We start from the raw sequence: 144,179 nt of genomic DNA, 5'->3' as shown, positions 1-144,179 counted from the left end.
TCTCAATGCTATTTTTTTATAAATCCTAAAACATCTGGAAAATAAAATAAGGAAAGAGGGATAGTAGAGTATACGAAATTTTTTTTAATTATTGGGAAACATTTTATATATTCAAAATAGTATAAATAATAATATGAAGAAAAATAATATACCAATCCTACATCCAGCTTGAGAAATAAAACTTTGTAGTAATTAAAACCCCTCCTCTCTAATTATATCCTCTTCTTTGCCACCTTCCACCCTAAATCAATCACTATGCTATATTTTGCATATATTATTCAATTGTTGGATTATTATAGATCATCTTACTCTACTGTTTAATTATGTTAACAATGAACACTTTAAACTGATCATTACAATTATAAACACATACATGTTTTTTTCTAGGTAAAATATTTCTCTAACAAATTGACTAGACCATTTATGTATTTGAATTTGGACTATTATGTAAATAAATATAATATTAAATAAAGGATAAGTTTCCATCTGTAAATTCTATATACGTTTGCTGACTGTTGTAATATAAAGCTTCCATGTGGGTAATTTTCAGCAGAGTGATGGTGAGTGATTGAGAGATGCCAACAGATACAAGCAAATGGCATAAGTATTTTTTTTAATTGAGATATAATTGACATAAAATACCCTATTAGTTTCAGGTATACATCATAGTGATTCGATATTTTTATATATTATGAAGTGATCCCCATAAGTCTACTTATCATCTGTCGCCATATAAAGTTATTACAATATTATTGACTATATTCCCGATGTGGTACATTACATCCCCATAACTTACTTATTTTGCAACTGGAAGTCTGTACCTCTTAATCACATTCCCCATTTTGCTGGCTTTCTCTCACCACCACCCCCCACCACCACCAATCAATGGTTCACTTCCTGTAGCTGAGTCTGCTTCTGTTTTATTTTGTTCATTTTGTAGTAGATGAGCACTTAATTTCTTTAAAACTGACTATAAAGAAAGAGTCATATTGGGGGTGCCTGGATGGCTCAGTTGGTTAAGTATCTGGCTTTTGATTTTGGCTAAGGTCCTGATCTCAGGGTCATGGGATCAAGCCCCGCATTGGGCTCCACACACAGCGGGGAGTCTGCTTGAGATCCTTTCTCTCCCTCTCCCTTTGCCCCTCCCCTCACTCATGCTCTCTCTCTCAAATAAATAATTAAATCTTAAAAAAAAGGAAGAAAGAGTCATATTCTCTCTCTCTTAGAAGGACAAGCATCCTTTGCTTTTAAGCCCTGGCTGAACACCCATGACATACCTAAACCTGGTGAAGATCTATTCAGACATTCCATCTGCTCTTTTTTTCTAATACTCTCCTGATCCCTTTTGACTAATTTTGAAACTCCCTTTGCGTATTGATCCCGGAACAAGGAACTAGTAATAGCTCCAGTATATTCCTCAATGCTTTGAACAGAATGAGTGAATGTAGGGTCAATTTCTCAGGGTCAGTTACTAAGAGCACATCCCTCTATTGTGCCCATACTTGATACGTATTTCTGTTAGGTGAAACATGTGTTTGAACAATTACATGTCCTGATAGCTCAGGGTCTGTAAGAGAGAAAAGAAGACTATGTCTTACACAGTGAAAAATAAAACAGATATTGAGCCTTTTGATTGCTTTTATCATGAATTGACAACATTAAATGGTATATTGCAAAGTTTAAGCAAAATAAAGAAATTGCATATATTTTGCTCTTCTACTTTTAAAGGTTTATTTTGTTTTGAGTAAGTGCAGGGTATTTTGCTTACTGATTAGACATGTAAAGTGTTTTTTTCTTTCCTATAGTATATTGTTAAAATAACACTTTCCATATTGTACTAATTTATTGTTTTCCTCCATATGACTATGTGAAAGAGGAAATGGCTTTGAAGTTTAATGCATAAGGCAATACTTGACATATAGGAGTTGACAAAATAACAAAAAAGGAAGATGTGGGAGGAGAAAAGCTGGAGGAAGAGAGAGGGAAAGGGAGGAAGGAAGGAAATAAGAGAGGAAGAATTTGCTTAAGATAGTTGAACTTTGCAATTGATAAACATTTTCGTAGGTGTGCTGCCATGTCTTTGGATTTCCTCCACATAGTAATTGTCAAAGCAGTCCAAAGTAATGTTAGAACATATGACAGAGGCTGATGATTGGGTTTTAATATCCATTCTGTTCTTTTTTCTTTAGTAATAGAAATTGTAATTTTAGAAGGTCTTATGCTAAAGACTCTACTTCCTAGTCTGTCTTGCAGCTAGGTGTGGTCATATAATTAAGTTCTTATAAATGGGGGGAGAAGAGGAAGTGATATGAGCAACTTCCTGATCATAGTTTTAAGAATTTATTTATTTATTTGAAAGAGAGAGAGATAGAAAGTGCCTGAGTCAGGGGAGGAGCAGAGGGAGAGGGAGAGAAAATCCTAAGCCAATTTCCCGCTAAACACAATGCCCAACTGGAGGCTCAGTGTCTTAATGTGGAGATGATGACCTGAGCTGAAATCAAGAGTTGGATGCTCAACTGACTGAGCCAACTAAGTGCCCTCTGGTCACAGTTTTAAAATGAAACTGTGCCCTCCACGGTTCCTCTCCCTCCTGCTAATGTTGCTAGAAGAGCCATTTAAACTACAATGTGGGAGTTGCATATTAAGAATGGCAGAACAAGGGCAGCCCCGGTGGCGCAGTGGTTTAGCGCCGCCTGCAGCCCAGGGCGTGATCCTGGAGACCTGGAATCGAGTCCCGCGTCGGGCTCTCTGCATGGAGCCTGCTCCCTCTGCCTGTGTCTCTGCCTCTCTCTCTCTCTCTGCATCTCTATGAATAAACAAATAAAATCTTTAAAAAATAAAAAAAATATATTAAAAAAAAAAGAATGGCAGAACAAGAAAGAACCTAGATCTCCAAAACTGCAGCTACAAAACCTGCCACACACTGCTTAAGTTTGGACTATTAGTGACAGGGAAATTCATTTGTATCATATATAGTAGTTATTTGATTTTTTTAAAAAGATTTTATTTATTTATTCATGATAGTCACAGAGAGAGAGAGGCAGAGACACAGGCAGAGGGAGAAGCAGGCTCCATGCACCGGGAGCCCGACGTGGGATTCGATCCTGGGTCTCCAGGATCGCGCCCTGGGCCAAAGGCAGGCGCTAAACCGCTGCGCCACCCAGGATCCCTTATTTGATCTTTATCAGTCAACTACTTCTGCATCCTTACTAATACAGAGTTTAATATATATTTAAAGTACACATACACATATGCACAATTCATTTTTATTCTAGTTTTAAGACATCAACATTGCAACAGAGATACAGTCATAAGCAAGCTGTGGTGTAACTACTGCCATTATAGGTAAACGTTTCAGAAAGTACAATAGAACAGAGAAATCATTTTTTGGTTCATTTTAATATCACAAAACTATAGAAATATAGAAGGGTTGTTAATTAAATCAGAGCCCCTGAGATAAGCATTCTAAAACTTTTGTGGAGCACACTTAAAATTGGAGTTCTCTGATTAAAAGCATTTGTAATTAATCCTAAATAAAAATTAATAAGATGCTGTGGTTTTGTTTTTATCAACCTCTCCTATATGAAATTGAATTGGTGCTATGGGATTCTTTCATTCACTGACTTGGCCACACAGACCATTAAGATGCATCATATTGTTGGCAATTTTACCCTGTCAGTAGCAGCTGTATGATTTCATCGAGGGCACTGCCACATTAATAGTCCCACATGTGTGAAAATTTGCATGAAATAAGCGGTCATCAGCAATTACAATTTGCCAGGAAAAGATTCTTTAAACCTTTCTCAAAGCCAATGACAGATGTATGTTTTCTGATTTTAGGATCTAATTTACTGTAGCACTGGGTAGTAATATAAGGAAAACATATGGCATATCTTACAAATCAGTTCCCTCAGGCATACTAAAGGCAAGGCTTATCAAGAGAATAAATACAACAAATATATCGGATGTTCTTATTCAACAAGTGTGAAAATGATAAACCTCTGTTGCTCCCAAGGCTGAAGGAAGGACAATATATATTTACACACACACACACACACACACACACATATACACATGCACATATACAAAGAGATAGAGAACCTAAATGTTTGAGTTCTTTATTCAATAAATAGAAAGACCCAGAGGGCAGCCTATAAAACTTAAATCATAAAGTCTACCTGCCTGGTAACATCACCAACAAAATATTCCATATTTATCATAGCCAACATGTCCGAATCGTATTCATTTTCAGATAAACATGAGCTCAGGAAAAGAAATGACTTTGAAAGGCTAAGACCTATTTCTGTTATTTTTCTTCAGCAGGATTGAGAATGCCTTTGGGGACTGTTGGTAGTGTTTGTTTGCTTTCATGGTTAAGAAAGTCCAAGTAATCCTTTCTGATTATATGTCAGGAGTGAAAGTAGCATAATCAGATAGTACAGTTAAGAAGATTTCTTTCTTCTACCGAGGGAGAGGGTTAAATTAAAAAAAAAAAAGGTGAAAGAAAAGATTCACAAGTTTTAGAGCAGAACATAGTGAGTTAAGACAGCACAGCATGGTGTTGGTGCTGATTCCGAGTAAGTTTTGCAAGTGGCAAAATCTTAATTTTTCAATAATTCTATTATATTATGTCCAAAGTGAGGGTAATACAAAGAGTATGAATGTTCCCCACCACAATATTAAGAAGATAAGACAATAATAATAATTTTCAGGTTTGTTTTTAATGTAAATGTTTTCTAAAAGATGAGAAAAAAAGGGAAAAAATTTTCTGCTATCTACTGTAATTTATTGGCATAGATTCTACTGGGAAGTAATATGCATACCAAGTTTCAATTAGGAGATATTTTAAACAAACCGTGTGCAATAACCAACATGTTTGGCCCCAGTATTTCATTAACACACGTAAAGCATATTTTGACACAACCCGTATTTACCTTGGAGGTGGGCAAAAGAGGTTAAAAGTCTCCAAGTAACAAAAACAGCTTCTTTCTTTTATCTGTTTATGTTAAACCAGTAAATGAGCACATCATAGTGCTAAAAAAGGACAGAACCCAGACTCCAGCAAGTTCTCAGACTGGTCTAGATGGACAAGGCACTGAATTTCATCCTATTTTACAGCTCCGATAGAGGTTGTGACAATTCACAGATATTTAGTGTGCTAGTCAAACTAATGACCCTCCAAAGATTTCCACATCTTATCCTTGGAATCTGTGAATATATTACCTTCCATGGCAACAGGTACTTTGTGGCTGCAGCTAAGACTTTGAGATGGGGACATTTTCCTGGATTACCTAAGTGGGACTGATATAATCAAAGGTCCCTACAAGAATGAGGTGAGAGGATCAAAATCAGAGGAGATATGATGATGACAGTGGAAGAAAAGACCATGAGTTAAGGTGTGCAGGTGGCTTCTAGAAGCTTGAAAAGGCAAGATTGTCCCCTAGAACCTCCAGAGGGAACACAGCTCAATAGACATCTTGATTTTAGTCTATAGGATCCATTTAAGACTCCTGGCACCCAGAACTGTAAAACATATTTGTATTTTTTCTTCTACTCTGTTTGTGGTAGTTTGTTACAGCAGCAATAGGAAACTAATATAGTCTATAAAAGAAAAGAAGGGAAATTTTACTGCTTTTTTTCTTGAGAAGGAAATGTGTTTTTACTCTCCTAGGGACCAAGAGTCATATAAAAATTTCACGTTTTGTAGAAAATGCCTGATTCTTTCCTACCGTCTTCATGTAGGCTATAACTCCCACATGGTTGACTTTCAGGAGTCCTAGAGTGTGCCTAATGTATGCCCAGCCTTCTCCAAGCCAGCCTCCACTGCTTCATTCAAAGATGCAAACCTGGTCCTACCACTCCTCTCTTTAAAATCCTTGGACATCTTCTCCAGAGTGCTCAGGATGGAATGCACATACTTGAGATTCCTCCTGAAAACCCTCTGTACCTTCCTCAACTCCTTTCATGTCCAACTCTCAACCTCTCTCACTCTCACTGTGTGTGTGTGTGTGTGTGTGTGTGTGTGTGTGTAAATTCTGGTATAGAACAGAGAATTAATTACTTGTAGAGTTATTTCTCTTTGGATTTATATTGTTTTGTAGCTTCTAATTCTGCAAAATTAAAGTAAGTGTCATTTTCTTAAGGAAGATTTGGTGCCTTGTTATGATTATTTTACAATGTAAACCCCCATTTTTATCTTCCCACTGAACCCTTTACATCATTATTATAAGACTTATCAATTGCAGCTGCAACAAGGCATCATGCATTTCTTACAATTAATTCTCTGATAGACATGATTGAATCTCAATTCTCAATTTCATATTGGACCATCTCCCACAGTGTTAATATTCTATATGGTCAATAAATGTTGAACAAATGAATGAATGTTGTAACAATGGAGAGGGTGCTTCTCCTTGAGACTAGTAATTATTCTTGAGAGTTTCAGTTGTTTCTATGTTTTTCAGTACAGTGATGGTTAGAACCATTTTTAATCTCTTGTTTAAGCCTTCTGGTAAAAAGTACTCTTTCCAAGACAATTTATGGGGGAGAATTTAGATTGTGGCTGCCCTCTGGATATTTTGTGTTTATAAATTGACCATTGTACCTTAACAATGGATTCTTCACTTGTCATCATTAAGTATCTTTCATTCATTTATTGATAAGAAAGCAACATAAAATTCTTAGGAAGAGCCCTTCAACAAATGTAAATGACCAAATGTATCACTGTAAAGATAAATGACTAGAAAATATGAAGCAAATACATGGTCAGAATAGACTATGCTAATCTAGGAAATAATTTTGGAAGAGATTTCTTGTCATGGAGTCACTTAAAAAGACATTGGAACTCTTTTTATGCAAAAAGGGGGGAAAGGGCTTGAAGAGTTGTGTAAACACACATTCTTGAGTTGCAAAGGTCCTAGAAATGTATTGGCCTTTATAAAGACTATAGAATTTAGGAGAAAGCAAAATGTGTGAAGTTGCAATGGAGAAAGGATTTCTCTAGACTGGAGGATCTGAGAGGAGAATCTGAGATAAATGGACCAAATTCTTGCTTATTAATATACATTAAAAACTTAACTGTACTTTCTGACATTATTTTATCCTGGATAAGAATAAAATTATTATTTCATTTATTTATTTTTTTAAAAAAGATTTTATTTATGTATTCATGAAAGACACAGAGAGAGAAGCAGGCTCCTTGCAGGGAGCCCGATGTGGGACTCTATCCCAGAACGCCCTGAACTGAAGGCAGATGCTCAACCACTGAGCCACCCAGGTGTCTCTAAAATTATTATTTCATTTAGCAATGAAAGATCAATTTGTCTTTCTTAAAAGATAAAAATAGCTCAGTGATACTAAGAAGTACATCCATAGGGTATTGCTCTTACATTCTTTATTTTAAAAACAAAGATCCTCTTTCTTGTTCACATAAATAGACTATGGAAAGTGGTATAATCAAAATCTTAGTTTTACTCCTTATGGATAATTGGAACTTCTCTACTTGAAGGCAAGTAGATAATGTTACCTCTTTCCAAATGTGTGTTCATTCCACTTCAAATTCACTGCAGTAGAAAAATAGACTGGGAAAGTTCCCTTAAGGTCTATATTGGGATTATTTCTATCAACTTGCAAACATGGTGAAACATCTCCCATCTGAATAAAAAGTCACCCTCAATCACCAACCACCTCCAGCTCCCTACCAAGCATGTCTGCTCTATAAAAGGCAAAAGTTCTCAAAAAAAAAGTTTATTCTAATTAACTCTACTTTCTTTTTTTTTCATTCTCCCATCGAGTCACTTCATTTCAATGACTCCACTCAAGGTTGATTGACAAAGTTACCACCAACGTCTATCTGGCTCAAGCCAATGTTCATTTATTAATCTTCATTGACTAACATGACCATACCTTCCTATTAGCAATACTTCCCTTAGCTTCCAGAACATCTAGCACTCCTGTTTTTTTCTCCAACTGCAATGGCAGATCTTTTTGAGTCTCATTGCTCTTTTTCCTCTTCCCAACCTCAAAGACCTTGGAATATCTCAAATTCTTGGAATAGTATGTCAGGGATCTGTCTTTGGCCTTTTTCTTTTCCTTATGTGCACTCACATTTTATATGGTCTTATCTGGTCCTGTGGCTTTAAATCCTATCTAATCTTATTCTGACTTACTCCAGAGTTCCATACTTATAACCTCTGTTTACAGTTCTACTAGGATTATAATAATCATAAATCCTTATGATGTACTAGAAATCAGTTTTAGTGTTTTTTAGATATTGATTAACTAATTTAATCCACACAGCAACCTTAGAACCTATCATTATATTTAGTAGAAGATCTTAGTAAGAAACAAAAATGTTAGACCACTTGTCCAGCTGATAAGTAGTGGAGCAATTAAACTCTAGAGTTCCAGTCTTAAACATTACTCATAGAAGCCTCAAGTTTAACTTGTTCAAAACTGAACCACTGAACTTTTTTTTTGTCTCTCATGACCGTTCCTCTCCAGTCTTCTCCATTTCTTTAAAAAATTCCTGATTGATCATCCTTGACTCACTTCTTTCTCTCACAATCACCATTCCACTTGTCTGTCAAGACCAGTCCACTCGATTTTTAAAAAATTCCCAGTTTGACTTTAAACCACCTCCACTGCTACCACTCTACTTTCAGCCACCAGCATCTCTTTCTTGGGTAATGTTTTGCTCTCACTCCTAACTTATCTCTATATTCCTCTCATTCTCCCTTTCATTTTCAGTCCACTGTCAGAATCCTCTTTAGAAATATCATGAAATGACATGGATCAGATTGTATCACTTCTCAAAAAACCCCAATAACTTGCAAGTCAATGTCATAGCTTACAACACACTACTTAACTTAGAAGTTGTTTATTCTGCTAACTCCCTTTTGTTCCATCCTTCTTGACTTTCCTCAAACATTTTTTTTTTATGGTTAACATTTGCTGTCTTTTCAGTTGATCCTCACTGGAAAACTACTCCTTTATATTAATATGATTACTCTAGGGGTGGGACAAATTGTCATTTGTCATAGACTTAAATTCTCTAGAAAAATACTTTTGGTAAAAAGTTTATTCATTTATTGTCTCATTTATTTATTAAACAAGAGAATAAAATACCTAATGTACATATATATATATTCTAATATATATAAAATCTAATTATATGTCAGGAATTGTAAGAGTTATGATAGCCTATGATAATAAACAGATCAGCTCTCAAGGATTATACCTTCTAGAAGTAACACAGTTCCTCAGTCATAGGCAATGACTTTTTTCCTGAATAAATAATAGAGACATTGATTTTGTATTTTTTTTTGGCCAACTTAGGGAAAAATATTACGATAGGATCCAATAAAATGCCAGGGAATCTAAGTGGCACCCATAGAAATGTAAAGAATGCCAATGCATGCCTGTGGACTCTTGTACAAAATTGTACTTACAGCTAACAATCAAGACCAGAAGTAGAAAAATACAAGTACAAGAGAATATGACAGGAGAAACATTTCCAAAACTTCAGTAAGCAGAAGTTAGTAATATCTGTATTATAGTATTTTTAAATTCAGTGACTTCATTCCATCTCCCAATATACACACAGAAAAGTTTGAGACTGTGGTTTTCATGTTTGAGGAGCACTTTTGTCTTTGTGACTTTTTGCAGAAAAAGAAGATAAGGAATAACTGCATCACAGAATCTTTTGATCACAACAAAAGATATAATTTGTATGGTAACTTACAGTCTTCCACATTTAGCCTATGCATTTATTAAGCAGGGCCATTCTTATGGGAGTAGAGAGTAAGTCCAAGACTTAAATTCCCCAGAATTATTTCAAAGCTCTTGAGTTTAGCACTCTTCCATCATCTCAGTCATTCATATTTATGTCTATATCTGTTAACTATCATCTATATCTGTATCTATATGTATTAATTTGGGTGAAGAAAATAGCATATGAGAGACATGGTAAAATATGAGATCAGATAATAGTAAAAAATGGTTGGAAATAGGGAGCAAAAAGGGAAGACTTTTTCTTTGCAAACAGATATTAGGCATCTAAAACATTGGTCTCCTGGGCACACTGAGATACTCTCAGAGCTCCCCAGGGGATGCAACACACAGTTAAAGAAATATTGATATGATTAGCATGTTGTCTTTATGGTTCATAGCAACAACAGAGACAGCTGTCACAGTAAGCATTTACTTACTGCTGCTATGCACTACACATAGTGTTAGGCTCCACAAAGAGACAAATAAATATGAAATGTGGTCAGTGATATCCCAATGTAGCCACAGTTTGCACAATTTGTTAGGATACTTGTAGCAATGGAGATCCATCATTTGTAGTGTTGTGGTAAGTGTGTATAGATTAGGTGATGCTATAAAAAAGTATATAAAGCTTTTTCTCCTATAAAGAGAGTTGGACTCAGCAAAGAAAAAGAAGTTGCTTTCCTCATTGGGAAAACATATCTAATTAGTGACAACAACAATAAATTTTGGTTCCTACTACGTGTTAGGTACTATAACATTGCCTATTCAATCAGTACAGCTCCTGACTGAGATGCATGTGTAAACCTCTTCTGTGACCACAGGATCTGCTTAGCATAACCTACCAAGAAGTTTGCTGTGCAATAAAATCTAACAGACTCACAAAGTAGAGCCCAGAAGACATTCATTAACCTTCCATATTCAGATGATCGGGTCAAGAATGCCACTGAGATATCGGAGAGAGAAAAGAAGGTGAGGTACAAGAACACAATGTTGACATATACCCATACCTAAAGAAGTGAAAAGAAGGAAAAGTGGCAAAATAAGAAAAGGAGTCAGTGACATGGCATCCTTCAAATACATTCTGATTTTATTCAGCATGTTCTTTGCAAAGATCCAAAAATTTCTTCTTCTTCTGGTAACCCCACCACAACATTTATCTAAGGAACTCTTCCCATATTATAATTTCCTTTGCCTCAGGTTCCCAGTGTGGTTAGCACAGCCATTTGAGGACCACATTCCTCTAGACAGTGATTATGGAATGATCAATTAGCAAACAGACTCAATTACCAGGAAAAGGATTACTTTTTGAACCCTTGGCTAATTACTACTTTATGATATAATTATAATTTTATGACAGCCAAGGAAATTTCTTATGAATTCCTTTTTCTTAAACAAATATTCTCTTTATCCCACATCAAAAAATTAAAAAACCTGAACCTATGCCATTGTTTTAGTTACTTATTATTTTCAAAGAAATACTTTGGAAACTAAAAAAGAGCCCATATGCAACTGGGAGAAGTTACATACTAAAACAAGTACAACCCTGTATAATATATTGATATAATTATCAATAACATCCAGGTGACCCAAGGTCAGTAAATCTTTTCCCCAGATGCTTCTTTAAAAAAAAAAAAAAAAAAAAGGTTGATTTGAGAGAGAGAATGAGTGCTAGCAGGGGGAGAAAGAGAGGAAAAGGACACAAGCAGACTGCACTGAGACCATAGCTCAATGTGGGACTCTACCCCAGAACCCTGAGATCATGACCTGAGCCAAAATCAAGAGTCAGATGCTTAACTGACTGAGCCATCCAGGTGTCCCTCCCCAGAGGCTTCTTAAGTACAAAATTAGGTTTTATTTTATTTTTGTGTCTTGTATTTTATTTTTTTAAAAATATTTTATCATGAGAGACACACAGAGAGAGGCACACAGGCAGAAAGATAAGCAGGCTCTCTCCAGGTAGCCCGATGCAGGACTCGATCCCAGGACCCCAATTCACAACCTGAGCCAAAGGCAGGTGCTCAACCACTGAGCCCCCCAGGTGCCCCTATGTCCCATATTTTAGTAATGATGGATAGTTTTCTAGTTTTAAGGTTACAATGATTTGTTAAACAATTTATTTTGGGGATCAGATCACTATTTCACAAATTTTTGACTTGAAAGTGAGTATTCTCTCATAAAAGTACTCACCAGGCACTCTCCCTGGGTGCATGCACTTTTGTGAGACTGGTTTGGTTGCAATAAACAAGCAGAGACCTATGCCCCCAACAAACCTTGCAGTAGAAGTATTAGCCTACCATCGCTGGACTCCAGTTAATGCTTGAAGGAAATAAACATTCGTATTTCCAAAACTCAGTGTCAACTTTTCCCTTTCGAACCCAGAGGGTAACTTTCACGGTCTAATCTATTGGCATTGCTATTTATGCTTCTTAAAAGAAACCAAGTCACATAGTTGTTGTCCATAGTAGGAATATCCTTTTGACCATGAAGAGACAACCCAGTGTGATTTATAGTCAGGAGACTTCTCTTTAAAAAGAATGACAATTTTCCAGACTTTTCCCCTAACATATACACATTAACTGGCAAGGATTTGTACCCTTAGGAATTCAAGTTTCCACTCCACAGCCCCCATGTTAAAGATAATTTAAAATAAAGTGTATTAAAGGAATGTAGGTCCTTAAACCATCTAACAGAACAGTTTTCACAAGCTGAATCCTTTCGACTGTAGCTACAAACTGGATGAAGTTGGTGTTCAAGGCAACTGAGAATATTCAAAACGGGATCAAGAATAAGTGAGGCAAAATAATACTCTTTTTGCTTTCCAGCTGGCAAGAATCGAAGGGAATAAAGCCATAATATTCTAATGATAGAGAAAGAAAAGAAAGAAGCCAAATCATTCAGGAAGAATTGCCATATGGCTAGAGCTGAAAACAAATGTGGGTGTGACTTACATGTTGGACAGTTACGCAGGAGCGGTGCCATCAATAATTGCGGTCACTACGACTGAGTCTGTAGATTCCATTCCAGATTCTTCCTCTTTTCAATTTATCCTTTCGAGAAGTATTTATTATTTTCTTGGAACAGAGTTAATGAGAGTCAAAAGAAGTTATTTATATATAAACAATTAAAGTTGGCATCACACACTTTTAGGTTGTAACTGGCAGCCAAGTGTACTACATTTTTAACAGCTGTATTTTACCATTTTTAATCAATCTTGCTCTCAAAAAAACAAAGTATTCTAGAAGTACAAAAACTGATCCACTTTGACAAAGTACGCAAACTTAAGCAAATTCCATTACCGATAGCTCTATAATTAATTAAATTAAATCAACTTTGAAAATAAATCTTTTTTTAAATCAGCCACCTGGGATTTGAAATCCAAGCCTTGGGAATTCACACACAAAAAAGATACTTCGATTATAGTTTATCTGACGAAGTATCTTTTTTGTATATAGCTATATATGTATATATCTAAAACTATTTCCCCCCCAAAGTAAAAGAATATTCATACAAGGAAATAAGTTTCTAATTTAATAGAATTCAAAGGTTATTGTTTTTCTCTTTAAAATATTTTTTCAACCTTTTAAAACCTTTTTTTTAAATCTCTACACCCAACATGGGGCTCAAACAACCTGAGATCAAGAGTCGCATGCCCTACTGACTGAGCTAGCCAGACATATTTCTTTTTAAAATAATTATTTAACTTTGTAAAATATTATTAATAAATTCTGTAAGATATATATTTATGTAATATATAATACACAATGTTTATATATGTGTATATGCATATATATATATATATAAAGTGAGACATGATTTTTGTTGCTTATAAGAGTGATCAAAAATTTTAAAAATCATGAAGGAAATGGTAGTTTTGGTTTCCTGGGAAAGCTCTCAAACAAAATAAACACTTTCTTCTTCTATGGTTCATTTGTGAAGGCTGAGTAAGGTTGGATAGACAATCTCCTGAGGTTCCTGCCATCTCCACTGGTCAGAATACTTTTGACACATTTTCCCTAAAACAAATGTTGCCCAAGAAGGAATAATACACATTTTATAATGTAATGAGCCAAAATTAAATGATTGTATTATAATAATGATGATAATGACAACAGTCGTAGTAGTGGCTAACATTTATTGAAGACTTATATGCCAGGTACTTTTCTAAATGTATTTCGTGAAAAAAAAAAAAAACATTTAGATCTCACACAGATGCTATGACATGGGTACTACTATTGTGATGATCTTGCATATGAGGAAATTAAAACAGAGAAATTCAGTAACTTTGCCCAGGTCACAGGGCTGGTAAGCCTCACAATCTGGAATCTGATGCCCATGCTCTTAAGCACTGGCGACACTGCCTTTTCCGTACTGTAATAAATTTGCTAATTAAACAGGACTATGAGAGATACTCTTCACAGTCTGAACATAGCTTGATTTTATAGGAAGATAAACATGGTTAGCATTTATCATTACATATTCAGTCTTAAGATAACTTTTAGCTCAATTCAATATAATTATGACTCCGCTTTAGAAGATAAAGATAAAAGGGCCAAATTTGCAGCTCTGAGTATCAATTTCTAATTTTCTTAAAAGGAGCAAGTAGACCAAAAAAAAAAAAAAAAAAAAGAACAAAACAAAACCAAAAATGGGGCAAGTAGACAAGAATGTTGCATTCCCCTGAAGTATACAAGCTTGAGTGTCTTAAAACCTTTCTGTATCTTGGGGAAACAATGTAAACCAAGAAAAACAAAGCCAAGACTAGTGGGTAAAGGATGTTTTCCTTAAGCAGGCTCCACACGGAAGGACATTTTTCACCCCCCCAAAACCTGACTCTTTGGAAAACCCTCCAAAAAGCCATTGAACTTCTGCCAATAAATATCCCTTAACACTCTGGAATAAACACGAGCATCTGGCACTACTCCGTGTGAGCTGTTACCTTTACTCTGCCTGTTCATAGACTTTCTGGAAAAGAAGGTGATGCTTCCATCTGGTCACAGCAGCAAAGGAAGCAAAAGGCACTGAAGCGCTTCCACTGAGACTCTGGGAGTAGATCCTGCAAGACTTTGAAATCTGAGGGGAAAAAAAGAGCCTTGGATCCTTCCCACAATGAACAGTCCCCGGTCTAGCGCCTCTCCATGGAGTGCTGCAGTGTTCACAGAGGGTCACCAACAATCTCCGCACGTTTAGAGAGGCTCATGTTATACAAGCTCACGAATTGTTAACCATTCGTGATTTTCTTTGTTAGCAGTAACATAAAAGACTTTTGAAGTGTTCTGAAGACTGCAAGGTGAACAGTTTTATTGGCTTTATTTAGATGGCCAGAGCTTTAGCATTTTTCTTTGAAAATGCCTTACTATAACTTAAAAATAAATAAATGACAGATCAATTGATGATAGATAGATAGATGATAGATAGATAGATAGATAGATAGATAGATAGATAGATGAATACATAAAATAGAGAAGAAGGAAAAGGAAGGCTGGTAGAGAATAAAGTAATTTTAACCTCAAAATTGAACTCTACTTTGGCGATGGGAATGATGTTTAAGAAGTATATTTAAGTTTTGAGATCACTAGTTGTTATTTCTGGGAATGGCATATTGAAAGAGTTTACTTCATCTGGGGGAATATAACTCCCATCTGGAGTTATGTGTTTGCTGACACAAAAACCTAAGCATGGTTCCTAGAGTAATAACCATATGTTAGGGGCTGCTTTTTTTCCTCTCCCATTTTTATCCACTTTCTTTAGACCAAGCATTCTTAACTTTTGGCCTTTGGGCTTCCTGCAATTCTATGCAAAATCTGCGCAGGCCAGTATGCGCACTGTGTGTGTATGTGTGTGTGTGTGTGTGTGTGTGTGTGTTCATTTTTCTGCAGGAAGAGTCCAAGGCTTTAGAAGACACCAAAGGTTTTAAAAAATACTACTTTAGGGACACCTGGGTGGTTCAGTGGATGAGAATCTGCCTTTGGCTCAGGGTGTGATCCCAGGGTCCTGGGATCGAGGTCAGCATCAGCCTCCCCTGCCAGGAGCCTGCTTCTCCCTCTGTCTATGTCTCTGCCTCTCTTTCTGTGTCTCTCATGAATAAATAAATAAATAAAATCTTTAAAAAAAATACTACTTTAGAATCTTTCCAATCACTTGGCTCCTTGACCTGAGATAGAAACTTTCTTTCCTTGCACAACACCTGAAAAAAATCTGTGTGGGCTCTGATAAAGGCTTAGTGAAGAGAAAAATGTCAAAAGTAAAGAGGACAGCAGTGTTACAGTTACAGCCTTAACAAAATCAAGTGTATTTGCTTAAGCTAATTTCAAAGAACTATTTGTGTGTATGTGTGTGTATGAAGGTACTAGATATCAGCCAAATTTTCATGATAATCAGTTCCATTTTATAAAGGTAACAGGCCTAAGGGAAAATAAACTGAGATGCCCTGGTAAGACCTTTGTATCATATTCTCATCATGTCAATAATATTATCTTCAGAAAAGCAGGGAAGCAGCCTGGGAAAATATAAGTAGGGAGCTATTCTCTTTCTACTTGATTTCCGGGAGCCGTTCTGTTAGTGCTGTAAATCTCTCAATGTCAACAAATTAAGAAAATAATATACTTAAAGGAGTCAGGGGATGGGTTTTATTCTAGTACAAGCACTGTTACTAACTGGGCATAAGATTTGGGACATATCACTTGGGCTTTCTCTACTTATCTCACACGGAAAAGGGTGGCTGATTTTTTTAATGTTTTTCTAGGTATGTCATTTTATGATTTAATAAAAACAGTCATGGTATCTTAATCATTATATTTTATAATTTTCAAAACCCCCTATATTCATGGGTGCATTTGATTCTTATAACCACTTTTGTTAAATGGGCAGGATGTTGTACATATTTTTATTTTAAAGGTGTAGGTGTGACGTGTAAAGGGATTTTGTCGAGAGCACCAGGTTAAGGAGTGAAAAGTAAAACTGGAACCTGAGGCTTGAACTTTCTTGCTTCAGGACCCATTCCTTTACATTGTTCTGACTCTTCTTTGACTTTCTAACCCTTTGACCTAAACTTTATCAAAATAAATAGTAGTTATGCACATACTGCTTGCTAGCATTTATGTACATGTCTATAAGTATATCTGCTCAATATGCTTCCTAATTATTAAATATTTCTTAGGATTCATTTTTTTATTCGCGAAGTATATTCTTTAGAATTCATTAAGTGAAGGTCCAGTGTTTGTAAATTCTGTCTTTGTTTTATCTGAAATGTGTTTATTTCACCTTTGCTCCTTTTTGAAATCTCAATCGTGTATCTCAATAAATTTTTAAAACAGTTTTTACAGCCCAGATCACAACATACAATCTTCTACAATCTTTTCTATCCCAGAACACTTGCTCATGCGTTCTTTGAGTCCTCCAAGGATAAACTCTAGTCTGTCTTCTAACACTGTAATTTTAATTATTTTTGAAATTTTATATATAGTAGGTACACTTTCGTCCTTGATTTCTTTCACTAAACATTATGTCTGTGGAATTAATCTATGCATTTCAGTGTAATAGTAATTTATCCCCATTTGTTGCCATGTCTTAATTTATTATCTAAATATATCACAATTTTTACCTTCTGTTATTGAGATAATTCAGGTAGTTTCCAGTTTGGGATAATTACAACTAAATCTTCTATGAACATGTAATTTTTTTTTGTTAAAATATACACTTATTTTCCTTGGATATATGTGCAGGAGTGGAATTGCTGTGTTACAGTTTACATGTAAAGAATATGTTGGGTAAAACCGTTTTCTAAATTATTTCTACCAATTTACAATTCCACAGTAAATGTAAGATTTCTGATTGATCTACAGCTTCACCGAAACTTTGTGAATTCTGCCCTTATTGTCCTTTAGCTTATCTTAAGTGCCTATCCAATCTTTGTATGTTTAAAAATTGGAACTTTGACATTTTTATTGATTTATAATAATTCTTTATATATTATGGATATAACTACTTTGCCATATGTAAGTACTGCAAATAGTTCTACCTAATGTATGACCTATTACCTTTGTAAAAATATCTTTGGATAATCCTGATATTTACCTATCAGTTCCCTTTCTCTCTTTAGTAATTTCTAAGAGTTTATTTGAATTATCAATTGAGAATTCTTATTAGAATTTTATATTTTTTATTCTAGAAGTTACTCTCTTTCTCTTTTTTAAATGTATCTTGTATCTTAGTTTGCTCATGTTGCCATAACAAAATATCATAGACTAGGTGACTTAAACAAAGGAATGTATTTCTTTACAATTCTGCAGGCTGGAAAGTCCAAGAAAAAGTTCCAACAGAGTTAAGTTTCTGGTAAGAACTCTCCTGGCTAGCAGTGTCCTCCCATGGCTTCTCTGCTATGCATTTGATGGAGAGAGATCTCTTATCTTCTTCTCCTCATAAGGCACCAATTCCATAGGATTAGTACCCCACCCTTATAACCCCCATTAACCTTGATTACCTCCTAAGAACCCTATCTCCAGATACCATCACCATGGGGGTTAAGACTTCAACATATTAGAATTTGGAGAAACACAATTCAGTCTACAGTAGCTTGTTAATTTAAAGTTTCTTGTTGTGTGCTCATTTGTGTCAGTTTCGGTTTTATTTTCTTAAACATTCCATATATGTTTATTTTTCTTTCTATATCTGATCATTGCAGTATCTCAAACCCTTAGGAATCTTAATCAGTGTCTCTATATATTTTTTTCTACTGACTTTCAATCATGGAAGCTATTTTATTGTGTGTTTGATCATCTTTGGTTATAAGTTTATATTTGAATATTTCTGTGGAAACATGGGAGCCTAATTTGAGAATATTTTCCTCTAGAGAGGATCCATTTTGTTTTCACCACCCAGCAGCCTCCCTTATCACATCAGCTCACCTTCATTTTCCTTGTTTTTTTTTTTTTTTTTTAAAGATTTTATTTATTTATTCATGAGAGACAGACAGAGAGAGGCAAAGACAGGCAGAGGGAGAAGCAGGCTCCATGCAGGGAGCCCGATGTGGGACTCAATCCCAGGATCCCAGGATCACGCTCTGAGCCAAAGGCAGGCACTAAACCACTGAGCCACCCAGGCATCCCTACTTTCCTTGTTTAATAGAAGAATGTAAAGGGCAGTAACACAACCTGCTGCTGATATTGGTATGTGTCTCCATGAAACTATGCATTTGAAGTGTGCTTACAATTCTCTACCACCTGCTCACTTGTTGCTGCTGGCAGAGTAAAAGATTCCAAAACTTTCCTTTCTTTACTTACTTTGAGCCTACCAATGCCTTAAAAGGTCTAATTTATCTAAGATTAGGTTGATTTGTAGCAGGAGCTGCCTTGGAATATATTCATAGTCCACAATACTAGAATGTGAAATTTAGGACTCCCTGTAGGTATCTTGCAAATTCTGGATGGTGCTCATTTTGTCTCGTAGACCTAGAACCCCATGGTTGAAATCAAACTTGGGCAGCTGACAATATTTCTATCTGACCAAACTTAGTTTCCAGGGAATACAAAAACATATATCTAAAATACAATGAATGTATTTGTCTTACTAGCTTCACCTTGAAGAAATATCTTGAAGACAAAGGGCAAAACTTGTGCTAAAAGAAAAAGATTACATCTTCATAATATTGAAATTGATCAAATAAGAGCATTCATACCCAATAGATATGACTGAATGGAGATAAATGGGCTTCTCAGAAATGTCTGTTCATTGTATATATTTTTTTTCAGAATTACAGTTATCTTGTCTATGTACAGACATTTTGTAGAAGGTCACAAGAAAGAATCTTTAAGAAACATAACTCCTTATCTATGGTATGTGGCCTTTCCTACAGTTTGGTCTTATGAAGATAATTAGTTTTCATATAAGATTTAAATTTAGGGATGGTATTAACTTACATAGAATGAAGTATATAGCCTCAAAGGATTTCAAAAATCAAAATCAAATTATTGTCCTTCAAAAAAAATGAGGCAACAATTTGCTGAGTAGTTATGTAATAATTGGAAGTGGTTAAGTATATTGCAAAAAATACTATCTCACTCCTGGGAAAGGCTTGACACTAGGGTAATTGGCAGAGATTATAGCTACTGTCACTGTGGTAAGCTTTTTTTTTTTTTTAAAGGTATTTTTGGTATTTAGAATATAATTAATGTTGAACTGTCACTACATTTTCATTTATATATTAAAAACTGAAAAGGCAATTTAATGTATAAAGCAAAAATCACATTTATTTTTAAGAAAGTATCTTAACTGAAAATTGCAGAAATGGTTTTCTCTAAAACTTAGAGAAAATCAATAAGTTGACTTGGAAACCTTGACTGAATACCAGAGTCACTCTAGAAAAAGAACGTGTTTGAATTAAATCCTATTCAAACTTCCATTTAAAAATTTTTAACCTTTCTTTTTGGAATAATTTCTAATTTACAGAACATTTATAAGAGTGTTACTGAGAAAGACCATGTACTCTTTATAGAGATCCCAAGTTTAGAACATTTGCCACATTTTCTTTTCATCTTTTCTGTGTGTATATACATATATAAATCTACATGTACATATATTTTTTTCTAACCATTTTTAACCATTGGACAATTTTTCTATACATCAGAACTCTTTAACCCTTAACACCTCAGTGTATATTTCCTAGGAAAAGGGTATTCTCTTACATAAGCACAGTATAGTTATCAAATTTGAAGAATTTTACTGTGGCACAACACCTTAAACTACCATTATATTCCATTGTCTACTGCCTCACCTCCGCCTGTAGTATGCTGAGATTCAGGATTTCTGTTGCATTTCTCTTTAGTCTCTTTTAGTATGGAACAGACTCTCAGTCTTTGTCTTTTAGATTTGGCATTTTTGGGCAATACATGTTATTTTGTAGACTACTCAATTTAGGACTGTGGGATATTTTCTCATGTTTAGGTTCAGATTATGCATCCTGAATTGTAGTTCTGCATAAGTGATAGTTTGTTCTTTCCAGGACATCATTTCCAAGAAGCAATTATATATGCAGCTCATTGGTGATGTTATTGTTTTGTCTTCTTATTTTAAGACATAATTTGCATAGAACATTAACACCTGTGTTAGAGTACTGTTTGATTAGTTATGACATTTATATATGTATATGTATATTATGTGTGTATATATATATATGTAGGCAAATGTGCATATATGATGTGTAATCACATCAGAATCAAGGCATAGGACATTTCTATTACTTCAAAAAGTTCCTTTGTGCTTCTTCCCTGTCAACTACCTCCCTCCTTCCTGGCTCTGCTGGAAACTACTGATCTGCTTTTTATCTCCATAAATTAGTGTTGGCTATCTGAGTATTTTTTAAAAATAGAATCATACAGTATGTCATGTTTTGTGTCTGGCTTCCTTCACATAAACTGATAGTTTGAGATTCATCCATATGTTTTATCATCAGTAATTCAGTGATTTTTAATGCTGAGTAGTATTATACTGTAAGAAATAATTTGTTCATCCTTTCACCTATTGATGGTTATTTGGCTGGTTTCTATTTCAGAATTTATAAACAAAGCTTATAGCTTTTATAATCAGCATGTATAAGTCTTTGTATGGACTTATATTTTGAATGTATAACTAGGAGTAGAATGGCTGGGACTTATGGTTATTGCATTTTAACTTTTTAAGAAATTACCAGGCTGTTTTCCAAATGTTCATAAAATTTTATATTCCCATCAATAGATGAAAGTTCCATTCACTCCTTATCTTTGCCAAACCTTTGCATTGTTAGTATATATATATTTTTAATTTTGGTCATTTTAATTGATGTGGTTTGGCATTTTGCGAAGGTTTTAATTTACATTTCCTTGATGACTAATAATGTTGAGCTTCTTTTCATGTGATTATTGGCATTCATATATCTAATTCTGTGAAGTGTCTGATCAATACTTTCCTCATTTCTTAATTAGGCTGTGTGCTTTCTTATTACTGAGTTGTAGGAGTACTTGGTATAATCTGGATACAAGTGCTTTGTCTAGGTATGGAATTTGCAAACATATCCTCTCAAAATTTTTTTGCTGTTTCATTTTCTTTGAAGTTCATTTTGAAGAGCAGAAGTTTTTAATTTTCAAGAAGTTGAATTAATTACACTTTCTCTTTTTTGGGTTCTATTTGTATCTTAATTAAAAATCTTTGCCCTAAGTCACAAATATTTTCCCCTATTTTTTCTTACAGATGGTTTCCCTAGAAATATATCAAATAAATTCCTTTGTTTATTTATTCATTAGTGCCACATGATTTTAATTGTAGAGATTTTATAGTATATTTTAACACCTGGTAGAAATGGTCCTCTCTAATAATTCTTTTTTTGCAGCTTTCCTGTCTATTTCTGAATGTTTCTTTTATCCATATGAATTTTATTTTAAGCTTGTTTAGTTTCATTGACATCTTTATTGGGATTACACTAAATTTATAAAATGACTTAGGGATAAATGATGTATTTATATTGTTGGAATATTGCAACCAAGAACAAGGGAGGTTTTTCCATTTGCTCAAGTCCGCTTCTTGTGTCTTTCAGGAGTATTTTATAGCTTTTTGCATATAAATTTTAAATATTTTTTGTTAAGTTTACTCCTTATTTTTTGTTTGTTTATTGCTATTTTGAATGGGATTTCTGTCTGTCTAAGTGGTTATTATTTGAGCATATGTATGCTATTGATTTTTGTATGTAAATGTTGCTATTTTGCTGAATACTTTACTGTTTGAATTAGTTTTATCATTGATTCTGTAGCATTTTGTGTATACCATATCATCATCTGAAAACAATTTCATTTCTTCATTTCCAATTCTTAAGTCTCATGATTTTTCCTGTCTTTAAATCACATTAGCTATAACCTCTATAAAAAAAATTATTACTAGAGATGCCTGGTGGCTCAGTTGGTTGACCAACAAACTTTTGATTTCAGCTCATGATCTCAGAGTCCTAGGATGGAGCCACATGTCAGGCTCCACACACAGCACAAAGTGCTGCTTGAATTTTTCAAAGTCTGCTTGATTTTTTCTCCCTCTGCCCCTCCCTCCTACTCTCTCTTTCTCTCCTCTCTCTTTCAAATACATAAATAAGTAAACCTTTTTAAAAAAATTATTACTAGTGGGTATAATAAACATCCTTGACTTTTTCCTGACCACAGTGAAAACATTTTCTAGTGTTTCTTATTACATAGGATGGGCCATATACCATTAGGCTAAGGAAAAAGCTATCCATTCTTATTTTCTCAAAAGTGTCTAATAAAAATGAGTTTTGAATTTTGCTATAGGCCTTTTCTCTATCCATGAAGATAATCATATAATTTTTCTTTTAGATCTATTAATATGGTGGATTATGTTAATGGATTTTCTAATATTGAGTCATTCTTTCATTAGTGGTATCAAATCCTACTACATCATGACTATTTTCTTTCTGTGGTTTTGTAGTCCATTTGTTAACATTTTATTTAGAATATTTGTACTGGGACACCTGAGTGTCTCAGTGGTTGAACATCTGCTTTGGCTCAGGTCATGATCCTGGGGTCGTGGGATCAAGTCCCACATTGGGGTCCACACATGGAGCCTACTTTTCCCTCTGCCTATGTGTCTGCCTCTCTCTCTGTGTCTCTCATGAATAAATAAAATCAAAGTTCAAAAATCAATTACTTAGAGTACTTAGAGTCTGACATTCTCTGGGGCTGATTTTGTCTCAGTATTTTCTATGACTTCCTCTCCTCTCTCCTCTTTTTTGTGGGATATCTATGCCTCATCTCTTTTGCTCTGAATTAGTTCAGCCAGAGCTTTCCATGTTCATTCTGTTAGAATTTGAGGTTTATTCTCTACTTACAAGTAATTTGAAGTACTTGATACTCTCGAGCTCCTAGTAATAATGAAGAGTCAAGTGTGGTTTTATTTGCATTCCTTATTGGTCCAAGATTCCATATTTTGTCAGATGGGGAGACATTCAAATTCAGATAACCACCATTATCCTCCAGACATTTTAAAAAGCTTTTAAATAATTCCATATAGACATTTAATAATCATAAAATCTGCTTGGGATTTATTAACTCACTATAACTTGTTTAATATGTTGCTTAATGCTTTCTATCCATGATAAATGTAATGAAAAAATTGGGAAATCTGAGGTGAATCTTTCAAGTTTACCAACATGAAAGTATTATTTTGGTGTTTTGGTTTTGGATTTTTTTTTGGGAGAGGGGCAGAGAGGGACAGAGGGAGAAAAAGAGAGAGTCTTAAGCAGGCTCCATGGCCAGCATAGAGCCTGACCCAGGGCTTGACCTTACGACCCTGAGATCATAACCTGAGCTGAAATCAAGGGTCAGACACTTAACTGACTGAGCCACTCAGGTCCCCCATATTCAGGTTTTTATTTAAGGAGATACACATGCATCACATTTTCATATTTCAGTTGACTATCACATTCATAAATTTTAAAATAAGTTACCTATGTCAATAGTTCTCTATCATTGTATTTATATACTCTGAATAAAAAAAAAAAACTGTTGTTTTCAAGTTCAAGTTTAATAGAAGATCCAGAATATTTATTCTTACATATATTTAAGAACTGATCAGGCATTCTTCAAGCCAATTAAAATATGAATAATAGTTGTTTGGGTTTAGGATTTAACTCTCAGCAATAAAATTATAATACTTAAATTATCTTCTTTCTTTTGGAGAATAAACAGTTTTTATAAATACGTTTATGTTACATATAACATTGCTAATACTAACTGTGATAGAATAAAAAAGGCCACAATTTACTGAAATCTCCTCCACTGAGTTGTGAAATATATTTCCCTATCCCTTGAATTTGGACTGACTTGAACTGAATAATACAATGAAACTAAAGGGAAGTTATGTGACTTCTAAGCAAGACTTTAAGAAGCCTTGAAGTTTTTATTTTGTCTTTTTATGATACTGCTATCCTCATGTAAAGGGTCATTCATATGTCTTTGACATATGAACAAAAATATTCAGGACCCATCAGACTTCAGTTGTCCTATCTCCTAACTGCAACTGTGTAAGGGATCTAAGAGAGTTAAGAAGCACTCAGCTAAGCCCAACCCAAAATAAAGACACATGCAAACAAATGGATGTTTTTAACACTAAGTTTTAGAGTGACTGGTTATGCAGCAATAAGACTGATCACTGATGATTTTTTGGATAATAAAATAATCATTATTTTGCTGTTTTCATTTAGAAGTGGGTTTTTGGTAAATCTCTAAAAAACACCTGAAAAAACTCACTGTGAAATTTTGGTGGATACCAGAAAAAGAATATTGGTGTATACCAGGTGTTGGAGTTGAAGAAAGATTTTATACTGACATAGAATTTTGAAAATGTCTAGGAACATTATTTGCTAAATAGCTTAAAGACGATGAGCTTAAAAGCAGAAAAGCTAAGTCTTTCTCCCAATTAAAGATGGAGTTTTATAAATGCATATACATTCTTTTGATGTATTTAGTGCTTCTAAACTTTGTGATAGATGAAAGAATGACTATTTTAACTTGCTTATAGCACTTCACTATGCTTATGTGAATTGAATATAGGCGTGAAAAACACTTCTAGGAACTGAATTAACATCAGGAAGTGAAAATCTACATTATTGCAAATAAAAATGATAAACCTCAAAGATGAGAAGACTACCCTAATTCTGTAAGAAAAGAAATGTATATTGATTTATACTGTTGTTGTAGAGATAGTTAGACTATTAGTAGTCCACTTACCAAGTTAAGTGCTTTAATTTTTGTAACCTCTCAAAATGGCAAACTGATGATACAGTCCAAGTAACAGTGGGTAACTTTGCCCAAACGCATCTTCTTTTTTTTAGACTCCATGCCCAGCATGGAGTCCAACGCAGAGCTTGAACTCACAACCCTGAGATCAAGACCTGAGCTGAAAGCTGAATTCAAGAGTTGGACACCTAACTGATTGAGCCATCCAGGCACCGCAATATATTTTTTATTAAAATTAAAAATATGGGTGCCTGGGTGGCTCAGTAGGTTAAGTGTCTGCCTTCAGCTCAGGTCATAATCCCAGAGTCCTGGAATACAGCCCCATGTCTGCCTCCCTGCTACTGCTTCTCCCTCTGTCCCTCTCTCCTGCTTGTGCTCTCTTGCATGTGCACTGTCATAAATAAATAAATAAATAAATAAATAAATAAATAAATAAATAAAATTTTTAAAAATAAAAAAGAAAGAAAATAAAGATAGCAAGAGAGAAGATATATTCATTTTATCGCCTGCTGCTTATCTCCCTCCTGAAGCCACATTTCATGTTACCTGTGATTTAGTCTGCCATGACTCTGTTTTCTTATTGAAGACCAAGAACTTCTACATGATAAAAAGAACTTCAGATGTCTTCTATTCTGGGGACAATGAAGTTCAGTGATATTCATTAAAAACATGCTGCAATGCTGAGTGGATGGGATGTTGGTTACTGAAGTGACAGGCATCCAATGATAGGAAGCCCACCTCTGAAGAGCTGTAACTTGGTGTTCAAGGACAACTTCAGCACAGACAAGTGTGATGTCTTTCTTTTCTAATTGAACAAGACAGATAATTGATCATCAGAGTTGTTAGAGATGCTGTTATAATCAAAATGCATATCTATATCTGGAAGAAAAGTTTATGCTCAATAGCAGCGCTTGAGGGGATAGTATATTACATCTACCCTGATTTTTATATATATCACTATTATCCAAGTGGTATTTTTAGATTTTCAACCTTACAACTGCAAAGATTTTGGTGAGCCTCCTTGAAGCTCTGACCATTAAGATTTATATGCAATGGTCATTATCTGCAAAGCAAAGATCCTTGTTGCAGACCATGCAGTTTGCATGTGCACAGAAGCTTTCTCTTAGATCTGCTCTTTCTATTATTCCTTCTCACATAACTGCTGAAAGCAAACCATGTACACAGATATAACTTTGCCACTTAACTCTTCAACTCTGCTTGCCTGACTTCCAAGATGCCTCATATTTCATCTCAGGTGATATGACATATCACTGAAACTTTATATAATCTTAAAAAAGTATTTGTCTTACTTTTTGTAGACATGTTTTCTACATCAGTTTTATTTTTTATTTTTTTTTTATCCATTCATCTGTATTTTTTTTATTGGTGTTCAATTTACTAACATACAGAATAACCCCCAGTGCCCGTCACCCATTCACTCCCACCCCCCGCCCTCCTCCCCTTCCAACACCCCTAGTTCGTTTCCCAGAGTTAGCAGTCTTTACGGTCTGTCTCCCTTTCTGATATTTCCCACACATTTCTTCCCCCTTCCCTTATATTCCCTTTCACTATTATTTATATTCCCCAAATGAATGAGAACATATAATGTTTGTCCTTCTCCGACTGGCTTACTTCACTCAGCATAATACCCTCCAGTTCCATCCACGTTGAAGCAAATGGTGGGTATTTGTCATTTCTGATAGCTGAGTAATATTCCATTGTATACATAAACCACATCTTCTTTATCCATTCATCTTTCGATGGACACCGAGGCTCCTTCCACAGTTTGGCTATCGTGGCCATTGCTGCTATAAACATCGGGGTGCAGGTGTCCCGGCGTTTCACTGCATCTGTATCTTTGGGGTAAATCCCCAGCAGTGCAATTGCTGGGTCATAGGGCAGGTCTATTTTTAACTGTTTGAGGAACCTCCACACAGTTTTCCAGAGTGGCTGCACCAGTTCACATTCCCACCAACAGTGTATGAGGGTTCCCTTTTCTCCACATCCTCTCCAACATTTGTGGTTTCCTGCCTTGTTAATTTTCCCCATTCTCACTGGTGTGAGGTGGTATCTCATTGTGGTTTTGATTTGTATTTCTCTGATGGCAAGTGATGCAGAGCATTTTCTCATGTGCATGTTGGCCATGTCTATGTCTTCCTCAGTGAGATTTCTGTTCATGTCTTTTGCCCATTTCATAATTGGATTGTTTGTTTCTTTGGTGTTGAGTTTAAGAAGTTCTTTATAGATCTTGGAAACTAGCCCTTTATCTGATATGTCATTTGCAAATATCTTCTCCCATTCTGTAGGTTGTCTTTGAGTTTTGTTGACTGTATCCTTTGCTGTGCAAAAGCTTCTTATCTTGTCTACATCAGTTTTAGATGATGCAACTTGGGTGCATTGTTATAGCCTTCACTGAGGAAAGTAGGAGTCATATGTGATAAATAAATAGTGGTTACTCATGGAAATTCAGGTGCCTGGGTGGCTCAGTAGTGGAGCGTCTATCTTTGGCTCAAGTCATGATCCCAGGGTCCTGGGATGGAGTCCGGCATCCCAGGAAGTGGTCCTTCCAGCTCAGTGGGGAGTCTGCTTCTCCCTCTATCCCTCCCCACTGCTTATGATCTCTGTCTCTCTCTCTCATACTCTCTCTCTGTCTCTTAAATAAACAAATAAAATCTTTAAAAAGAACCATGAAAACTCATACCTCTTATAGACATTTCTTGGTTCCTTCTGTCAACTATCCATTCCCTGAAAAAGCCACCAGAACAACTTCTTGAAAAAGCAAGATAAAGTAACTAACTTATAAGTAAGGTTGTTGCTTGCCAACAGAAGGAAAGTCATTTCGTTGGTAGAGTCTTAATAGTATTTGGAGGTGGAAGAGAACAAAAACAAAATATTTATGAGGTTTTGAGGATTGATTTAAAGTAGGCTTTTCACTGTGAAACTCTGTTGGGATTGGGCAAAATTTGATAATATAGCGTTGTGAACACAGTGAGCCCAGAGTTCTAAATCAAGTCTTGAGAAGTAAACAATAATTTGATGAGCCTAGTTGAGCTACCTATTGTTCTGAGTCCTCTTATAAGGCTTGGTTGAGTCTTCTAATGCTCAGATAAATGGATTTTCAAAAAGACCTTGAAACAACCAATAAAGAAATTTGCAATTTCATCTTTCCGGGCAAGAAAATTTGGGAATAGTCGTCATGTTATTGTACATAATTAGCTGAGTGATTACAGATGATTTCTCTTCGCACTTTTAGAAATCAGAAGAAACCAGTTTTTTACAAACTTTAGAAAGTTGAAAATAGGTACAAGCCTGTCTGAAAGTTATTACGTAAAAGTTTATTCCCTCTGGAATTTTTGGACAAGCCCAGGAAAGGACTTAAATTTAACCTAGTACAAAAAAAAAATTGCAATATCAAGAGCAAAGGGAAAGAAACCACTAAGCTATGAAAACTCTTCAAAGGCCTGTATCATTTGTTCACTGAGCACTCAAGGCTATATAGCATTATTTGTTACTGACTCTGCAGACAAGGAAAATATAACAAAATGTTTCTGAGGAGGCAGCTTGTTCCAAGGTAAGACTGAGTTTAATAACCAACATTGTTCTTGGTCCAAATGTCAAAAGCTTTGTGTTCCTCTTCACTGTAATTGAACTAGTACTGAGACACATGAGGAAGAATAAGAAAAGACTTTGGAAACAAACAAATACAGATTTTTGCTTGAATAAAATTAAACTTAAAAAAAAAAGAAAACTCTTTTGAGAATCACAACTCATTACATGGAAACCTCACTATAAATATGACCAACAATAACATGGAATTCATTTGGATACAGCTTCTCTATCCAAAAATATTTAATTATTGAGATTATTGCAAGTATTTTATAGCAGTAAAGTTTTCATTTCTATATAGTCCAATGAAATAATTAATCCTACGTATAATATTATAGTACATTTACTTGATTCCATTTATACCACTGAGACATTCTGCTAACCTAATGTTTTTCTTTTGTTAAATGCGATGTCTTAACCAAAGAGAAATGTTGCAGTGATATATAGAGAGAGAATTTTAGGCTGCCTAGGAAGAAAAAAAGAATGAGAGAGATACTCTGACAGCCTGAGAATAGGAACTATCAGGGGTGGGGATGGCAGGCACAGAGAACAGAAACATCAAATAGTTTGTCATAGGCAGCCTATAAGATGACCCCCAAAGATCTAAACCTTCTAGTATTCACATCCTGTATAATCACCTCCTTTGAAGATGGGCTCAATTTAGAGACTCACTTCTATCCGACAGACTACCATAAAGCAATGAGATGTCACTTTCAAGATTAGATTATGGAAGGTCTGTGGGTTTCCATCTTGAGGGATCTGTCCTCTCTTTCTCTTAAATTCCTTCATCTTAGAGAAGCCCATTGCCATGTTGTGAACAGCCTTAAGGAGAGACCAATATGGCTCAAACTGATGCCTCTGGACAGTAGTCATTGAGAACCTGCCAACAGCATGTGAGTGCGCTTCGAGTTCAGGTGACCACAACCCTAGTCAACATCTTAACTGCAGCCTTATGAGAGACCCTGAAACACAGACACAGAACTAAGCCCTGTCCAGATTCTTGGCTCACAGAAACTATGAGGGGGAAAAAAGTTGTTAATTTCTAAGCCAATTAGGGGTTTGGAGTAAATTGTTACACTACAACATGTAACGAACGCAGAGGTTTTAAGGATTAAGTTTTGCTATGCATTTGATGTGAATTCTCTTTTTCACTTCTCACAACTCCCAAATTTTAAGTAAAAGATCCATCCCTTATTAATTGATTTTGGGATGTGCAATGAAAAACTGAGTAATTCCTCCTTATGAATGAGACTTTCAAGAGAGGCTGATTGCATCTAGAATATACATGTCTAATTGGTTATTACAAAATCCAAAGAGATCTTTTAGGGACACAAAAAAGGACAAGGTATGTAGCAATGTCATTTTTGAATGAGCTGGCAAGTTAAGATGTGGTGTTATCTTGCATAAATCTACATCTGACCTTTTACATTCTAAAGTTTAATCAATGCTTTATAAAGGAGCAATTACACTTAACTAAATAAAATAAGTCACTGAGGCAGCTGTGATTTTTCTCTTTACAGCTTATAAGCAATGGCCCTAGAATGTCACAAACCTAAGGGGAGTTATGACCAGCATCTTACATTTTTAAAATACAGTAACTGAATTCTTATATTAGGTAAAGAAATTAAAAGCATGTATGTGGCAACAAATAGAGAATGTTATGCTTTCATTCTGAAAATAATTTATAAACTTTGAAAAATAATAAAATCTATGATTTTTGTTAGAAGAAAAAATCCCACAGTATAAAATTGTGTGAGAGAACAGCCAGACACCCATTCCCCAGAAGTAACCAGCAGAAGAGTGAAGATTGTATCCTTTTGGAAACATTCTATGCCAAGAACCATGAATGGCACAAAGAAGGCACTCAATAAATATTTGTCTGATTATTAGAAAATCTATTTGCTGGATTTTAATTGAGAGTTTTTATTTGAATGTGAATGTTATCTGAAGCCCCAAACCTATAAGAGAAGTAATTTCACATTCTTAAAGAGAGGTTCTGAATGACCTTGTAGGATGTGAGATAGAGGAATGCTCCACAATTTGTGTCCACAATTTTGTGTCTAGGGCTGTGGCATTGCTCTCCCAATCTATAAGGAGAGGAGGGAGCTGCTTGTCCTACTTCCACCTCATTTTCACTACCTCCTCAATGCCCAACCCCACCTCCAGCCCAGTGAGGCTTTAAGAAAACCATGAATAGAGGAGACTGGAGGAGAAAATTATTCATGCTGAACCTCCTGGCTAGATGCCTACTGAGTTTCAGGCCATAAAGCCAGAGGAGGTAAAGTTTACAGAGGTCTTGTTCAAGTTCCAGCTGTTTTTCCAGGAGTTTGGGGATCCCCCAAAAGAGGACTTCACACAACTCCCACCTGGAAAGCCTAAAGGAAAGAGGTAAATTGGAGCTGCTTTGATAGCAAGAAGGGAAGATGATAGCTGCCCTGGGAGAGGCCCAGAGGCTCTGATCCTGGCAAAGTCAGTGTTCCCACAACATGGAAGAGAGCTGGGTTGGAGAGATCCTAAAGCACTCCCCTGTTGTGATGTATGTGTGACATTATGTTTACATTCCTTAGTTTAAGTTTTAAGTTTATGGCTGTCTTTGTTTTGTTTTGTTTTGTTTTTTCTCCAGGATATCTGCCAGGAAAGGCGTCTTCAGGCAGCCCATACAGAGCTGCTTGGTCCAGAGGGACCTGGTGCTGCAAGGGCTTGCACATGAGTAGGAGATCAAGTGTATGAGACATTGAGAAGGCAGCCTAGGGAGGCTGTGTAGAGATCAGAGAAGGGAAAGAAAAACCTTAAGAAGTAGATGGAGCTGGGTTGTCCCAAATTACATTTTTCATTTTGGGTCAATTATGTTCCCACTATAAATGTAAAGACTTTAGTGACCTTTAGAATGTGATACTATGAAAAAAATGAAGATTCATACTAGCTCACAATGGTTGGTGCTGATAATCCCCATTCATACTTGGACCATTCTCAGAACACAAAGAGATGGTTGAGATTGGACTGCTCCATTCTTTTCCTATCTCTTCATATTTCCCAGAAAACAATGAATATACATTCTGAGGAATGCTTTTGTGTGTATCCTAAAGAATAACTTAAAAAAAAAATCAGAGTCGAGTTTTTCATTATTCACTATGGTAGCCCAAGGCCATGTAAGACTCCTTAAATTTAAATAGTTTAAACTTAAAATTTAAAATTCAGTTCTTCAGTTATCTTAGCTGCAATTCAAGTGCTCAGTAGCCACATGTGGCTGGTGGCTACTGTACTGGACAAAGTCGGCATAAAATATTTTCATCATCACTGTTCTACTGGACAGTGCTAGTCTATAATCACCATATTCCCAATTTTTAAAGAATGGAGGAGTATAATGTTGAAAATTTTGGACTTGGGAGCCAGAGCTTGAATTCTTAAGTTTGAATTCTAAATCCACTATTTTACCAGCCTGCTGACCATGAACAAGTAACAATTTTTCTACATCTTAGTTTTTTTGTCTTTTAGATGGGGACTGTAACAATAACCTACCTCAAAAGGTAGGTTTAGAGATTAAATGTATAATATATACAATGTGTTTAAAGCACATAGGAAATGCTTTTTAAATATTGAGGTGAAATTCACCTGAAATAACCATTTTAAAGTGTATAGTTCATTGGCATTTACTATATTCACATTGTTGTGCAACTCCCACCTTCATCTAGTTCTAAAACATTTTTATTACCCCAAAATAGAACTCTATATCCATTAATTAATTAATCCATTATCCATTATGCTATATCCTTATCTCCTATTCTCCTTTACCCCAGGCTCTAGAAACTACCAATCTGTTCTCTGTCTTTATAGATTTTTCTGTTCTAGATATTTCATATAAATGAAATCATACAATATGTGGCCTTTTGTGTCTGACTTATTTCACGTAGCATGTTTTAAGGTGTATCCATGTTGTAGCATGTATCACTAGTTTATCGCTTTTTGTACCTGAATAATATTCTTCTGTGTGTCTATACCACTTCTTGTTTATCTGTTCATCCATTAATGGACCTTTGGGTCATTTCCACCTTTTGGCTATTATGAATAGTGTTTCTTTGAATGTGCCTGTATAAGTATCTGTTGGAGCCTCTGATTTCAATTCTTTCTAATATATTTAAAAGTGTAATTGCTGGAACATAGGGTAATTCTGTGTTGTTGTTTGTTTTAAGAAAAAAAAATGTTTTCCAAATGATTTTTAAGAAAAAAAGTTTTCAAAAAAAAAAAAAAAACTTTTAAACTGTTATTACTCTCTCCTACAAACATCTTATTTTAAAATTTATTTTTAGTTTCCTTTGTTGAAGCAAATCAAAGGGGAATCATCTTCCCTTGATAGGGTCTGCCTCATTATCATGTAGCCTCGTTAATTATGCCCCCTTCCCAACCATAGGAAGAACCTGGCCATGAGACCATCTTTGTCCATTTACATTAAAGCTTTCTCTCGCTTTGAGAATCTCATTCATTTGTTTAGTGATCCACCAGTAAGATCCATCACAGAATGAATGACCAGAACCAAAGCTTGCAACCTCTCAGATTTCTAAAAACTGTTCAAAAATATCTTAGCTTGGATAGAATAAAATTTGATTTCACATCTATTACAAAGCCATCTCATCTAGGGCACTGGTTTTTTAAGATCAGGGGGACCTGGGTTAAAATCCCAGTTCTGTATTTTACAAATAGTTTGACCTTAAACAATTTGCTTAACCACACAAAGCATCAATTTTCTCACATACAAAAAGACTGTCCTTTAGAAAATTTTTCATTGCAAGCAAAGGCCATTGACTGGTAATTTTAAACAGAAAATGATTTTTTTTTTTTTCCAGATGGACATTGAGTACCTTAGGAAATCAAGGGTGATTGAGACTCAAAAAAAAGTAGGAACCAGTACTTATCAAGCAGTGAGTAAATATGAGGATCTTGTCTGGGTACTGTGGCTATTCAATCACTCCAAACAAGATTCAAAGTTCTGGGAGGAGTTCAGCTCACTTAGCTCAGTCATGTACCCATCATTTAGTTTGGTAAGGACAAAGTCAATTAAGAACTCCTTCAAGCTGAACTCACCCAGAGAAACAGAAATCCTCAAAAAGCAAATAGAGGGGTGCCTTGGAAACTCAGTCAGTTAAGCATCTGACTCTTGGTTTTGGCTCAGGTCATGATCTCAGGGTCCTGAGATGGAGCCCCGCATCAAGCTCTGCACTGAACACAGAGTCTGTATGTCCTTCTCCTTCTGCTCTCTCTCTCTCTCTCTCTCTTTCTCTCTCTCGTCTCTGGAATAAATAAATAAAATCTTAAAAAAAAAAAAAAGCCAAATAGAGGCACTTCACCTAATAGACATGGGAAGGACTTCTGGTTTTTAATGAGAATTAAATGAGATTATACATTTAAAGCATTTAGATTTATCATTACAAAATAATTACTCATATATAGCTGATATTATTGCTAATATTATTACTACTACTACTACTATTTGCAGTAGTCAGCTTATTGATTTAGTATATATCCTGGAGCCAACTCCTTCAATGAGTGAGATTTAAGCCCCTGGAATCTGATGAAGGATTACAACAATCACATTCTGATGAATGAGCTCTTAGGATAGATTTAAATGTTTATTTCCTATAAGATATATAAAATTCAGAACACACCTCTTCAATATGCCTGATCTTAGATCTCTTATCTATTGGTTGTCAAGGAAAGGAATTTGGGCAGATACAAGGCAGGGGCTTTCTCTTTCTTTTTTCAAGTGCTGCTTTCTTCTCTAGTAAATCTGAACATGGTTATTTTAACCCTTACCTTCTCCTGGCAAAATGTATTCTTTCTGCTTGGACATATATTAACTCTGGCTTGTTCATTACAGCACCAGCCACCTCTGGGGACCCGAATAGTGGAACAGGCAACCAGTATATTGGGATTCCATCTGGAGCTGTTGTGTAATGATTGATTAAGTTGCTGTTGGCCACAAGGACAATTATAATAACCTAAATTGAAAATGTGTTACCAAACTTACCTATAAACAGAAACTAGTGGTGGATTGTAGCAAGTGTAGAAAATCTGAGTAGTTCACATAGACAATTTCATCCTGGATGTTAGCATCACAGATTTAATCAAATCATAGTCCAGTTGGTGTTTATTGCTACCCCTAGGTCAGATATTTTGGAGATTGTAGAAAGCCATTACTTCTTCTTATTTTTATTCTTGCATTAACTGCTCTGGAATCCATTAGTACTCATTACTGGACTGGGAAGGTTAGTTGCTGAGAAGGATAAGGTGGCCTGAGGGCTTTAAAAACTCAATTAGATAATTTATACTCAAAAAGAATATCTTAAAATTTCATGTAGTTGCCTCAAGAGAGATATTTCTTGTGAGTTATGGGCTCTATATCATTCGAGGCCCAGCCAGGAAAGCAGAAAACATCAGGTATTTGTAAAAGAGATGATTTGATACAAGGAATTGGTTATACAAACGTGTTTGAAAGTCGCGAATGTAAAAATAATGCTGTGGTATTCTAATATATTAACTGCAGGAAGCAGCTGTTACTACCTGTGGTTGGAAGAACAAAAGGGAAGAGATAGACCACCAGACTGCTGGAGCTTAAAAGAGGGGCCCCCACAAAGCTGAAGTGTGAACCTCTGAGGAGAGCAACACCCAAATAATGTGTCAAAAGCAGCCAGAGGCTGTAGCAATCTGCTACTGTTGGAGGCAAGTGACAGGACTAGGAAACAGGAATAGAGTCACTTTGTCCTTTGTCCAGCTTCCCAGTTTCCTATAAGAACTTCTCACCCGCAGAACCTGACAGAAAGTCAACTGTCAAGAAAGTCTAATAAATATGCTTTGGAGATTCTCACAAAAGCATACAGAGAGATAGACTTGGGCCTAAGAAGCAATAGCTATATAACTAGCACTGATCCTAAGCAATTGGATTTACAGGTATGGTCTTATTGGTTGAACTGAGGGGATAGTTATATATTTTTTTAAGACAAAAATGTTACTGTTCCCGAATTATCTTGTTCTCACCTTATTAAAAATTTAATTTATAATGTTTACTGTCCCACTGAATTTCATGGGTGCTTCCTGCTGTAAATCAAGACGTTGTATATGTGTGGGTCCACTCCTGGCCTCTCTTCTGTTCCTTTCAAATATTTGTCTATGTTTATTCAATGACACTGTTTCCATTACTACAGCTTTAGGATTGGTCTTGGTGTCTCGGTGTTCTTTACATTTTCATATAAATCTTAGGAATTGACTTTATACTTCTACATTTATTGGATTTCGGAGTTACGTCTATCCTATTTAGATAGAACTTATATGTAACAGGAGACTTTCAATCCAGAAATATGGAATATCTTCCTATTATTTAGATCTTTAAATTTTTAAAGATTTTTTTCTATATCTATAGCTTTTATCTGTAGTTGTCAGAAAAGTCTAATATTTAGTTTATTAATACTATTCCTAGATATTTTGTTTTTGATGAAATTGTAAAGGTTATTTAAAATATTTTAATTACCAATTGTTTGTTGATGGTTTAGTGAAGTATAATTAACAATGTATCCTGTGAACTTGCTAAATTCATTTTTTAATTCTTTCAGTTTGTAGATTTCTTTGTTTTTTTTCTGAATTCACAATCATAATGTTTACATATAATAACAGTTATACTTCTTTCTTTTCACTTCAGGTTTCTCTGTCCCTCTCAGATTTTCTCTGTCTCTGTATCTCTCCTTTTTTTCTTTCCTTCTTTTACATTATTCCATGAACTGTGACTTCTAATATAATGTAAAATAAAGATGATGATCATGTACTTTTTTTCTCTTTCACCTTAGAGGAAAAGTATTCAATATTTCATTGTTAAGTCTGATGTTTTGTTTATTTGTTAAAAGATTTTATTTATTTATTCATGATAGACATAGAGAGAGAGAGAGAGGCAGAGACACAGGCAGAGGGAGAAGCAGGCTCCATGCCAGGAGCCCGAAGTGGGACTCGATCCCAGGTCTCCAGGATTGGGCCCTGGGCCAAAGGCAGGTGCTAAACCACTGAGCCTCCCAGGGATCCCAAGTGTGATGTTACCTATAGGATTTTTGTAAATACTCTTTATTAAATTGAAGAAGGTTCCGTCTATTTCTAGTTTGCCAAGAAATTTTTTTAGTGGAAGTTGCTAAACTTAATTGATACTTCCTATATATCTAAGAAAATCAATGTTTTTCTTCCTTTATTATGTCACCAAGGTAAATTACATTAATTATATTTTTAAAGTTAAACCCCCCCAAAAAAATAAATAAATAAATAAAGTTAAACCCAGATTGTAATTCTGAAACAAACTCTTGGTGATGATAATTTATGCTTTTAAGGTACCACTAAATCCTAATTGCTAGTACTTTGGTTAATATTTTTGATTAGTACATTTTTCATTCATGTTCATATGGTACATGGACTTGTAAATTTCTTTTCATGTAATATGCTTCACAGATCTAGGTATTAGTAATTTACTGAACATATTAAAAGAAGTGGGAAATATTTCTCTTTCTTTGTGTTCTGAAACATTTTGTGATAGAATGGTAGTTATTTTTCTAAAATATTTGGTAGAATTCACCAGTAAATTCATCTGAGTCTGGAGTTTTGTTTGTTTTGAGAGGAGAATTTTTTGAACTACTGATGAAATATATAAAAGCATTTAGTAAACATTGGGCTATTCAGATTTTTTCATCTTGTGCCAATTTCAGTATGTTGCATCTTCTAAGGTATTTGCACATTTTCAAATTAGTTGTGAGTTTTTTGACATGATTTATTTATATCATCTCATCCTTTTATGACTGTAAGTGGTGAGTTTCTATCATTTCTGATTTTTCTATTTTTCCACATTCTTAATGCTTCTGATAAGGTTTTACAATCTGTTATCAGTCCTTACAAAGAAAGAACTATTGTATTGTCTCTGTCTTATTTTATCTATTTCTGTCCTTATTTTCATTATTTCTGTTGGTTTACTTGGATTTCTTTGCTTTTTTTTTTTTTTTTTTTAGTTTCTTGATATTAAAACTTAAATAATTGGCTTTAAAGGGCTTCTTTTCTAATACATAGATTTATAGCTAAAAAAGAATTCCCTATAAGCATTGCCTTAGCTGCATCCTAGAAACATCAATATGTGTGTAGATATTATTTCATTCGTAATCTTTTCTGTTTTCATTGTTATTTCATCTTTGGGAAATGGATTATCTAGACATGTACTGCTTAGTTTTAAATCAGATGGGTATTTTTCTAATTATCTTTTTTATTCATGATTTCTCTTTAATTTTTGGTAGTAAGAGAACATACTCCATATAATGTCAATTTTATGAAATTCATTGATATTTGTTTTGTGACCCAGCATGCTCTTTTGGTGAATATTTTATGAATACTTAAAAATAATTCATATATTGTAATTGGTTTATATAGTTATAAATGTGAATTTGGCCAACCTCTTTAGTAGAGTTTCCCAAGTATTTTAATAACTTCCTGATATTTTGTCTTGATATTTTTGTTTTGATTAATTTTTGAGAAAGACATTTTAAATTCGCAACTATGATTATAGTCATAGCCAAATCAGCCTTCTTGTAGGTAATTTTTTTTGTGTATGGTATATCTCTTTCTATTTTTTTTACTTCATCTATCAGTATTCTTGTATTTACATAAGCATATCTTTATTCTAAATAACATGTTTTTGTTATTATTTTTAATCCAGACTGAAAATCTCTACTATATATATATATATATATATATATATATTAGTTTTTTAATTGCTGTTATAACAAATTACCACAAAGTTAAAGGTTTAAACATCACAGATTTATTATTCTACAGTTCTAGAAGATAGGCGACCAATACAGGTCTCACTGAGCAAAAATAAAAGTGTTATCAGGGCTGTGTTCCTTTTAGGCAACTCTAGGGGAGAATCTGTTTTCATGCTTTTTTCCAGATTCTAGATTGTACCTACATTTGTTGTCTCACAATCTTATTTCTCCATTCTGAGAGTTAACAATATAGCATTTCTTTGATTTTAATTTTAGAATCACATCTTTTTCTCTGACTGTAACTGAGAAAGATTCTCCATTCTTAAAGGCTCATGTGATTATACTGGTTCACCCCAGATAATCTAAAATAATTTCCACATTTCAAGATCCATAATTTAATATTATCTTCAACATCTCCTTTGCTAAGTAAGGTAACATAATCACAGGTTCTCAGGATTAGGCATATACATCTTTGAAGACTATTATTTTGCCTCCCGCAGAGTATTGGTTAACTTTGGTGTAATTGTTGATATGGTTAAGTTTAAGTCAATTATTTTTTAAATTTCTCTATTCAGTTTCTGTCTCAGTCAATTTGGGCCACTGTACTAAATATACCATAAACTGATTAGCTTAAACAAACTATTTCTCACAGTTCTGGAGGCTATGAAGCCCAAGATCAGAGTGCCAATATGGTCATGTTCTGGTGAAAACACACTTCCTGGTGTGCAGATGGCTATCTTTTATTTTATCCTCACATAGCAGAGAGCAGAGAAAGAAAGATCATCTTTCTGGCCTCCTCTCTTGTAGAGTCATTATTCCTACACATGAGGGATCTACCAAAGTCCTCATAATCTCCCCAAGTCCTCACTTCCAAATACCATCACAATAGGAGTTTAGGCTTCAACATGAATTTTGAAAAGGCACAAGCACTCATTACATAGCAATTTCCAGGTTACTCTTCTGTTTATAATTTCTTATGGTCAGATTTGAAAAATTATATTTTTAGAAAATTATTTTAGTGAAGATTTTTAAAGTGCTATTTTAATATAAGTCTTAAATGTTCTCTAATTTTCTCTCAAGTCGCTATTTATGCATTTAAAAATTAGTTAATTTTTTTGTTTGAAGTTTCTCAAAACTTTCTTGCTTTGATTAGACAATGTGCTGTATAACTAACTGTATATTCGTTCCAAAGAGGAAGCTATTTAACTAATTTCTTACTTCTACCACCATTTTTGCCCCTAAGGCGTTACTTTTAATGATATCTTTATTCTTTCATTTTAAGTCTCATAATAATTCCTTAAGGATAAACTTGACTCTTCCCGGTGCATGCTTCTCCCTTTCTCCAAGCAGAGAAATAATTTCTATTTATCCTTCTGTCTTTAGTTACTCTATTTAACAATGGCTAGATTAACCATCTGCTCCACAGTCTACATAGAATAGCTGCCCAGCAGATAATTGCTAAAGAGGGTGCCCTTAAGTTCATTTCTCAGCAATACTTTAGGGAAACATAGTTTTGAAAGAGTTCTTAAATGTCAGCCACCTACCCATTTCTCTAAATATCATAAGCTCTCCCTATGGTTAAAACAACAGACCTACAGAGAGTTACATACCTGGGTCATATCATTTTTGACCTGCTTTCAGGTCAAACTGCTTTCAGTGAATTCACTTTGGCGTGATGCAATTGACTTACACCGAAGAATGTTAAAAACAGTCTGTGAACCATGCTGTAGTGTTTCCTCCAGGGGTGTGTTTGCAGACACTATTTGCTGCATTTTGGACAGTTCTTACGTGAGAAAACAAGAGACCAGATTTTTTTCCTCTGGATCAGTATGAGCAATAATATTCCTTCTGAGCAAATGCGTAGTTTTTAACTTAAGAATATTCAACGTGCACAACTGGTAACATTTTCTTCCTGTTTAGATGTCCAGAAAGTTCTTAGTCAAAGTCGAGGCACCCTTTTATAAATCATAGCAACATGTACACCATCAATTCACTAAAAGTGTGCTTGCACTTTGTGTGTAGTGCCTATTCTAAAAACTGTCTTCTCTTTTTTATCCCCATTTCTTTCTTTCATTTTATTCCATGATTTTCAAGCACAATACATTTTTTTCTATTAACGACTGAAAACTTTCCTGATTATTTTACAAATTACACAATAAATATAAGACAATTCACTAGTAAAAGTAATTTCCTTTCCAGTTTTTCTCATTTATTTTTAATACTCATGATTTACATCCTACGTACGAGGTAAGGCAAATGAACGAATGAATAATTAGAAAGATGACTATATTAGTTTGGACTCTTAAACTGCAAACTATAGAAATTGAATACGGCCAACTTCAATAAGAAAAGTAAGCATAGTGACAGTTTATAGTCACAAATTTTAAAGGAAGTTTGGTTTTTTTTTTTTTTTTGGAAACTGATTGGAAACTAAAGCTGCACTGAAGCAGGAACTACAGAAATAATTTTATAGCAGAAGCAGACTGCCATTGAATCACACCATCTCCAAATTATCTCTGTGCCTTCCATTCCTTAATCAAAAATCAGGGCTTTGGAGGAGAGTATTTGATTGGTCAATCTTCAGCCCCGCAGCCATGCTGACATGCGCTAACATGCGCTAACCCTGCCACTTCAGCTTCCATAGTGGAAGGCAAACACTGGTTTTAACACTCCACCTAGACTACATAGAGAAAGAAAGAAGAAATTGATGTGCTGGTAGGAAAACCAATAGACACTGGGAGAACTGAAACAAAAAACGTCATCCACAATAAAGTAAGATATGCTTTTATTTGTCACCACTGGTAACCAAAAAATATGAAAAAACCCAAGAGAGGAAAGTAAGAGACATAATATATGAAGCATGTCCTTCCTCCCAACTTGACTATCCATAGTGGAGGCTAAAAAGACAACAGCAATGCAGAAAACAGTGCCATATTCACCTGGCTGTAAAATAGAAGAACTTTCCATGCTGGAAAATTAATGTATGGAGGCAGAGAGATGAAGTAGGAAAAGCACACAGTTTGGAGTCAGAAGCTAGAGATTTTAATTCAGCCTTTTTCTTTTATCAGCTGTTTGACTTCAATTATTTATCATCTCTGACCCTCAACTCCAACATGTATAGAATGGGGACAACTCACCTCACTGGTTTGTTGCGAGAATTTAATAAAATTCTTGGCGCATATAAGCTCTTCATTCCCTGCCACACATCTGACCTTCATTTTTGCTTGGGATGGAAATTCAGATACATACAGATTGTTCTTTGCTCATGAACTTTGAACTGACTGACTTCCACAGCTAACTCCCAGGGTAAAAACCTGTGCTATCTGCTCACCATCCCACCTTATTAACAGTCACATGTGTCAGTTTTGTTGTTTACTATCTCTAGGGTATTGTTGTATTTAGTCATATCTTTAAAGGATTTTACAAAGAGTATTAATTCCATCATGTTCAATGAGTAAAATAGTAGTGTTAATGCCAGCAGTTCTATGAGAATAAGCTCTAATGATAAAAATAAGATTAGAAATATTTTCTATTAAAAAAAAAGAAATATTTTCCATGAAATCAGTAAGAGAAGGTCAAATGTTTTGCATATCATCTCGTAAAAATTTAGGAAGATATTGATACAGGAAAGATGTTAGGGTTCAGATTCCACAGCCAAGAAAGAATTCTTGAGATGTCTTTGGTGCAAAAACGTGGTTTTATTAAAGCACAGGGACAGGACCCCTGGGCAGAAAGAGCTGCACCAGGGTCATGAGGAGTGGTCCATTCTATACTTTCAAGTTGGGAGGGGGTTAGCGAGAGAGAGCATAAGTCTCTAAGGAATTTTGGAAGCAAGGTTTCCAGGGCCTTGATGGGGTAGCTATTGTTGGGAAAAAGTCATTTATTGCTGTCTGATAAACCCTTAGTCATGAGACCCTTCAGATGTTTATCAGTGGGTCATATACTTGGGGAATGATCGCCAACATGTATCTTGTGGAGGGGTGGGGGTAGCAATAAAGGAAGTTTCCAAAGGAATTTTATATGTTAAAGTTGGGCTTTAACAAGCCCAAGACTTGTTGGGCTGAGATTGCCTCTTGCCTTTAGCAAGGTATTAAAATTGAGGCAGTTGAGTCCCTAGAGGAAATGTCACTCTGCCTGTTTTAAGGACTTCTTAATGGGCTGAAAGTAGTAAGGAAATTTAATATTTCAGATTGCATAATTAGAAATAAGATGTAAAATTTGCCAACATTTCAAGGGAAAATTTAACATTTAATGAAAGATAGAAATTGCCCCAACCCCTTATGAAGACCAAATTGTTGACACCTCTAGAGTATGATAGAAATGCCCAACTCAATATCTTTCCCTGGTTTAATGCTCAACACTTAAAGCCAAATAATATTTACATTTTACACATATTCTAGCCTTCTACAGCCCCGTAAGATATGTCTGCATCTCAGAGGGGAAGCTGGGTACTACATTTCCTAGAATCCCTTCTCCATCAGTTTCTAGTTAGAGTCAGCTAACAAGAGACACTTGCAAGTAATCTGGAAAGTAAAAGTAATGATAAACCATTAATCTCCAGAGACAGTGGTGAACAGACATGTGGGCTGGTGTCAGAGGTCACATTTGAAGAAAAGTTGAGGTTAACTCCTTAAGAACTGGTTGCTTAGGTGCTGCACACTAGAATTGCTGGTGACAGCTTTCCTAAATTCTGTTTCTTAGGCTCTTACATTATTTGAGCAATTCCCAATTTTTTTTTTCTAATTCTACATCCAAATATAAACCAGTATATTGGAATACATAAAGTAGTTTCTTTTTACTTGATGGATCCCCGACTGCAAACAAAAGTTCCCTTTTGTTAAAATGAGGGAGCCGGCTGCTGATCTGAGCTTTTAAAATAACTTCAGCAGTAGAAAATGACATTAAACAAAAACAAACAAAATTGCTGTGACATGCAACTGTGTCCACTTCTGCCCAAATTCTGTGACTGTTGTGAGAAGTCTGGGTGAGAGTATGCTGAATCTGTTAGTTCTCCGGAATGATTCCGATGCAAATGACCTAAGGTTACCATTTAAGGTAAGGCTTTGAGCTCTATTAAAATTCAATTCTTTCAAAAAAAAAAAAAAATCAACTCTTTCCATAGAGCTTTAGGCCTTTTCAGTCCTTTCTTCCTTCAAGTGAATGAGGTTGGTAAAGGATGTTAAACAGGTTGACAGGAGAACCTAAGGAGAGGGCTTATATGCCCTGGCAATTTAGTGGGTAGATAAATTTAAAAAAGCTCAGGATTCCAGAGATTGACTTTTTCAAGTTTTTTTTTTTTTTTTTTTTCTCAGATAAACAGAAAAAAGGATGTTGGACAACTAGTAGCAAGGCAGGTGAGAAAAATATAAGTAATAACACAATTCCCTTGGGAACTTCTAGAAGTTTTGAACTAGACTGGAGGAAAGTAAATGCTTCCACCTACTGACATTTGTCAGTGTCCATCGATTTATGGGAGTTGAGAAAGGAAGAAAAGCTCGAATTTAGAAACACCCCTAGGTAAATTATCTTTTGCCACAGTAATGTTACATTATAAACAACCACAAAACCTCAGTGACATATGGTAATAAAGTCTTATTTTAGCTCATGGGTCTGTGGATTGGCTAGGAAGTCCTGCTAATTTAGGCCAGATTCAACAGATCTCAACTGGCTGGATTTATTATGCATCTGGGTCAGCTGATGGGCTGGCTCAGGGCCAGTCATCTAGAATGACCTCAATTTTATGGCCTCTGCTCCACATGGTTTCTCATCCTCCACCAGACCAGCTTGGGTTTATTTGATTGGTTGAGGGATGTGTTTGCTAGAGAGTCGTAGAGAGAAAGGGGGAGAGACAAGGTGTTTTGAAGTCCATGCTTGCAAACTGGAACACCATCACAAGTGATGTGGGAACAAGAGAAAAATTATTAAAGGCAAGAGAAAAGGCAAGAGAAAAATTATTAAATTTCCTTACTACTTACAGCCCATTGTCAAGTCCTTGAAACAGGCAGAGTGACATTTCCTCTAGGGACTCAACTGCCTCAATGTTAATACCTTGTTAAAGGCAAGAGGCAATCTCAGCCCAACAAGTCTTGGGCTTTAACAAGATAAAAGTTCCTTTGGAAACTTCCTTTATCGCTACCCCACCCCCTAACGAGATATATGTTGGCGATCATCCCCCAAGTATATGACCCACTGATAAACATCTGAAGGGTCTCATGACTAAGGGTTTATCAGACAGCAATAAATGACTTTTTCCCAACAATAGCTACCCCATCAAGGCCCTGGAAACCTTGCTTCCAAAATTCCTTAGAGACTTATGCTCTCTCTCGCTAACCCCCTCCCAACTTGAAAGTATAGAATGGACCACTCCTCATGACCCTGGTGCAGCTCTTTCTGCCCAGGGGTCCTGTCCCTGTGCTTTAATAAAACCACGTTTTTGCACCAAAGACATCTCAAGAATTCTTTCTTGGCCATTGGCTTCAAACCCTAACATCTTTCCCACATCAACTTCCATCACTTTTTTTGGCCAGGTCGAGTTAAAAGGCCATCTCATTTTCAGAGGTAAAAAACAAAAACAAACAAACAAAAAAAACTCTTCTTGATGGGAGAAGCTGCAAAGATGTTGCAAAGAACAAGGAAATGGAGAAAAAGAGTAGAGCAGTTTTATAATCAATATACTATTGTCTAGATGGGGTTATATTGGGGAAAGAATGTCCTGTCTAAACTACAGCTTTCCTCTGCTCTTCATATTACATTTCCCTTCTCGTAATCCAGAAAAATATTTTTTTGCCACGTGTGTAACTATAATTCAATAAAATGATTTTCTTGTCTAGCTAATAGAGATGAGAGAGAATTGAATAATAGCACTTCAATTCCTCTGAATATTTAGGGAAAGAAAAGAATCGCATTTCACACATAGGCTTCAGTGGCAAGTTGACGATAGCTACAAATATCACTCTCTGCCAATAATTGATGTTAGAGTCTAACTGCCAAATGATAGAGCCTTGAACTATGTTAAATTTTAGAAACAAGTGAAGTAAAACATTCATGTCTTCTAAAGAATTGAGAAAGTTTTCAGAAGATCTGGTTTATTTACTAGAGCCAAGGATCAGTAGACCATTGTAGCTTGTAGCTCTCCCAGCTTGAGCTGTTTGTTATTGTTGTTATTGTTTACAGTATAAATTCAGTCTTTATTCTCTCTAAGGAATTTTCTGTAGTAAAATTCCCTCCCCTGAACTTCAGCGTGGATGGGATGCCTGTTAAACTAACCCAGGCCTAATTTTTTATTAATAAAACTATTTATTGCTGGGTTTATGTACCCAATGTCCATAGCCACAGACCATTTAAAAACATTAGCCTCTACTACTGTCAATGGCAAATCCTTCCACTTACACAGCCTTCTTTTTTGTTCTAATTTTCGTTACCACTTCCTATGTGTCGGATTGTTGACTTGTTCTTTTAATTTGGTATTTTAAGGAAGACATTGATTAACATACAATGAAGCACAGGTACGGCAACGATGCCTCTGTTGCATCACTTCTTCCTGTCTCCGATTCCCCCACCCTATCCCATAGCTCTCAGTGTATTTTTCATCCTGCCATGATTGTTTCTCATAACATCAAAGATAATAATAAGAAGAAATAACCTTAACATAAAGTTACATGCAATTGATAAACTTTAATAAATGACATCCACACACTTGGTGTTTATGTGCCAGAGAGCCCTAAGATAAAGAAATAGGAAAACTGCTGTCATCCACAGAGACCTCTCTAGGCTGTTAGGCACCTTCAAATGATGATATATATATTTTTTAATACGGAACATATTTATGTTGTCCCTCACTCCATATCCCTAGTCACTCTCATTATTTGAGTATTTGCTGTAACATAAGTACATAGAAAAATAGTCACTCCTGTGGTCCTGCTCTTGTCCTCAGCCATCCCTACCCTCAAAACAGAACAGGAAGAGGAGTGCCTGGGTGGCTCAGTCAGTTTAGCTTCCAACTCTTGATTTCGGCTCAGGGTCCTGAGATCTATCCCACTGGGCTCCACAGCTCAACATGGAGTCAGCTTGAGATTCTCTCCCTCTGCCTCTGCCCCTCCCCTTCCTTGGATGTGCTGTCTCACTCTCTCAAAATAAATAAAATCTTTAGAAAAAAAAAGAAAGAAAGAAAGAAAGAAAGAAAGAAAGAAAGAAAGAAAGAAAGAAAGAAAGAAAGAAAAGGAAGAGAGGCAACAGTGAGGTTCAGCCTCCACTTAACTTCATCGTATCTCTAATAAATATCATAATTCATCTATCCATAGTGGTCCATAAAATAAAGGTGTACCTTGTAACCAATGGCATGTGAAATTCAACAAAATACAGCGTTGGATCTATTATTTCCTCCTCTTTTCTCTCTCCACCTACATCTCCCCAGTGACATTAACTGCAAAGCAACCTCACATTGGATGGAGGAGCTGTGTAAGTGAGCAGTGCACTGATTCAAGAAAAACGCATGTTGGAAAAAAAAAATGATACAGCAACATTTAAAATATATATAAATATGTAAGTTAGCTTCAATTTAAATAGTAGATCTGATTGGAATCTAACATGTGCTTCTTTATAAACACTGAGTTTGGTTAAGATGCAGTTTTGAAATGTTTCCCCAGATTATGTATTTCTAAGAGTTTCTGAAAGGGCGGTTCAACAAGTCCTATACGGTGGTACTGCCTTAATATGTGAAGGGCTTTGGGGTAAAAGATGAATTATTCTGGGGAGTTCCATAAATGTAACTGAGAGAGAGAGGCACATTAGCTATGAGTAAGCAGATTGCGGATCAATATAAAATGGAACTTTCTAGCTTTCTAGACAAGGCAGTATAGAGTGATCTTGTGAAACTGCGGGGTCCTTATCTCCTCAGGCATTTGTAGCAGAAGCTGTCTGTGCTTCTCTCAGAGATTACGATGAGCCGATTCCTGCTCCCGTGATGAAAGTAGGACTAGAGGGACTATCCCTTCCAACCTCAGAATCAAAGATTGTGTAGCATGACACTAGGTAAAAGGTCATACATTCCATATTTAAAAAGCAAGTCCAGACCATGAAAGCTATGCGTTTGCCATTTCCGGAAGGAAAAACTAAAGAACACAATCAACATTTTTTATTTTTTTGCTATCTATGTCACTCTGTTTTACATTCAAATATGGCCTGTTTCCTCCATATCTAACAAGAGAAAACAGTAAAGTGTTAAAATGTACACCATCAAAGATGGGTCTTTAAAAATAGCTTTAGGGTACTCTGTAGAAACTGTTGACTTCACCAAAATAAAAATAAAAGTAAAAACTATGACTCCTGAAGTAGGAGCAACTACTGTTCAGAATACTGCCTTGATGTGGTTGGGGAAAAATTTAAAGTGTGTATTACTGTGAAGAAAACCCAGTAATACCAAGATATAGAAGAGTATATAACTCTAGTGGCTAATAAAATTCTCCCAAATCCTGACCTGCATTTACAGCCTCATTCACAGTTTTCCTGGTTCATTTCGTTCAATATAACAGGTGAACTGAGCTCTTCTGTATCCTACCTTTCTGGCTTCTGTGCTGTTTGTATTCGTATATACTCCTCCCACCCCACCTCCTGCCTCCGTGCTTAGATTCCTGTGTTTATCAAACGTCTGTCACCGGATTTGCTCTCTGAAACTTGTCTTATTGAATACACCTTATTGCTACACCTTCAGATTTTTAACTTGACCTATTCAAGTGGAAATGTGATCCTGCTCAGTGTGGGAAGAAAGCACCTGGATGAAGACAGCTGGCCACGCCCACAGGTCAAGCACCATTTCCAGAAAATCCCAGTTTTGTTAGCAGATGCAACATAGGGGAGCTGAGTCACACTGACCAGCCCCCGAGGAATCTGGCCTATGCACTCCAATGTGAGTATCTGTATTTACAAGGTCATGCGTGGTTGTAACCTAAATCCCTGCTAAGAAGTTAGAATGTTCTATTCTGTTTTCTGTAGAATGCCCAAAGGGCAAAATACCTATCCTGAAGGGTTTGTTTGTCTTTCTTGATAGGATCTATAAAAAACAAAACAAAACAAAACAAAAAAACATGATCTATCTACACCAAATTTGTAGTAAGTGTCATCAGCCCATTTTGTGGATCTCTAGATCCATTTTTCTTCTTCTTTTCTCTCAACTTTTTACTGCTTCTCCAACATCTTGTACTGAATCTGATTGGTTGCAGGATTCTTTCTAGGATTTCCAAGCTGAAACTTCCCTGATTTTGCTGAAAGGATCAGCCCAGTCCACCACCAAGCATGCTGCCAATAACTGAATGCAACTAAATCCCCTCCACTGTACCCCAACTACTGGTTCATCCAAACCTTGCTTCTCTGTCTCCAGAACAAGTCCTCAGAGTGGTTTGTTTACAAACTAGATCACAATATGAATGGGATGATTGACAAATTTTTTTAAAAATTTTTAAAAATTTTTTTAATTTAAAATAAATAAATAAATTAATTAATTAATTTAATTTAATTTAATTTTTTAAATTTTAAATTTTTTTAAAAAAATTTTTAAAAAAAATATGCTTTAAAAGCATGGAATTCAGGTGTTTCTGAGCCCCTGTAGGGGAGTCTGATGCTTACCCACAGAGTGCCGTATCTGGGGTCAAGGTGAGATGTCTTCCCAGGCATTGGTGTGTGTAAGGACAGTAGAAGCCCACCCATGGGAGGGTGGCCGTCCCGCTAGAGATCCATAAAGGGCAGGCATGTCTGGCTTGTGTTAAATCCTGACTATATTTGGCTCAGGATGGACTGATACGGTGGGCTTTCCTGCATTTGCATTTTACTAACTTGTGGGGCCTCCTTGAGGGGCTAAGAACCTAATACTGACTAGGGGTGGAGTGTAGTTGCTTTGGAGCAAGAAGTCATTTATGGTTTCCTTGAAGGTGTGGTGAGCCTGGCCCAAGTCTGCTGATAGCAGCAGCCAGATCTTGGTTTTTTGGTTCTTTACTTTCTTTCTTTTTCTTTCTTTCTTTCTTTCTTTCTTTCTTTCTTTCTTTCTTTCTTTCTTTCTTTCTTTCTTTCTTTCTTTCTTTCTTTCTTTTCTTTCTTTCTTTCTTTCTTCTTTTTTTAACGTTACGCATTTGGGAGTCTTTGGAAATGCTGGTTAATTGTCTCATTTCTGTGGCAGTGAGTAGTAGTAGCTCAGCAGGTATTAAACACTCTCAATAACCGGTTGACTCCTTTTTTTCTCTCTTGCTATACAAAGCTTTTTTACAATGTTTTGAATCTTGAGATACTTAGATTCTTGCATTTGAGGTTTTAATTTTCTATTATCCCCCGCTGCTGATTTGACCTTACAAAATGTTACTGGAAAGATCTGAAGTGGATGCCCCCGATGGCTGGACTCCTAGACAGTGGCTTCATTCTCCAGGGAGTCAAACCGACCTCGCTGGCATTAGGGTCGGCTTCTACCAGTGCAGTGGTGGCCTGACCATCGCAATGGGCCCTAAACCCCTGTAGCGGTTTGGCAGTTGGTGCTCTACAGTGCTGAGAGCTCCTAGGCCATGTCTATGGGTGGTCTACATTCAGTGAAGAGCTTGTTAATTTCTTTGGGTGTTTTAAGAGGTACTAGCAATAGGTGCTCACGCTGTGGAAATCAGGCCATTAGATCTTGTGCTACTACATGTGGGACCCATAACATCTCCAAGAATATGAAGATACAGTGTGACAACAGCAAGGTGTGTGACAACAGAGGGACTGTGGGCACAGGCTGCAGTTGCCTTTGCCAGGAGCCTAAGCTTCTGCAGCAAGGGTTCCCTTAGCAGACAGGTTAGAACTCAGAGTCCTGGTGCCACCTGCACCAGTCAGGGAAGGGGAGTCTTCCTCTTCTCCTTCCAAAGGCACTGTCCTAAATGTTTATTTGGTGGCCCACCCTTGAGTAGGAGTTGCCATTTGCATGTTCCAGGATGTTGACTAATTCAATGGGACCTTGTACAGATCTTAGCCAGTTTGGCTAATGGTCAGCTCCAGGGGCTGTGCTTAGTTAGAACATCACACCAGAAAGTCTAGCACACACTGGGAAAATTTACCTCCCATGAGGTGTTAGCAGGTGGAAGACACATCTGCAGCACCACAGTGTGCAGAGTTCGGAGGTTCTGGAGGACTCTGGTGGCTTTCTTAGCAGCTGCACTTTGGGATGGGAAGCTATGGGGTGCTGTGCATAGACAGTACGCTGCAGCACAAAGTAGCACAGAGGAATGCCAGCAAGCAGTGGACCCCTTCCATGTAGAATGGTCCACCTGGGAGAGCCAGGTAGTCAGCTATTTACAGCTAAAAGGCATTTATTTCCCCAGGTCAACTGCAAGCATGACTCTACCAATCAGCTCAACACCAGTTATTACGACTTTGTTAATATTTGTTAAGTAGAAATGGGATGCTGGATGGTGAGCCTCCTTCAACAAAAGACCGTAAGAGAAATTGAAATAAAGAGATTTATTACTCGCAAGTCCTTAGAAGAAGTATGGGCAAACCTGGAGGGCTCGCGTGGAGAGGTCAAGGCAGAGTGGAGAAAAAGAAAGAGCCTGGGGCACATGCCTTTATTAAGGTCTGTAGGAGGAGTGCTTTGGGCTTCCTACTATGGCCAGACTGATCAATTCAGACCAAAAAGAGCAGTTTTGGTAAGCGTCACAGGGTCTTATGAAAGGAGTGTATATGTTGGGAAAGGGCTGTGAGGGACTGTGGCTCACAAGGGTTTATGGGGGAGTCATATCAGGAACTGTTTGCTTTTTGCTTATGATTCTGCGGGCTTTTTGCAGGGCACGAAGTTGCATGGAGCACTAGTGTCCACTTAAATTCTCACAGGCCACTCGGCCAGACAAAATTCATGCCGAGGCAGCAATACCATGGAGCAGCTTAGCAAAACTCTGGACACACCTGTTTTTATAAAGTTGCATTGTAACACAATCTTGTTCATTGGTTTACCTACTGCCTATGGATGCTTCGGTGCTACAGAGAAGAACCCAACAGTTGTGAACGGTTTGCTAAATCCAAAATAGTTACTATGAGGCTCTTTCCAGAAAAAGTTTAGCAACTCCTGCTCTACAAGTAGGGCATGAGACTCACACCACGAGCAGAGTGGGTGACACAAAGCAGCTGTCAGCCAGCAGAGTTGTCCAAGCCAGCAGCTGAAGAGCCACTAGCATCAATCCAGCAACAGCAGCCAATCTTCTTGTCCACATCTTGCACCAATTTGCCTTCCTGTTCATTTTTCACCCTCGATCTGCTCTGCTCTGGATTGCGGCACCCCTGCCAGCTTCTGAGTCAGCTAGCTCTCAGCTGGGTTAAGACAATGAAAACAACTAGGGGGGAGGTTAGAGGTAGACAAAGAAGCTTGGGTGTTTCTCTACTTCGACTCTGCTTCTGGAAGATTCTTGAGCAGTGGCTGTACTCTTCCATGGATCCAGCTCCTGACGGAGGCTCCTGTGGTTGCAGTTTTCACTTCTTAGCTTCTTTCTCCTGCCTCCATTTAGACGTACACTAACTTCTTGTTCTTGCTAATCTTAGGGTTGTTCATGGTCCCTTGTTGGATTCTCAGCCCTTATGTCACCTAAGGAGCCCGTCCCTTACATTAGATTCCCTTTGTTGTTAATAATTGAAGTGATAGATCTACTTTTCTTGACGAGGGTCAGCAGCTGAGAGGAAACAAAGCAGGTCTGTTTCGGTGCTCGTGCTCCCTTTGTGGTGCTGCCAGGATTCTAGCAGCTTCGGGGATCTGACTCAGCTACTGGGGATGGTGAGTGATAACCAGGCTCAGTATAGGATACATTGAAGTCACCTCTCAAGGACTCTCAGAAACACTTGTGGAATAATAACATCCCCGAATGAGCAGGTGGGAGATCGGTTTCAGTGAAACTCAGGCACGAGTATTAATGCCACCTCAGTTATGTTTATGGAGTGGAAAAAACTGGGATGTTAAGGTTACAAAAACTTTCCATCCTGCACTGTAGTGCTATAGATTTGTCGTTATGTCTAATGCCCGTCAACATCTTCCTTGAAGATAATTAACAGGGATACCATTTCTTCTGTGAAAAACAAGAGGAGAAACAGAAGGGATTTCAATCTGATGGTATTTTTCATTATTGTCATTAAAGATAGACGTGAACTTTCAGACACCAAAGTCTATTCTCAGTTCTCCGAGTCTAGAGGAGTCTGGAGACCTGCAGAGGCCGCTGTAATTTCAATTCATAGTTTGATAGGAACAGTCAGCCCTAGTTAAATGCCATCAATAGCTAATGCAGTTTGGACAGTTTAATTATGTACTTGTCTGAACACTTGTCACACTTCTGGTGACTTCAAAGCAGCGTAGTTGTCTTTGGCACTAAAATTTGCAAAGTGTTTTATAATCATTTTTATTAGTGCTTCCTCACATTAGATGGCTGGACAAAAAAAATGAGATATGAAGAGGTTAAGTAACTTGACCACGACCAGACTGAATTGACAAGAAAAAAAGTCGAGAATTGAAACAATTAGCTAAATGGCTCACCTAATATTAAAAGCACATCTTTTGGTTTTGGGGAGGGAGAGGTGGGAGGAGTTTAAAATACTAAGCTAATTATCTGGTAATCACTGAACTCTCAGATCTAAGGATAAAATTCATGATCTCCAGTCATTGTTAAAATACTTAGTGTATTGCTTAATGCTCTGTTTTTTGTTAAAATTATGAGCTTTGTATTTTTAGAGTCAGATGCCTTCTTCTGGAAGTGTAACATATTTATATCGCCACCTAGTGGGCTCGTTTATGAGAAGGCAGGCATATGGCTCAGGGAGAAAAGGGGAGGAACAGATGCTCCTCCAGTCATTCATCCCTTGTGGACCCCTTATCTCTCAGTTGCTTCACCTCTAATGTTGAACCTGAAAATTTTGTCTGAATATCGACTCCCAGAGAAAGAAATTCAGAATCATGTTATTAACAGACATGTCTTGCCTCCTCAAGGAGAAACAGATGAATGAAGTTCCCAGTGGCCAGGAAAACATGAACATATGTTAAAGTCATTAATGGCTGTGTTGCTTCTGTTTAGCAGCAAGGTATAATGACACAACTAATTTGCCTTTTCCTCATTATGAGGTGTTAACAAGGAGAGTAATTATGACAGAGAAGATAGAAATGGTGGTATTCTTTAAATTAGAGGTAAAGGGTAAATCTAATATACAACACATTTTCTTTTGCTAGAAACAAGACATTTTACTTAAAAAGTGGATTTCGTATTACCATTATGAGATATATCTATTATGTCCTTAGAGGTTAATTGGGATTCTGTTTTTGTGTATCCTTTCTCATTTTCCTATGAGCACTTTAGGGCAGTGGCTTTTACTTAAATAGCTGGCTTGTATCTGCCTGTTTCCACTTTAGACAATTTTTCAGGTCATTTCTGTAGGATACTTTTTTAAAATGCAATACTTCTTGTAAGACAGTTTTTCAGGGTCATTTCTGTAGTATAGTTTTTGAAATGTAATATTCCTCCCATGTTCAAGGTACTAAGAGTTTATGCCTTTGCCTTTAGAGACAATAATGTTCTTGTAACTGATAGTCATCTTTAAAGGAAACAAACCTCTTTCCTTTGAATCAGCCCCTCTACATCTGTTCCACTCCTTTAGGTTGTAACAAGAATGACTAAGGGTATCCTACGTATCATGTAAAATTTCCCAGTAATTATGAGAGCCAATAAAGGAGCCCAATCCTCAACATTTACGTTGTGATTGTTAGGTTAGTACAAAATTTTGTCTTAAAAATGAAATCTATTTTGCCTCATTACATTACCATTTTACACACCTTTTAAGAAAGATTTTATTTATTCATTTGGAGGGGGAGCATGAGCAGGAGGAGGGGCAGAAGAAGAAGTAGGCTCCCCGCTGAGCCGAGAGCCCAATGTGGGGCTGGATCCCAGGCCCCTGGGATCATGACCTGAGCCGAAGGCAGATGCTTTAGCTTAACCCACTGAGCCACCCAGATGCCCCTACACATATTTTTTTCTCCTATATTTTTCACTCCTTTTCTAATTATTAAAAATTAACTAAGAAGTACCTGGTAATTACAAGTTATATAGAATATTGAAAATTTTAAATTGGTTGAGACATCAGGCAAAGATTTCATACCCAGCAGTTTCCTTCAGCGTGCTGGCATGAGATAAATACAAAAAGTGTGCATTTGCATTTGGAAGTACTGGCATTTGCTACTAAGTAAATGACTTTTTAAAAGGATTGAAGTCTGACAATGCATCTACTTACAGAGGTATCTACTTAGAGATATATCATTAATTTTAGTCTCACCCATGAAGACATATCTTGGATAATCTCACATTTACTATTCAGAGTGAAAACAGTTCTTTGGGCAATATATTTTTTTAAAATATATGTTTATAACAAAGAATTCCACAGGATGTGAGACATTTAAAAGAAAGTTGGAATACATAAAATAAATGTTTGATACTGTTATTTGGCATCCTACTAACTCACACTCTGGTGATATTATATTTTTCCCTTTTTATCTAAAACCTTTAATTTTAGCCTTAACTTCAAACAAAATTATAGCTGTGAATAATTTAAAACAATGAAAAGGATTTTTTAAAAGATTTTATTTATTTATTTGAAAGAGAGATTGAGAGCACAGTGGGGAGGACAGAGGGAGAGGGAGAAGCAGCCTCCCTCCTGAGCAGGTTGCTCAATGCAGGGCTCAATCCCAGGACCCCAACACCATGATCTGAGCCAAAGTCAGACACTTAACCAATTGAGCCACCCAGTTGCCCTCAAAAGGATTTTTTAAACCAAAATATGACACTCCCCTACTTGCTTGCTTCTATTTCCTTTTCTCCAGACCACAACCAGTTGATCTCCTGTAGATGATAGTTTTGATATTTACATTAATGTCTTCAAATACTGTAAGGTTGTATAGGAGCAGGTCATCGACAAGATGGTCAGAATATATGGAAAGACATTTGAGTCCATCTGCAAGAATCTGAGACAGTCTTCACTGTCTTGCACATCCCAGATAAGACACAGACACTGTCTGGCAATCAGGAAGCTGATGCCCTGCCTTGGATATGAGCCCTGGCAAATGACCCTTCAGTAGATAGAGCAGACTGAGTGCATACAAAGAGTGGCCATCCTAGTGTCCAGGTGCAATGACATATTGCCAAAAATCCTGGACTGCCCTTGAAATACAGTGACTTGATTAATGCAGTAACAGCATGTCTTGTGTGCTCTAAACGAGTCCAGGACAACTGCCAAAAGGAATCAGGGGCCATCCACTGGAGTTCCCAACTGATAAGGGATTAGTAAATTGATTATATTGGTCCCCTCCCTGTAAATGAAGTTTCTAAACATGTTCTGGTTTGTTGGACACTGCATCTGGTTTAACCCAAGCTTTTTCCTATTGCTGTACAAACCAGGCTGCCACCATTAGGGGATTAGAGAAGCTGAACAGCATGTACAGATACCCTCATGGAACAGCGATCAGGGGTCACAGTCAAAGGTCATGACGTATAAGACTGGGGGAAAGAACATGACATTGAATACAAGTTCTCTCTCCCCTGTAATCCTCAACAGTTTGGTTAGTACAAAAGAAAAATGAAATATTAAAGGAACAGAGTAAATAACTAACATGTAAAACCACCTTGACTGTGTGGACTAAAGTCCTGAGTCACTGTCTCAGGCTTTACCACAAATGAATGCCCAACTGTTAAGGAATGTTGCCCCATATACCAACCTGGGGCATCCAATACTGTAAAGGGGTAGAAGTCTCGGGAAAGAATCATTGGTCCGACTCACCATAGATCAACATACGATGCTGCTGAGAACATGCATCATGCCTAGGCAAGGGATTATCTACTGGAATTTGCAAGGTGATGCCCCTTGGGTATAGGTGACCTACTTTACACCTTTGGGTGAGAGGGAACGACTCAATCTCCACTGAGACCTCTGTCTTACTGCCAGGTGAACCTGCTGAAATATACTATACCTGGAAGGGAGCACGCACCATTGAAAGAGGGGAGAAGGTGGGCACCCTGGTCTGGCATATCCCATCCTCAGTCCCTCTCCTCACACCTGATGGTGCTGCCTGTCCCAGCCATCTGGCATGGTGTACACAACCAGATCAAGTTCCTAACGCTGCCCACCTCCCTCTCCTCAAGGCCGGGTGATCAGGTTCTGTTTCCCACGGTCTTTGCTCCCTCCAATGGCCTGGAGGATATCATAACATACCTAGAAGCCCTTAATAAATTCACCCAGCGAGCCTTAAATGATAACCAAGAAAACCTGTTTTTCCTGAACACTGAAATGTCTCTAAACAATAAAACTGTCCTCCAAAATAGAATGGCCCTTGGTCACGACGACCGCCATGAAAGGAGGCACCTGTGCCATTATTCAACTAGAATGTTGTGTGTTAGGGCAGCCAGGGTGGCTCAGTGCTTTAGTGCCGCCATCAGCCCGAGGTGTGATCCTGGAAACCCAGGATCGAGTCCCATATTGGGCTTCTTGCATGGAGCCTGCTTCTCCCTTTACCTGTGTCTCTGCCTCTCTCTCTCTCTCTCTCTCTGTCTCTTATGAATGAACAAATAAAATCTTAAAAAAAAAAAGTTGTGTGTTCATACTTGATGAGTCTGTTAACTTGCCATCTTTATCAAATCCCATGAAGACCCAAGTGAATGCCTTGAGCTATCTGCCTCAAGGGGACTTGGTAAATCAATGGTTCAGATCATGCAGCTCTGGGTGGAAAAATTTGTCACTGATTTGAGGAATTATTGTCTTAACCTATGCTTTCTCTTGCATGTACCTGTATTTTTGCTATAGCATCTGCCTCCAGTGTAGCCAGATAACTGCCACAGGAGCCACTTCCCTATGAGTGTAACCCCTTGCTGACTACACAGGGCACATTTTGGAAGAGGGTGGTCATGAAGGATGTCATCAAAATGATGTGACCACCCATTGACCCATAACCCAGACCTGGGCATTTGGAGGCCCTCTACCCCCTTTCCTGTTCCTGAAATGTGTGTTCTGCTGGTCTTCTCTGCTCCCAAAGGCTGCCCCAAGAACACAACCTTGAGATAGTAATGTACCATTGAGATGACCTGGACAGTGTATGTATCTAACCCAGTTAATGCCTCTATATGAACCTTTAAGATTTGGTAGGCCGGTGCAGAGATCTATTTGTTTTGTGGCTGCCTAAGACAATCCTTTCACAAAAGTTCCCTTGCTTTTACTAAAACCTGCCACCTACCAATCTGGAATAGTCTGGCCTTTCTTTAATGTCTTCCTGCCCTCCATGTAACGGCAGTTTCATCTTACACCTGGAAACCTCCGGAGGTTGCAAACCCACAAATTGATCTCCTGCTATGGAAGCGAGAAATCTGTCCTTTCCTTCTCTCAACCCCACAGCCTGGACTTTCTTCCCATACTCTACATGCACATTCATAATATCCGAACATTGTCATTTTGTATAGATCATTTTCCAAGCTCACATTATGCTATCTTAATTATAATTACAGCTGAGCAATGTGGTAAGAGATGATGACATTTATTTTCCTGAACAATTTTTTTATCTCTCTCCAGAGAGAGATTAGTGATTGCCTTATTTCTTATTAGTTTAATTTTCTATGATTTTTAAAATAATCCACCTCAAAGCCTTTAGCCAATTGCCTATATATTCTCTCAAAAGCCCATATGCATCAGGCATTCTACTGAGTGCATCTTCCTAAAGAATTCTCTCCAGAACCTTGGGCCCTGCCTCAATCTAGCATCCTGAAATTTCCCTTCATCGCCTCCCCAGGCTTGGATCTTGAGCTTTATCTAACCCTGGCTTTCTTCCTGGATTACTCTATTTTGTGTAGTGTGCTCTAAGAAAGGATACCGGGAGGTAAAATTTGGAGGCCTTGCCTGTCAAAATACTTTATTGTTCTCTCACATTTGATTGATAGTTTGGCTGTGTGTATAATTCAAGTTTGAAAATGAATTTTTCTCAGAATATTGAAAGCATTCTTCCATTGCCTTCTGGCTTCCACTGTCCCTAGCGAGAGGTCCAAAGGCATTATGACTCCTGATCTCTTGTATAAACTTGTAGAAACTTCTTGTTCTGAATACTCTGGATTTATATGAAAGTAGGCTTTGTTGGATGCCAGTTTTAATCTGCTGGGTGGACATTTACAAGGCCTTTAAATCTGAGAAGTTATTTCCTTCTGGGAGAGTTTTCTTGAACTATTTTATTAATGTTTCCTTCTACTTTTTCTCTTATGTTTTGATGTTAAACTTCCTGAATTGATATTCTGACTTCCTTATATTTTTTAAGTTTTCTATCTTCGTTCTTTTGTTCTATTTCAAGGTGATTACTTCCATTTTATCTCCCCAAACTTTTATGTTCTCAGAAGAAATCTTTACTGTGTTCTTCTGTTCTCATATTACAGCTGCAAAATCTGTTCTCATCACTCTAAGAATATTAGTGACTTACTATTTTTTCCTATGCATAGCCTTCATTTTTGTCTAATGTTTTATTTTTTCCCTCTACTTTTAATGTTAAAGGATTTCCTCAAATATCCAGTAATCATTGGTTGCCTGTTTATATATAACACTGGGACACCAATTGATGAGAAGGTCACAAGTGGAGCTTGCAATGTATGCTTTGCTGTGGGATGACTTAAATGAGCCTTTTAGCTGAGGAATTTTGATGTCAAACTTTGGCTGATTAGATTCCTCAGAAAAGAATCTTCGTGTCTCTTGCTGAGAGGATATACTGCACCCTGTGTTTTGGAAGTTAAGGGGGAAGGGAGGGCGGAGGAATGTCAGCATCCAGGGCATATGCATTTACTTAATCCTCAGTTTTCCCTCTCATACCTTTGTTCCTAATTGTGTTGATGTTTTCTAGACAAGTGAAGAGATGTTTTACTCTTTCCAGAAAATAAAGCTCTACTCTTTTTTTATAGTAAGGGAGAGGCAACATCCTAGCGTGTGGAACAGTGGAGAGTTATCTTCTCCATAAACAGATCTTTTTTTTTTTTTAAGGTTTTACTTACTCATGAGACATGAGGCAGAGAGAGAGAGAGAGGCAGAGACACAGGCAGAGGGAGAAGCAGGCTCCATGCAAGGAGCCTCATGTGGGACTTGATCCTGGGTCTGCAGGATCAGGCCCTGGACTGAAGGTGGCACTAAACTGCTGAGCCACTGGGGCTGCCCAGATCCCCCCCACCCTTTTTTTTTAAAGCAGTCCCCTCATTTCCACTTTTAGAAGTATCTGATATGGCAGGCCTCCCACTGAGAGATGAAGCTCATAGCCTCTCTCTGAATCTGAGTGGATTTGTGATTGATTCAACCAGTAGAGTATGAGAGATCTGAGAGCTATGTGATTTCCTAGTCTAGATCACAAAAGGCTTTGCAGCTTCCATTCTGCTGGCAAAAAACTATTCACTCTTGTAGTCCTAAATCATATAAAAAAAGTCGAACTTCCTTGAGAACACTCAAGAGGCCATTTGTAGACATTCTAATCAAATACCCAAGCTGAATCTGTCTTTGTCTAATCCAGCTCAGTCATTAGGCTGTAAGTGAAGAAGTCATCTTGAAAGCAGATTCTCTAGCCCTGGCTGTTGTGACTTGCAGCCATTCAAGTCATCCTCCTTTTGGTCCCAGACAACATGGAACAGAAAACAGCCATCCTCACTGCACACTTTCTGAATTCCTCATCCACAGAATTTGTGAGCATAATGAAATGGTTATTGTTTTCTACTACTATGTTTTAGAGCTGTTTGCCAGGCAGCAATATATAACCTGCATGCCCAGGACTTCTGATTCATGAGCCCTTGAGAATTCTCGTCCAAGACAAATGGATTCTTGGAATTCTTCACACAGGCTTAGATTCTGTTTGCTTAGGTCTGTTAAGTTCTTTGCCACTAGTGTAAGTATGGTTTCCAAAGTCTCTTTTCTTGTACTCTCAGTCTTTGTGGGTATAGGCTTTTAAAAATAAAATTCTTCACGCTTACTTTAGAAGAAGGTCTAAAGAAAGGATACATATAAGGTACATACATCCACACTGGCATCTCACCCAAGAGTCTACTATATTTTTATCTATAAATATCTAATCTGGCTCAGACATAGTCTACCTAGTTGAGCTGCACACGTAAAGCCTACCATGAGATTTATTCTCTGTCCTATTTGTGGGATTGGGTGCATTTGGTACCAAAGTAATTCCCTATGTTCCTGGTAGGTGTTGCTGCTGATAATCCTGATTCCCTACTTACTATTGTGAATAACCAGGGCTTTCTTTATTTGAATTATGTCTGAAAGTTAGAGATATATTATGCCTTATAAAATTATTTTAATTTTGAAAAAAAATTATTTTAATTTTGAAATAACCATCTGAAAGTGTATCAGAAAATAGTATCATTGAGATGATACTATGAGGTGTCCCCTTGTTTGTTCTTTTTCACTAAGACCGTAAAACACCTTAAGCGGTATGTATATTGATTTCATTATAACTTTCTTGTAAAAGAGAATCTTAAAAGCAGTGCGTAGATGCCACCATTTCATTTTCTGGAAACTTCCATAAGATCTTTTTCTCTCAGGTAACGCTTCAGCTTGATAACCAAGTTCTACATCAGCTAAGTTCATTCATGAGATTTAACCTGAAATTTCACTTCTGGTCAGATTGTGTCATAACTCACCTATAAATAGAAACAGTGATCCCTTCTTCAATGTGTGTGTGTGTGTGTGTGAGAGAGAGAGAGAGAGAGAGAGAGAGCTAGAGAATATAGTGGAAAGGATAGGGCTTTTAAAACATTTGTATGCAAGTGTAATGAATTATTTCATTTTAAACCAAATATGAGGTGACCAGTAGTAAGTGTCTAGATCAGTATGCTATGTATATCTATCTCACATCTGGCTCCATTTCATATTTTCACATTTGTTTTACTTTCTTGCCTCAAAAAATTCATGTAAACATGTTTTATTTGATATGTCCTTGGAAGAGTTTTGATTAAAGATGGATGTAAATTTTAAAATGTATTAAATTCTTTAAAGAAACATATTTCTAGACCCTAACTAGGCATATTTAAGAGAATGAATACATTTTAATGTCTGTTGTGTATCATGATATGTATTTATTACATGATCTCAGAATTATTTCCTAAATGTATCGTATGAGTATTGTATTCCCAAATTAATTATGATCAATTTGAAGATAGAGAAATTGCCTCGTGGACTTTGTTTTGTCTTTCTTCCAAATCCAACTGCTTTCAGATGGGCAATAAACAATTTTTAAATGCACACAAAAAGTTATTTGGCAAAGCATTTCCCAGCAAAATGCCAGGTAGGGAATTCTAGGTAGAGAAAATCGTTTATCTTACACTTCCTACATATGACTCAATTTTACACCAATCAGGGTTTTACCATTTTCAGTTAGTGCAGTTTCTCCAACTTTCTTACCAAAATATATTTTCTACTAAATACATTCTAGTTTTATATACAAATATTTACTCTGGCCTCAAGTGAGTCATTTTCAACTGGTCTGTATTTGCTTGAACATTTGCTTGTTGATTCCAAAACAACATCCACCACAACTATCTGAGTCTGTCCATATTGTTTTCCACTGAATTTGAAGCTGAGTATTGACACGGGTCTGTAAATTTGAAACAAAATGGTAGCTGGCAGAAGTTTGCAAATCAACCACAAAATACTATAAAAAGGAAGAAGTGATCCTAATATTTCAAGATAGTTAACATCTAGCCTTATCAGCATAATGATGCATTGTCTAGATAGCTTTAAAGTGGGTTATCCATCCAAGTTAGATTTTCCAAGCTGGAGATTTTCCTTGGAGCAAATTCGCAGTCAAGAATTGACAAGAAATGCTTCCATAATCTTATTTATGAAAGAGAATAGAGCTACGAATCTCAACAATCACAGAAGCTTAATATACGATGCATATTGGTTCACTTTCTGGGTGGCCAGCCTTAAAAAGTGTTTTCTTCTCCCAAAACATGTTCTATTTTTCTGACTCCAACTTTCAGAATGGAGAGTTTCAACCTCAAAACAAAGGCTATTTGAGAAAGCATCTCTAATTATTATGTATCTTGTGAAAGGCCCAGTCTACTCTTATTTTAGGAATGTAATTTTGATATTCACACATTTTTTTTGGGCAATAGGTGACATGCAAATACAAAGAAGCATGAACTGCATGGCATAGATCCATTGTTAGTGCCCTGCTACACCACTCATCTTCATCGTGGAAGCCTCCAGGCTTAAGTGGATTATAGTACAATAATCTAATTCAATTAAAAGTGCATCTGGAGAACAATGTAAATTTACATTTAGTGTTCCTAACTTGTTATGTAGCTTTCAATATTTCGTATCATGTACTATTCATGACCCTCTTTGTACTCTACCGCTCAATATTTTGCTGTTTCTCACATCGGTCATTCAATCTAAATTTTTAGCCAAGTCTTTATTTCTTGTTTGTAGCATTGAATGTGAAGAAAACAAACCACATACCTATCTCGCTACCCAGATTAGATTTAAGCTTTTTCCAGAACAATCCTTGTATAAGATTAATATTTAGTTAGTGAAAGGTATGATTTTTTTCTATCAATAATTAAAAGAAAAGAATTTGACTCTGCATTCTATTCCCTGATAATTAACACTCGCTTTGATATTGTAGACGAAAGGATTTTGTATTCATTTTGTCGACAGGATGATTTGAGACCAAGGAGGAAATGCCGGTTGACAACCTCTGCATATTCTTCATTCTGGGGAGAAATGCATTCTGCTAGCTGTCCAATCAATTATGTAGACAAAATGAATTTCATCATAATTCTGTCAACAAAATGCTAACTTGGTTAAATTATTCTCTCCACAAAATGAATTAACTTAAAAATCCTTTTGTCCACAAAATAGATTTAAGCATTTAGTGGAGCCTTGTAAATACTATCGTCTGTTAGTTTAGTATGTGTAATGCAAATATGTGGACTGGCTATGTCAGCATTTCTAGTTCTTTAGAGGTTATGGACCTGTGTGTTGTAGCTTCCCTTTTCATTGAAGGTCAAGTGGAGAGCAAAGTCAATTATCCAGAGAATAGCATATGGTAGATAAATGTAGCACTGTCCAAAACTACTATAAGTTAGATCCATTTCAACACCATGCATTTTTATAAAGTATAATTTAACAAGCTTGCCAACTAATTAAGTCTTTAATTAGGGCTTCAAATTCAACAAGTCATTTCAGGGATAATTCTTCATAAAGAAAAGAAACTGATCGTTCAACTTCTTGACATGTTGCTGCTAAAGAAAATAAACTGTTAAATGTATTACAATATATCATTTAAAAATTATTCAGTATCATCTTCTATGCTTTTGTTCTCCTCTTTAGGCATATAAATATTTTTAAATAAATGCTTTGGTAAATGTATGAGATGTGGATGGTGCAATGTATTCCTTTTAAATAAAATTATTAGTTGGCTTCAGCTTACATTACTTGATAGCAAGTTTTTAAAAGCACTTCATCAATGTGATGTCGAAGAACATATGACACTCATTTATTTTAAAGCATTAACTTTCTCATTAAAATGTGAAATAGTAGTATAAGAGTAATAGTTTTCCTTTTGATTACTCTATTTAACCAATCATATGAAGTGACGTGCTGCATCAAACCTAAATCCAATTAGAATACAGAGTTTTAAAACTATTAAATTTTGTCTTTGATTTCTATAAATATTTTATTAGCTTTGGAAAGATAGTATTGTCTTGTCTCATTCCAGTATTAGTCAAATTATTTAATTTGAAAGATGATCATATTTCACATCACATCTTCATAAGATTCTTCTTTTATTCAATTGGAATAGAATGAACTAGGCAGAAAAAGAGAGGTAATAGGAAAATTAATAAGGTAGTTTCTTTTTTAAAAAAAATATTTTATTTATTAGAGAGAGAGTGCACAAGCAAGGGGAGAGAGAGGGAGAGGGAGAGGCAGGCTCAATTCCAGGACCCTGGGATCATGCTTGAGCAAAAGCAGAGGCTTAACCAATTGACCACTCAGGTACTCCAATATAAGATAGTTTCTTACACAAAATATTGTTCATCATCAAGAAGCATAAGGCTTAGGGGAATTCTAATTTGTGACAATATGAAAAAGAAGCAACTTTCCTGAACAATGCTTTTTTAAATAAATTAATACAGTCATGCTGTTTTTAAAAGCAAAAAACGGTATCAAGGTTTCATTGTCAGAGTCAGGTAGACATATTGCTGATAAATGGTGTAGGGACCAGTAGATTTTTTTCCTGATTAACAAATAAGTCATAGAGCCATTTAAACAGAAAAATGAACTGAATTTTCCCACCGAGTATAGAGTAGGAGCAAAATGAAAATCAATACGGGAGATTTTTTAAAAAAAATAAACAACTCCATTGCTCTATGCCTAACGTGAGAAGAGTGGCTGGCACTTAGATGATCAGCCATATTTGTTTAATAATCAAATAAAGTCTCATAAATCTCCCTTCCTCAAAGTACACAAGATTTTATGTAGCTTAATCAAGATATATAATATTTTGCTTTTCCCTTAAGATGTTGATCTCTTGTCATAAATGGCAGCAATGTGTGAAGAAAAAGTAACATTAAAAAAAAATGTATTGCTGTACTTGTCTATTTTTGACAGAAGTGGCAAAATTCTCATTTACAGAAATAGAGGCTGGAGTTCTAATGTGATTTGCTCCTGTTTGGGTCATATGTGTGTATCTGAATAAAGGTCTCCTTAGTTTTCAGTGACATCCTTTTGTAATCTGTTTTGTATAGAAGACACACACTTCCTGAACTATTGGATTTTTTTCTTTATTATTTTTTTTATTGGTGTTCAATTTGCCAACATATAGCATAACACCCAGTTCTCATCCCACCAAGTGCCCCCCTTAGTGCCTGTCACCCAGTCACCTCAACCCCCCGCCCACCTCCCTTTCCACTACCCTTTGTTCATGTCCCATATTTAGGTGTCTCTCAGGTTTTGTCACCCTCACTGATATTTTTTTTTTTCTCACTGATATTTTCACTCATTTTCTCTCCTTTCCCCTTTATGCCCTTTCACTATTTTTTATATTCCCCAAATGAATGAGACCATATAATGTTTGTCCTTCTCCCATTGACTTACTTCACTTAGCATAATACCCTCCAGTTCCATCCACTTCGAAGCAAATGATGGGTATTCATCGTTTCTAATGGCTGAGGAATATTCCACTGTATACATAGACCACATCTTCTTTATCCATTCATCTTTTGAGGGACACCGAGGCTCCTTCCACAGTTTGGCTATTGTGGCCATTGCTGCTATAAACATCGGGGTGCAGGTGCCCTGGCGTTTCACTGCATCTGTATCTTTGGGGTAAATCCCCAGCAGTGTAATTGCTGAGTTGTAGGGCAGTTCTGTTTTTAACTCTTTGAGGAACCTCCACACAGTTTTCCAGAGTGGCTGCACCAGTTCACATTCCCACCAACAGTACAAGAGGGTTCCCTTTTCTCCGCATCCTCTCCAGCATTTGTTGTTTCCTGTCTTGTTAATTTTCCCCATTCTCACTGGTGTGAGGTGGGATCTCATTGTGGTTTTGATTTGTATCTCCCTGATGGCAAGTGATGCAGAGCATTTTCTCATGTGCTTGTTGGCCATATCTATGTCTTCCTCTGTGAGATTTCTCTTCATGTCTTTTGCCCATTTCATGATTGGATTGTGTGTTTCTTTGGTTGTTGATTTTAATAAGTTCTTTATAGATCTTGGAAACTAGCCCTTTATCTGATAGGTCATTTGCAAATATCTTCTCCCACTCTGTAGGTTGTCTTTTAGTTTTATTGACTGTTTCTTTTGCTGTGCAGAAGCTTTTCATCTTGATTAGGTCCCAATAATTCACTTTTGCTTTTGTTTCCCTTACCTTGATAGATGTATCTTGCAAGAAGTTGCTGTGGCCAAGTTCAAGAAGGATGTTGCCTGTGTTCTCCTCTAGGATTTTGATGGATTCTTGTCTCACCTTTAGATCTTTCATCCATTTTGAGTTTATCTTTGTGTCTGGTGTAAGAGAATGGTCTAGTTTCATTCTTCTGCACATGGCTGTCTATTTTTCCCAACACCATTTATTGAAGAGACTATCTTTTTTCCAGTGGATAGTCTTAAAGCTATTGGATTTAAGAGAGTTCCAGAGGATACATAATCCAAGTCATACCACGAAGGGTAGCAAAGTTAAGGGACATTGACAGAGAAAAATATGCAAGTGTTTGGTAAAGCACAGACCATAACAATGGGCCAGTTGAGTCAAGTCTTATAACACAGTTCATAAATTCTAGCAAGAAAGAATGACCAGCTAGAAGGTCATGGGCAAGGTCTAGATGTACATGGAATAGCATCGTCCTCAAACTTGAATACTTTGAAACACTGTTAATTCTAAACTATTATTGTGACTCTCAAAATCTTTGCTAGAAAGACCGTATCCTTTTTTATTATTTATAGCCACAAGTTAAGAATTAATGAACTGTATAATACAGATCTTCCTCAACTTATGATGGGTTTACATCTCAACTGAAATCATACTTAGCCTCATTTGCCTTCAAGATGCACAGAACATTTACATTAGCCTACTATTGGGCAAAATCATCTAAAACAAAGCCTATTTTATAATAAAGTGCTGAATATCTCATGTAATTTATTGAATACTGTACTGAAGGTGAAAACCAGACTGGTTATATGGGTACAGATTGATTATAAGTATATTTATTGGTTGTTTACCCTCATAAACACTGGCTGACGGGGAGCTGCAGCTGGCTACTGCTGCCCAGCATATGAGAGAGTATCATACCACATATCACAAGCCTGGAAAAAGATCAAAATTCAAAAATTTGAAACACAGTTTCCACAGAATGTATATGGTTTTTGCCCCATAGTAAAGCTGGAAAATTGTAAGTCGAATCAGTAAATCAGGGGCTGTCACGAAGTACAAATGTAATACTAATTAACTACCTTCAGTAATTAATACATAATTAATATGCAATATATAATCCATGGCGATATCTAATTAATTAATGTATAATAATATACAACATAATATATACTATGTGTTCTATATATAATTTTGTCTATACCCAGAAACAAAGCACAATATAAATATATAATTACACAAAAATAGATAGATAATAGATAGATAGATAACCAAAAGTCTATGAGCCACTAATGATTAAATGTGAATTATATGGTCCAGAGGCTGATTCAAAACATATCACATAAAAATTCATAATATTTTATCTTAATTTTAAACCATAGATGATCAGCATTGTGAAAACGATTGTATGATAATAGTCCTGTTTTTTGTTTAATTTTCCTCATATATTCTGTTTCCTTACAATAGTACATATTGCTTTTTAATTTTAAATAGCATTCAAAAATAAGATATATATTTTAATTAAAATATATTTTAATAGACACATTATAGTAATATATATACAAATATAATAATACATATTTTAATGAATGACATTAACAATAAATTATTTTTCCAAGCTCTTATTTTATAGTACACACAAGTTTATGTGAGTATTTTTGTGAATGTGTTGCAGCAAGTACAATCTGGAGCACTCTGCATGCTTTTGTGTTCCATGGAATACAAAATATTGATCACCATTTTACATAGGAATAAAACCAAAATGCTTGTAAATTTTAAGGGCCACGTATGTTTAATTTGTGGCTATATTAACCCCTAATGCAGGGTCTTTAATATAGTGGATGGAATGATAACACCTGAGTCTCTCTTCCCCTGTACGTACATATGTGTATTAGGGACAATACAGATCGGCACTCCTTCACCCTTGATTCAGCCACTTGGCTGCTGTTTCTCATGGTCATGTGCTTTGCTCCTTCCCCCTCACTCTCAGCTCTACTCTAGCCAGCTCCTAATTTCTTTTTGGAACTCAAGAACTTTTGTCCCCCTTTGGTGTGACTTGTTTCTGCTCTGTTAATGTTCAGCATAAAAGTGATATTGAAAAGGTCACTCTTCTACCATTTTAATTTCTTACTTCCTCTCAAATCACCTTCTACGGCTATTTTGGCAAAGTGCAATTTATCAAGGTGTGGAGTTACCGAAGGCAAAAACAACATAGGGAAAAACATACCCGAGTGTAAGCTAAACACAACTGTGACAATAGTCCCAGAGAATGGAACAAAGGCTAAAGTTACATTATCCCCCAGCCTTGTTCTTCTGTATTAAGGCCAATAAATTCTTTGGAATTGAAGAGAGGCAAAAAAAAAAAAAAAAAAAAGTCTTTGTTACAAAGCTTTTGCCCTTCCTCAGGAGTTCTTTCTCATTATATGGCTTAGTCTTAATAAAGGATTGTTGTAGGTCAGTTCCCTGGAAATCAGACTCTGAGGTAGAATTTTGCACATAGGATACTTGTGAAGAGATGCCTTTTAGAAATCAGCTTCCATAGATGAAAGGGGAGGAAGGAGGAGTGGGCAGAAGGAGGAGTGAATCTGTGAAGCAGACCTGAAGACTGGCCAACCCCACAGGAGGCTATGGAGCCAGAATGTCCTTTCAGCGTGGTGTCAAGTAGGGTCAGGACAAACTTCTCTATAATAACTTATACTTGGGCATTAGTTATTGAGGATGGGCCTCCCAGGGTAGAGACATAAACATGAGCAAAGTTGCTCTCTGAACTCAAGAAAATCCCTGATAGGACTGTCTGCTGACAGAACTCCCAGTACCTGGGGAAACTAGACCTTTAATGATTGAGGACCAGGAAGAGGCAACACAAAGTCCATAATGGATTTACCCTAAGCAATTCAATCTTTAACTATAACAATATAGAACAATAAATGTTCTAAGGACCAACCACCTTAGTCTAAAAGGAAATACACAGAACTGTGTTTGTTTGTATATGAGAAAATGTGAAGAGCAGGAGGGAGGTTGGGGTCTTTAAATATTTTAAATATGCATTCTTGAACAGGTTTGAGTACTTCAAGACCCCATACTGTCTGAGGTTTCCCAAGTTTGATGTAAAAAAAAAAGTTTCTCTTCATTTTTCCTAGGCTTCTGGGCCATAATTATTCAATTAATGATGCTTTCACACACAGTTCCCCAAACCAATAATTCATAGAGATGGTAAAGTCTAAATCCATACTGAGAAAGGGAAATATTTTTCCTAACTGTAGTATTAGCTACACCTGTTTCCACCCAAAAAATAATAAAAAAATTATATTACCATGCTCACCAGGTTTGGTGCCTTATGTTTACTTTTCTTCTTTGAGACTGTGCCTTAGAATTGATGCATAATAAATTATGTCTCCTCACCTTTATGTCCCTGGAAAAAGTATATTCCTTTTCCGGGACTCAGCCTAGGTACCATGCTCTCCAGTGAGCTTTCCTTAATTTTCAACATGAATTGAAGCTCTGTCCTTTGTGTTCATACAGTAGTCAGTGAATAACTCCAATCATTTACCTCATCAGCTAAAATTGCCAGTTTGTGTGAATTTGTTACTCACTGAAATTAAAATTCCTTGAATGTAGATTCTGTATTTTATGTCTTTTTTGGCTTAATAGTAACTAGATCACTAGTTGTCACAAAGTAGGCACTGAGTCAATAGGTATTTGTTATTGAAGGAGAGAATGGTAAATCCTGCACTACCTCACTCCTGGCTGAAAAATATGCTTCCAAATAGAGGATTTTGGGGGAAAAATTGTTGTGTAATATCCAGTGTCCATTAGTTGAAAGCTTACTACTAGATAACGGGCTGGGAAATGGTGTTATATCATCATTTTGCATCCATAGGTCAATTCTATGATAGATCTGCACAACAAATGTAGAAACTGATTCTTAAAAAGGTTTTAAAAAGTTGAGGATAATATTGCAAATGAAGGGCAGATACAAAGCCAAATGACCTGACATTACATGAGGCAAGACCTGAATGGAGCTACTCAGCTACCCAAGATTGGTGAATTTTATTGTTGATTCTTTAGCCAATATGAAGGTCAAATGAAATATTGCATGTGGAACTGGTCAACCAGTGAAATTTTAAAGCTCTAAAATTCCTAGTTGAAAAAAAAAATAAATAAAATAAAATTCCTAGTTGTCATAATTATTTTTGTTATATTATTATTATGGGAAGCTTTGCACTTAAGGCTTTTATTATTGAAATAGCTTCCATAACTAATGTCCTGTTCTGTAAGAAAGGGAAATCTTGATTAGAAAACCTATTTCTATTATACTTTCTGTCTTCATCAGAAAAAGAAGCAAAAAGTGTTTCTACACCAGTGTTCTCTATTTTGTATTACAATTACATCCATTCCAGCAATTGTGTCTTTGAAAGGAGTAATAGAAAAGAAGCATGCTATGGTAAGCAAAGAAGCGTACTGGTGATAACTTCATGTGAATAGTGTCAGTCTTTTGAGTTGCTAGCATTACACAATAAATAGCATGTGGGAGCTAATATGATAACTTGAGATTGGCTACATTATATCACTAAATACCATTTCTCATCTACATCTTTACTTGTATAAGCTGAGAAGTTAATGTTTAGCAGAAGTGAAAGTGAACAATAGCAGAAGCAAAATGTTGCATTAATATTTAATGTAATGCTTTTTCAGAGTATAAAGGGAATAAAACCATTCAAATGCAAAGCAATCTGCAAGGATGCTTTCAATTTAAACGTTTTGCTAGGAATACTTTTATTTTGCTGGAGTTTTGCTTGTGAGAAATAAGAACACAGTAAATAACTGTAAGCTTAGCTTCTAACATTTCAATATGAATCTATGATGGTGTCCTCACTTTTCCTATGTTTCTCTGAAACCATAGTTCCTAGAACTTTTGGATTCACATATAAATTGTAGGTTTGCAAACTTTTCATTTTGACAAATAAAAATGCTTTTTTAAAGAGCTATCATATAATTCCAAACATAGTTTTATTAAATAAAAGAAATTTTAACCCAATATTTATCCAAAACAGATAGTCCTGTAATTGAATATATCTGCTTTTATAAAACACTATTCAAATAATTATCTTTTTTCCCCTTATTAAAAGACACAATATCTCAGTTTGACACATAGAATAATTCATTTTCATCTCCATGGGGAAAAAAAAAGACTCACAGTTTGACTCTGGACCTGAGATGAGTGTGTTTCTATGACCTAGTCCATTTTCAGTGGTAATTTATGTTATATTTTAATTAAAAAGTTAAATACCCGAGAGATTTCACTTTGCTTGATGTTTCCCAGACTTTACTTAAATCAATATATTCTATGCCCCATCTTCCTTGATTGCGTATTTCAAAAAGTGGATCCTTACTGAAATGTTAAATTTCAATGAGAAACCAATGCTCTGTAGAAGAAATCAATCAGACATTTTGTAACTTAGGAAAATGAACTATTCTTTTAAGGGATTTGAACCAGAGGGTGCTTTTTAATGATAAAATCATTGTATCTTTTTCTTGTTATTTACAGAACGAAATGAAAAAGGATGCCCAATTCCCCAAGCTATTGTATCACAACATCTGAATTTATTCATATGTTCAAAATGGCTTCACAGGCTTGCAGAGAAGGACATTAATGCCAGTGGGAGGTATGATTCACTACTTTAATATGTTCTCTGTATGGATTTCAAGACAAATAAAACATATATGATTTCCAGTAAGCAACTGGGTAAATAACACTTGAAATAAAATGGTTAATTTTCTCCCTATTCTCTGTGATTCTGTTAAACCCACTGCTGGAAACTGTGTTCATTCTGAGAACAATGAAAAACAAATAAGGAAGAATCCGAGAGATGAGCAGAAATAATAGTTAAAGATTTTGATGAAAAAAAGAGATGAAGTAAAACACACTTGGTCAAATGGTAACCAAGCAGAGGCGTGTGTTAACAATTATGATTTCTTAACAGACACACACACCAAAGAGGAAAACAAATGATTTGTCAGAGTACATGGAATCATAGGTGGAGACAGCTAAATTCTAAATGGTTTCTGAAGAAGATTGGAAAGATGAATTTTTTTCTCCAAGACCATAGAAGTAGCTAATCAATACTGAACCCTGAATCAAGCATTTCTGTTCCAGGAGATTCTGATTTCTCATTATTCACATAACACCAGCCAGGAAAAGAGAAGTCAAAGAAGTCTTTGAGCTCTTCCTATCCAAAGTTCTGAGCTGCAGTATTTATACATTGCAGGTTGCTTGCAAAGCCACTCTGGTGAGGACGTAGGCATCCAAGACCTTGCCCTTCTGCCTTTTACAAATAACTTCAGGACCAGGTCATGCTAATTGTGGTCAGTAAGTAGCAGAACTAGCTTTTCCTGGAATGAATGGGATCCAGAGAGCAGACAGCTGAAGGAACACATCAGAAGTAACAGGTATTTGAAGGGCATGGGGATGTCAAGCTATAGAGAAAGGAAATGATATAGTCAAGGTGGAAGGTCATCCATATTTGAGATGAACAGTAGATAATGGCATAAACAGTGTTAATGGAGCAGAACACAAGATTATGACTTTTAGATCCAAGCAGGAAAACTGGTATCAGAGAAATGAAATTCCTATAAAGACACCTGATCTTGTAAGAATATAAAAAAGACTTGGGGTGGGGTGCCTGGGGGACTCAGTCAGTTAAGTGTCTGCCTTTGACTCAGGTCATGATCTAGGGATTCTGGGGTCGGGTTCCCTGCTCAGTGGGGAAGTCTGCTTCTGCCTCTGCCTCCCCCTTCTGTTCGTTCCTACTATCTCTCTCTCTCTTATAAATAAATAAATAAATAAATAAATAAATAAATAATCTTAAGAAAAAAGAAAAAATATATATCTGGGAACCAAAGGAGCTGAGACAGATTTTAGGAAACCAAAGCAGTGAACTGAGGACACAAATATAGACTGGAAGTGCATTGCTGGGGATATGGGAAAGAAAACTGGGGCTTAGTCATAGGAGAATAATGCAAAAACTCAGAGAACTAGTCACAGTAATCAACAGTGGCTGAAAGAGACAAGGCTGATTCATAAGCTATTAAAATATTATTCTGAGTTCTCCTACTTGCTACCCTTCCTCCAATCCAAACTGAGCTCAGATCTGTGGTAACTATGAACCAGAAAATGAGACTTAACTGGCTCCATCTTTGAAGATTTTAATCTTTGTGTCAGTAGTGCAAAAGCTCTGTAATATTCCCCATCAATCCAGAGAAACAGTCTTCCTTCTAGCATTCGAGCTATCTATCAGCAAAGTAAATTAGACATTATCCAATTCTTCCCAGAGATCTATTGGAGGAAGGGGAAACTGGTCATAGGTAGTATGAGTAGTACTAGCATAGAAAGTACCATATAAGCAGCCTTATTTTCTAAAGCATCTATAGTAGCATGAATTGATATAACAGCTACAAGTTACCTGGTAAGTATACTGTTTATATTGGCAATATTCTTACCTCTAAAGAAAATATTAAAGAGAAATGAATTTAACTCATTTTATTCAATTTGCATTTATTTGATTATTATTATGTGATAGACATTGCATTAGGGCTGGGAAATATAATATGAATAAAACAAAATCATAGTTCTCAAGAAGCTTGAGTCTAGCAAAGAAATACACATAAACACACATTTCAAAGCAAATGTTTATGAATCAGTTATAAATGCAGCAATAGGACTATGCACACAGTAACAAACTCATTAGCAAGCACAAAAGTACAGAACGGAAATGGTTAACTCTGTGTGAGGAATATTGACAAAGGGTCAACAATGAACTTCATCATTTGACATAAAAAATGTCCTAATCTCCTAAAAAGGCAAAGTTGAGCAGAGTCTTAATATCATAGGTTTTATTATTAATTTCTTAACCAGGTTAAGGGGTTAGGGGGACTTGAGAATAGGATGAATTATTTTGTTAAGTTTTAGAAGTCAAGAAGAACTCACTAGCATTTCCAGACTATTGCTTTCTTATTCCCTTTTCCTATCCACTCTGGTGCTATAAGTCATGATACCATTTCATCCAGAGCAAATGCACAAAAAGCTCATAGTTCATTTCTAGTGTCTAATCATAGCCCTCAGCTATGGAATAGAAAGTTTCAGGAAACAAAAGAGATATTTCATGGACAAAGAAGGCAAAGCAGAAAAGGAAATCCTGAAATCCCTCAATTCTTGAGACAAAAAGAACTGATTTGAAATTCTGTTTTTCCTTTTTTTTTAAATAAGTACAATTCAAAACTAAAAACAAATATGATTTAAATTTGTAAGAATTTATTTATTTATTTGTTTGTTTGTTTATGTGAGAGAGGGAGAACTGGCATGAATGGGAGAGGGGCAGAGGGAGAAGCACATTCCCTGCCGAGCAGGGAGCCAGATGAGGGACTTGCCAGGATGGTGACCTGAGCCAAAGGCAGACGCTTAACCAACTGAGACACCCAAGCACCCCTGTAAGGATCTTTAATTAGAGATCTGTAAAGCTGACTAGGACCAAGTGCAGTGTTTGGTATATGATATCTCTTAATAAATATTCATTGAATTAGTTAATGGGTGAATGAGTTGAGGAAAGAATTACACTGGATAACACACACGAAAAAGTGGAGATCAAAAGGATTATTTTAATATCCCTAACCCACGTTAATGGGATTATTTTTGACCTTAGGAACACCATCAAAGTGGGGTGTGACTACAGCATTTTTAACAGCGGAAGAGAGAGCCTTCTTTAATTCGAGGAGGTGAAAGAGATGATTATGCTTGCCAACCTGTTGAAATGAAGAATGCAGAATTATATTCTGACCTGCTGCTGCATTGTTTTGCAAACTTGTTCAAATCGCTTCATCCCAGTTTCCTCACTGGGGAAAGTATAATAGAATTGACAAGCAGTTTAATATTCGGGTAGTTTTAGATCTCAGTATCTATGCCTAAATAAATAAATAAATAAGTAAGTTGTCAGTGTTTTAAGAACCTCTGATGGAAAGGTATTAATAATGGCCCCTTATATCTAATTCATTATCAGTTTTTAGTTGTAAAATATGGAATTTGTTTATAAGTTCAGTATGAAGGTATAACAGTGCCAAACAACAGAATTGGTATCACCGTTTAGAAATTTTCCTCCACAAGACTTTAACGGGGCTGTCATTTGAAGTTCTATGGAGAAGTAGTCTATTTCAAACAAAAAATATTGACCTTTTGGAGGTTCAGATTAAACCTTAGAGTGAAAAAGAAGCAAACTTAAGTTACTGATGACACACTGTCACTAAAAGGTTATTTGCAATTTCTGCAAATGGACAGTGATAAGGCAAAGCATGTGTTCCACTGAAGCTGCAGTGTCTGGTGTTCAGGCAGAGATTCTCATCTCATCTTGCACTCTGCTGTTGATTGCTATTCTTCGTGTTGTGGCTACAAAACCCCAGAATAGCAGTTACAGGATGAAAGATGCCATCAGAGATTTTAAAAATGAATCTGACTTTATATAGCATCCTTCGTGCGCCCTGTGTTTTAAAAATGGAAAAGAGAGCTCATGAAAGATACTTTGAATGAAAGAAACAGAAATGAACACTATTTGTGGAACGGATATAGTCCAGTCCCATGGCAGTGGAAAACTTTCCCCGCAAGGATAAGTGAAGCATAGGCAACTCCAGAGTCATTTGTACGCATTGAAAGACCTCTGTCTCCAAGAACACAGCCTTTGGCTACATTCTAAAACTGCTAATAAGAATGCTGAGATCACTTCTGCTTTATTTTTATGTGGGCAGAGTTCCACAGAATTGTTTAGAAAACACTGTTTTATTGACATCCTCATTTTCAATCAGTAGATGAAAATAATATCCAAGCTGGTTTCTAGGACTCACGACAGGACAACAGGGAGACTAAGACAGCACTCATTCTTTGAGAGTTAAAGAATCCCAGTGACATTCTTTGGGAGTTAAAGTTTAATTGCTCATCATTGAGCCAATTATGTTAATACTTTGTAATACCCAACCATAACATTTTTAATTCTTCAGCAGGCTAGAGAGGGGTTTGGGAAGTCCCAGTATAAACTGGCTTCTCTTGTCCTTGTCTTGTAACCTATCATAGAAGGTACCTTGAGAGTAAAGAAAAACATAATTAGATGACAAAGTGCCTTTTGCTAAAAAACAATGAGATAATATTGACCTACTCATATGTATATTCTTCAGGATAACCTTCTCTAGACACCACCTTCCCTCTAATGAGGTCAGGACGCCTGCTGTAGACTCTCACAACATTGTACTTCATGGCACTTGAAATGATTGTAATATTACATCTGATCAGTCTGTCTTGCTATTAGACTGTAACTTCCAGGCTTTGCTTGCCATCGTGTCACTAGTAATTAGTATAGAGTACATTCAGTTAATATTTATTGAAATGTTGAATAAATTATTTAAGAAACAAGCACCCTTTACTCCCCCCCAAAAAAACACAATTATCTGGATCTTATTTTTAAATATATCTATTTCAACAAGAAACTATCTTCATTTTAGATCCTAGAAATTTAGCCATGTTCATTAGAACAAATTCAGTGAACAAAGGTATCTAAGACTTTAAGAGAGAATTTCCAGTCAGTTCACTTCCCTTTCCTTTCAGATCTTTATTGTCGATTCGTGCATACGCAATTCAGAAAGGTCAAGTGCCCCTAATCCAGCTGCTTTCCAAAGGGAGACACTCTGCTTCACTGAGAGACCATATTCAGCTCATTTAAAACATTTCTAGACAGAAGGGGAAGAAGCAGTCAGTATAGCTAGGGGGATTCACCTACAAAAAGATTTCCCTGTAAGTAACAAAAATTTTAGGACAGAGCTGTGGTAATAATATTTTAAAGATGTAATTATAATTATACGGTGCTTTTCTGCCTAGGGGTTCGAGACATTATTACATTTGTCCTCCCAGGTAGCTTTTTAAAAAATTATAAATGGCTCATCACACAAAAGCCAAAGAAAAAGAACAATATTAACACTCAAGGACCATTTTCTTGATTCATGTAGGTTATTTTTCCTCCCATTAAAGCTTCATCACCCAAAAGATACCAGTTGAAAAACCACACTTGTTCCCACTGTTTCTTAAATAAAAATTATTGGAATCCATAGCTCGTTTATCCTAATAGTGATTTGTCATAATTTTCTTTATTCTTTGTCTCAGATTCTGTGTCAAAAAATGATACTGACAAAAATTATCTAGAGACTTAAGCGTATGTATGTTTTTATTCATGTTTTAAGGAGAGATCGGAAGAGAGGTAGAGACAGATGTTAGAGAGAGAGAGAGATCAATCAGTTGATCAATCTTTTAGGATTCATCTTTGAGAAAGCTTCATCTATTATAAGGTTTAGTTAGAGCAGCATAAAAAGACCTCATTTTAATGTGGCCCTCCCTGGTATAGACACTGAGTAAAGATTATAGAGAGATCAGGGTGTTTCAATTTCCCAGTGAAAAAATTAATTAAGAGTTTAAACTTCTCTTGTAGTATTCACAAAGAGCTCTTTTACCTAGATAAGGCCTCCAAGTCCTGTTTATTTGTTATTCATGTCCTGAATCTCCGTAACTTTTCTAAAGTCTTCATTGTTCTGAATGCTTCACAGTAGAGAGATCTTCTATTGCCCTTTGTTCCACTCTCCCACTTTTGCAAACTTTATGTACTTTATTCAGAAGGTTAAAATGTTTCAGAAAATTCTACTTACATATTTATTTGGAATAGTAAGAGCAGGGACATTGGTTAGGCCTTAATTGGTTAGGAACATTTTGACTTATTATTCTCCAGTTGGAAATACGCAGTTTGTTACTATGATTATAAGCAAAGCCTTTGCCAAATTTTGAAAGTGAATATATTGGCTTCTGACATCATTTTCCTTCAGAAACTTCACACCTGTTCAGCTCTTCTACTACTGAAATCATCAATGCAGAAAGTATCTGGTTCTTCCACAAATGAAGGAATGAGCAAAGGTGACTAAAATTTAAAAATAGGCAAAGTTGGGACTCTTGGGTGGCTCAGTGGTTGAGCACCTGCCTTCGGCCCAGGGTGTGGAGCACCTGCCTTTGGCCTGGAGTCCCAGGATTGAGTCTCACATCCCACATCGGGCTCCCTGCATGGAGCCTGCTTCGCCCTCTGCCTGTGTCTCTGCCGCTCTCTCTCTGTGTGTGTCTCATGAATAAATAAATAAAATCTTTAAAAAATAATAGGCATTGATAATCTTTGTTTCCACAGTATGTCTACTCAGCTGGATTTTTTCTTTTCTATTCCTTAGAACTGCTACCCAATATCCTAATTATATCCTCTCGTGATCCTGATATTTTCTCCATGCTCAAAATAGAGAAGTGTACAAAATCTGTCATTCCCCTTTGATTAATATGTTGTCAAACATATTTGAAAGATTAATATTTAATTGTGTGACAAAAGCAAGAAGATAATCAAGAAGGAGATAAAACAAACAAGATCCTTGATTTAACATTAATGAAAAAGCGACACTATCTAAGTGGCAGCCACTGTGTTATGAACTTGACATCCATGATTATGTTGAATATCTACAGTAACCATGTGCAGTAACTATAATCATCTGTATTTTGCAGATGAGAAAACTGAAGTCCAGTGAGGATAAGTAAATTTGCTCAGATTACAGAGCTGTAAAATGGTTGTAAATTGTGAAATCTGTTGAAAACCTAGCATTGTGATTTCAAAGCCTGTACTTTTAGTCACTGTTTTATGCTAAATGACCCAGAGAAAGCAGGACTCCCTGTTATCTATCTAGCTGCTACTTTTTCAGTTAAAAAGAAAGCTCTTCAGGATATAAAGCTCAGAACTACATTGATACTACAGAACTGAAACCCAAGACCAGAGAATGGATCCTAAGAAGAGAGGGCTGCCTGAAATAGGCTTGTCTTCTAGGTCCAGACTATTTACTTTCTTAGGATACCAATAAATTCCAATCAAAATCACTGAATTATTTTTTATGATATTGGGTAATTTAGGATATTGACAAACACTGAAAAAAAATGAACGTAGAATGACAAGCTTTGTATTTCTAAACTTTGGCTTTGATGCTAAGCAAGATTATCTAACACTAATAGAAGGATAGTTTGTGAACAGCAAGGTAAGTAATCAGTAATTGACAGGATGCAGTAGAGGTCACATCCATTTCTACTTTTTTTCTTTTTTTTTCCTTAAGCAAACACATTGTTAGACCTGAAAAAACATGATGGGGAAGGTGTATTTTGAGCTCAGCTACATACTTGTTAAAATATGTAATACCTTTTCAGCCAAGATGGAATGATATGAGATGTTTGAAGAAAACATTCGAAAGATAAATACTTGGATGAAATAATAATTGTATGTTAGTTGAAAGAGTGTCCTATGGCTTGTCATGGCTCTGGAGTGAGCACTGCCATAATCAAAATTATCTGGGTGTTCACTGAGGAGACTATATATATATATATATATATATATATATATATATATATATCAAACTTAGATATGAAATAATGCTGAGATGGTTTTACAAGAGATTGAGAGAAAATTTTTATAGACTGTACTGATGAAAGGAATCCAAAAAAATGACGATTACAAGAATAAAATGGTTCTTAAAATAGAACACTACAAGTATAGAATTATACAGGTATGGCATAGCAATAGAACATGTAGGAAAAAAGAAACTCAGGGATTTTTACCCATATTAAGTTCAGTATGATTAAATAATAAAGGAGGACAGCAAATACTGATAGAGTAATTAATAGGATGCATTAAAAGAAATACCTAGATATCTAGAATGAGTCAGGTAAGAGTTCTCTTTTCTGTGTGATTCTAGCTTTGCCTGGAATATTGGGTTCAACTCAGGGTCCTACACTTGAAATAGGATTTAGATAAACCAGAAAGCCTTAAGAGAGACAAAAGCAGAATAAGGAGAACAGAACAATTATATTTAAAAAAAATTGAAACAAGAGTTTGTTTAGTTAGGAATGCAGGAAATTTAGATAGAAATTTGCAGCTATCTTTGAATGCCTTGATGAAGTGCCATACAAATGGATTAATGAAGAATTAGGAAACTATTCTATTTATGGATGTGCTGAATGCTAAGCAAGATTAGCGCCCCCCAACCAAGTTTCTAAAGATGAAGATCATGAAGCAGGGAGGAGCAGAGTGAAAGAACCCCAAGCCAACTCCCACCGCGCATGCAGAGCCCAATGTGGGCTGGATCTCATGACCCTGAGATCACAGCCTGAGCTGAAATCAAGAGCCAGATGCTTCACAGATAGAGCCACTTGGGTGCCCCTAGATATTATTTTTATTACTGATACTGTTACTATTAAATAACACTCTATTTAGTAACATCACTATAAATAGCTAGTGTTGAATTACTTTTTCTTTTATCCCTAAAAATATTTTTATATTTTCTTTGTGCTTAATTTCTAAAAGCCACATCTTCCTTATAAATCTACTACACTACTTTCAAGACTTAGTTCAACATCACCTCTTCATGCAAGCTTCCCTGATTTGCCATAAATCCTTTAATTTCACAACTATTTAGCCCTTATATATGTATTCTCATTATAAATGGTTTAACATGTTTAAAAAACAAACTGCACACTGGTTTTTGAACAAGGGGGTCAAAGAGAGACTGAAGAGATTGGTAGAAGAACATTCCAGATTGGTAGGTGGTAGGTTCAATAAACAGGGAAACTTACTTATGAGGCTTGTCCCATGAGGCCGAAGGATGAACCACACCTGCCTGCCAAAATCTTAAGTGTTTATATAGGAACTTTACCTGGGTTTAATCGCATAGAGCATCCACATAGTCTCAATGACACAGGGCTCTCTCAGAGCTCTAAGTTTGAAAACAGCTCCCACTGTGAGAATAGTGCGTAGAATATACCTTCCAAAAGAAGGGGAGGGGATGACGGGGGTAAGGACCCTCTGAGGAGCCCAGTTCCAGCTCCAGGGTCAATTGGCAGTCCTATTCTCTCAATAACCTCCTCCAATCAAGCTTAAAAAATATATATTTTATTTATTATTTATTTGAGAGAGAGAGAATGAACGGGGGAAAGGACAGGTAGGGACAGAGGGAAAGGGAGGAGCAAGGACCCTGATGTGTGGCTGAACTCTAGGACCCTGAGATGATGACCTGAGCCAAAGACAGACGCTTAATCAACTGAACCACCCAGGCGCCCCCCAACCAAGTTTCTAAAGATGAAGATCATATCTGTATCTCTTTTGAACTTTTTCCACAAGTATTTTTTTTTCTTCACAGAAGACATCCAACAAATGTCTGTTGATTAAAATTTATATCAAGCAATTTTTTTAATAATAAATTTATTTTTATTGGTGTTCAATTTGCCAACATACAGAATAACACCCAGTGTTCATCCCGTCAAGTGCCCCCCTCAGTGCCTGTCACCCATTCACCCCCACACCCCACCCACTTCCCCTTCCACCACCCCTAGTTTGTTTCCCAGAGTTAGGAGTCTCTCACGTTCTGTCTCCCTTTCTGATATTTCCTACCCATTTCTTATCCCTTCCCTTATATTCCCTTTCACTATTATTTATATTCCCCAAATGAATGAGAACATATAATGTTTGTCCTTCTCCGACTGACTTACTTCACTCAGCATAATACCCTCCAGTTCCATCCACGTCGAAGCAAATGGTGGGTATTTGTCATTTCTAATGGCTGAGGAATATTCCATTGTATACATAAACCACATCTTCTTTATCCATTCATCTTTCGATGGACACCGAGGCTCCTTCCACAGTTTGGCTATTGTGGCCATTGCTGCTAGAAACATCGGGGTGCAGGTGTCCCGGCATTTCACTGCATCTGTATCTTTGGGGTAAATCCCCAGCAGTGCAATTGCTGGGTCGTAGGGCAGGTCTATTTTTAACTCTTTGAGGAACCTCCACACAGTTTTCCAGAGTGGCTGCACCAGTTCACATTCCCACCAACAGTGTATGAGGGTTCCCTTTTCTCCACATCCTCTCCAACATTTGTTGTTTCCTGCCTTGTTAATTTTCCCCATTCTCACTGGTGTGAGGTGGGATCTCATTGTGGTTTTGATTTGTATTTCCCTGATGGCAAGTGATGCAGAGCATTTTCTCATGTGCTTGTTGGCCGTGCAATTTTATACTGGAATTGTAGACCTTACATTTTTTCTTCATAAGATTCTTTTTTTAAATATTTTATTTATTTATTCATGAGAGACACAGACTGAGAGAGAGGCAGAGACACAGGCAGAGGGAGAAGCAGGCTCCATGCAGGGAGCCCGACATAGGACTCAATCCCGGGACTCCAGGATCACACCCTGGACCGAAGGCAGGCACTAAACCGCTGAGCCACTCAGGGATCCCCATCTTCATAATATTCTTTATTAAGAATACTATATCAACTCCCCAGATAATTAAATGGTTTGCTTATCAAAGAAGCAGAGGAAAAAAAAAAAAAAAAACAAAGAAGCAGAGAAATAGTTGCAGATGAGTGGAAAAATTTACCGATAATAAGACAAATAAAATTAATTTCAGAGTAAGACTGTATGCAGTCAAGCAGTAAGTTGTCTTGACATGAGCAAAAGAAAAAAAAAAAGGAAGAAGAAAAGAAAAAAAAAAGCTTGAGGAATTAGATCTGTTGAATGATAATCCTTAAACTAAAACAAAAATTTAAAGTTATCGATATTCTTTTATTAAATTCTAGAATTTATTTTTTCAATATTCAACAGTTATTGAATTCCCACTCGTTTTCAACTCTATTTTGCTGCTCTTGTGATTTACAGCCCTTAATCTCAAGTTTCTCATGTTTTAAGACATAAGAATCATAATAAGTAATATTTTGGCATGTAATTTAATTTGGGAAGTTTTTATTAAGGGCTTAATAAAAACCTAATATCAGCCTAACTCTATGCTAAGTATATTGGAGATAGAAAAGAATTAGAGTCCGTAACACCAAGAACTTTATTGTATTTTGGAAAAGTAAGTCTCACATAAAGTAATTATAGTAAAACAAATAGAAATATTGACAAATTATGATATAAGGCAAACTTTAGCAAAATTTCATATCTGAGATATAAATTGGTTGCTTATGAAAGAGAGTTAGCCACGCTGATAAGTAGAAGCGAGGTGTCCTATCGATGACAAAACCAGACATATAGTTCTAAGTTTCGTTAAGATTTGAAAAAGCAGAAACAAGTGAATATGTTAGAGGTAGGCTAATTCCACACGCTAAGCACAAAGACCCAAATGACGTTGATGTATCTGGGAAAATGCAAGGAGTTTAGACTGACCGCAGACGTGGTAGTGATAGGAAGGAGCTGGTTCACCTGGTGGGTGGGTAACCTGGGTCAGAATATGAGGGAGAGATCTATTGCTGTAGTAAAGGCCCCACGCAGTCTGGGGGCAACGAGAAGCGAATGGAAAGATTAAACCTTTCAATTCCCCCACCTCCCCAATTGCCAGTAGTTTAATTGGGGATTTCTGTAATAAAGGGGGAGTAGCCATAAAGAGATTTATGATTTAGGGATGAATATTTTTGTTATTCCCAGGAGATCTAAAGGGAGGGAGTGAGCTCTAGGACAGGTGGGATTAAATTTTCTTGGGATAAAATACAACATACTAACCCCATTGTTTAAGAGATGGCTTTAAAAATACCAGAACACATATGAAAAGTTTCTCTTCCTTATTAGGGATTTATGTGTTGTATCTGAAAATTAGTTTTGTCCTTGTGAGGCATGTGCTTGTGAGTGTGCAGTGACAAAAAAGGGGAGGGTAGCCTTGGAAATGTGGGTACAACACATTAAGAACACCCCAGGAGGAGTTACCTCTCTCCGTGCAGTGCTGGACCTGACTTATTAGCTGGTCAAAGCCCACTGGTGGCGAGTTGTCTCTTTCCAACTCGCATTAAGTGTTAGCACAGTGGTAGGTTAAAAACAGTCACAGTGGGAGGATTTGGACCACAGATATGGACAAGTCCAGCAAATCTGGGTTTTTTTATTTGGAAATGAGTTGTTAAACATTTGCCATCATAACACTATCTCTCGGGACTTTTCTCTTGGACCAGGTCGGCGAAAGTCATTTATTGTGGATTCCTTTGCACATTGTAATTCGGCCACTGTCCTTAACATTCTTGTATAACATTTGATAACGTCCAAAAAATGTGGAGGCTGTGTTGTGGACATAAACAAGGAAAAGGGCAATGAAGGTAAAGCCTATGACAACCAATATTAAAAGAATCAAGAAAAACACCTTTGTAGCTGTTCATTCTGGTATATCGTCTGTGTACCTCAATGCTGGAATGATTACATGAACCCTTAGGCAATAAATAGTGTTTTCCTCATCTGCTTCTTCTTCCACCAGCTGTCAGTGTCTGCTGTTTGCTTCAGGGTACAAAAGGAAAGGGCACATATGGAAAAAAATAATAATAACATGCTTTTTCTGCTCCTTGGAGCACTTGGTCACAAAAACTGAGGTAGTCATTATCACTCTTTCTGGATCTTCACTATCCCATTTTGTGTTGGGATTGCATTTCCCTGTTTTTTTTTTGTTGTTGTTGTTGTTTTAAGATTTTATTTATTTATTCAGGAGAGACACAGAGAGAGGCAGAGACATAGGCAGAGGGAGAAGCAGGCTCAATGCAGAGAGCCCGATGTGGGACTCGATCCCAGGACCCTGGGATCATGACCTGAGCCAAAGGCAGACGCTCAACCACTGAGCCACACAGGTGTCCCTTCCCTTGTCCCTTGTGATTAGGAGTAGACAGGTCATTGCTTGTGTGACTAGTTCTGGGCAATGACGTGTAAACAAAAGTGGCTTGTATCACTTCCATGTTAGCACACATCATTGTTAATGTGGTACTCTCTAGAGATTTCTATCCCAGTGGCAATGTTCAAGATGGTAGATGTTCCATTACCCTGGATCCCTAAGGGGATTTAATGTATATTTCCTTTCATGATTGATAAGATATCATCTTTGGCTCCAAATTGGGAAATATCTTGATAAAACAATGGGCTTTTAAAAAAATATGACTTCAGTAGCTAAATGACAATTTCAATTATATATAGAAACATTTGAACTTGGAAAATTTTCTAAAAGTCGAAGATATTTGGTCTTCTGCAGCTCTTGCTATAAACACAAATGGACAAGACTGTTCTGAGTGCATTGAATAAGAGTCAGGGCTTCAAGATTTCAGCAAGCACAGTTCATTTTAAAAAGAGAGAATTTTTTCTAAGTGCTTTATAAAAACTCAAACCTGTTGAGTGGTCTTAAATTATGCAGTTTATAGCTGATATTGAGACAGCACATCAACATTTACTCTCAAAAGTTGTTTAGTCAGCCTCAAAAAAACAGCTTAAAAAATCACAGGTTAATAGTTAACAGACTCCCTAGAGTAAAAAAAGAAATACGAAATATAGACATAGGAAATATAGTTTAAGGTCTCTTGGCTATAACTCTCACATTTAAGAAAAGCTTAATTAAGGAAATGACCACATCATTAAATAACAATAGCTCCTGCTTCTAGGCCCCTGGCTTCAGGGATTTCCCAGAATTTGACATATTTTTGAGTCAAGAAACTACCGTGAATGATATCAAGGCAATAATTATTTTGTTTAGTTTGAAGAAATCAATGTACTTGACATTGACAGAACTATGTGTATGTATATATGTACGTGTGTATGGATAAATGTATATTGTACTTACAAATTAAGAGATGCTAGATAGATGGATGAATAAATTGATCTCCCCATGACAATTTGATTGTCCAGACATAGCAGATGCGTTTTCTAAAGAGTAGATCCTTTTATTCTCATTTTATAAAAATGAAAACAGAAAAAAAAAATTTGCCTAAGATCAAACAATGAAGTAAATGTCCCTACGTGGAGTTGAACTAAAATCTGTCTCCAAAGTATAATGGTAGTTGTCAGGGGCTGAAAGAAGGGGTTGATGAAGAGTTATTGGTTAATGGGTACAGAGTTTCAGTTTTTCAAGATGATGAGTTCTGGAGATGGATATTGGGGATGGGTTGCATAACAATGTGAATGCACTTAATGCCACTGAAGTGTACACTCAGAAATGATTGAAATGATGAATTATATGCTCTGTATATTTCATCATGACTTAAATAAATACAAAAAGAGACAACACACACAAATCTCCCTCTAATTCTAGTGATTTTCCACTAGATTCCACAGAGCACCACTAACAAATTTAGCTTGCCTCTGATTCCATGATATCTAAATAGAAAAAAAAAAAAAGGGATTGCCTAGTCTATGCCCCCTCATGCATGAGAATGACACTTTGCTCTTGTATTTGGTAATAACCAGATCTGAACACACACACACACACACACACACACAGGTGTGATGAGGTAGGCAGTTTTAGAGAGCACCAGGTTCCTATTTGCATGCCACCTTTGTAATTCCTTTTTACTGAGACATGGAATGGAAACATACACTTTGTATTGAAAGTATCATCAGATTAATAAAGATGGCAAATAAAGAGATAGAAGGAGAAAGGCACACATCCCTAACTTAACATAATGACTGACATACCCCTGATGCATAGACCATTCTGGCTGAAAGAGAATGTTGACATCATTTAGTCCATTCCAAAAGAACCCTCTGAGTTCTGTCATCAAATACATGTAGAGAAATACTTGCATAATTTACTCACCTTTCATCTCTTGGAGATTCATATTAAAAATTACATAGCCAAATATTTAGGGAAAATGCTCTTGACAAAAACAAAAATGCAAAGCATGTTAAACTGGCACTTTCCCAACTTTCTTTTCTTTTTCTTTTTAAATAAATGTTTACAAAGCTCCAGGTAGCCCAGTTATAAAATGCTTTCTAGTAGAATCCTCACACTTTCTAGATGAGATTAATTGACAGAGGTTTCCTGTTGTTCAAGGCAAAATATTCATTTACACTAGAATCTAATTTCCTAAGTTACAATCCATGTTATTTTTATTGGACAACACATAATCTTATGTTTTATGCCTGATGGCAGAAAAATCTAATTTTAGCAGGATTTAAGGTAAATGCAGAGAATTTGTGTTTTCACTTTCAAAAAAGTATATAATATACTTAACTGCTGTTTTACAGGATACATATCAAATAGTAACTTGTAATATTTTTTTCACTGGCAAAGATGTCTCTATACACTCTTATTTTCATTAAAATCATTAATAGAATGATCACTAGACACTCAAGAACATCATAAAATCACTAGTCCTTTTCCAGAAAGTTTCATTTTCACTAGCCTATAACAAAGTTTAAAAGATTCAATTTGTATTAATTATTAGTAAGATCATTAATTATTATTTTTAAAGTTTTTATTTATTCATGAGAGACAGAGAGACAGATCATTATTAATATCAATTATAAAATTACTGATTTCAATTTTCATTTACTTTTACAGTATGCTACACTAAAAAGTCATAACAATTGTCAAAGGGTAAGCAGGCTTTCTTTAAGAAAGACTTTGCAAAATAGGTCAACTCTCCCCTCTGTGGGATGCTTTCTTATGGTAAAAAAAATAATAATAACAAATGTGTATAGTATAAAAAATGTAAACCTTTCTTGAATTACATAGCTCCACTGTTGTATAATACTAAGGCAGTAATTTCTGTTGGCACCTTGGTTTGGAGTTTTTCATACTGTTTTTCTGCCCTTAAATATATACATAAAGACATGCATTTTTGTGTTTATTCATGTTTTATACATACTTTTACATTTTAATGTATTTTATACATATACTTATCTATATATATTTTCTGCAATCTGTTTTTTAAATTATTTTGAAATAATCATAGATTCATTTACTTTTTAGTTTTTTATTGTTATTGTTTTTTGGCTTAAAACAATAGAAATTTATTCTCTCATAGTTCTGGAGTGTAAAAGTCAAATTATGGTGATGGCAGGGCCATGCTCCCTCTGAAATCTGTAAAAGAGAATCTTTGTTTGCCTCTTCTAACTCCCAGTGTTTGCTAGCAATCTTTGGTGTTCCTTGGCTTATGGATGCTCACTCCAATCTCTGTGTCTTTTGTCCACGGTTTGTGTGTTTCTTCCCTGTGTGTCTCCATCTCCATGTTCCTTCTTCTCTTTTTAGAAGTCTACCAGTCATACTGGATTAAGGTTCACAGTAATAACTTCATTTTTAAAAATTTATTTTGTTTTTAGATTTATTTTTTAAAGATTTTATTTATTTACTTGAAAGAGAGAGAGAGAGAGCAAGAGAGAGAGCAAGCAAACATGAGCAGTGGGAGGAGCAACGGGAGAGAGAGAAGCAGATTCCCCCTGCTGAGTTGGGAGCTGGATGCAGGACCTGAGAAAACCCAGAAACCCAGGATCATGACCTGAGCCAAAGGCAGCTGCTTAACCAACTGAGCCACCCCAGCACCCCAACATCTTTTTTTTTTAAATTAGAATATAGTTGACACAGAATATTATATTAGTTTCAGTTACACAATATAGTGATTTGATGAATCTATACACTATGCTGGGCTCGTCACAAGTGGAGCTCCCATCTGCCCCCATACAACACTGTTACAGTACCACTGACTATTTTCTATGCTGTACCTTTCATCCCTGTGATGCACTCTTTCCATAATCGGAAGTCTGTATCTCCACTCCCCTTCACCCATTTTGCCCATCCCTCTACCCCCAACCCCTCTGGCAACCATGTCACAAATGGCAAGATCTCATCATTTTTTTTTGGCTGGGTAACACTCTAGAATGTGTGTGTGTATGTGTGTGAACCATATCTTCTTTATCCATTCATCTATTGGCAGACACTTGAGTTGCTTCTGCATCTTGGCTATTGCAAATAATGTTGCAATGAACACAGGATACATACATCTTTTTGAATTAGAAACAAACTACTTTTTAAATTTAACAGTGTGATTGGAGATTTTTCCTTAAATATATAAAATTCTACATCATCCTTATAATAGCTGAATACTTGTTAATAATTGAATTGGCTATGATTTATTTAATTGTTTTCAGTCCTTCATGTGAGAAAGACCTGAGGAATAGCACCCCTGGTAGATTAAACCATGGATACAAGGGATTGCATGCCTTGAGCTGGTGAAGGGAATGGGACATTTTAGGAACTGACCAAAGGCCATGAGACAGAAAGTAAAATACCATAAGGAGCAGAGAGGTATAAGATGAGAAGGGGAGCTGAAGCAGGGGACAGATCACACAGAGCCTTGGAGACCTTGGCAACAAATTATTCTAAGGGCAATGGGAAACCATTCAAGAATTTTAATCAGTACTGCAGCATAATCTCCTATGAACTATTAATACATAGATATGGCTTGAACATGAAGAATAGACTGGAGGGGGGCAGGGGTAAAAGAGGAACACAAGTTTAGAAGGTATTCCTGTGACTCAAGCAATGGATGATGGATTACACTCAGGTGATAGTAGTAGAGACGTTCACAGATCAGACACATGTGCTTTGAAGGCACAACTGGTATAAATAGATTAAATGCGGGGGACCAGAAAAGGTAAAGGTCAAGAATCATTCCCGGTTTCTAACATAAGTAATGGTGGCAATAGTGCCATTTATTTGAAATATAGAAACAGTGGGAATTATTAGTTTGTGTGAATGGAATGGATGTGTCTTGTGTTCAGTGTACAAATTTGGAAGTTCCTCTGGTACATTCAAATAGGCAAGTTAGTTGTGTATATAAATTTAGAGCTCAGAAAAAAAGTCTGGGTAAGAAATATAAATCTGAGTCACTAGCATATAAATGATTCTGAAAGTCACAGAAATGAATGAGATCACCTAGCCAGAATATCATAAAAAAAGGAAAATGCAGCCCAGAACTGAGCTTAGAGTAATCTTAATGTGGTTAGTTAAGTAAGGAAGACAGCAAAGGAAACTTAGAAGGAGAAAGGTAATAGGAATAAAAAATAAGAAAGCATGCTATCTTTGAGAGAGGGAAATGAGAGAGGGAATGTTTCAAGGAGGAAATAGTGATTTGTGTGAATCATTGCTGAAAATCTAGCAGGTTGATGTCAGAAAGCATTCACTGAATTTGTAGGTCGTTAGTGATTTTAACAAGGGTGTTAGTTGAGATATGGGCATGGATACCAACAGAAAAGAAGATTAAGAGAAAATGAGAAAGAAAGAAATGGAAATTGTGTGTGTATGTGTGTGTGTGTGTGTGTGTGTGTGTGTGTGTGTATGTGGGTTTCTCATTTTAAGAAAGAGCCTAGAACTGCACCTGAAGGGGGAATTTTTTTTTTTTAAGTTGGGAAATGTGCTAGAACACATGTTTATGATGATAGAAGTGTTATAGAGTGAGAAGGGGTAAGGATTGATGTTGGAAAGAGAGAAGATGTCTCAGGAAATAGTCTTTTGGTAAGTTAGAAGGAAAGGCATCAAAATAGGATGGCCATGCATTCTGGTTTCCCTGGAATTGTTCCAGCTTCTACTTGCTGAACTATTATTAATAACGTTCCCCACCCAACTCCCGCTATGCAATTGGAGAAATCAGTTTCCCTCTGGTATGCAAGGAGAAAACGGGTAAAGGAGAAGATAAAAGCATAGATTTCATGGTGGGGAATCATGGTTTTTGATGTTGGGAAATGATGTCTCAATCATAAGACATATAACAAAAGCTGAACTTGAGGTCTGATGCCTAAGAATCTTTCCTTCATAACATCCTACCCTGTAGAAATCTGTGGACTTTATGGATTCTTAGTCTGAAAACCAGTGTAAGCATGCAAAACACAGCCACATAACCAATAGAGCCCCTGGTTATGGTGACCAGAGAAAAATGATCACTCTCTGTGTTCTGGCCCTGGTGAAGTTTCCAAACATTGTGGCAGGCAAAGACAAAAGATTCTAGAGAAATAGATACTCCAATGATTCTATTGTTTTGTAATCTCCCAGGAGTTCAATCCTCAGTGCTAGTCAAACCTATACCCTGAAGCTTGAATATGTTTTTTCCAGAACACTTTTCATAGTGGTGCTTACTAATGAGACTTCACGTGACCCATGTGGGCTCTTATGAGTATATCTCCATTGATGCATAGACAGTGTAGAGGATACTTTTCCTACATTCAGCCTACCTTCTTGCAAGTCTATCTTATATATGATATAGGGATATAATTTTATTCATAGCTGCTACTTTAATTTTTGTAATATGTAGTAATATCAGTGCACTAAGTAGAGCCATTTCCAATCCACTATACATAATAAATGTGTGCTTTATCAGATATAGTTTTGGGCCACTCCATGAGGAGTCCACAATGCATTCCCTCAACGGCATCCAAAAGATCACCAACTACCATGCTGCTACGTATGGCTCAGCTCAATAGCATAAGCAGCATTATCTTTTTCAGGCTGTCGTTTCCATTCATGAACAGTCAATCTCTAAACCACAATTGAGGACTTGGGAAAAATAGTTTTTCAAAATTGCCAAGTCTATGTGTTGCCTTAAGATAGAAAGGAGATGAAAGATAAAACAAACTATTAGGATATCTTGCTGATACATGTTCCAGTTATCTGTCGCCGTGTAACAAAACCACCCCAGAATATAGTGGGTTGATAGAATAAAGTGACAATTTATAGTCTTGTAGTTCTGCGAGTTGAAACAAGTGGTTCTCATTTTTGGTTTTTGAAGCAAAAGCTTTCATACAGCAGCCAGATCTGGAACTAACTAAAGGCTTGACTGGGCGAGCATGACTGAGACTGCTTATTTGCATGGTGGACCAGTTCTAAATTTCTTGACTCGGTCCCAAATTCTCCCTTTTTGCCTGCTCTGAGAAATTGGATCTGAGTCTTATAAATATTTTTTGTTTGCCGGCTAGCATTGAAGCTTTGTCAGTGGAAGTCACTGGAGAGACATTGCAGGAGGAATGGGTTTTGCTTCCATTTTCTGTGTGCTTGCTCAATAGGCTTATGTAGTGTGTCCAGCTCCTCCAACATCTGGCTCCTGTAATACATGGTGGTCAGCAGCACCCAGCAAAAGCAGCTGTGTCCAGCACATCTCTTGAGTAGTTTTTTAGCAGAGCACTTCTGGCAAGACATTTCCTTGTGAAGTTTTCCCTGGCTCCCTAGAGGACAGATTTCTGGCAATTTACAGAAATTCTCTGCCATTCAGTAATTGTACATTCTCCAACAAAGTGTGGAGGTCTCAAACCAGGCCAGGGTTGGGGGGGGGGGGGCGGGGAGAGGAGAGCTGGCTCTACTTTGGGCACTTTTCCCAAACCCTAGTGGTAATTATTATTACATATATCACACTGAATAGTCAATCTGCTATTGTATTATATGTTGTCTCTGATATACTTTCTATTTTCCTTGTTTCATACTAAATCAACCGCTCATATTGCCAATATTTTGTTATAATTTATAATTCTTTTAAAAATACTTTATTTATTTATTTGAGAGAGTGAGAGAATGAGTAGGGGAGGGGCAGAAGGAGAGAGTATTCAAGCAGATTCCCACTGAATGGGGAGCCCGCCGCAGGGCTTGATCTCATGACCCATGGGCTGAAATGAGACTTGGCTGCTTAACTGACTGAGCCTCCCAGGTGCCTCATAATTCATAATTCATTATGTTAAATTTTCCCTTTTCAAATGCTTGTATGTGTGTGTGTTTCCTCTCCTGATTGGCCAGAAATTGATGCTGCTTGTTTTTTTTTTTTTTTTTTTTTTTTTTTACTTGGGGACTCAGTTGGGGTTACCAAAGACAGCCAGTACATGGTATCTTCATGTGTTTAGGTTTCTTGTGGCATGGTAACTGAGCTCTAGAAAAGAATATTCCAGGAAAACCAGGCAGGATATGCAATGCTTCTTATTAGCTAGCCGAGAAGTCCAAGAATATCACTTCAGCATTCTATTGATCAAGCAAATCACTAAGATGAGAGTTTCATCACATCGTGACAGAGTTTCAATGGTAAAGAAGTAGCAAAGAGTTGGTAGTCACCTCATTTGTATCTACTATTCCATCTGAGTTTACCTATGGTAGCTATTTGTTCAAGCATACATCAAGTTAATAAATTAGTTCATTCCCTTGTTGTTATTTGGTTCACGTTTCCTCTGATTCTTTAATGCATTCAATAATCTTCATCATGTATCTTCTTCAGGCCCAGTTTTGGAGAGACTTTTCCCAAAGTAAGGATCCCCCGTCATCCCTGACCTACCCTGAGTGAGCTTTTAAAAGTGTCGGGCAGGTGAAATTCCTGCATAATTAGACCCCAAACAATAAAGTGTACCACAAAGTGTTAAATTGAATGCAATAAAGTGTCCAATGCATAAAATTGCAGTGAGACCAAGAACAGATCCCGGGAGTCCTGACTTGCAGCCCAGTGTTTGATTTACCAAAAACAAAACAAAACAAAAAACGGTACCTAATTGAAAATAAAAGGTCTGGTCGCTGAAATATTTCAGAATGGGCATCCATCATTTTTGCATGTCAGAACCATGTCAAGAAGTCCCAGGAGAAATTTTTTTCTGTGGAAACATTGATTTTCTTGCCTTTGCTAAAAATTGTGTCACCATCTCAATCAACAAATACAAGAACTGTTGTGATTAGAAGCTTCTCTTGTAATCAACTGGCATCCAAGCCATGTCCATTTTTGGCAGACCATATTTTATTGACTTTATCATTTTTAGCTCAAAGGCCTGAAGGGACTAAGAACCACTATACTAGTTACAGCAATTTTAGAGATGCAGGAAAAGCAAACTGCAATGTATACCCAAACTGCAATGTATACCCAATGACAAAATTCCAAGCATCAATAGGCATTTTTTCACTAACAAAACTAGAATTAAAATGGGGGAGAAAGCTATTTAGTTTTGCTAAGGCCATTATTTTCTTTACATATATTTTAGAGAGTAATGAAATTCTAAGCAGCATTAGAGCTCTTTTCTCATATCAGTGATAAAAAGACTGGAAAAAATCCTATCATATGATCTGCGTCTAAGTGAGGAGATAAAAGTAAATTGTAAAATGAAAGCCTCACCTGAGACTCCTGCTAGAAATAAGGCTTCTCTGAATGAAGAGCAGGAAATCATCTTCTACTAAGGAAGCTACCTGAATTCCACTCAGGGAATTTGTTCTAGGAAACAGTTGTAAGAAAGACACATTAGCATTTAAAGAAGGCCTTTTGAGTCGGAGTGCAGAATGCTACCAAAGAATGATTAAATTTCTCTGCTATACATTTTTGTGAGAGTGGGTGATGAAGAAAAGAATTTCCCAATATACTAGAGTAGCACTGAACTCCCCAAATGTATCCTGAAACCTTGGCCAACTTCAGATTGCTACAAAATCTCTTTCTATCTCACTTCCTTCATCTCTCCCCACTCCCTACCTTCTGAGTATCTTAAAATACCAAATGCATTTAGAAACACTACAGCAGTCATTTATTATGTATTTCCCCCTCCATCATTAAGGGTGGCACAATTCTCAGAAATAAGCCTGAATTTTGGCTTCAAATAAGCATTCATTCAAATTCTAATTGAATTACTTCACTGAAACCAATTTGAAACAATTAGTTGCCGGAGCCAGTCGTAATCAGAGTTACATACACTGAATTTTCATGCAGGTCAGGATTTTGAATAGGTTGTACAATATAATAAAGAGGACTACATAAGAGGCATTACAAAAAATCAAATGTTTCCCCTTCTAAGCTGGTATTTATAGTGAATATGATTTCAAATATGATCAGATCTCGTGTGTGTGTGTGTGTGTGTGTGTGTGTGTGTGTTGGGAGCTGGAGTGTACAGCTGAAAGACGTTTGGATGGGCAGGAAGAAAAAGAATGGAATGAAAAAAAAGTCTGTGCGCTGTGCTTAAGGGAGAATGGAAGTGGTATGGTCAACTGAAAGCAAGAATGTGCCTGTGACAAAATGACATTTGTCAAGAGGCAATAAAACCTGGAGCAGGGAAGTGTTTCCATGATCCCACTGGAGTTTAACCATGGCTCGCTGAGAATATTGGAGTCATCCATGTTCTCAATCAGAATGGCTGCAGAACTAACCTGATGGTCTATTTTTACTTTGATAATGATAATAAAGAATGTCATCAACTCTTCCCTTCCTTCATTCTTTGGGCTCTCCAGTACTTGTTTGAGTAAGTTTTCTTAGCCGTATCAGTTCTTATAGGCCAAATTGACTCTGAGTATTGAGAGAATGAGAAGCCATTCTTTTTGTAAGAATTCAAATACGCAACTCTTCCTGACAAGAATAAGCTCTGAACTAGATATTGAAAGAGTTGAGAAGATGAAATATAAGAGGGCATTTTTAGAAAGGACGTTAAAAATGAGTGAAGATAGAAAACACAGGTCTTTTGTCAAACTATTAAGATAAATTAGCTCCTTTATTAAAGATTTTATTATTTTATTTTCAAATATCCCCTCATTTCCCAAACTTACCCTCTTCATTAGTAGAGCTACCTACATGGAATCAGTTTGCCTCTCGAATGGCTAGGATACTTAATGACCACATTTGAAAATAGTCTCCCTTCTTGCTCTTGCTTGTAGCCTCTGCATTCATCTTCACTGGGCCTGTCTGTCCGATAGCTCTAGATGTCTCTGAATTTATCCAGAAAGATGTAAATCTGATTGAGATAAAATCAGAGTTACTTATTATGGGCTTCAATGATATCCCACAATGATGAGGTGTCATAAGACGAAATTTTGTTGTCATAGAATTTTTCACCACTGTTACAGTCACATTTTTATAAAAATCCTATATTTTAGCTAGCTAATCCCATATGTAAGTGGAGAGAGAGATTGAGGGAGGGAGGGAAAGAAACACTCTCTTTAACATAGTGATTCCTTGAGACACTTTCTGTGAAATACATCTCTATGCATCTTCCATCATGTTTGCTGTTACCTGTGTAATATTCTTTTCCTTTTAACAAGTGGTCAAGTACTTCTTTGCTCTAGTAAGTTCCTTCCTTTAAATAAGCTTTGCTTTTTTTTAATAAAAATATGGTCATGTGTAATGCGTTTTGAGATTTTGCTGCATCATTTCTCTAATGTATTCTTTGGTTAAGACACTCCTGGACTTTCTGAGAATTGCACTTTTGAAAGAAACAACTGTCAACTAAAGGCTCCAACTGAAACTTTTCTGCCAGCAATGGGAATCGAATACAATCTAAGAAACATGATAAAGTCAAAAATAGTGGGAAATTACTGCTACAAACGTCACAGAGATTGCACAATCAGAGTGCTTTCTGTGAAACCCTCACATATAAAGATGTTTGCTAAAAGTCCAGAAAATGATGAGACAATGATTTGTGGGACACCCTCAGTACAGCTATTTTCAAGAATAACCTTATCGGCGAGCTTCACCCCTATGTCTCCTCATTCACTGGTTGTGGCTTTTCCTTCCTTCAGACTCAAAAGTGAAAAGAGAAAGCCAACTCAAAATTCCAACTGTTCAAGGCTCAAGATCATGAAAATGCACTGAGTCAGCAATTAGTAAACAGATTATGTAAATACAACTCCTGAACCAAGTGCTGACATTCAGGTACCGAAGCTTACCTAGCCTTGGGCTCTTCAATTAATTGCAGCAAACTGAAAGGTAGCCTGCTAAAACTTCTCATTTCAGAGTGCCTCATTGGTTTATCCAGAGACGATATTAACTTGTCCATGAAATTATTTATGTCACTCCATTGAAAATGTTTGTGTCACTCCGTATGGCCTGGCCAAAAAAAAAAAAAAAAAAAAAGAGAGAGAGAGAGAGAGAGAGAGAAAGGAAAGGAAAAAAAGTGGAAAAAAGAATAGCCTTTCATTGAAACATTAATATCAGAGGCTCCCTACAGACAGCATAAAAGCAGTCGGCTTTTTAAAGGCAATTTAAAGGTGACCTGTTCTTAAAACACTTTCTTTGCACATTTCATACAGATTTCTGCCATTTCAGGAGTTACTTTTTCTGGGGTTATAGTATTCAGCTGTGACTCTGTGTCATCTGGAGCATGCAAATCTCTTCCCTTAACACTATTTTCGGTCCATGAATAATTATAAATCATCCACCAGGAACCTGCACCATGCCTGCATCATAGGAAAGAAAGACATTGTTTTACACCATTAAGAGCCCTCACTTTTTCTCTTTGAAATCCTAGAAGATTCTATATTAAGGATGGAAAACATATTCCTTAGCTACAGAAGAAAGCCCTATTTCTTAACAAATGATGATTTATCATTTTTGAACAGAAAGCTGCATTAGCAAACCAATGAAAATGGCTAAGAGTGTAACCACTTTGCCTGGCAATTATATATGTGACAGATTCATTTATCTACCTGTATAGAGCCTTAATTTACGCCGGCACTTAACAGCTAATTGTTGAAGTGCACTTTTCTGCAATAATAATGGAATTTTTAGAGTATCCCAAAACAGAAAACACTTTTAAATAAACACCTATGCTATTAATTATCCGATCAAAACAGCACTGAAAAATGCCAGAGAAAAGAGATAACAGAAATAAAAGAGGTAAAATACCATTTGTGTAAGGAAATTAAAACGTCAATTATTGAATGAGTAAATGATATCATCATGTTATTTCTGGACCAATGGATAATGAAGTTTACCAACAAACACCCTTGCAAGAAACTTCTTAAAAAGTCTTTATAACAATGGTATTATTTTTCTGGCTCATATTAATTCAAGGATTAAAACATTACTAAAATCTTTAAATACAAACCAAACCTTATCAGCATTTTCAATATTCTATATTCTTCTTTAGATTTCTATGTACATTTTCTATATATACTTTTTCCATATATTTTATGTTTTTTTTTTTCTGTTACTCAATGAAACTCTCTTACATAAATAGATGAATGATAAGAAAGGTATTCCATCAATATTAGCAGCTTTTATGCTGCTTGCCTGGTGAACATAAAATATGGGGCAAGAATTTTATAAATTCTAAAATTGTTTATGTATCAAGTCAGTAAAAATTATAATCAGAAGAATTTGAATAAGATAAATATTTAGAAGTTTTTCATCATATTCAGAAGCTTCATTATGAATTTTAAATAACACATTCCCTGGGTATTTAACGAATACCTTGGAAGAAGAAGAGGGATTCCCAAGGTGATAAAGGATGGTCATGGGGTGCCTGGGTGGCGCAGTTGGTTAAGTGTCTGTTGTGGCCTCAGGTCATGATCTCGGGGTCCTCTGATCAAACCCCGGCTGAGCAGGGAGCCTGCTTCTCCCTACCCTCCCCCCACCCCTGGTCTTGCTTTTTCTCACTCTTTCTCTCTCTCTCTCTTTCTTGAATAAATAAATAAAGTCTTAAAAAAAGGAAAAGGGAAAGAGTGGTCTGAAAAACCTGCGGCCAGACAACGTTGAACATGAATGCTGACTTCAACTTACTTTCTGAGTAGCCATAGGCAAATAACTTAAACTCCACAAGCTTCAATTTCCTCAACTCTAAAAAGAAGTTAATAATGCTTTCCTCAAAAGTTATGTGAATGTGTGTGTATGTGTGTGTCTGTGTGTCTGTGAGAGAGAGAGAGAGAGAAATAGAGGGATGAGCTCTAATACTGCAAACCACCCATTACAGTCTCAGCTGCTGCTCAATACAGACAATAACCATGGCCTCCCCCTACCACGTCCCTCAGATTTCCTTCCTTTAAGATTATCAAGAATTCAAGCAACAGATAGAAAATGACACCTATGAGCCAGGAGTCTATTAAGTGTTACAAAGATTAATAAACCATTAAAAACACCATCATTTCTGTACACAAAAGACCCTCAAATTTTGTCCCCTGCTCGTTTACCTTTTTTTTTTAATAAAATAATTTTTATTGGTGTTCAATTTACCAACATACAGAATAACACCCAGTGCTCATCCCATCAAGTGTCCCCCTCAGTGCCCGTCACCCACTCACCCCAACTTTTAAATTGGGTTTACTTTTACTAGAAACTAATACAGTTCTCATACAACTATTATCACTGTTCTACTTAAAATCCCTTCATGTGCCCTGGTAGTATGGGCATCATACTCTAATGAACACCCTAATGGAATGTAATGTGTATAAATTATCTTTCCAGAAGACAAAGTTCATTTTTATGTTTGACTATCTCCCTTGTGAATGTACATACCATACACGTGAATGTATTATGTGTGAGCAGACCTTGTGTTCTCTCTGTCATTGAAAAGATTTAAATGGTTATGGGATAAATTCAGATTCGTTCAAATAGAAATAGTTACAACATTAAAGGGTCATCCCATAACTGGCCTTGTACCCTAACATTGTTTTTCTGCATGGGAATGTGGTCACATAGGTGTCCTTGCCCATTGTTCTAGATCATAGTTCTAGAGATTACTTCTTTCTGAGCTTTAAGGAAAGTGATATCTTTGTTATTTAACCCCTTTCTTATTTTTATTTTTTTTTCCCTCCTTCTTTGCTACCACTTCTGAATGTACTTTCCCCACATCTTTCCAAACTGTCAATTACTCCTACTGTTTTGCCTGTCAGTGAGGAAGAAGTGGCCTCACTGCTTCTTCAAATACTTGAGGTCCTCTTCTCTTGATCTAGTGCTTTACAAGCACAGTCTCCACACTACCATTCAGTTGTTGCCTTTGTGAGTCATGCTTCACTCTGATCCCTCCTCCTCTAGGGGCAGATGGATGTACCAAGTGCCCCAAGGATCAGAGATGCATTTTTCTTGCCCAAAGCCATTATATCAAAAGCAGAATCCAAAGCCATATCTAAGGAAGACAGAGAGAAACTGTGAATGGCCCACTTGGGGATTTAAAAGAGCACTAAATTTTCCTGCTCTTGAATATACCTCTTTCCCTAAAGCAAGCTTTTAATATGGGTCCCAAGAACGCAATAGATTTGTATATCCATAGAGACTAAGCTCTCTTATTGATTTTTTCTACCATCTTTTGATCTATAATATGCATATTTACTAAATTGTTCTTAGGTTTTAAATCAGGATATTTAAACTAGATAGAACTTTATATGTCATCTGAAATACATGCTCATTGTACAGTTTTAATTTTACTGTGAGGAGACTGAGCTCAAAGAGATAAGAGAGAAAGAAGCTAATATTTTTTAAATACCTAATTTGTATAAAGCATTAGAAGTATGACTTATAGAAACCTTCATTTTACAGATAAGAAAACTGAGGTTAGGGCACCTGGGTGGCTCAGTCAGTTAAGAATCTGCCTTCAGCACAGGTCATGATCTCAGTGTCCTGGAATGGAGCCCATGTTGGGTGCCCTGCTCAGTGGGGAGTCTGCTTCTCCCTCTCCCTCTGCCTGTCCCCCTGCTCGTGCACAAGCTCTCTCTTTCTTTCTCAAATAAATAAAATCTTAAAAAAAAAGAAAAGAAAAGAAAACCAAAGTTCATAGATAGAGCTTCTGGGACATCTCTAAAGTCATACAACTTAAACCAATAAATACAAGAATTGGAATTGCACAGAGTGATATTCAAGTATTTTTGAGATTGCCTTTTGACATAGGAGAAATTTGCTAACTAGACAAGTAAACATGACTTGTCCTCATACTCTAACTAGTTATGTTAAGAGATAAAATCCATAAATTCAATCTGCTCTTCTCCATTGCAGAACATGCCAAAGTGCCTGAAACTTTTTTCTTTTTTTCTGAAACTTTTAATCCGGAAATAATTCAAAAGCCACAATCACCATACTATAAACTCTAATAAATCTCTTTATTTTTTTTCTTTTCGGGATTTTCTTTACTTGATTTATTTTATACAAGTTTTAGAGCATAATTTTTCAATGTTAATTTGTTTTTAGGTTTTGTAAAAAGGATTACTTAAAAATTCAATTACGACTAACTTTTATTAGACCTTGAGTTTTCGACATGAAGAAAGCTACAAAATATGCTAATTTTGGGGATCGATGGTCCTTATATATCTTTTGTTGAGGCTAGAAACATATTACAATTGTCTAGACAAAAATGACTATTAATGAGGTATTTACATACATTCCACTAACTTATTTTTTTTTAATTTAAATAGCTCTAAGTAACAAAAGTCTTTTTAAAATGAATTCTATTGCAATGGAGAATTTTGAGGATTTTTATTTCTGATTTTCTGTTTATCCAATGTCTTATAGATTTATTTGAGGAATAAATGAGAATATGTAAAGCTTTTAACACATTGGCATGTCTATGGTGCTCAGGAAAGTTTGGTTTCATTCATTTATTGGCTTACAAAATATCCAGGATACCAAATTATGATAACACAATTTATTAAAAGTGAAATAAATGTAAAAATCAAGCCATACAAAAGAACAAAGCTGTCTGCATCATTATCTCACTTCATATGCAACAATTAAGTCAAGGGGCACCTGGGTGGCTCAGTGGTTAAGCATCTGCCTTTGGCTCAGGTCATCATCCCAGGGTCCTGGGATTGAGTCCTGCATTAGGTTCCCCACAGGGAGCCTGCTTCTCCCTCTGCCTGTGTCTCTGCCCCTCTCTCTGTGTCTCTTGTGAATAAATAAATATTTTTAAAAATTAAGTCAAAATGGATCAAATACCAAACTGTAAGAGCTAAAACGATAAAGAAGTTATGGGAAGAAGCAAACAAAAACAAATCTCCATGATCTTGAATTTGGCAATGTCACTGTTAAGTACAAACAGCAAAAACCCAAATAGATAAATTGGATCAAAATTTAAAACTGTGTATATTAAAAGGCACTATCATAAGAGAAAAAGGATAACTCACAGAAAGAAAATCGTTTACAAATCATATATCTGAGAACATGATTTACAAATAATATACCATAAGACTGTAGTATCCAGAATATATAAAAACTTATAATTCATCAACAAAAATATAAGCAATCCTATTTTAAAATGGGCAGAGGATTTGAATATATATTTCCCCCCAAAAAATGATATACAAATTGCCAAGCATGTGTCAAAATGCTCAATGTCACTAGTCATTAAGGAAGTGCAAATCAAAATCACAATGAGATGGATGCTACATCCACTAGGATGACTATAAACAAACAAAACAAAAGCAGGAAAAAATAAATATTGACAAAGTTTTGGAGAAACTGAAACCTACCTAACATTGTTGGTGGGAATGTGAAATGGTGTAGCCACCGTAGAAAAACAATTTGACAGTCCCTCAATAAGTTAAGCATGGAATTACCATATGACCCAACAATTCTACTTCTAGGTATATACCTCTAAGAATAAAAAAATTAAAAAAAGAAAGGAAAAGAAAAGAAGAGAAAAACAATCGTAAAGAAAAGATTTGTATACATACATTGAGAGCGCAATATTCAGGATAGCCAAAAGGTAGAAATAACTCCTATGTCCCTCAACTGACAAATGGATGAACAAAATCTGGCATCTATGTACAATGGAACATTATACAGGCTCCAACAAACTATAGCATCAACACATGCTACAACGTGGATAAACTTTGGAAAGATTGTGCTAAGTAAGAGAAGGGATCAAACGCCACATATTGTATGATTCCATTTACTTGAAATCTCCAGAATAAATAAATGCATGGGAACGGAACACAAATCAGTGGTTGCCCGAGGCTGGGGGAGAGGGAATGAGGATCACTGTTTAATGGGTACAAGTTCTTCCTTTGAGCTGATGAATATGTTCTGGAAATAAATCGTGGTGATGGTTGCATGACATTGTGAATGTATTAACCACCATCGAATTCTACACTTTAGAATAGTTAAAATTATATATTTTATGTTTTGTATTTTACCGCAATTTTAAAGCACACACACATGCACCTCTTTATGTATGTAATATACATGATATAAATTATATATACTTTCTGTGTGCATATGTGTGTGAATGCAATCCCCTATGATAGTTACTGATAATTTGATAAGGCTATTTTATCATAACAGTTCATTATTTCTCCATTTAATTGATGACATGCTGTGATTACTGACCTTTCCAGTATAGCTAATCTAAGGATTCAGTTATGAGTTATAACGTCCTGTTAATACACTTATTTACATTTAAATACATGTCACAGCTAAGTACCAAAGGCAACAGCAGAGTTTTGAGAATTTTTTTTAATTTTTAAATAAATACTTATTCCTGCCATTTTATTAATAGAGACATACAAAAAGGAATATTGATAAATTGAATATCCACAAATAAAACTTTGTTTTCATCTATTCCTCACCTGATATTTTTCCTCAGGTAGTTTTACCAAATATTATCTGCTAATATTCTGTTAGGAGTCAAACGCATGCAACATAGTACCCTATTTTAAAATATGTGAGTATATTTTATACCATAAAAGCACAGCTCATGACTGTAGTTTTATTAACTTAATCTTAAACAGGTATATAGGGAAAATCTGTAAATGCATTGCTTTTGACACTCATCCAGCTAGATATTTTTATTATTAGATTAAGAAAAAATAAAAGCAGTGCATGCTTAAAAATATCTTAAATACAGAAGTGTTTGTAGTAAAAAAATAAAATAAAATGATGTAATGAGCACTGAGTATTATATAAGCCTGATGAATCACTGACCTCTACTTCTGAAACTAATAATACATTATATGTTAATTAATTTAATGTAAATAAAAATAAATTAAAAATTTAATAATTTAAAATAAAACATTTTTAAAATAAAATGTACTTCCATAAATATACACCCATCCACATGTAATATTTTTAAGCAATCATTGTAATAATGATGAATATCTATCATTTATTACGAACCAAGCACTGTTCTAAGAACTTAATATAACTATCTGACTTAATCTTTATAACAATTCTATGAAGTACTTAGCATTATTTTCACTTAATTTACAGGCAAATAGAGTCAAAGGAAAGTCATGATACAAACAAATTTCTGAAAACTGCTGTTTTTTTGGACTCAATTATATTTCAATATTATTATTCCAAGTAGTATACCAATAGCTATTTTCACTATGTTTGGCAAAGGTTGTTAGACATTCACCAGTATCAAAAATCCCTTTGTTTAAAGTAATACAAATTTTAATTGGTCAACTGACCATCAAGAATATTGACTACACTCTTGGCCATGTGACTAACTTCTGACCAGGAAGATGTGAACAGACATATTTTCCTGTAGCTTCTAGATCATTCCTAAGACAAGCCTTGATCCCTTACCCTTTTTCCTCTTCACACATTACTCCAGTCTACGTATGGAATGTAGTTATTTCCAAGCCAAACCATGAGGGTGAGAGGCAACACCATGTGGATAATGGCAGTGAAATAGATAGAGTTTGTCACACTGGGCAATTAATAATTGATATATAGATATATATGTAGCAAATATGACACATATATATATACACACACATATACATACACACATATATGACAGAGGAATCCATTTCTAACTTGTCCATCCATTCTAATTTTATTTTTGTTTCGTGTTCTTGCTTTTTTGTTTCCTTCTACTTGCAGTGGAATTCAATTTTAAACAATATGAAGGTATCAAACTTTTATTCAAGGGACATCTTGGTGGCTTAATTGGTTAAGCAGCTGACTTTGGATTTCAGGTCAGGTCATGATCTCAGGGTTCTGGGATTGAGCCCCACGTCAGGCTCTGCCCTCAGCAGGGAGTCTACTTTAGGTTTGCTCTCTCTCCCTCTGCCCCTTCACTCTCTCTCTAAAATAAATGAATAAATCCTTTTTAGGATTTATTCCTAAAGGCTCCTCATTAAAAAAACAAAAAACAAAAAACTTTATTCAACATTCCTCTGCTCCTGAATATGTTACCTTAAGTCTTCTTTTTTTCTGCTAGAACATACTTGGAGTGAATTTTTTTCACTTACATACTAATACAATAGAATTCTAGTAGTCTACTATTGCCATTATCTAGTGTTCCAGAATGGATTCTCAGAAGCGGAACTACTAGGGTAAACAGAGGGCAACTTTTAATAATGTAATAGGTCTGTTCTTTGAAAGGCAGTACCAGTTCCAATAGTATATGAGATAAATCCACTTCCCAGGCTTTATATATTTTTAAATTTTGTTTTCATTTCTGTGACTGACAGATAAAAATCTATTTTGTTTATTATTTTAAAATACTAAATACTAAATTAGAAACACTCAAATTACTTGTAAAAATTAAGATTTCCTATATTGATACACATTTTTATTTCTTACTCTATTTGCCTATTCACCTCTATGACTATTTTTATATGGAATTGCATTTTTTGAGATAAAGTTATTAAATTTTATTTTTTTACTTATGTGTGAAATTTTTATATTTTTAAGCTTTCTTTATATATCTCTTACCATGTTAATGTCTTGGATTTGTATTTGTATTTTTTTTCCTTTATAGCTTTCTGTCAGGCTTAGTAGAAAGAGAATTATAATGTTCTCCTACATATCTCTCAGTACATTAAATTTATTTTTAAATGTAGACTTTATTGAATGGGGGGGGGTAAAAGAGCAAGACTATGATCTGTTTTTTCCCTTCATTAGGTAGACACTTACTCCAGCACAATTTAGTGACCAGTACCTTTGTCCCTACAGATTTAAAGACCTCACATATATCATTGTACAATGATTTATTACTCTGAACAACGCCATGTTTATGGATCCTTATAATATGTTTTGAAATCTAGTGAAAGAAAAAAAGCTTCTTCCTTGTGAATCTTCTCATTCCATTCTTTCTTGGTAATTCTTGAATAATAATAAAATGTAAATATATTAATTATTCTCCATGATCATCTACATTTTGTACTTTTCTTTATTTTAAAAAAAAGTACATTAAAAATATCTCATTACAATCTATTAACTTCCAGAGTCCAGAACTTACTCCTCAGTCTTGGCTTATTGATCTTGTAGTTCTTACCATATGTAATTATTTTCCATAGATATGCCAAAATATATGTAAGAGAAGCCTCTCAATTTACTCCTTCATCTGGCCATGGTGGTTCTTACAAGAAGGGCCACAGTTTAAATAGAAAAGCATTTGATCCAAGGTTCTCCTCTTCTTTGACCTCTTCTCAATTTCCAGATCCACATCCTTCTAGAGAGACTATAGCAGGAACGAGGATCCTGGCCAACATCTCTGAAAAAAACTTTGGCTTTACATGGACACTCAATATCAGCACAATACTAATACTCAATACTAATACTAATATTAATACTAATACTTCATAATACTCAATAATAGAACAGTTTTTTCATATTATAATGAAAAAATAGCCCTCAGTTTCCTCCAACGGCCTGCCTTGCCACCCGCACGCTCTGCCACTGTCCCACAGAAATGCTTCAATTACCCGCAGTCCTCCACCAAATTAGGCCAGTGTCCAGAGCACTGGCTCTTCATCTCACTCGGGCCTATGCCAAGGATATAAAATTTGGTGCCGATGCCCAAGCCTTAATGCTTCAAGGTGTAGATCTTTTAGCCGATGCCATGGCCGTTACTATGGGGCCAAAGGGAAGAACAGTGATTATTGAACAGAGTTGGGGAAGTCCCAAAAGTAACAAAGGATGGTGTGACCGTAGCAAAGTCAATTGACTTAAAAGACAATACAAACTTGTTCAAGATGTTGCCAATAACACTAACGAAGAGGCTGGGGATGGTACCACTACTGCTACTGTCTTGGCACACTCTATTGCCAAGAAAGGCTTTGAGAAGATTAGCAACGGTGCTAATCCTGTGGAAAACAGGAGAGGTGTGAGGTTAGCTGTTAATGGTGTAATTGCTGAACTTAAGAAGCAGTCTAAACCTGTGACAACCCATGAAGAAATTTCTCAGGTTGCTACGATTTCTGCAAATGGAGACAAAGAAATTGGCAACATCATTTCTGATGCAATGAAAGGGTTGGAAGAAAGGGTGTCATCACAGTAAAGGATGGGAAAACACTGAATGATAAATTAGAAATTATTGAGGGCATGAAGTTTGAAGTTCGAGGTTATAATTCTCCATACTTTATTAATACATCGAAAGGTCAGAAATGTGAATTCCAAGATGCCTATGTTCTATAGAGTGAAAGGAAAATTTCTAGGATCCAGTCCATTTGTACCTGCTCTTGAAATTGCCAATGCTCACCATAAGCCCTCCGTCATAATTGCTGAAGATGTTGATAGAGAAGCTCTGAGTACACTTGTTTTAAATAGGCTAAAAGTTGGTCTTCAGGTTATGGCAGTCAAAGCTCCAGGTTTTGGTGACAATAGAAAGAACCAGCTTAAAGATAGGGCTATTGCTACCGGTGGTGCATTTAGGGAAGGATTGACTCTAAATCTCAAAGATGTTCAGCCTCACGACTTAGGAAAAGTTGGAGAGGTCATTGTGACCAAAGATGATGCTATGCTTTTAAAAGGAAAAGGTGACAAGGCTCAAATTGAAAAACATATTCAAGAAATCAGTGAGCAGTTAGATATCACAACTAGTGAATATGAAAAGGAAAAGCTGAATGAACGTCTGGCAAAACTCTCAGATGGAGTAGCTTCGTTGAAGGTTGGTGGGACAAGTGATGTTGAAGTGAATGGAAAGACAGTTACAGATGCCTTCAATGCCACAAGAGTTGCTGTTGTTCTGGGAGGGGGTTGTGCCCTGCTTCGGTGCATTCCAGCCTTGGATTCAATAACTCCAGCTAATGAAGATCAAAGAATCGGTATCGAAATTATTAAGAGAACACTCAAAATTCCTGCAATGACCATTGCTAAGAATGCAGGTGTTGAAAGATCATTAATAGTTGAGAAAATTATGCAGAGTTCCTCAGAAGTTGGTTATGATGCTATGCTTGGAGATTTTGTGAATATGGTGGAAAAAGGAATCATTGATCCAACTAAGGTGGTAAGAACTACTTTATTGGATGCTGCTGGAGTGGCCTCTCTGTTAAGTACAGCAGAAGTAGTCACCGAAATTCCTAAAGAAGAGAAGGACCCAGGAATGGGTGGAATGGGTGGAATGGGAGGTGGTATGGGAGGCGGCATGTTCTGATTCCTAGAATAGTGCTTTACCATTCTTAATGAACTGTGAGAGGAAGTTCGGGCTGTGTTCCTCAACCAAAACTTCAGAGAAGTCAGTTGAAGGAAATGACTGAAGAAAAGGCTGGCTGATGTTTAAGAAAATCACTATAACCATCAGTTACTGGTTTCAGTTGACAACATATAATGGTTTACTGCTGCCATTGTCCATGCCTACAGATAATTTTGCATTTCTGAATAAAAAGACATTTGTACATTCCTGATAACTGAGTGCAAGAGCCATGTACCAATGTACTACTTTCAACTTAAATCACTGAGGCATTTTTACTACTATTCTGTTAAAATCAGGATTTTAGTGTTTGCCATCACCAGATGAAAAGTCAAGAAGCCTTCCTGTGGAGAGTAAGAAAAATCGTTACAAAGTAGAAAAATATCCAATTATGTGACAACCTTTGTGTAATAAAAATTTGTTTAAAGTTAAAAAAAAAGAAAAAAGAATATCTGGGTTTCATTCCTGGTTCTGTCACTTGCTAGTTAAGTGAACTTGTAAATACTCAAGACTCCTTAGAGCTTCAGTTTACTTATCTATAAAATGAGAATGATAATGCCACTTTGTCAGGCTGAAAGTGTGCTAGATGAAACAAAAAGCATAATTGCCCACTGTAGTGCCGGGCATATGTCACACTCAATGGTTATAAACACTGATATTATTGTGCACTTCTTCCCAATTCTATGTCTCATATATAAGTTTGGACATAGAATCCCAGTACTAGTCTCCAGGAAAAATAAGTTAAACAATTTTATTATCACAATAAATAAAATATACATATAACATCTATAAGCTATAAGCAAAAACTTGAATTTTCAAAGCAAGTATAACTTTTAAGTCAGAATTCTGTTAATTTCTAAAGAAGATTTTAAACTCTCAAGGTTTATGAAGATCTAAACGGTTTGAATTCAACACCTAGTAGCAAAGAATAAAGCTTAGCTATGGAACTGATAACTGTACTATACAAAATTTCACAGAAAAGAAGCAAAATATATATTTTTTATTGTGATGGTGGGGCAGAGTACAGATTTTCCAGAAATTGATATTGATTTGGAAACAGCAAGAGATCCTAAATTGAAAAATTTAGCTTCAAATAAAAATGTACAGGTTAAAATACAATGTATAGGTTAGAAAATTTGAAGCAACTGAACCCTTCTGAGATTTGAAAAGGTGAACTTAAATGATTTGCTTTACATCATTCAAAATGATTCTCCTAAGGATTTTTTTTTTTTAAAGGGAAACTTGGAACTTCTTTTTTTTTTTTTTTTTTTTTTTAAGATTTTTGTTTATCTGTTTGAGAGAAAGAGCATGAGCAGAGGGAGGAGCGGGAGAGGCAGAGGGAGAAGCAGACGCCCTGCTGAGGAGTCTGATTTGGCTCAACCCCAGGGCCCTGGGAGCATGACCTGAACCGAAGGCACTTAACTGACAGAGCCACCCAGGCACCCCAGAAACTTGGGACTTCTAACCAAATATATGTTTATAGGGGACTAAACAGTTATTCCAATTCCATTGTGCATACTGGATAGAAGATACACAATGAATAGATTATAATAATCTAAGCAAGTTTATAGAAACTAAATCAAGTGCCTAATGAAGGGTTCCCAATATTTCTTAAAAAGAAAAGAACATTGGTGCAGCATTCAGACAATGGAATATTAGTCAGCACTAAAAAGAAATGAGCTATGGAGCCCTGAAAAGACATGCAGGAAACTCAAATGCATGTTCCTAAGTGAAAGAAGCCAATCTGAAAACACTGCATATGCTGTATGATTCTGGCTATGTAACATTCTGGAAAAGGCGACACATGGAGACAATGAAAAGGTCAGGGGTTGGCAGGGCTTGAAGCTGAGGGGAGATGAATGGACAGAGCACAGAGGATTTTTAGGGCAGTGAAAATACTCTGTAGGATATTATAATGATGGATAGATGTCATTACACATTTCACCAAAGCCATGAAATGTAAAATATCAAGAGTGAACCATAAGGTACATCATGGACTTTGTGTGATTATAACATATCAGTAAGCGATGCATCATTCTGGCGAGTGCTGTAGGGGAGGCTTTGCCATGGGGAGGGGGGCAGAGTTATATGGGGAATCTCTATACTTTCTCCTCAATTTTGTTATAAATCTACAACTTCTTAAAAAATAACATTGGGAAAATGCTATAGAAATAGAAGGCAAAGGAAGAAATCACATTTATTTCTTAAATATATCAGTGGGAGGTTTTTTTGTTGTTGTATGTGGGAGATACAAACAACTTGGGTTTTCAGATTTTCACAGAAAAAGAAAAAAATACTCACAAAACAATAACCTTGAGAGACAGGCATCAAAGCTTGTGTTTTTCTTTTAGCTCTGGCATAATATAAATAATTAGTGTATTCCCAAGGAAATGGGATTTTGTTTCTACTTGTTTGTTTTGTCTTGTTCAATTTCCTTAGTTGAACAAAAAGCCTTCAAAAATCTTTTCATTTTCACTACTTACAAAAAGAATAATCACCTATAATTTTGCCCCTGTTCTCCATAATAAGGTTAAGTTCAGTTCAAAATACTTATATAAGCAAAGTCGGTATTTCATTGTCCAGCTTTTGCCCATAAAATCGACCTGGATAGTCTCTTTTGTAACACATGTCAGACCAAAAAAAAAAAAAAAAAATTTACTAACATTCCACTGATTATCATGACCAAGTCTTTACTTTTAATGAGATTTTTTTACAAACATCTTCATTTTGCTTTGCAGAATTACATAGAGTATCTGTATTTGAAAAAATGATCCTATTAACATTTTCTTAGTAGATCTTAAACCCCCTCAAATATTCTCCACCTCTCCTTTCGTCATGCTTTTGTTTTATTTTAGTTTTGCATTACCCATTTTTTTTAACTGTGAAATGAACATTAGTGAGGGCTTGTTGTCTTAGAAATTGCTTGTTCCTCTCTTTCCCTCCCTCCCTCCCTCCCACTTGCGGCAGAAGATCTTTCTAAAACCTTGTTCAAACTCTTTCATTGCTGTCGAACCTAAAAACTCCTGATTTCTTCACCTCCCCTGGCAACACACACACACACACACACACACACACACACACACACACACTGTCTAAAAGATAGTCAAGAATTCTTAGTGTGGCAGAAAATGCACTTTTAGCCACATTTCCCATAACTGCCTCAGAGGCAAGTCCTTGCTCCAATCAAGTTGATTTGCTCATTTTTTTTCTCCAAACACAGCTGGAATTTTCAAATCACTGTGCCTTTCTACATCTTGTTCCTATGTCCTGGAAGTTTCCCTTTTCCTCATGACAATCGCTTTTTCTATGGAAGTATCACAGACTCCGGCAGGCAGTTTTCTGTGTCCTTTCTTATCTTCCCTAGTTGTATTGCTTTTATCATACACCTTAGATGGTTTTATATCAAAACATTTGTTGCCTCTTGCCGATGAGATGGTTTCTGAGGGACTCCCTATTACACTGATCACACATTTGGCCATAGTATCTGCTTTATCCAATGGAATGAGAGGGGCATGGGCACTTGGCACTTCTAAAGCAGAACTTTGGCCAAAGGCAAATAACTTTCTCTAATTCTCAATTTTCCCATCAGTAATATGAGACAGTGAAAGATAATATGGATAAACTGTTTAAGATAGTTCTCAGACCATAGTGGTTGCTTCACAAATTCCTAAAATATTTTAATCATTACATAATGACCATCATTGTTCTCTAACTTTACAAGATGAAAAGAAGCATAAAAGGCATACATTCAGTCAACAGTAGAATAATAATGATCTATGACCACTTATCATTTTCAATGCAAGTTCTGTGCTCCTAATAATTTCTAGCTAGGATATCTCATCAGGCTTTATGGGAATTATGAAAGCCCTAACAGGGCAGTAAGGATAGTGGATTGTGTCTCTAGCGATTCTGTAGAACAGCAGCATAAAAACTGGGTGATCTCCTAGCTCTACACTCTAGTATTGTACATGTGAAGATATAAAGAAAGAGCTATCCTTTGGTAACAATACAATCTGGTATTTACCTTTAACATTAATCCTATTTGTTCACTGAGTGCCAACATTTGTGGAAGGGGGAAAATGAAAACCAATACCAGTTGGCCAGCTCTCAAATTCACTGCCCAAAAAAACTTTCAGATCCATCAGAACATTCACACAATGACATGTTATTCAACATCTCCCATAGAGTATGCATCGTCTACTCTCCTTCAAGCAAAAAGAATGATGAAAAGGAAGTAAAAGCAGACTTGTTCAGGTTCTATAATAGAATCCATCTTCTGAACCAAGGTCATGCTTGGCAAGAACAATCATTGTCCAGAAAACAATAAAGCCAACTTATGAAAAATGTTCTTGGTTTCCAGCATACACTGAACTGTAAATCACTATTTATGAAGTATCCAATTTACACTGGTATTCCATATGATCACCACAGTCAATAACAAATAAAATAGTTTGAGAAACTAATTTAAGTTTTTAGCACCAAGAGATGTGATTCCTATTTTTTAATGGAAGAGTCACTGACAAAGTTTATATATGTAACTAATCTACAAGATGGATACACATACTTTTGTTTTGTCACATAATAAATTGAAATTTATTTCGTGCATTCAAACAGGTATTTAGAACTGATTGGAATCTGATTGAAAGATTAGTTTGGGTAAAACTAGCTTTGTTTCCCTTCAAATAGGAAGAGTGCACTCATTGGTTATAATAATAAATTTATTGAAAATCTATTAATCTGTACTCCAAATTCAGTAGGGCATCCGAAATCACAAAAATATTCTTCTTTTCCTTCTCTCTTTTTAGAGAGCCCATAAATAGCATTTTATTTATGTATATTTTTATCTTAACAGTATTATGTCACATGTATTTGCTGGATCTTGGTCTTCCAAGGGCATGAATCAGTCTAGGGAAACTCTCTCTCTCTCTCTCTCTCTCTCTCTCTCTCTCTCTCTCCCTCTCTCATCTTGAAGGACATGGGTGGGAAAATTAGGCTATCTGAGCAGAATGAGTTAGGAACAAATGAAGCTGTGGCAGTGTGACTGTGGTAAGAGAACCCCGTTAATGACATACTCTGAGATTCAGTCTAAGAATGCCACTAGGATAAGGTTATTCTGGACAAGATAACTCATGTTAAATCATTAGCATTCACTCTCTGCCCTCTTGTGGTAGGTATTGCCAGCCACTTATTATGGGCTTAAGGTTATGAATCAATCAGCAATATTGATAATGTGTAATGTTCCCAACACAGTGCTTATTAAAATGAATGTGTATTTGTATTAAAGATTTTTTTTCATTTTCTCTTAATGATACTTTAATATAATTTTAAATATAACTACTTTAATTTTGCAATTGTATTATTCAAACCCCTAACATAAAAGTGCCTGATTGGAAATAAACCAGATCTAATTACAACCCCCAGATGCTGAAGCAGTCTTCCACTTTTCTGTTCCCTGTAATCAGATGGCTTTGTCGTGCTCATATAGCAATACAAAGAATTTGAGGAAACCAGTGTGTTACATAATCGCTGCATTTATCTACACTTATTGGTTGTATTTTGAAATACTTTAATGCCTGACAATTCTGCTTTGAGGGATAGATTTATTTTTCAGACATTGCTTTCGTTCAAACATTAATTGAATGTCTACATTTCTTTGCATACAACACATGTAATTAGTAGCACTTTGCCAGCCTCCCTTAAGAGAGGCCTCATATGAGAACTTTATGAAGCTGGTTATGTGATATGATTACAGGAGTAATGAGAACTATGTTTTAGAGGCTTCTGTCATAAAACACCTTTCTTGCCTGTGTATTGGTGAGTCACATGCCACAACTGTAGATTAAATTTCCTGATGCATCTCCAACATTTAAGAGGCTATATTCCCAGGAGTGGCGGGGGCAGACTGCAGGTGAAATCACACGCTCTCTTGCCCCACCTCTTGCTCTCACTCTCTCTCCTGCTCTCTTGCTGTCATCCCCCTTTTGCTCTCCACACCCACGACCTTCCTGAACATTGTATGATTCGATTTGTACACACAATCTTTGTGTGAAATGACTCCTCTCTACAACGGACAGGACAGGCTGAGGGCTGTGAATATTGTTGCCTGTGGCCTTTCCAGCAGCAAGGAGAGGAAAGAAGTTCCCCTTCCCAGCTGGGGCAAAACGTAGCTAATGGTGCTTGCAATTTATTAAATACGGATAAAATAAAATCAGACTTAAGCAGTTTATGGTAAAGCTTGCTAACTTAAATCTAGTTTGTGACTTTGTTCATTTCTTCTCTGCCCTTTTTACTGGCCATCCCATGCTGTTTCTTTTTTCTTTTCTTTTCTTTTCTTTTTTCTTTTCTTCCTTCTTTTCTTTTCTGTTGGTAAATTGAACAACAATAAAAAATAAATTTATTAAAAATAATAATAATAAAATAAAATAAAAGAGGAAAAGAAAAAGAAAAGCCCAAGATTCTATTTACTTATTCATGAGAGACACAGAGAGAGGCAGAGACACAGGCAGAGGGAGAAGCAGGCTCTCTCTGGGGAGCCTATGCAGGACTTGATTCCAGGACCCCAGGATCACAACCTGAGCTGAAGGCAGATACTCAACCACGGAGCCACCCAGGAACCCCCATCCCATGCTGCTTCTATTTGCTTGGTTTCATTTAGGAGAAACCAGGATAGGATGGGTAGTGCTTTGCTAACAAGCACTTCCAAAATCTCAGCAATGATTTATGTCTCTCTCATAGCACGTACCCACTAGGTGTCTGCTAATCACAGTTATCCAAGCTGACGCAGCAGCCTCCTTCCCAATCGTTGCCAAAACCAGAGTGAGAAAGAGCCATGGAGGCTCGGGCTCTTGCAATGAACTGCTCTGCCCTAGAAGTGGCATAAATAACACCAAAAGCATGAGGACCCTAGGAAGTACAGTTTTTTCATATGCCTGGGAGGGGAACAACCTAGAAATACTTGGTAAATAATATTAATAACTACCTCATATGCCTCCTCCAAAAGTACCTCCCAATCCTGGAAGACAGCTGCTATGGTTTGCTGCACCTTCTGGAAACTGTTAGCACACTGTAGTTCTGTCTCCTACTGCGTATTCAGTTTTCTTATTTTCCTAATTTGCCACTGAGCTCATAATGTTTCTTCTATTTCCTTGCACTTCCAATACTCCCTATTTTCAAGGAGCTAACATTCTGGAGGAGGATAGGGGCACGTAAATTAGAAATAGTATATAGAGATTTCAATCCAGTGAAAGGAAAAATGGAGGGATGGGAGGGAGCATTAAGAAAACTTCCAAGAGGGTGATATTTGAATTGAAGTAGAGAGATGAGAGATTATTCCATTAAGAGTGAAAACAGGGGGATCCCTGGGTGGCGCAGCGGTTTGGCGCCTGCCTTTGGCCCAGGGCGTGATCCTGGAGACCCGGAATCGAATCCTACATCGGGCTCCCGGTGCATGGAGCCTGCTTCTCCCTCTGCTTCTGCCACTCTCTCTCTCTCTCTCTCTCTCTCTGTGTGTGTGTGTGTGTGTGACTATCATAAATAAATAAAAATTTTAAAAAAAAAGAGTGAAAACAGGTTCAACTACAATGAGACATGATAAATGCAGGAACTTGCCAATTGTTCAGCATAGCCATCTAAAAATTACATTTTCAGAAAGAGTCTGATTGTGTCTCTTCTGGATCACATGCCTATCACTTAGTCAAAGAGAGCAGACCATCCTGATTGGCAATAACATGAATTCTATTTGCAGTAAAGAGGATTAGTTGTTACCAAATCGATAGATAGATAGATAGATAGATAGATAGATAGATAGATAGATAGATGATAGATAGATATGGATAAATGAGGGGGAGAGATAATTAATATTAATATTGGTCAAGAAAAAAATATGTAGTTGTCCGCTATAGCGAAGTGGTAACAGAAATGACTAAGATTTTGTATGTACCATCAAAGTGTCTGGAATTCATTCTTAAGGTGATATAGGACCAACTAAAGCAATCCTAGAATTGAGTGACGAATTCAGGCTGCAGTGTAGCAAGGTCTCTCTTTCTCCCACAGTATTGCAGAAGATAAATTCAGTGGGACTTGAAGTTATTGTTCTAATTTAATTGAGATACGGGGAGGCCAAAAAAAAAAAAAAAAAGACACCTGTAATAGAAATAGAGACAAGGAGGCCAAAGATCCAGGGTAAGTAGTGAATATATTAGAAGTAGCATATAAGGATTTGTAGCATGATGTTAGTACACAGGAGAAATGCAAGATGACTTGGTTTTCTGCCTCTTGCAGATGGATAATGCCCGCTGCTATAGTGGGCAGAGGAAGGAGGGCAGGTTTCCATGGATGGTGAGGGTGGTACTGAGCTCAGGCCTTCACAGACAGCCTTCTCTCCACGGTCTTTGCATCCTGGAAGGAAATATCTCAAACGGTAAAATTATTTTATTATGAGTGATATCTTACAAACAAGACATTAACCTGACTCATACCATTCCCAGGATGGGGGACAGGGGTTCCATGTTGCATATTTTATTGTGTTGGATTGGTTTGGTTTTGCTTAAGATTTATTTATTTATTTTAGAGGAGTAGGGGGAGAAGTAGAGGGAGAGAAATCCTCAGACAGACTCCCCACTGAGCTTGGAGCCCATTGTGGGGCTCCGTCCTAGACACTGAGTTTATGAGCTGGGCTTAAATCAAGAGTCAGACACTCAACCCCCTAAGCCACCTCCAGGTGCCCCTGTGTCAGTTAGTTTTTAAAGAATATATAGTTTTCACCTACTATAAGATTTAGAAGAATATTTTCAAAGAAATAATCTGTGGAAACAGGTTAAAACCCCCCAAATATTGAGTGTTGATATATAAAATAGTAATTGATTAGTAAAAAGCATAATTTTCAAAAAGGAAAGAAAAAAAAATCTTTCATCTGTATCCCTACCATGAAAGGCAGAGCAGTGTGTTTCATCCATCACAGTATTCATTATGTGTACCTGCAGGCACCGCCAGTGTCAAACATTTTCATTCTTCCTTTTTACTAATTTCATAAATTAACATAAATCCTAGACTTCATAACGAATTCTTACCTTTCTTTTTTATGGTCATGCTTGGCCACAACACCGTAAAACTGGTTTTAACTGTCTATGCTGAGAGACAGTGTAAGACTTTCCTACATTTTCCTATATGTCATGGCTGGGTACCCAATCCTCATAGCCACCTTAATTCTATTTTAAGGCACCCTAGGGTATTCAGAAATAATCACTTCCTAACAAATTCAAACATAAAAGAATTAAACTTCATCTTAAATCTAAGTTTCAATTATGATAATTTGAGTTGAATTTAGAAAAATAAATTCATCTTTCATTCATGTATTCATGCATACATTATTTCGGAAAATATTGAGACCTCTCTATGTGTAAAACACTGGGCAATAAAAATACGGTTCAGAAAGTGAAATATAATATACTTGAGTGATAAAAATATAACATAAAATGTATACCAAGTAACAACAACTTGAGATAGCAAGAGTAAATTCTGTTATATCAGTACCTATCCCCCAAAGAGCAAGTCACTCTTTCAATTTACTGAAGATACCATGCAGTAAAATTTGTTTTGTTTTTTTGGAGAAATTTTTAAAATGAGGGAGGAAGTGAGAGGATAATTTAATTGTGGTGAGGTCTTGGGTAAAATAAATGTAAAGCCTTTTTTTTTTTTCTTTTAATGTAAAGCTTTAAGACATGGTTCATGTGACCCCTTATAACAGTCCACAAGCACACTTGCACAAGTGCCTTACTTTAGCCAGGAAGTATTCAAGTTACCGTAGTCAGGTCAGGCAGGTATAACAAAATACTACAGGCTAGGGGACTTAAACAACAGACATTTATTTCTCATAGATCTGGAGAATGGGAAGTCCAAGATTAAAGTGCCAGCAGATTCAGTTCTTGATGAGGGACCCCTTCCGGGAATGTCTGCTCACCTTGTCTCTGTATGCTCACATAGCCTTTCATTGATGTGTGTTTTTTTTTTTAATTTTTTTTAATTTTTATTTATTTATGATAGGCACACAGTGAGAGAGAGAGAGGCAGAGACACAGGCAGAGGGAGAAGCAGGATCCATGCACCGGGAGCCTGACGTGGGATTTGATCCTGGGTCTCCAGGATCGTGCCCTGGGCCAAAGGCAGGCGCTAAACCACTGTGCCACCCAGGGATCCCCATTGATGTGTGTTGAGAAGAAAGGTCTCTCTGGTTGTTTTTTTCTTTTTATAAGAGCAGTAATTCCATCATAGGGGCTTTACTCTCATGACCTCATCTAAACATACATATCTCCCAAAGCCCTACTTCCAAATATCATCGCACTAGAGATTAGGGTTTTAACACAGGAATCTGGTGGGGTGAGGGGGGACACAAATATTTGATCCATTGTACAAGTCAAATAATTCCCCATTAGACAAGAATAAAAATGAAAAGATGACTTCAGTGTTTGCATCTAGTCTTAATTTGGAATTATGCAAGTCTTTAAGAAGCAAGGGAGCTTTGGTCAAATGAGATATAATTTATCATATAACGCTACCTGTACAACACAAAACATTTTTAATAAATTCCTATTTTGACATCAATTCCATGTACAGGAAAATTGCAAGAATAATATAAGAGGGTGCCTGGGTGGCTTACTCAGCTAAGTGTCTGCTTTTGGCTCAGGTTATAATCTCAGGATCCTAGGATCTAGCCCCATGTTGGGCTCCCTGCTCAGCAAGGAGACTGCTTCTCTTCCTCTGCTTCTCTACTCAAGCTCTCTCTCTCTCTCTCACACACACACACTCTCTCTTTCTATCTCAAATAAATAAGTAAAAATATTTTTAAAATTAAAAAAGATATCTTGAACAGATTATAATTTAGTAGGGAGCAAAACAGATTTATGAATATCTACTCTGCCTCATGCCTAAGTGCTTCAGGAAGTTACAAATAAACATTATAAATAATTTTATAAGAAGATATTTAATCAAGGTAGGATGAAATTATGTTGTTAAAAATTTGAGGTGTAGGAGAAAAGCATTTCAAATGTGGTAGAACACAGTAGCAAAAATAAATAAATAGATAGTAGACAGATAGATAAAATGAGGTCTTAAGATATTTACAAAAGAGATAAATCCAGTTAAAGATGTATATATATATGTTCTATAGCAAACTTGGAAAGGTCGGTTAGGAAGATACAGGTAGAGAACTTTGGCTAATCACCATCATCATCATCTACACTTTTTCACTAAGCAATGGAGAGTCATTGAAAGCATTTGACCAGAACAAAATTGTGATTAGTGTTGTGTTTAGAAATAGGAATGTGTTTAGAAGAAACTAATTAGGGGAAATCAGTTTTTAGAGTATGACACAAGCCCAGGGGATATATGATCGGTGTCATTACTATGGTGATAGCAGTGGGAATAATAAACATCATACCCACTGTGCAGCTAGACAATTGAGGAAGGATGTGTGGATGTGGGTATAGTAGACAGTGTAGTGCTCACACACATCCCATTTACATGGCCAGTACACCCATCAGCTGCTATAAATACCATCTCCTAAAAGCTCAAAACTGCCTTATGTCTCAGAGGGCTTGCCTTCCACTGAATGAGAGAGAGCATTCATGGGAAGTTACCCACTCCATTTTTGGAAGTGCCTATAGTCATTTACAGATTGATATTGGAACACAGAAGTCCAGTTCCTGTGCTCGAGGGGAAGCAACCCTATGATTTGGTTTATACTTCAGAGCCTCATCACCTCCTTTTGCTTAAACCACATTTTTGCTATACTCCTTTATCTTTTCTATTTTGCTTTTCTATTTTGCATGTCTTTACATATGTTCCCTGAAGAGCATCAAATCCCTGTCTCAGGCTCTGCTTCTCAGGATCCCAGTCTAATACAGTGGATGTGTGTCACCTTTGAGGATAAAGAGACTGGAATGCTGAGTAATATTGGGGCCTTCAATAGAAGTGGAAGTGGAAGGGATCCCTGGGTGTCTCAGCAGTTTGGCGCCTGCCTTTGGCCCTGGGCGTGATCCTGGGATCCTAGGATCGAGTCCCATGTCGGGCTCCCCATGTGGAGCCTGCTTCTCCCTCTGCCTATGTCTCTGCCTCTCTGTGTGTCTGTCATGAATAAATAAATAAAATCTTTTAAAAAAGGAGAAAGAAATGGAAGTGGAAGACTTGGAAAAAAAAAGATGTAGGTATGTTGTATGGGAGTCTGGATATAGAAAGGTGGTAAAAAAGGAATAATAACAGAAGAAAGGATCTCAAGAGACTATTAAGAAAAAAAATGAGAGGGATCCCTGGGTGGCGCAGCGGTTTGGCGCCTGCCTTTGGCCCAGGGCGCGATCCTGGAGACCCGAGATCGAATCCCATGTCGGGCTCCCGGTGCATGGAGCCTGCTTCTCCCTCTGCCTGTGTCTCTGCCTCTCTCTCTCTCTCTCTCTCTCTCTCTCTCTGTGACTATCATAAATAAATAAAAATTAAAAAAAAAAGAAAAAAAAGAGAGAGTAGATTTATGAGAGGAATCTTAAGGATGGAGAACAATTTGGAGATGTCAAGAGGAAAAGAAGCCTATGGAGGCAGTTCAGAAAATCAGTCTCCAAAAAAATGGGATTTTCAAAAAGAAACAACATAATATATTTTGAATAGGAGGCAAAAAGAATAAAATCTGACAAAAGGAGAATACTTTGGGCAATGAAGAGGATGGTCAGTAGTTACGATGTGTTAGTGGAGAAAGAAACCAAGGCTGTGGGGGGTTGCATGCACCGTAAAGATGTAAGGCAGCTGTAGTGATCAGTTTTGCCAGAAATTTCTTTGGTTGCCAGTTTAGAAAATTCTGTCATGTTACTCTAGCAATTCCAGGACAAGAGAACTTGAAATTAAGCAGCAAAAGGGCAGTTTATAGAAGTATTGGAAGGCTCATACTGATTTATTCCCTGGGGCTTCAGAGAGAACATCTCAGGAAGTCTTTATGTCCTGAGGGTTTGCCTCTCCAATTTATTTGTACCATCTTGATTCTCACTGTCTACTCTTGATTTTTCTTGTCTTTGAAGAGTGTCCAAAGAAGACACCATAAAGTTGTGCCTGGTCAGAGTCATTTCCTATATCCTTCATGTATAACAAATGGAAATAATCTCATCTTTTTTCTTCAACCTCCTTATGCTACTCTGTAATTTAAGACTGAGCAAAAAAGGTTCATTTTAAAGTGACCTAGAACATGAATTTCAAACATTAAAATATAATCTCCTTAATGCACTAGTTCATCTTTAAACCAGCATAATTTCAAAAAGGTCAAAAAGGTGAAAGTCATGTGTTAAATTTTACCAGCAACACAAAGGCTTTTATAGATGAACAATTATGAAAAAATATCCAAAACATTTGCGTATGGTACAGAAGTAAATTAATTTGCCTTAAAATTCTACTTTAAAATGTACACTCTCTTCTGTCTCATTTCTAAAATTGATAGCTTTAAAGTTTCTGTGACCCAAGATGCTCATAGCATTAATATCGTCTTTAAATAACTATTAAACACATTTCAAATGATCCAAACCTTCAACAAAATCAGGTTTTTTTGTTTGTTTGTTTCAAGAGTTGTAGTAGTTATTTAAACAAAAAGCCATCCTCATTTTTAAAAAAGATTTTACTTATTTATTTGAGAGTCAGAGAGAAAGAGAGCACAAATGGGGCCAGGGGGACAGGGAGGAGCAGAAGGAGAGGGAGAAGCAGACCCCCCAATGAGCAGGGAACCCAGCACGGAGCTCAATCCCAGGACCTTGGGATCATGACCTGAGCTGAATGCAGATGCTTGATCAACTGAGCCACCCAGGCGCCCCTGCCATCCTCATTTTTTGAGGACAAATGGTTAATGGTTAATGGTCTCACTCCAAGCCTGCTTTTCCTAGAGCAGGGCTTCATTCAACATTTCCACCAAGAAGATGTGATAAAGAAAACGTACAACATGATTCTCAAGACATGGATTTGCTCACCTTTAAAAACTGATACCTACGAATAAAAAAAAATAAATTCCTCTTTTGCTCTACAAACAAGAGCACTGTTAGTTTTATTCCCCCAGGATCAATACTAATCATGCTATATAACCAACCCAGAGCACTTGGTAACAAGCAGGACATAGTGAATTCAATTCCATTTTTTTGTGAGAGAGCTACAGGTCAATATGTTCTGAAGACAAACGAAAAAAAAATCTAATTTTTAGGCAAGGCTATAATGGGAACATATTTATAATACATCAGTCCCAATATGTAAACAAAGACATTGCATGGGTCTAGTTGATGCTAAAGTATTATACTCCCCACTGTCAAATGTAACGTATCTCTCATTGGTGAGAGTTATCACTCTATCTGGCATATTATTTCAAAACATGTTTTCATGGCCTTCGCGTGTGTGTGGGGGAACACTTGAGGTTTGAAAGGTTAAAGGGCTGCAAGATCTCGGAGTAGAAACAGGAAGGTCATATGTTGTTTGGCAAATGCAGGAAATAGAACAATAAAGAAGCAGTGGAGTTAGAAGGAAATAAAATGCAACTTAGGAAGACAAACCCGCTGGAGAAGAGCAGAGGGTGAATGGTGAATTGATTTTACAGAGAAGCATAGGTCTGCTCCCAAAGCACCCTTACAGTATCAATGGAATCAGTGTTTACTGCTTTCTTTTCCACTTGGAACGGAAGAAGACACATTCATTAAACTATATGAGCTTTTCTGAGAACTTTAGCCACATGATCTCAACCAGCAAAGCAAGAGTGCTATGTGATTTTTTTTTATCAATAAAGCATATAATTTAATACACAATTTGACAAGTGTTCTTATTGGGCTAACACTGAGCATTAGAACTGGAAGATGATTTATAACATCTTCTAGATCTTTTGTATTTTGTCCTTAAGTGGCAATTCTCTGGTTGTTTTCTTTTTTTAATATTTTATTCATTCGTTCATGAGAGACACAGAGAGAGAAAGAGAGAGAGAGAGAGAGAGAGAGGCAGAGACACAGGCAGAGGGAGAAGCAGGCTCCATGCAGGGAGCCTAATCTGGGACTTGATCCCCAGGACCCCAGGATCATGCCCTGGGCCAAAGGCAGGTGCTAAACCACTGAGCCACCCAGGGATCCCCATCTGATTGTTTTCAATGTTTACATTTATTGCTCATTTTGTTAGTTAAGGTCAATTAATGATTGATATGAAACTTTATTCCAGATGCCTTTTTTCAATATTTTTGAAAATACATAAATTTTCTGATATTTCCTAAATTAATTCCACTTTTGGTTGTTTATTGTCTTTAAAAAGCTAACATTAGCTTTGCTGATTATTGATCCTGAAATTTTTTTGAATTTAAATTCAATCAGCCAACATATAGTGTAACACCCAGTGCTCATCCCCTCAAGTGCCCTCCTCAGTACTCGTCACCCAGTTACCCACAAATGTTATGTGACTTGATGCAGAATTAGTTTCCATTCTGTTTGATGTTCAGTGGGTACATTTAACATTTTTTAACTTTCCTCCTAAAATACAAATGGTTCTTAAACTTATAATATTGACCTAATGAGTTTTTCTCCTTCCAGACTGTGAATAAAAACTAGGAATAAAATTATCTCTTGGCCCCAGTGTCCTCAGAGCAAGCAATATTTCACAAATTACTTCTGTTTTTCCTTGAAACTTTAATGGTCATCACTTCTAATCTCCTCTGGTATCATCACTTGGTCATTTAAAAGTTCTTACCTTTTCTTTGATTCCCTAGGTTTAACTGCTTTCAACTCTCTCCTGTTTAACTATCTCCTGTATGAGACTCTCCAAAATCATTAAAACTGACTTTTGGTCTATTTTGCATTCAAGGACCCTAGTGGATGGTTGGGGGAAAAATCCTATACATCTGACTATTCCCTGATGTGTTTCAGACACTGATTCTGGATTTTCTTTAGGAGGTAATCATTTGCTGGGTATATCAGTGTAGGGGGACATGGGAGGGGGTCAGTCTGACTCAGAGGACTGATCAGTTGAAGCAATCATGCAATGGGTTTTCAGAAGCATTCAGAACAGATCGAAACAGTCATTTCCTGCCTAAAGCTGCTAAAGCACCATCCACACCACTGTTAATGTTCACCCTATGGTGAGCCCCTGCGACTTGTCTAGAAATAGCAGTATCATAGAATTTAGAACCAGAGTGAATATAAAGACAGGAAATAAGCAGAAACTTCCCTTGGATTTAAAACAAAACAAAACCCAGAAGAGAAATTGCTTTTAAAGAGAAATATATTGCTTAGTCTTTTTTTTTAAAGGTTAGTGTTATATGTGAATATAATGAAAAATATGCCGATATGATTTGCTTTGGAAAATCATGTCATAGTGTTTTATATGCATTAAGAACTTTTTTCTCTCTATTCTGGAGCTTTAAAGAAAGAGATTATTTTTAATATATATTGCATAAAAACAAATAACAGTCACAGTACAATTCGCCAGATCAATTTTCTGAAACTTTACCTTACTTTGTTTTTCCGAACAACCTACAAAATTAAGGTTATCAGATCCATTCAATCTGAGTGATGATTTAGCTTAAACTCACATCCAAATACTTGTCCCACATGTGTACCCTATCACATCAAATGGAAAGTAAAGATAAATTATGTTCATTCTCCATTCACAAGAAAGTAGATGTACGCATTTTATGAAGATTGCCAACAATAAGGAATGAAATAAAAAGCTTTCCGATTTATTCTTATTTACCCAGAAAATAAACATAATCAGAGCACTTGTTCCACAAGCAAGCTAGCCAGCTGATATTATATTACACTACCTGGGATTTCAGTAGCTGCTACTGGATACCAGAACTACTGGAGACAGGAACTGCACTTCCTAAAGCAACACAAAACTTGAAGATCAAGACTTGCGTTCAAGAAGCAGGAGAACAAATATAAACTAGTGCATCTTCAAATTCTTCAGTACTTGCGTCTTCATTGGACAGGAAAGCTCTTTTTCTGTCTTGTAAACCTATACAAAGCTCGCAAATATAAACTGAAACTTGCCTTGCAGAGATTACCAATGACCAATAATCATGCCTTAACAAATTGAATGATGCCTCCTCATATATTTCTCTGTCTTGCCAAAGACACTGCTGATTATATTCTGTTTAAAATTGGATTTTATATCAATAGACTAATTTAAAACTTCCTGGGTAAGACTAATTTAAAACTTCCTGGGTGGTTCGTCCTCTCTCAGGCTCAGTTCACCCATAAAGGGCCAGATTTCTTTTCAGTTCAAGACCTTATTCACATCCCACTCACATTCCAAACTTTTGGTTTACCAAAATGTGTTTTTTTTTTTTTTTTTTTTTTTTTTTTTACCAAAATGTTTTTGGTTTATTCTTGACTTTCATTCTCCAACTCTAGCCAACTCTAGCTCATCCTATATAATAATGCTAAATATATTCCAGACTCCCACATAGCTTCTCTGCATAGAATCATATCTGAAGGGGAGGAAAAAAACTGATTGGGTGACAGGTACAGGGAGGGTTAATCAGATTAGAAACAGCTCACCAACATTCTCATAAGAACCCTTAGACTTAGAAACTCCCGTGACAACCCTCTTGCTCCTCCCTTTCTGGAGCCTCATACTGTTGCCCAATAAACTTCACTATCACTCAATAAACTTTGCTTTGCTGCCCACCTCTCTTCATTGGGTCTACTTCATTCTTCAAACGGGTGTGACCAAGAACCCAGGCATGGAAGAAAAAGAAATCCTGCAACACTGCCGTAACAAATTACCATAACTTCACACCCTTAAATGACATATATTTATTGCCTCATAATTCTATAGATCAGATGTCCAGGCTGAACTTGGGTTTCACAAGGCTGGAATCAAGGTGTCAGCCAAACTTATCAGGTGGTTGATAGAACCCAGTTCTTTAAGGATATAGAATTGAATTCACCATTTTCTTGCTGCCTGCTGACCAAAATTGGTTCTTCACAGGAAGAGGCACTAGGATCCTTGGTGTGGGGCCCACTCCATCTTCAAAGCCAGCAAAGACAGATCCTGCTAATGGAACAAGAGGGAAAACCTAAGCATACTAAATTCTTCTCATGCCTTGAATCTCTCTACCTATCCCTTCAGCCTCAACCATCTAATCGCTTTAGTTTTTAACTGATTGTGTGAATACGTTGGGCCCACCCTGATAATCCAGGATAATCTCCTTGTTTTAATCTCCCTATCTCCACCTGATTAGTAACATCTGCAATTACATCTGCAAAACTATTTCGCATGTAACCCTACATAGCCATGGGTATGTCACAGAAAGCCAAGGTCATGGGAACCAAAGATCTGCCTACCACACCTTCCATTACCAGAATACCTCACAAAAGAGGATCAAGTCAGTGAAGAGAATTATACTCTTTTCTTTTTGTCTCTCCACTTCTGTTTCTCTTCGCCTATTCTTTCAAGTCAGTATCAGGGTATGCCCCGGGGCCAGGACCGTTTAGATATGAGGAAAGAAAGATATAAATTGGCAGTGACATGTTTATCCTTAAACAGTGAGGAGACAAAGAAGGGAATCTTTCTGTAAATATTCACATACTATTTGTCTTTCTTATCACATTAATTATGTTGGCATACCTTTTTTAAAAATATTTTTTCTTCCTTTCCAACTTTACTATTTTTTAATCATAAAGCTCTGCCTGTGAATTAAAATTGAATCCAACTCTATCCTCCCCAGATAGTCAAATGACCTTGTTTCCATCGAGAGTGCCAAGTCTATTTCTGTTCTAGTTTTAAACACTGAAATCAGACAGGATAGTCCCAGGATAGTAGCATAGGGCAGATGGGATACGGAATGGAATCAAAACCTGGACAGAAACTCATCACCAGGGTGAGGTAGAAGTAAAGGATGGCTCCTGTCATTCTATATAGAACATGGCAATAAATCAATAAATGTTTAATAAACAAAAGTGAGGAAAATATGATTATAAAGTTTAGCTTGAAGTTTCAACAACTAAGAAAAAGCATTGTGCCTAAAGGACAGCAAGTATTTGAAAGGCCCTATTTGATGCTGATATTTCAGAGGTCTGACTCAAATCACAGAGGATTGAGTCAGAGAGAGCTGAGTCTGAGTCTCCAGGCTCACTCTGCCTAATTATTTACTTCCTGTGTATCTGTATTCACTTGCACAATGGGAATAACGCTGCATTAGCCAAATGTTTATTTGCAATAATGCAATTTAAGAAACAATCAAAAAAATCTCAGTGGCTTACAACAATAAGCATACATTCCTCAGCCATAAGTCTGCGGGTAACCTGAGTCAGTTCCTTTCCAACTGTGGGTTACATCTGGGACAGCTCTGTGGCTCTCATTCTGGGATGCAGGCTTGAAGGTATCAGTTACTCCGGGCATTTTCTTAGAGTAGAGGACAGAAGTTTCTCAAGAAGCCAACAGAAATGCAGGATGTCTAAGGTCAGAGAAAAGTCACAATGCAAACCCAACATCAGTGGAGCCCTGGTGAATTTTGTTGAGAAGTCTTTTCATCATCTCCTTCTACAGAAGTTAAGAGAAAAGGAGACTAGTTGCTGAACTATAATATAGTCACCATAAACACTGACCTTGGCAGTTTGTCATTTGTAAGGCAAGGTGGCAGTAGACTTTTGTTCAGTCAAGTAGGTGGAACATAGTGGAGAACATGAGTGAGAAGCAGGTGGAGGTTGTTGTCCTCTGACAGATGTATCCTTGGATAGAATAAGAGAGGTGTGGGTGTAGGACAAGGTCTCCAGGCCTAAGGGGAGGATAGGATACCAGGATAGGACAGTGTGACCAATGGGTTAAGTAGGGGAAATGTTCCACAAATAAGAGAAAATGGAAAAGAGTCAAGGGAATTGGTTGGAACTTTCTCCTTTGAGAGACTGAGGGTTGGAGACACATGCCAAAGTTTAGAATCAAAAGCAAGGCTGATTTATATGCTCCTGCAGCACCAGAGATATGAGTCTGATTCTCAATGATGAAAACTTGGCAAGTAGGTTCTGAAGAAGCAGCTGAATGTAACTTTGTCCCATTAGAAGGACGCCTGGGTGGCTCAGTGGTTGAGCATCTGCCTTTGGCTCAGGGTGCAGGGTGTGATCCCGAGTTCCAGGATTGAGTCCCACATCGGGCTCCCCAAGGGGAGTCTACTTCTCCCTCTGCCTGTGTCTCTGCCTCTCTCTCTCTCTCTGTGTCTCTCATGAATAATAATAATAATAAAATCTTAAAAAAAAACTTTGTCCATTAGAGAGAAAAGAAGCTGAACTTGTAGATAAGTGTGTCATATGCACATTTAACTTAGGTAAATTAGGATATGCATGGTTACTAAGGAAAGGGGAAGGAAGAAAAAGGAAGCAAGTACAGGATGAGCAGTTGCTTCTAGCCATTTCCTTTATGGGTGTAAGATTCTGAGTGAGTAGAAGGTGCAGGTCAAGAATCTGCTGTTCCCTTGGACTGTCGGAGACCAGGTGGTTCTCCTAGAGTATTTGCCACACTATCTGGGATTCTAGTGTTGTAAAGTGCAGAGGTTTCATAAAATATGACTCTTAAATGTGAGCTAGTATTGTCTAGTGCTCAAATCAAGAAGCAGCAAGGTTTTCTAACGCTGCGGTAGAATTCTGTTTGTAGAAGAGACTGAGAATTTGTGCAATATGGCATGTTTCCAAGAGCTTTTCAAGGATAGTAATGGGCTGACGGTAGAGAGTGAACCTCATATAAAATCAAGTTACACAGTTCCTTTGCCAGTCAAGAAATAATTATCTTGAGTTACTGCCACTGGAGCTCAGTTCATGATCAACTGCTTCTCCACATCCAGAAAAAATAGAAATCTTGTTGGCTTTACCTTCAAAATATGTCAAGCTCATCTCCAACTTAGGATGTCTAAGTTCTCATTCTCTTGCCTAGACTACTGCAGTGAACTCTTAACTAGTCTCCCCGGAATCTTTTTAACCCATCCACCAGAGTTTTAAATTTCTTGTAATGGCTTAAAGCCTCCAGAAATCTATCCCTTAGCCTTCTCTAGGGTCCCATCTCTTACACCTTCACTTCTCCAGCCTCACTCACTCTGCTCCAGACACTAGTCTTCAGTTGTTCTTTGCACACACCAGAAATGCTCCTGTCTTAGGGTCTTTGGCACTCTTCCTGGAGGTTTGTCAACATTTTAGTAGTTTCAAAGAATTATATTTAATTCTAATAATTCTATTCTTATATATTAAAATATTCACTTTTTTAATCTTACTTTAGTTGATGCTATACAATTATTATTTTTCTAACTTCTTATATTGGATGCTTACTTTCTTTTCAACTTTTCCTTTCTTATTTATGGATTCCAGCTTATAAATTCTTCACAAGAACTATTTTTTGCATTCCCTAATTTTGCTAGAAAGTATTTTTATTATCATCCAATTCTACATCTAATTTCTATTGAGCTTTTTTTCCTTTAGTCCATCACGTATTTAGAAGCACTTTTTAAATGTAAAACATATGATTTAAAAAAATATTCTTTTGGTATTGATTTCTAACAATGTCATTGTGCTTAGAAAATGTGGTTTGCATTTTACTGAGTCTTGGACATTTTTTTTAATTTGCTTTATGCTTAGAATGTGATCAAATTTTATAAATATTCCAAAGTGCTTGAAAAAGTTTTTGGGCTGCAATGTTCTTTAGATGTCCTATTTGACTAAGCTTGTTAATTGCGTTGTTCGAATCCATATTCTCATTGATTTTTTTTGTCTGCTTGATCTATCAATAAGTAAAAGAGGTGTGTTAAAATCAATTTTTTTCAGTTCTCCTTTTAATTCCTTCAATTTTACTTGATAGGTTTTAAAGCTATATTATTAGGTGCTAGAACATCAGGATTGGAATATCATCCTGATAAATTGAATCTTTATCAAATCAGAGTAGATCTCTTTATTTCAATTAGTGCTGTTCTGCACCTAAAGTCTTTTTGGTCTGATATTAATGCAGAAGCACTGGATTTCTTTTAGTTCTTATTTACTAATCATATATATTGCCCATATATGTTTGCCTATTATTAATGCTTGTTGGTTTGTCTCAAAATTCCTATGGCTTTAAAATTATTTGTGCCTCTTTTAAGGAACATATAAATAATTCTGAAAAAAAAAATCCTATCCTTTTAGTTGGACTCTTCTAAGTGAAATTTTTTTTTCATTTATTTTATTCTGTTAGAGCATAAGCTCCATGGAATCTAAAATTTTTGTTGTTTTACTTATTGGAAGCTCTGCAATGGCTCAAATGGTATTTTGCAGAATAATGGTTTAATATAGATTTGTTGAATGAATGAGTGAACAAATGGTTATGGTCCATTTGGATTTATTTCTACCTTGCCTCATTTTTATAGAAAGGCAATGTTTTGGTGGTTAAGAGTATGCTCTGGAATCAGACTACAAGGGTTCAAATTCCATCTTTGGTATGTAGCAGTTCTATGACGTTGAGGGATTAACTTTTTCTCTATGTGCCTCAGTTACTTCGTGTGATGATGGAGATGGCAACAACACCCTCCTCCTATGATTGTTGTTTAAAATCAAGAATATGTTTCTTGCTTACTTTTGTGAGCCACATATTAGACATAATTTCTATTGATTTATATCATCAGCAGTTAGTTATACATGTACTTATTTTTATTAATGTCTAAGACAACTATTTCTTTCTTTCTTCTCTCTCTCTCTTTCTCCCCCCAAATTCTTTGAAGATCTCAATTTTTTGGTGCTTTGAATTTTTACTTTTATTGGATGTGTCTAATTCTAAATTTTTTTTTAAATTTTTCATACTTGGGCAACCCCGGTGGCCCAGCGGTTTAGTGCTGTGTTCAGCCCAAGGTGTGATCCTGGAGACCCAGGATCTAGTCCCACATCAGGCTCTCTGCCTGGAGCCTGCTTCTCCCTCTGCCTCTGTCTGTGCCTCTCTCTCTCTCTCCCTGTCATGAATAAATAAATAAATAAATAAATAAATAAATAAATAAATAAATCTTTAAAAAATTAAAAAAAATAAATTTTTCATACTTAGCTTTCATTGCATTTCCTGAAAGTAAAGAGAGATTCAAGTATTTCTTCTGCTTTGGAAAATTCTAAGTTGTTCTCCCTTAAAATATTGTCCTTCCTCCTCTTTCTACTCTTCTTCTAGGACTCTAATTAAATGTGTGTTTTACTTTCACTCAATCTTATTGATTGAGTGAAAGCCATTTTTATTATGTTCCTTCTTTTTGTCTGTGCAACTCTCTTAGATCTTTCTCCAAGTTTACTAATACCCTAAATGCTCTATCTAGTTATGCTCAACATGTTCATTCATTTAATTTCTTGTTTTTTTTATTTCTAAGAATTCTGTTTTATTGTAAACTCTGTTAATTGTTTTGTTTTATATCTCTTAGCACTTTTCACATTCTCTTTTACTTATGCAATAAAAAAGGCAAGTACTTTATACTAGAAATAGTTCCCCTAGATATTTCATTTACTTATTTCCAGAAAGAGACATTGTATTCAGTGTGTCCTTTATGGTGCCTGCCCTTCACTCTGTTGCCCTTCACATTGCTTGCGACAGCAATGACCTCATCATCATCTGGCCTATGGATCTGCCAGCATCTGCCTCCTTCTGGGTCCATGACTTTAGCCTTTGCATCCAAGACTCTGCTTCAGAGTCATTTCTCTTTTTCCTTGAAGAATAACAGCTGAATACTTGCATCAGCCTGCTTCCTGCCTGTAGAATTCTGAAAGTCTGACAGCCTATTTTAATTTCATCCAGACTTTGTCCCTTTCAGTCCAAGCTAGTAGTGTTTCTGCTGGTGTAACATTCTCAAAAACTCTGTGAGTCTCCCATGTATGTCATAAAAATCCACACTGTTAGACAAAGATTCCACAGATCTCTCCTGGATAACCCCATCTCTATTCCTGGCTTCTGCTGAGATGGATAATGGGATCCATTAATCACATATCATCTCTTCAGGAAAATCTTATTCAGCAACAACTTGGTTCTCTCTCTAGGTTTATACTTTTCCAACAGTATGTTTCCTAATTTTAGCATTACTAGCAATCTGGGTAGATTGAGAATCTCCTAAGTCATTGAATACTGGTTCTTTTTTGGTCAACAATCCTTTATTCGATTTTTCTTTCCTCTCTCATTTTACACTAAGCACAAGGAGAAACCAGGCTGTACCTTCAACACTTTGCTTGAAAAGGTCCTCAGCTAAATATCCAAGTTTATTATTTACAAACTCAGCTTTCTACCCAACAGAATACAATTCAGCCAAGTTTTCTACCAATACACAACAAGGGTTGTCTTTCCTCCAGTTTCTGATTCATGTTTCTCATTCCTTTCTGAGACCTCACCAGAGGCACCTTGAATGTTCAAATTTCTGCCAACAGTCATTTCAAGACAATCTGGACGTTTTCAATCGCATGTTCCAAATTCTTCAAGCATCTACCTATTACTCAATTCCAGGCCATTGTAACATTTTTAGGTATTATTATAACAGCATCCCACTTTCATCAATAAAATCTGTATTAATTTCATAGGGATACATAATAAATATCCACAATGTGATGATTGAAAACAATAGAAATTTTTTCTCCTATAGTCTGGAGCTAGAAGATTGAAATCATTGTATCAATGGGAAAGCTCTAGAGGGAAAATCATCTTTGCTTCTTCCAACTTGTTTGGCTTATGGTAGTGCCAGTCTATCTCTGTCTTCATTGACCTTCTATCAGCTCTCCATGATCTCCTAAAAATATAGAGACATTTCTCATTGAATTTAGGGCCTACCCTACTCCAGGATGATCTTATCTTGAAATCCTTACCTTAATTATATCTACAAAGGTCCTTTTTCCAAATATGGCTACATTGTGAAGTCCTAGATAGACATGTCTTTACACCATTCAACCCATTGCAGATATTTTTTTAAGTTACTTTTATAAAAACACATTTCAGTGAGATATAAGCTCACTATTGTTGTAAATATCAAAGTCAAACCTATCTACATTTACTTCTTCTTTTTCTCTAGAACATTATGATAGAAAGACCAAGAATTAAAATTTAATAACAACCAATATATGAAAATTTAGGTCTGAAAATTGAAGTTAACTAGAATAAAACTTGAGGCGCTTTATGATTTCTATTTCCTTTCCAATATTGCAATAACATTTTTAATTACATCCCTAGGGGCACAGGTAGAAAAATATCCTAACAATATGACAAAGCACAGTAAACAGAAATGATTAAGTTCTAACAATGCAACTGCTTGAGGACACTGAAAACAACAAACCCCATGTCACCTATTTACACTGAGATACAGCATTCTTGAAAATAACTTAAAAAAAAAAAAAAAAGCTGCTACCGCTTCAAGGTATTGAAAAGGATTTCACAACTAACTCAGCTCAAAAGGATTATCTTACCCTTGAGATAATGAAAGGTTAAATAAAAGTCCCTTTTATGCCCATTTCAGTGCTTATAATGGGAATGACTGTCATAATGACCTTCAGTGATGAACCCTTGAAGCTTTATCTGGAATGTGCATATTAAGATCTTGCATTGTTGGTAGACATGGAATCCAAATGGGAATCACCTTGAACTAGAGAAACTTATATCAACTCTCATGCCAATGATAATTTACCTTACAAATAAGAAAATTCTTGCTAATTTAATAACTTTATAGTAAGAGCAGTGATTTTTCTATCCTGGAAGACAGAAGGATTACCATGGGGCACAAGGAAACTTTGGGAAGTAATATATATATCTATTATCTTAGTAATGGTAGTGGATTCACTACTATACACATGCACTCAAACTTATCAAATTGCACACATTAACTATGCACGATTTATCATATATCAATTGTAATCCAGTAAAATAAAAAATAATTTATATTAATTAAAATTATCAAAATACAGTAAAGTAAGAGATTAATTCCCCAGTCACATTAGTCATTTTCAAGTGTTCAAATGTATGACTAGGATCTAGTATATTAGACAAAACAGAGAGAACATTATCATCATTACAGAAAGTATTTCTGGAACATGGGTTTAAACAGGACAAGAGCCCCTATATAATGTATCAGCTTAACAGGGGACTATCAGCCAAAAACTATGAAGATGGCATAAAGAGGTGAGTGAGGATGAGAAATGTCAGAAGACTGAGTTAGAAGAGAATTCTAATGGGAGGGAGGTGAAGAAAAGAGAAGATGACATTATAAAGATAATATTGAATGTTCTTGTCCATAGATATGTTATATCCTTCCACTTAATTAGATGCCCTCTAATTTTTGTTGATAATGGTTATAGTTTTTAATCTAGCAGTCTTGCACATATTTTGTTAGATTTATTACAGGTACTTTTTGCTTTTTGACACTATTTAAGCTATATCATTTCATTGAAGTTGTAGTTTCTATTTTAATATGGAAATAAAATTAATTTGCATCTTAATTATGTATCCACAATCTTGCTAAATTTGTTTATTTATTTATTTATTTATTTGCTAAATTTGTTTATTAATTAAAATAGTTTTCTGCTATTCTTTTGGTTTTTCTCTAGCTTTCTTAGGCAGTTTTTGTGTGATATATGTTTTCCATCCTTTCCATTTAAACTACTTTATCATTAGGGGCATCTGAGGGGCTCAGTCGGTTAAGGGTGGCTCAATTGTTTAAGTGTCTTTGCCTTTGGCTCAGGTCAAGATCCCAGAGTTCTGGGATTGGGCCCCACGATGGGCTTTCTGCTCAGTGAGGAGTCGGCTTCTCCCTTCCCCTTACCCTTGCTCATGCTCTGTCTCTATCTCGATCTCAAATAAATAAAATCTTTTAAAAAGCTACTTTATTATTAAAGTGGATTTCTTACAACTTACATCTCTTTATTTGATTTAATGATGATTATTTAGTTGGACAATCCTTTTCACATTCTAGTTCATAGTTCTTATATTCACAGGAATGCTGCTGAAATGAGGTGTAGTAGAGAGAAGAAATTATTCTAATAGTGCTTTTGGAACCAGTTTCCTGAGAAATTTTTGTAAGAGAAGACTGATACATGTGTTCTTTAAAATTCATAATTGTAAGAAATGTGATTTTTTGGTATTTTATTATAAAATATTAAGAATATTTTTTAAAAGCCCTGTAGGAGATAGTCTTTGATACCAAGAATATCTCTATGTTGGCACCAAATAAGAAGAGTTTCTCTAGAGGTTAAAACTTTGAACTCGGGCTGCCTGGGTGGCTCAGCAGTTTAGTGCCACCTTCAGCCCAGGGCCTGATCCTAGAGACCCAGGATCGAGTCATACGTCAGGCTCCCTGCATGGAGCCTGCTTCTCCCTCTGCCTGTGTCTCTGCCTCTCTCTCTCTCTCTCTCTCTTTCTGTGTGTGTCTCTCATGAATAAATAAATAAAGTCTTAAAAAAACTAAATACAAAAAAACTTTTAACTCCTAATGAGTGATGGCACATCAGTTAGTAACATATTTTGGGTTTGTTGTGATTGTACCTAAAATCATACCTACATTTTAAGTTATCACAAGAAAAAAAATCTGTAGCTATGTGTGGTGACAGGTGTTAACTAGACTTATTGTGGTAATCGTTTTGCAATAAAATTGAATTATGTCATTTATCTGAAACAAATATAATGGTGTGCCAATTATACCTCAGGAAGAAACAAAAGCAAAAGTCACACATGTGACCATGTAATGAAGTCAGATATCCACATCAACACAGGGATTCAGCTTCAGGTATATTTCAGAGTAGTGTCTATAGTCATATTTACACTCAATGGTCAAACACTTCTGAAAGAGAAATCACAAGAGAATTACAGTGTAAATGAAAGCAAATGTATCACAATGGCCCAAACAATTTACTTGTTCCTACTTTTGATAGCTAATTGGTAATGAAGAGAAGAACAATATGGCTTTTTTTTTTTTTTTTTTTTTTAAAGGACAGGGTTTGTTTGTTTTACTGGATTGGTATATCTATCTTAGAAGAAACTCTCACATTTCAAATCTTTAATGAATTCTATATCTGAGATTTGCTGCCTGTCTTTATAATCATTTTATACAAAATTTTCTAAAACTTTCAGCAACTTGTCTGAAAAAAAGCTTTAAAAGTAGGTTAGGACAATGTTGAAAGCTCAAATAGCAGAGTTTTTCGTAAGAATTTAAGTGATTAGAACTCTATGGGAAATTGATTTAGAAATCATGTAGAATGAATAAAAATGAGTTGAGACCAATGATGGGGAACCAGCTGAGAATTTATTGCAAATATTGAGGTATATTCAGGTGAGATGTAATGACATATGAACTATAATGATAGGTATGCAAATGAGACAGAAGAGAGTGAGAGAAGTGGGGGGAGGTTATAGAAATAAATGTCTGTGATTTACAAGATTTGGCAAAGAATTGAGGTAAAATCCTGGGAGCTTGGGAATATGATTGTGCAATTAATGATAATTGGGAAATCAGAAGAAAGATACTATCTGGGGAAGCAAGTAATTATTTTCTTCCCCACATATATTAAGTACAGCTTTCTAGTATGTCATCCAAGGACTCAACTGCAGCTGGAACTGTGGAACAGGAAGAGACAGGGCCATGATTTGGGGGATTAGTTTTGAAGTCATGAAAGCCCATAGATACAGGTATAATACAGAGAAGAAGAGAATGGAAACAAATGTAAATGCTTGAAGCTTCCATCACTGTGGGTGCTAGAGATGAAAAAGAACCTGTAAAGGAGGCAACTAAATAAACTTACATGAAAAAAAGTAAAATCCTGTGTCTCAGAATTCCTGAAATAATTTTAAGTAGTGGATCAGCCCTTATTCTCCAGTATGATTTCAGCAGAGTGAAGAGCTTGCAAACAGACTTCAAAGATCACTAAAAAAGTGTGTAGAAGGGAGGTTGGAAACATAGATCTCTTTGTCAAATAATTTTGGCTGGAATCTGAGAAAGTATCAAGTCAAATCAAAGTGTTTTGTTTAGCTAAAATGGAACTGAGTGTATTTGTAAGCACAAAAGATACAGAATCTTTCAACAAATTGTGATGGAAAAATTGGACATCTACATGCAAAACTAAACAAAACAAAAACAAAGTACCTACATACACTTTTCACAAATTTAACTCATACTGTCACAAGTAGAATGAAAAAATTCTTAGAAAATAATGAGAGAAAAACTAAATGACCTTGAATTTCATGATTAATTTTTAGATACAACCCTAAAGGCACAATTTATAAAATAAATGGATACAGGGAACTTCATTAAGATTAAAAACTTCTGCTCTGCAAAAAAAGAAAAAAAACACTGTCAAGTGAATGAGAAGAGAAATTACCAACTAGAAGAAAATATCAGCAGAAGACTTAGCTGATAGAGGATTATTATCCAAAATACACAAAGAACTTTTAAAAGTCAAGAAGAAAATGAAAAACTTGGTTAAAAAATGGGAAAAAGACCTGAACACACAAGTCGTCAATGAAAGTATACAGAAGGCAAATATACATATAGAAAGGTGCTCAACATCTTACGTCATTAGGGAATTGCAAATGAAGACAATGAGATATCACTACATATTAAAATGGTCAAATCCAGAACACTGACAACACCAGATGATGGCAAGGATGTCAAGCAGAAAAAAATTCATTCACTGCTGACATGAATGCAAAATGGCCACTTTGGAAAACAGTGTGGCAATTTCCTACAAAGTTAAACACACCCTCACTATATAATCCAGCAGTTGTGCTTCTTGGTGTTTACCAAGAAGCCAAAAACTTATGTACACACAAAAAATGTCATGAGCAGTGTTTATAGCAGCTTTATTCATATCTGCCAAAACTTGAAAGCAACCAAGATATTTTTCAGTAGGTGAATGGATAAACTGTGGTACATCTAGACAACAGCACACTATTCAGCACTAAAAATAAATGATCTATCAAGTCATGAAAAGCCATGGCAGAGACTTAAATACACATAACTAAGTGAAAAAACTCAATCTGAAAGACTACATGCCATATGATTCCAGCTGTTTTGGAAAAAGACAAAACTTTGGAGACAGTGTAAATTCACAACCTCAGAAGCTTCCTGAGTATCATCTGAAACCTGGCCCCATACATGAAGGGCAGAGAGATACTGAAGAAAAAGTCAGACCACTCCATATTGGTAGATGGCAGGATTAATAAGCAAGGAAATTTCCCAAAGAGGTTTGCCCTGGGCCACTGCAAAAAGTAGATCTCTGTACCTGCCCTACAAATCTTAAAAGTTTATACAGAGGTCTTAAGTGAGTTCAGTCATATATACTGTCCAGATGTTTCCAACACCACGTTGCTATTTCACAGCTTCTGTGAGAGAGGAAGGCAAATGGAATGCACATTCCAAGGACAGGGCTGGGGAGTGAGGAGCATCTGATTACTGGGGTTCAGCTCACAGGTCAACTGGCAGTCACAAACTCATGATGATCTCCTCTAACAGGAAATAAAAAGATCATTGGTTGATAGCAGATGAGGGAGGAAAGAGAGATGAATAGGCAGAGAACAGAGGATGAACTACACTATATGATTATATAACAATGACACCATATCATATATATATTTGTCAAAACTCATAGGACAAACAATACCGAAAGTGAATGCTAATGTAAACTATGGACTTTAGATGATAATTATATGTCAATATAAGTTCATGGATTGTAAAAAATGTAGTGTTCAGCTGTGTGATGTTGATGGTGAGGGAGGATTTTTGGTGGGGGGTGGGGATGACAGGTCTAAGACTGTGCTTTCTGCTCAATTTTGCTATGAATGTAAAACAGTTCTGAAAATAAAGTCTATTTTTTAAAAAAGGAAAAGAAGACAGAGACATGACAGTAGAAAAATAAAAGGAAGAAAGTGAATAATTGATGAAGTGACCTAAAGTATATGTGTGAAAACAACTAGAATCAAATCTGGCACAAGGTAGATGACAAAAGATAACACTAAAAATCTAGTGGTATCCATTACTGAGCAATGCTATAAATAAAATATTCAGCTATTTTTAAAGGAACTTATAAAAAATGTATGACATACAGTTCCTCCTAAATTTAGGCAAAAGTATCTGAAAAGCACTGTAATTATACTTGTGTTAAGGAATCATTTTAGAATACATATATATCTTGCCTTAAACAGCAAAAGATTATCAAATCAACTATATGCCTAATTTTTAGACATTCAGCCCCAGAAGTAACTCCTAACCTCACCCCAATCCATTTCCTGGTATGACTTAATGTGTGAAGCAAAGGAAAACTAATCAAGCAAAGTTTGAATCCATCTAGGTAAGGGCATTGTATTTCACCTTCACAAAATCCTTTTTTAGAATAGAAAAAAAATTAGAGTCACCTGATTTTCCATGTGTATCAATTACACTGAAACACTATCTTATTAAAAATATATAGAGAGAGAGGCACCTTGGTGGCACAATTAATTAAATATCCAACTCTTGATTTTGGCTCAGGTCATGATCTCAGGGTGGTGAGATCGAGCCCCACATCAAATTCTGTGTTTAGTGGGGAGTCTGCTGGAGATTCTCTCTCTCCCTCTCTTTCTGCTCCTTCCCCTACTTGCATACTCTCTCTCTCTAAAATAAATAAATCTTTTTAAAAAATATATAAATACATACATATTTTTAATATATACATATTTTATATATATATATTTTATATATATATATATATTTCAAAGATTGAACATGTAAAGGAAAAAGCATGGGAGGCAGATAGACCACTATCATAGAAGATAACAATAGTATTGAATAATCCTTTGTTGGGGAGTCTTAAAGATCCTTATCATAGGATTTAGCCATTTGGGATTAAAAATCAGAATTGTTACAGGGCGTATGTAATATGCACTGGGATCAAAAGCATCAAGTTTGAAATCAATGAGTTAATCAAATCTTCCCAGGGTCATCCTCCAGTTACTTAGAAATCATTCAACTGGGATTCAATATTCGCTGTACTGTAATTTCAATTATGTTCAAAATGTGAATAACTGTGGCTAAAATCATAACTGCTTAGATTTATCTGCACAAAATGTATAATATGCAAAATGCTTTTACATGTTTCTTTATATTCTTTACAAAAGATAATTGTCTTCTATCCAGTCCATTTTCCTGTCCTCCTGCTCTCTCTTATTTTAATACCTGTTCTCTATCTCTCTATCTCTGTCCTCCTTCCCTCACATGCATATACACACACAACAGTTATACAGACATATATTACACACCCTCAGGAACAATTATTTTCATTGTTATGGTTCTAAACTGGCTTCCTTACATGGATTTTTCTCTTTGGTTGTTTTGGTAATAATTGCATTATTTATCATTGTGAATATTTGTTTGGACAGGGCAAACAGGAGATCCTAGTCTGCTTTCTGGAGGACTTTATTTAAAAAAATAGAAACAAATATGTGTGTGTCTGTGTGTGTGTGTGTGTGTTTACTCAGTTGTCTATAAATAATTCAAGTAGACTTTATTAGGTGCATATAGTGATCCTATCACTATACTTTTTCCCATTTGAGCAAAAAGAGGAGAGTGATGGATTTTAACCCCCCAAATTCTATAACCTAGGTCTACAAAAGCATAAATATTGTTATACTGAACCTAAGTACTCCTTTTCTCAATGATATTGTGCTTCTGACAGGTCACCAACTACTTGATAAGTGGAAACTAAAGATATGTATATGAAATACCTTTATAAAGCTACAGAACAATATATGCATAAACATTTTAAAATATAACTCTCTTTAAATTATGATAAAAGACTAATCATAATAGTGATTTAATGGGAAGTTTCATAATTTTTTTTTGGAAATGAATAGAACCTATTGGTTACTAATGAATGAGGTTAATGTATATAAAATAGGCATCAATTAAAAAGAGAAAGCAGCAGCAGAAGCAAAATAATAATAATTAATTGAATGTATTAGATCCTACAAAAGCACAATGTATGTATCATATAATTAGAAAAAGGGCTATACATTGTTTTAGCTTTATTAATTTTGCTTTCTTTTTTGTGATTTATTAGTAAATCATATTTCATGTGAGCAACTGAGGCTGCCAAGAAAGATAATTAGAGAGATGATTGATACATGGCTAACTAGACAGATGACTGATAGATAGAAGATAAATAAATGGATAATAGTAAAATGTAAATGGTTTCAAGAGAAAAATTATAAAACATGATAGGAAATGTTTCAAACTTTAAATACATATTGGATAGGTTTATTACATTAGGCAGTTCTTGACTTAAATTTATATGATATGATTTCAGCTTGCAGCTATGATGCAATGACAGGGAATCTATCTTCAGCCTGGAAAGACTAAAAAACTAGAAACTGGATAAAGTATATGAAACAAAGGCTTTCAGACATTGTGCAACAGGCAGCAAAGGCCAATGGCACCAGAGAAAAATGAAGAGTCACCAATTTACTGCATTCAGAGAATCTCCAGAACACAGAGCATGAGGGGGAATCAAATCAAATCAATCTTAGCAGTTATTGTTCAGAATTTGGAGATGTTGGGATGCCTAGGTTGCTCAGTGGTTGAGCACCTTCCTTTGGCTCAGGTCATGATCCCAGAGTCCTGGATTGAGTCTTGCATTGGGCTTCCTGCAGGGAGCATGCTTCTCCCTCTGCCTCTCTCTGTGTCTCTCATGAATAAATAAATAAATAAATAAATAAATAAATAAATAAATAAATAAAAGCTTTAAAAAAAGAATTTGGAGAAGTCAAGAGAGCTTTTATAATTCACTAGACCAAGCACTGGAGTGGAGAGTTTTCTAAGTAAAATGCTTTATTTTTCAGAGTTCTCCTAAAAATATCAGTTAAATACTCATCATGTCATGCATGACAATATCCAAAACCAAGGAAAAATTTTAAAAGGAGTACATAGAACAGTCCCTAAACATCACACATGATAAGGAATAGTTTATGCTCTCAGTGGTTAGCGAGGAGAGGTCTCATAATAAATCTTTCAGTTGATTGTTCAGAAGAGTATTGCATAACATTATATAATACGTACATATGCATTTTATTTATACTTATAAGTATATATAATATATACAAATATAACCTATATATAGTAAAGAGAAAACAATATATAAACAATCTTCAGGTAGCTTTACAGTGTCTGACAACAAAGCTGAAGTATAGTTAAAGAGAGACTAAAAAATAGAGTGCCCAGTGACATAAAATTTGTATGGCACCCATTCAAAAACTGAATGTACAACTATGTAGCAGGAAAATAGGACCAATGATGAGTAAGAAAAGAAATCAATGGAAAAGACCCTGAAATGGAAGAGGTGATAAAACTGTTAAAGAGTTTAGTACAACTATTATATATATTTTTTATTTATTTATAATAGTCACAGAGAGAGAGAGAGAGGCAGAGACACAGGCAGAGGGAGAAGCAGGCTCCATGCACCTGGAGCCCGACGTGGGACTCGATCCCCGGGTCTCCAGGATCGCGCCCCGGACCAAAGGCAGGCGCTAAACCGCTGCGCCACCCAGGGATCCCTAGTACAACTATTATAAAAATATAGTTCAAAACTATAAGGAAAAGCATGATCTCATTAAAAAGACATAAAAGATATTAAAAAGACAAAACAATGAAAACATACAAAGCCTAAGTGAAAAATATATAGTATGTTATTAATAATGCATTAGATCCTATAGGAGGAAAGATTAGTGAACCTAAAGACTTAGCAATACACAGCTCTGAAATGAAATACAGAAAAAAACTGAAATGTATAAATTGAGTTGTAAGAAAATCTCATATAAATAATATTTGGCCTCATATAAATATATTTGGAAATACAGAAAGAGTGGAATATGGAGAAAAAAGTTAAAAAATAATAACAAAATATTTTCAAATATAATGAACACTACAGTCACAGAAGCAATAAGCACAATGAACTTCAAATAAAGCAAAATATGTATATCAAAATGAAATGACAAAATCAGTGATAAAGAGAAAATATTACAAGAAGCCAAAAAGAAAAGATACATTACATAGAAGCATTACAATGCAAACTATAACAGACTTCTCACAGGAAACAATGTAAACTAGAAAACAGTGAAATATCTTTAAAATCCTAAAGAGAAAAACAATTAACAACAGAGTTCTATGCCAATTAAAAATATCTTTCAAAAATAAAGGTGAAATAAAGATTTTCCCAGACATTTATAAGTATCAGAAATTTTCAGAACCAACAGACTAGAACTACATAAAATGTTAAAAGAAATTCTTCGGCCAGAAGGAAGATGATATGAAGGAGAAATCTGGATCCAATCAGAGAAATAAAAGCAATTGGAAAAATCAATGAAACTAAAAAACTGGTGTTTTTGAGAAAATCAATAATATTGATGAACCACTAGCTAATCAGAAGAAAAGGAGGCTAAACACAATTACCAATAACAGGAATGAGAGAGGGGCTATTA

At 36.2% G+C, this 144,179-nt stretch overlaps 2 long non-coding RNA genes and 1 pseudogene across 3 annotated transcripts; 2 read left to right on the top strand and 1 right to left on the bottom strand.

Annotated features, from left to right (window-relative positions):
* The first annotated feature begins 71,159 nt into the window (after window positions 1-71,159).
* Window positions 71,160-73,266, top strand: LOC119867896. The gene is made up of 3 exons (XR_005384966.1): window positions 71,160-71,268; window positions 72,373-72,490; window positions 73,094-73,266. It is a non-coding gene; the product is annotated as an uncharacterized LOC119867896 (long non-coding RNA).
* Window positions 73,267-77,343: 4,077 nt separating this feature from the next.
* On the bottom strand, window positions 77,344-105,609 carry LOC111094401. 2 transcript variants are annotated; one of them, XR_005384965.1, is made up of 4 exons: window positions 97,349-97,504; window positions 96,233-96,417; window positions 94,824-94,919; window positions 77,344-77,588 (listed from the first exon to the last, which is right to left on the bottom strand). It is a non-coding gene; the product is annotated as an uncharacterized LOC111094401 (long non-coding RNA). The 2 variants fall into 2 exon arrangements; XR_005384964.1 differs by lacking the exon at window positions 97,349-97,504 and adding an exon at window positions 105,531-105,609 and having other exon boundaries at window positions 77,346-77,588.
* A 1,422-nt stretch (window positions 105,610-107,031) lies between these two features.
* Window positions 107,032-108,896, top strand: LOC100855960 (annotated as a pseudogene).
* Window positions 108,897-144,179: the final 35,283 nt, after the last annotated feature.

Source organism: Canis lupus, chromosome 37 (assembly GCF_011100685.1).
Source record: "Canis lupus familiaris isolate Mischka breed German Shepherd chromosome 37, alternate assembly UU_Cfam_GSD_1.0, whole genome shotgun sequence".
NCBI classification, from domain to species: Eukaryota; Metazoa; Chordata; class Mammalia; order Carnivora; family Canidae; genus Canis; species Canis lupus.
The sequence above is the reverse complement of the archived record's forward strand: the minus strand, read 5'-3'. Positions and strand labels throughout refer to the sequence as shown.